The sequence below is a fragment of the Sabethes cyaneus genome, chromosome 3, assembly GCF_943734655.1.
Source record: "Sabethes cyaneus chromosome 3, idSabCyanKW18_F2, whole genome shotgun sequence".
Classification (NCBI taxonomy): Eukaryota; Metazoa; Arthropoda; class Insecta; order Diptera; family Culicidae; genus Sabethes; species Sabethes cyaneus.
The window spans coordinates 58,415,527-58,556,398 of record NC_071355.1 but is presented as its reverse complement, the minus strand read 5'-3'; the positions used below and the strand labels follow the sequence as shown (position 1 = coordinate 58,556,398).

At 40.0% G+C, this 140,872-nt stretch overlaps 7 protein-coding genes and 1 pseudogene across 7 annotated transcripts; 4 read left to right on the top strand and 4 right to left on the bottom strand.

Annotated features, from left to right (window-relative positions):
* Positions 1-12,349: 12,349 nt before the first annotated feature.
* LOC128744317 (uncharacterized) lies at positions 12,350-13,298 on the bottom strand. Its single transcript, XM_053841211.1, has 2 exons — positions 12,926-13,298; positions 12,350-12,864 (listed from the first exon to the last, which is right to left on the bottom strand). The coding sequence occupies exons 1-2, from the start codon at positions 13,296-13,298 to the stop codon at positions 12,350-12,352; spliced, it is 888 nt and encodes a 295-aa protein (XP_053697186.1).
* A 24,775-nt stretch (positions 13,299-38,073) lies between these two features.
* LOC128739618 (uncharacterized protein DDB_G0271670-like) lies at positions 38,074-46,749 on the bottom strand (the record flags this gene model as incomplete). Its single annotated transcript, XM_053835113.1, has 3 exons — positions 38,074-39,408; positions 42,821-42,871; positions 46,285-46,749. Coding segments are annotated over 3 exons (1,851 nt in total), but the record flags the coding sequence as incomplete, so codon positions are not given.
* Positions 46,750-54,334: 7,585 nt separating this feature from the next.
* LOC128739617 (uncharacterized) lies at positions 54,335-73,507 on the bottom strand. Its single transcript, XM_053835111.1, has 2 exons — positions 73,478-73,507; positions 54,335-55,504 (listed from the first exon to the last, which is right to left on the bottom strand). The coding sequence occupies exons 1-2, from the start codon at positions 73,505-73,507 to the stop codon at positions 54,335-54,337; spliced, it is 1,200 nt and encodes a 399-aa protein (XP_053691086.1).
* A 7,670-nt stretch (positions 73,508-81,177) lies between these two features.
* On the top strand, positions 81,178-84,479 carry LOC128742941 (atypical kinase COQ8B, mitochondrial). Its single transcript, XM_053839440.1, has 4 exons — positions 81,178-81,673; positions 81,730-82,822; positions 82,888-83,080; positions 84,108-84,479. The coding sequence occupies exons 1-4, from the start codon at positions 81,286-81,288 to the stop codon at positions 84,465-84,467; spliced, it is 2,034 nt and encodes a 677-aa protein (XP_053695415.1). The 5' UTR covers positions 81,178-81,285; the 3' UTR covers positions 84,468-84,479.
* Positions 84,480-96,738: 12,259 nt separating this feature from the next.
* Positions 96,739-100,175, top strand: LOC128739616 (uncharacterized). Its single transcript, XM_053835110.1, has 5 exons — positions 96,739-96,799; positions 98,126-98,815; positions 98,876-99,065; positions 99,123-99,534; positions 99,591-100,175. The coding sequence occupies exons 1-5, from the start codon at positions 96,739-96,741 to the stop codon at positions 100,173-100,175; spliced, it is 1,938 nt and encodes a 645-aa protein (XP_053691085.1).
* A 5,878-nt stretch (positions 100,176-106,053) lies between these two features.
* Positions 106,054-107,357, top strand: LOC128739615 (S-phase kinase-associated protein 1-like; annotated as a pseudogene).
* A 121-nt stretch (positions 107,358-107,478) lies between these two features.
* LOC128739613 (uncharacterized) lies at positions 107,479-119,215 on the bottom strand. The gene is made up of 9 exons (XM_053835109.1): positions 119,176-119,215; positions 118,201-118,899; positions 117,948-118,134; positions 117,483-117,894; positions 116,860-117,417; positions 115,697-115,940; positions 108,738-109,109; positions 108,599-108,687; positions 107,479-107,982 (listed from the first exon to the last, which is right to left on the bottom strand). The coding sequence occupies exons 1-9, from the start codon at positions 119,213-119,215 to the stop codon at positions 107,479-107,481; spliced, it is 3,105 nt and encodes a 1,034-aa protein (XP_053691084.1).
* Positions 119,216-127,764: 8,549 nt separating this feature from the next.
* LOC128739612 (uncharacterized) lies at positions 127,765-129,909 on the top strand. Its single transcript, XM_053835108.1, has 4 exons — positions 127,765-127,837; positions 127,948-128,960; positions 129,020-129,607; positions 129,661-129,909. Exons 1-4 carry the CDS (start codon positions 127,765-127,767, stop codon positions 129,907-129,909), a joined length of 1,923 nt encoding a protein of 640 aa, XP_053691083.1.
* The last annotated feature ends 10,963 nt before the right edge of the window (positions 129,910-140,872 follow it).

The following is a 140,872-nucleotide window of genomic DNA, read 5'->3' as shown; positions in this document are numbered from 1 at the left end:
TCGCTTGGAATGAAAGGACTACAAGTGCATAACTGAGAAGGAAAGGGGTGTAAGTGCACATAACATTTTCAAAACTATCTTATAAATCCCGAAAATCAAAATGGTTTTCCAAGATTTCAATAGAATTTAATAAAGTAAAGCTAACACAACCATAGTGCGTCATTAGTTTTCTATTATATAATCTGACGAATTTTCTAGACGATGTTAACTTTGGATCTGATTTTCTCGAAATTTACTTTTTGTCACTTACACCCCTTTCCTTCTGACCCACTCATATTATTTCTAACCAATGGCCCTTTTAAAAGCCTCAAGCTAGTTAAAGAAAGATTAGTGAAACATGTCAAGCTACGCATAATCATATTTAACACAATAATCTGTGGGCTGGTCATTCATTACTATTTCAACTGTTGTACTTATGAACCCCCGTCCTCGTATTTTCAAAGTCACCATTGCATTCAATGAAGAATCGAATCTGAATATTTCGCTCTTCTCTTTCAAACATTCACTTAAACAATGACACTCACAGATTCTTATAAACATACATATTCCAGAAATGTAGTTTACATTAGTTTTTAATCCAATGATCTGATATAGTCCTACGTCACCCATTCCTACAACCCTTAGGGCTGTATATCTTGTAGTTTTTTCATTGCTTGTATCTTTTTCTGCCATGGAGATTTATTATTATTCGTATTTTATATCGCGGCCATATCGCGGTTGTTACTCGACAGATTTACGTTCTCTTTTCACCAATTGACTGGAAATGAAATCTAGTTCCGAGATTTTAGCTTATTTTAGCCTTCCAGTTGGCTTTGAGGTAGACGCTGGCCTAGTAAGGTCATAAGCTGTCGTAAGCTGTTAAACTTGAAACAAAAGTTATTTTTTCTATCTATGGTATTACCCCCTTAAGCCCTAATTTTCCAATACCAGTAGAAAGCTCATATAAAACGAATTCACTAAAAACTCTTATATGATATTTCTAACAGTTTTGTCACGAATATCGATGTCCGTATTTTTTTAATTGGTCTCACTGTAAATTCTTTTTTTTTTCAAGAACCCCACCGGTACCAGGAATAAAGGGGCCCAAGGTGCTAGATCGCTCGTTCAGGCTGAAGACGACTTGCGTGTGTTGAGACGCTCAACGGTAACGAGTAGCCCAGGACCGAGTACAGCGGCGATGAATTTGTAATACGCTCTATGCTGCTAGAAGAAAGAAGAAACGTTCTCTAGTCTACCGACCCTCGTACGGGATCCAAACAATGCTCGCAAACTTCAACGTTGAACGAACAATATGAAAATAGAGACCTATGAAGCAAAGTGGGTCAATAAATTCACCAGCGATCCTAAATTTGAACTCATGACAGCGATTGGACTTTTTAGTGACTTCACCGATTGCTTCTCGTCAAGTATTACCCCAAGAACCATCACTGTTCCACCTTACTCAGGTGGGCCCGGAAATTTCGTAATTAAATTCGATTGCGGTTCAAGTGGCGATGAAAGCGAATGCCACAACATTTCTTCACGTGCAATAACAATCGATTCCTTAAGCGTCAGTTACTAAAAAAGTCCAAAGGCACCGGCGACATTGTGCAGTTCTCGATTTGTCTGACTACAGGATAGATTTTCTAGCCATCGACGAAGAAAAGCCTTCCATATTCATTAAGCAGCAATGCTGCGTTTTTTATTTAGATACAAAATTGCAGTGGTCTCAGATTGCTACCCTGTGGTACATTAGAACTATTGGAAAACGTGGCGTACGTCCAAGTCGCACGTATGTGCCTATCGATAAGGTATGTTTCCAACCATTTACAAAATAATGGATTACAGTTAAATTTTTCAGCTTGCTCAAAAGAATGACATTATTAACGGTACCGTCAAACGGGGTGACTTGCAATAGCGGGGTAACATGCAACTACGATCCAATTTACTGTACTTTTTGATTTGTTACTTCAATTTTTAATCTATATCAGTCACTAAATCTTGTTGTTAACAGTTCAAAGAAGCCTTAGATACTGTTATGTTGATTTTCTGCTGTTTTGGTGATTTTTAAAAAATCCCACAAAATGGTGTCAAATTCATCGTTAATTTTTCGTTAATTCGCCCACAGGCACTTCAAATAAAAGAAAGTAAAATGAACAATAAGGAAACAAAATAATTGATTTATGATGACTAGTTTTGTATCTTACTTGTTACCACGTTATTCGTAAAACAAGTACCTAAACGGGGTAACTTGCAACAGCTGTAGATGTAAAAAAATGGACTAATCACAAGTTTTTAGTCTTGACCTTGGAATGAGGTCATACATATATTAATATTTTTTTGAAACGATGGTTCTACAATTGATGAAGGGACGGTAGGGGAAAGAAATGAAAATTTTTTGGTGAAGGAGGGGAAGAGCGGAAAGGAAGGGGGGGGGGTATTGGTAGCTATGCTTGACAAGTAGTCAAAAGTAGACAAAAGGTAGGAGTCAAAATGACTACTTGTCAAGCATAGCTACCAATACCCCCCCCTTCCTTTCCGCTCTTCCCCTCCTTCACCAAAAAATTTTCATTTCTTTCCCCTACCGTCCCTTCATCAATTGTAGAACCATCGTTTCAAAAAAATATGTAAAAAAATGCTTGATCCATTTTACGTAGGACAATTCAATTGAGAATCTAAACACAACAATTTAATTTTGAATATCAAATAAGAAGCAAAAAGTACACGAAAACATGGCAATGTGGAAAAAATACTTACTCTTTTCAATTAGGGTATACGAACGAATGGAAAATGCGCAAACCATTTATCATGACTGAATCTAACGGGCCATCTTTTAGACGGCGATGTATAGAAATTATTTTGATATAACTTTCACATGTTCTCGATTCGTTTGCAATCTCTTTATCTTTGCTTCAAATTCATATGAATTGTTATTGCTAACTTTTATCTTTTTTACGTATTGATCTCGCATATTATGTAAAGAGAGAGATAAATTCTCATTAGTTAGTTGCAATCATTCCGTACGGATCGTTTTTACTCATTCGATTCGAATTTTGCGCTTCCGCTTGTTCACTGTCGCTCTTGGACGTCGTCGTATCATCATTCCTCTCTAAAAGGGGAGGGTGTGGTCTGAGTGCAATGAATTAAAATTACCCTAAGCCAAGCGCATCTAAAGTCAAGCTTAATTTCAAACAAAGTCATGTGGCTTGCCGAGGCCTGTGGACTGTCCAGTAAAGTTTTTTTTCTAGACAATGGTTTTGAAACCGATATAAAAGAGGCATTCACCAATCAGCACTGAACCAGCATCCTACGTGGGTTAGAGCACAACCTAATTCTGTCAATCAGTTTACTCAACAGCAGCTAAGCCGATTTTCGTTACTGGACCAAACCTTCGATCGCTTGTTCCTGAGGGCAGGGTTGTCCTGCACTTGGTGTACCGATTTTGCTTATTTAACTGGACCGCCTCAGCCAAGCAAAGTTCGAAGATATTTTGTATTGGACATTTATAGAGCTAATTATTATCCATAAGATTGCTGAACTAAGTATTGCTCTATCTTAAGTATTTACAGCGCACTCCCAATTCACACCGGGTGGTGCACGAAGAGTGCTCTTTGCGTGCCAACAAAATAAAAAAGTTAGTTTTAATATTGCCCCTTTTATGACTATTTCGACTACTGTGATTATCATTCTATGGAACATACCGTATTTCGCACTATTAATCTGACCATAGAGTGGCATTTAGTTTAATCTACTTATAAGTTGGCTTCTTTTCCCTTCTTACCCTTCTTTTTCAGTTCATTTGTCTTGAGCCAAATCATGTGCGAGATTCGACTGTGATAATCCAGATAGTCTAAAAAGGTGTAAATGTAGCAATATTTATTTAGTGGTTTTGCAATGTCTTTTAATAAAAAAAATGGGTGAAAAAATGTTACTGAAATAATGAGTAATAACAAGTGACCGTTAAATGTCGAGGATTAGAACTGATATGGAATAATGAATCCGACCTTTGGAAGATGATGGCATCATTATAATTTTCCTAGCAGATTGTTAAATCTGTAACTAAAGCACTTTTACCGTTAGTAATAATTGTATAAGTGGATTTTAGAAATCACCTTGATTGAATTAGTGTTGGACTTACGACATATTTGAAATTAGCCTACGAACCATTATGTTGAATTTTAATTTTAAAACCGCCAAAGGTCATTTTGGTTTAGACTATCATTTCTTTAGCCCCCGAAGCTTCACCCTTCGTTCCATGTTCAATCAACGCTAATTCACTTGTTACGCATCGCTCTGGCATCGGGTTCGACTGTAACAAAGTGAAAGAATGTCTGCAAATGAAGCCAAAGTGGACAAACTAATTTCATAACCTGTCAGCAAGCACCTTGCACAACCGCAATTGGAGATCTGCGTTCGCCAAAAATAAAAATAGACGTCTATGGATGCCAAAACTGTCGTCTTTTCATCTCGCGAATATTTCGGTATGAACCGTTAAGCCACGGGTCGAAACGAATGCTTTCGTTATTCACCTAATTTGAGGTTTAAAATTCCAATTTAAACGTTTTGAAAACATTACGCGGCAAAATAGCGTACCTTCACCGGATTCGCTATGCTGGATACCGAGCGCCGATTAATCACAAAGGAGTCTGCCGAGTTTATGATGTGATAACTGATTTGTGCGAAGTGGAGATTTTGTTTCGACGATGCGGAAGATAGGGTTGAAACATTTTGCTTTACTAGGCGAATGTCAGGTCAGCTATGAAAGTTGTCTTGTCCGACGGACTGGTGCAGACAGTCAGATTAAATCATGGCGAAGCTGTTACGAAGAGGCTAATTTGCTGTCAGCTGTTTGACCGCTACTGGGGCACGATAAGGAAGGAATTTGAAGTGAAACATTTTACCTACAGCAATGTTGGCCAAATGATGGCGTAGGGGTTTAGTTAATTACTATTTTACTAGCTATCTGAGGGAGATAAATGTTGAAACTCAATCATATCACTAAGAGTCCAATTTTCTAAAAGTGGTCTATATAAAGCGTAATCAAAATCATACACTACCCACAAGACCAAACAACTAAATTACCTGTCTGATGAATGATAGCACCTGACTTCAGAGACTCACCCACTCGACACTCTTCGTGACTCAATCTGTCTTCAACTGTTTTGATCGGCGAGATTTATGGCACGCGCACGTGCTTTGTCTTCATTGGGCTGAAGCTTGAGGACTATCAACTTGTGGATCTCGAGTTGTGCAGAGCTATGAAGCCTAAGCAGTAAACGTAGATTCTCTTCCGCGAAGTGTTTACGGTTTGAAGTATTGAAGGCAACCGTTTTTCGATCCCTTTCAAATGTATTAATTGAAGAAACGATATATTTTTATGACAAAGAAAAATATTCACTGTTGTAACACGATCACGCTGCTAGGTTATCATCTTATTCTATTTTATGGACTTAAAACGGCTAGGTACATGGTAAAAGCAGCAACTGCCAATAAACGGTCAAACTGCGATACCAGTCAGTGCAAGGGACGGCTGGTTGATAAAATACTGGTTTACGTCCATCGGCTTCGTACGTTTCATGCTGGCTAACAGAACCTGCGAGGTATAGGAGCAAAAACCAAACGAAACCAATAATGGTTTTCCCATCCTGACTAGATGACTGACAGGCAGTTTTCAATTATGATTTCTTTTTGCTGAATTAAATCAGCCGGCCCAGTTTCGTTTGAAACATTGCGTAACATGTCCAGCTGGACCAAGGAAGTGAGCCCCCGTCGTTGTTGGCTTGTCCATCTGCGTTTGTTCCCCCAATGTGTCACTGTAGGTGATGAAAGACAACCAAATATCCACTGCGGTGAGTAATGTATAATTACGCAAACTCACCGCAGTCACCGGGTATCCCGGGAACTAAATTAAATCAAACAAAACAGTGGCTCAGATTGTTCGGCCTGACGGCGCATGGACATGTAAACACGCTGTTCGGCTTACTGGTAAAGTACTGAGAAAGTAATCGACCTATGACATGGTGAATTTTAAACACGGCGTATGGTAGGGTGATTGATCTATTTTGGACAAGCGTTACGCCTTCTCTATTTTGGACATTTTCCATTTGATTTTGCCGTATAAGTCCAAAATAGCATACGCGTGTCCGCCTGTCCAAAATATATAAATCACCCTAGGTCGGATGAAAACACACTAACTAATTAAATATTGATAAATTTCTTTAAATAAACACTAAATATTTAACTCAAAAACTAGTCCTTAGAGATTCCAAAAACTTGATATTCGTTTGCAATGAAACAATTTAGGGTAAGGGAAGGTATTTTCAGCAGGTTTCTAAATTCAGCATATTTGCCTTTTCTTTCGCCAATAAAAGTACTTTTCCAACATACAATTTTAATATGTTATAACTGTTTTCTCAAAACTGTAAGTAATCTACTATTTTTTATTCGAAGAACGTCACCTGGTTTACCTGTTCTTCCACTAGAACTAGGCCATAGGCCGAAAAAATAGATGCCATCGCTTAATGGGCCGAAAATACCCTCCCGTGCCCTAGCATTTTTCTCTCACACATCCCTCACAACTCAATCGAAATCGAATGGCTTGGTTTCGCGCCATAGTGGCAGCGCAAACGCCTTTCGTTATACTTCTTTTGCTATCGCTTGTAACGCTTAGCCGATCCAAAATATATACCATGAGATGATCACGATCATGCTCTCAAAATAGTTTAGATGGTAACATGTTATGAATACAAATTCCTTTAGTTCCTTCAATTTTACGAAGGCAATTCAGGTCAAGCTGTGCGATTTAGTGACCCAACTATGATTAATATAGCAAACGCAACCTTCTGGATATGTACGTGCTGTCAGTGCGGTGACATGACAATTTCTTGCAGTCATTTTTTGGCACAATGGAAGACCGCTCGTAGGTTTTATCAATCAAATAAGATAAAATGTTACGAAATACCTACCTGGGTAAGGAGAACGAGCCCGAGCGCTAGTAGACGTGATTGCCTCGCTTTGCTGAAGTCGTTCCGAAACAATAGTCTTTTACCCTTGGTTTGGATAACAGAAAAATATCAAACGTTTTATTTGACACTTTCAAAGCTAGTTCTTTTGTGTCTTCAGAAGGATGACCGAATTTCGATGATGTTTAAGTCGATCATCGTGTGATTTGTAATATACTTGTTTCGATACTACACTAGTTGGTGAGGATCATTGAAAAGCTCGACACAAATAAAAGCTAATTTGTGTTTCAATTGAACATTGTTAAGTTGACCTCCAGGTCTTTGTGTTTTACTAAAAATAAATGCTGTTACTGACAAATTTATACTTGCCTTTTGACATTGAAGTAAAGATAGATATGTAATTGAGTGAAGTAATATGGTCATTTTAAATTTTAAATCTTTCTTGGGTCTATTTGAAGTCCTCAACAATTGTTCGAACTTTAGTTCAAATTTAATTTTGTTCAAACCATAGGACAAACAAAAATAAGCGGCTTGGGGTGAACCAACCGGTTGAAAGCAAAAAAATAAATAAATAAAAATAAACGGAGTACCTACTAGACCGTACCTACAAATGATTACAGTAAATCTCTTCTTCAAATCTAAAGACCGTGCTCGAAAAAAATGCAACAGACAAAAATGATCACCAAAAATTGGTTTTAAGTGGGATATTTTTGAAACTCTCAGGAAATAGCTCTTAGCTCATAACATATGAGCTTTTTGATTGCAAAGCTGGTTTATTGAACCTAGTCTCCTAGGCTAAAGCCCTAGCCCTAGCCCTAGCCCTAGCCCTAGCCCTAGCCCTAACCCTAGCCCTAGCCCTAGCCCTAGCCCTAGCCCTAGCCCTAGCCCTAGCCCTAGCCCTAGCCCTAGCCCTAGCCCTAGCCCTAGCCCTAGCCCTAGTCCTAACCCTAGCCCTAGCCCTAGCCCTAGTCCTAACCCTAGCCCTAGCCCTAGCCCTAGCCCTAGCCCTAGCCCTAGCCCTAGCCCTAGCCCTAGCCCTAGCCCTAGCCCTAGCCCTAGCCCTAGCCCTAGCCCTAGCCCTAGCCCTAGCCCTAGCCCTAGCCCTAGCCCTAGCCCTAGCCCTAGCCCTAGCCCTAGCCCTAGCCGTAGCCCTAGCCCTAGCCCTAGCCCTAGCCCTAGCCCTAGCCCTAGCCCTAGCCCTAGCCCTAGCCCTAGCCCTAGCCCTAGCCCTAGCCCTAGCCCTAGCCCTAGCCCTAGCCGTAGCCCTAGCCCTAGCCCTAGCCCTAGCCCTAGCCCTAGCCCTAGCCCTAGCCCTAGCCCTAGCTCTAGCCCTAGCCCTAGCCCTAGCCCTAGCCCTAGCCCTAGCCCTAGCTCTAGCCCTAGCCCTAGCCCTAGCCCTAGCCCTAGCCCTAGCCCTAGCCCTAGCCCTAGCCCTAGCCCTAGCCCTAGCCCTAGCCCTAGCCCTAGCCCTAGCCCTAGCCCTAGCCCTAGCCCTAGCCCTAGCCCTAGCCCTAGCCCTAGCCCTAGCCCTAGCCCTAGCCCTAGCCCTAGCCCTAGCCCTAGCCCTAGCCCTAGCCCTAGCCCTAGCCCTAGCCCTAGCCCTAGCCATAACCGTAGCCCTTTTGATTGTCTTTTTATTTTTGACGTAGGACTACGTCTTAACGCAGGGTGGTATTGCATAATTTAGATTGCAGTTACCGTCACGACCTTGAACGCTTATAACTCTGCCAATTATGAACGGATTTTCATGGTTTATATATCGATCGACTCATAAAAGTTGTAGTAAATATGTGATTTCTATTATAATATTCTTTTTCAATCACGAATAAGTGAAAATTAACGAAAAGTTTCAAGGTCAAATATCCCCATACAGGCTTCACAGGCAGGGACGACAGACAAACGCACCATCTGTTAACTGTGATTTCGATTATTTTTTTGACCTAGGACTACGTCTTTGTTTACCATACTGGGACCGGGGAGCACTTTGTGAAAACGAAAATAGAAGTGTAACGTTTGAATGAAAGATTTCAAATGCTAATAACTACTAAACTACTGAACGAAACTGAAAATTCTTATGTCGTTGGATAGATAAAATGACCAGCAATTTTATGGCGGGGGTAAGATAGCAATTTTATGGAGGGGGTAAGAGGGGGGGGGGCTCCTATACAAAAGAAACAAAAATTTCCTCGAAACTCGAGAACTAATCAAGCATATGGAACCAAATTTGGCATGTGGGGGTTTCAGAAGGCAAGATTTTTTTCTGTGGGGAATTGAGACACCTCCCCTCTTTGGGAAGGATGGCTCCCATACAAATAAAATACAAATTTTCTCATAACTCTAAAGCTAATCAAGCAAATGGAACCAAGTTTAGCATGTGGAGGTTTTAGAAGGCAGGAATTTTTTTAATGGTGTACTGAGACCCATACAGGGGGGGGGGGCTCCTATACCAATGAAACACAACTTTCTTCACAACTCTAGAACTAATTAAGCAAATGGAATGCAATTTGGCACGTGGAGGTTTTTGGAGGCATGAATTTATTTTATGATGGTTTGAGACCCCTCACCGCTGTGGTAGGAGGATAAGGACTCTCATACAAATAAAACAGAATTTTTTGCGTATGTGCCATATTTTCTGCTATGTAACAAACGGTAAGCTGTGAAAGCAAACTAATAAAACCTTCTCGGAGAAAGAGACAGTGAATCGACCCCGCTAACTTAACTGCCTGTTACCATTCATGGCTAAAGAGAAGGACATTCGAATGGCTTGCCATACTTGCGATGAACGTGCTTTAGCTTTAATGTTATTTGTAACCAACGGCGAATTAAAATAAGATTATTGAAACATGTCAAACTACGCACAATCATATTTAATATAATAATCTGGAGGCTGGTCATTCATTACTACTTCAACCTTTATGATGTACACAAGTGATTAGGCTGATACGTGCTACCCTTGATGGTTCAAAATCAAGCGTCAGGATAGCGGGTGAGACATCGGACTCGTTTGTGACGTTAGATGGTTTGAAGCAAGGTGACGGACTATTGAACTTGCTGTTCAGCATTGCATTGGAAAGTGCTATTCGAAGGACCGGCATGCAGAGAAGCGGTACCATCATCACGAAATCTCATATGCTCCTAGGGTTCGCGGACGACATTGATATCATCGGTGTTAACCGTAGAGCTGTGGAATAAGCGTACAGGCATCTTAAGGAGGAAGCTGCGAGGATAGGGCTTATCATAAATTCTACCAAAACAACGTATATGGTGGCTGGTAGAGAGCGTGGTAGCCCTTCGGGAGTTGGAACTGCGGTGGTGATAGATGGAGATGGATGGAGACTAAAATACGGCAGGCTACAATGGGTTGACCACATAGCAAGGATGCCGGATGAGAGACCAGCGAAAACAATATTTAGCAGAGAACCCGACAGAGGCCGACGACTCCGGGGCAGACCCCGTACCCGTTGGATGAGCGCTGGCTGTTGACGAGGATGCTAGAACAGCGGGTGTTAAGGGCGACTGGAGAGTGGCAGCCCGAGACCGAGTAATGTGGAGACGGCTCCTGAATTCGGCTTGGATTAACGCGGTTTTTTTACGCGTCACGTATCCCACGTGTAAAAAAAGACTTGAGTGTAAATCTAGTTCAATTTGCTGGTTAACAATCATAAAAAAATTAGCGACCAACCCTATCTTTCGAGTAGGATTACGGACCCTGTTCGTCATACGTAAACACGATCCATACTTTATTGCGAGTTTTTATAAGAATTAATTCGCAAGTACTCAAGTTTTTTTTTTCAAGATAAATCTGACACATCTTGCCTGTATATCTATATACCTTTAGCCGGAAAAAATATTAGAAACTTATATTTCTCAGTGGAACAATTTTTCATGCTCCAGCGGGAACTCGTCATACGAAAATTCACTTCGTCATAAGTAAGATTTCTTTCGTTTATTATGGACAGGCAGTAATTATATACAAAAATCTATGCATTTATTTTTTGAGCCGTGTGCAAGAGCTACCCGACTACCATAAAAAAAAAGTAGAAATAGTTTGAATCACAACCTAAAATTTCAAGTAGTTACACCGATCGATCAGCAAATTCTCTTCGTTATACTTAAAACTGGTAAAAAAATCAAGAGGACTTCTATTTTTTGAACGAATTGTGAAAAATAGTAATTTTCTAACATATTCTTTTCTTCGATAGCGAAGAGAAAATCCATAAATATCAATACTAGGGTAGTTTGAATGTAATTCGCATCAAAATTGGTTATACTGCTGGTTTTTTGTCTATGTGTCTGGAAAGTAGATGAGGACCCGCCGTAGACGAACCCAACCAGCACCCTATCCAAATACTGTATACTGAAAGAATGTATTCAAAACCGTTGTCTTATATGAAAAAGGAATTGACGATTATATGAAAAAGGAATACATACATGTCTGACCGCATTTCAAGGTCATGACTAAAAAAATCACGAGGTTTGGTCAAGTTTAAATTGTTGCTTTACGATTAATTGCATGTGACTGTTTACATACTTTCGATTGTATTGCTGCCAAGTGTGAAATAACTGATTAACAAAGTGTCAAAAAGAAATATTAATGTGCAGAGGACGTTAGCTAATTGATGATATTTTCTTGAATTCATTACCAAATATTATTTATAGTAAAATGAAATAAAAACTATTGCTGAAGAAGTGATATTTATTATACTAAGTAAATTTGAACTTCTTTTAAATTTTGCTGGACAATTGCGACGTAAGATATATGAGTGATTTTGAGATAACCTTTTACTAATGAGAAGTAAACAGTCTTGGTTTTATATTTAACATTTATGCTCCGTCTCCAGAAATTCAACATTTATAGTTTCACATATTTCTAACCTAACCGATTGTTTGAAAAGTGTTTTGTAATTTCAAAAAGTTTGGTTAGTGTACCGTAGTTATATTTCAGAAGAAAATTATTTCTTTGATTCAACCGCTGTCAACTGCAGTCTGTTGTTAATTTCATTTTATTAAAATACATAATGCTTCATTCATTTTGTGTTGTACTTTGTATTGTAATTGTACTTATATTTCATTACATTTTTTTGCGCTTATTAATAATGAAATATATGCACATTTCATTGTTGAAATTTTTTTCTATTTTTTTATTTTATTTTTAGTAAAACATCAGAGCTTATTAGAGCAAATTATCTTGCACCAACCATTCTGATATTTTAATTTTTAAGTTTTGAACCAGTTTAAAATTAGTTAATGTTTGCTTGATTTTTTTTTACATAAATAACGAAATCTTTATTTTTAAAGCTTGGAAAGAAATGGGAATTCTTTCAGTACTCAATATTCTCCCATTTCCGAAAATAGGGAATCTTGATAAGAGTGATGCATATTGAACAAGTACGCAATTCGGCCGCTTTCTATGCCCGGATAGCTTTGACGCCCTTGATGAAGACGTGGTCTCCTGGTGAAGGCATGTATTCATTCGTATTAAGATTTATATCTCCAGGCGAATTGATAAGAGAAATCCTGGGCGGATAGTAGGATACCACTGGGCTGGAGTACTGTCCAACGGGATTGCTGTAGGACAACGGAGCCGGCAGGTGGTGATGGCTAGCGGTGGTTGCGGCGGCGTATTGCTGCAGCGAAGATGGCTGGAAGGGAACGAAGTTGGACTGCGTGGTGGGCGGAGTGATTGGTGGGGAAGTCGGTGAAGGGACCGTGGAATAATGAGAAGGCGAAAGCTGTGGGTGGTGCAGGTGCGGGTGCTGGTTGATAACGGCTGCCGCCGATTGCTGATGTTGTTGCACGTAGGACGGTTGCACGTACTGATTGTTGTAAGGATACAGGACGGGACGCAGAAGTTGGATGTACTGAAGTCCACCGGTAGGTTGACCCTGTGGATTTATGTATTGCATAATCAGTGGGGTAGTCGCTGTAAGGAGAAAAAAATGTTGAGGTAAGAATGAGGTTGAATGGGGCAGCATCTATGATACCTGGTGCCAGCATTTGATTTCCTGTTCCCTGAGGTGTCATTGCAACATAGTATTGTCCGGCGAAATTCTGACCTGCGGAAGTCGCTATAAATGGACTAGATGGTTGATTTGATGTTCCACCGTACGTTATTGCTGATTCGGAACTCTTGATTGGCGATCCGATTGGCTTCAAAGGAATTTGAACCGACGGAGCCACTTGATTTTGCAGCTTACTTAATGTTTCACTATCGGTTCCAACTATTGAATTGTAGCTGGTGGGTGCACTAGATGGATGCCTAGTCTTCCGGACTTCCGGAGTCGCTGGTTCAGGTTCCGCATTTGATAGATCGAAAACCACTGCCACCAAACCAGCTAAGCACAAAATTATTTTCATTTTCTTCGCACCTAATTGGCACCAAACTAACCACAACAAGTTCGTCGCCCGAGCTAGCGGGAAGTAAAAAAATATCGGTGCCGCTTCACGATCTGCCAACTGCCACCAAGCACTTCACTTTCTTCGCTTCTTTTTCTGCCACCTTACACCATGCAAAACACTACACACTAACTAACTAACGAATGCACTTGCACTGCAGCTCGATGATTGATAAATGAATGCATCGCTGATGTGTGCAAGGTCTTTTATATCGGCACTGCAAAACATATCTCAGATAACATGGGAACTTCAAGAAGGGGCTCCGAATTACCCAAACATGGTCTATGGTTGAGAGGCATTGGTTCACCGCGTAGGAAGTTCGAACAAAGTCCAAAACCAACTACCGGACGAACCTTAGCGAGGACCCTTGGCGACGAGATACCAACCGAACGCATACGGAGAGGCGTGGAACTGTATCAACTACTTAAAGCAGATCAAATGCAAACAGACAGCATCCCTACTTACATTCGTCCGTTCCGCACGGTTCAGATAGGAAGTAAGTTTCCTCATGCACTGTCCGTTTCATAATTTTCTTCAAATAAACCGAAATGAGCGGGCAACGTGATAGCACATGTCGTATCAATTACTGGAGACCGAACTAATGTATGTAGATGTTGTGCAGATGATACCTATTTCATCGAGTATGCAAATCCCTGTCGAAGCTTCGATCACACACAGGTACTAGGCCGAACAAATTCAACGCAGGCAAACGAAAGACAAACTACTAAACACATTACTTGAAATGAGTTCCAACGTTTGCGTTAATGATTATATTTCAAGATCGTGATTACGGATTGTGAGGAAAGTCAACGTGCCATTGGTGCTACGGGAAGTGTAGGTTTGAACTGTTTTGCGAATAATAAATCGTCGCTGAGTTAACGGGAGTCTTACGGTTGCATTCAGTTGAATTACCTGACAAAGATCCTTTTGGCAGTATGGCTTGGCTGAGAGTACAATAAATTATGATGAAAAGCAACAGGATAGAACAGCAAAACATACAAACAGGTTTTATCCGCCATCTGAGTGCGAGTTTATTGTCTGCAACCTAACCATTACATATGAGAGCAATTCTAGCTCAACTAGCGAAACGATTTGACTCGACTATTTTTGCGTGTTGCATACCACGCTAGAACTTATTTTCCACTAAATTTGATTTTTTTCGTCAAGAGTAACTTTTCCAAAGGGCGTATTTAGAATGAGATTACTTTTTTTCAAAACATCATATCTTAAAAACTACTTATTTCATCAAAAAAAAAATTACACTGAAAGAAAAAACTTTCAGTGCCTGCCACTGAAAGAAAAAACTTTCAAAAAAAACAACCATGATAAAAATTATAAAATATCAATTATCTCAAAACCATCCCCTCCGATTTGCATAATTTTTTTTATAAAGATAGCTTAAATTATGCCCTAACATCTGGTGAAGAGCAATCGATGGGCACGATTTTGAATTTATTTTTAAATCGTTGAAATTTCAAAAATATCCAAATTTTGCAGTTTTTGGTAAAACTCAAATTCTATGCATCATTTTGCACAAATTAAGCCATATAAACTTTTTTCTTGGGCCCAGCCGTTCTTAAGTTAGGCCATTTTTTAAATTTTTGTCACACTCCACCCCCACCCTTTGAAATTGGCATGCAAAATCGGGGGGCAAAATTATTTGTGGGATATAAGTCAAATTTTTTTTATAAAATCAATTGCCTAAAAATCAAGAAAAATGAGTATTAACGCTTCTAATACGGAACAGAAAGGAAAATTTGGAAAAACAGAATTTTCGAAAATCGGCAAAAAAAAAATTTTATTCGATTTTGTCTTTTTACCTTTGTTATACTATAACAAAGGTTTAAAAATTGGTCGAAAAACACGAAGTTGATCCGAGGCCCGGAGGGCCGAGTCACATATACCAATCGATAAGGTTCGACGAATTGAGCAATGTCGTGTGTGTGTGTGTGTGTGTGTGTGTGTGTGTGTGTGTGTGTGTGTGTGTGTGTGTGTGTGTGTGTGTGTGTGTGTGTGTGTGTGTGTGTGTGTGTGTGTGTGTGTGTGTGTGTGTGTGTGTGTGTGTGTGTGTGTGTGTGTGTGTGTGTGTGTGTGTGTGTGTGTGTGTGTGTGTGTGTGTGTGTGTGTGTGTGTGTGTGTGTGTGTGTGTGTGTGTGTGTGTGTGTGTGTGTGTGTGTGTGTGTGTGTGTGTGTGTGTGTGTGTGTGTGTGTGTGTGTGTGTGTGTGTGTGTGTGTGTGTGTGTGTGTGTGTATGTGTGTATGTGTGTGTGACGCTTGACTTTAGTCGTCTGTTTCTCGGAGATGGCTGAACCGATTCGTTTGCTATTAGGCTTATTTGAAAGGTGTTATCACCTTGTAGATCACTATTGAATGGTTTTGCGGTCCGACATTTTGTTTAAAAGTTATAAGCAAAAGTGTAAAAATTACGTGACATGATTTTCTCCGGAACCGCTTAACCGATTTCGACAATTTTAGTATCAAACGAAGGCTCTTGCTACTGCAAATTTTTTGGGAGAGTTTTATCGCAAACAATCAAGCGGTTCAAAAGTTATGCTTAAAAATGTGCTTTTTCAATGTGTCAATTAGTCGAACGTTTCTCAGAGATGGCCAAACCGATTTATGCGCTATTAGTCTCATTTGGTAGGTAATATAGCCTCATAGATCACTATTGATTTGTTTTTGGATTGGATGTTTAATTTGAAAGTTATGAGCAGTCGTGTACAGCATAATAAAAGTTACAATTATTTATAACGTATTTAACCAGATAATTAATCAGATTTCAATTATTTTAGTATCAAACAGGAGGCCTTAATGCTGTGAACATATCTGCTAAAAATTATTAGAATTGGCCTTACCAGTTAATTGAAAAACATCGATGAAATTATTTAAGCAAACTTTACTGATATGAACCCAACCGAAAAAAAAACGCGATCATGTGCTCTAGCGTAAAAATGCTTAATTTTCCAGGTAGTGTGTCTTTGGAAAAGTTAATTTAAAAAATTTGGCGCAACTTTTTACACTATTAGGGTGACCGTAAATCTATCTATTAGGGTGATACAAATCTTTTTTTTTAAATGCGTCCAAAAAAGTACAGTGTCTCCACAAAAGTTATAGAACACAGTAAAATAAGCAACTTTGCTGTACATAGTAACTATCTATCTCTTACTGGTTGCGAAGTATAATGATTTTTTTAAAAATGCAGCGAAAATTAAAAAGTTGAGATATCGAAAAGCGGTTACGTCACAATTTAGATAAGTAATTTTTACACGTTAAAAAAAATTCACCTAAATCGATCCTCTAGATACTGGGATACACGCACAGTCGCTGAAAACATATGATTTCGAGGAGAGCGCGTTTAAACAATTGTACAGCACTGCACTTCCCTTCAAGTGATCCAACAGTTTTAAGGTAAATTCTCAACGAGACCACGTACCGAAAAATACTATGGGCTCAACATTTCTAAAGATAAAAGCCTTCTGAAAATGCGAAACAAACAAGTTTTTCGATTTTCCAGTGAGGGTCCCCCTTCAGTTTCTGAATTCAGCTAAAGTACAACATATGACATCTTAAAGTACTCAAAATTGCAGAAGTACCTCATTTGTTGACATATAAAGTGGCAGGGTTACACTGGCCACAGCTGGACACATTCTAGGAACGTTCCGAATACATCCAGGAAAACGGACAGTTGCTCACTTAAACCAAACCCCAGAATGTCACCCCGCTAGACATTTTTTGATTGCTTTGGAATATTATACAAATTTATCAGTATGTTACATAGACATGCATATGTATTGATGACAACTATCATAGTGTTATCAAAAAGTTGAGTTCCGAAGGCGTGTCGAATTCTAACTCAAATGACAAATGAGATGGTATAACAAAGGTTCCTTTCACCAATAGGTGGATTAACCCTCTAACGGGCAACATAGTAAAAACGATGCAATCAAGCTAATGACTGTTTTATCATGAAAGTACACTCAAAAGAACCTTAAATTCTGATTTTCATGCAAAAATAATTATCTGGACGAGCGCCAGGTTAGAAAATGTCCAATTTCTCTTTTTCGTTTTTCATGTCTAACGCTCTACCCGGATATTTTTTCAATTCAAATACATTACAAAAATGATATAAAGCATGAAATTTACTCATAGAAAAATCTTAAGGTCAATCATTTTGTTCTAGATGTGTTATTTCATCAAAAGGAAAAAAGGAAATATTCGCGCATGAATTATTTTCGAAATTTTTCGGAATTTTTGTTTTTGACAAATGATAACTTTTGAATGCATAGTCAGAATGTTGTGATATTAATATCAAAATGTCAAGAAATCTGTTCTGAACACATTTTGCATGTTGTCAATTCAAAATAAATTTCGTATGCGGCTCTGGAGCTCCAAAAGCGACCCGTTAGAAGGTTAAATCGGGGTTTTTTCGTATTTTTTGCATGGAATTATTATTTTCCATACTTATCTATACCTATAAAAATGGATTGCTGCCTGTCTGTCTGTCTGACCGCATGTTCCTTATAGAATCGAAAACTACTGAACCGATCGGCTTAGAAATTTGCATGTAGGGGTTTTTGGGGCCAGGGAAAGTTCTCTCGATGGCAAAAGACCCCTCCCCCCACTAAGAGGGGGGGTTTCCATACAAATGAAATACAAATTTCCTCATAACTCGAGAGCTAATCAAGCAAATGAAACAAAATTTTACATGTGGGTGTTTTTGGAGACAAAAGTTTTTCTTTGGTGAATTGAAACCTCTCCCCACTTTACAAACTATACACTTTACTATACAAATGAAATACAAATTTCCTCAAAACTCGAGAACTAATTAATCAAATGGAACCATATTTGGCATGTGGGTGTTTTTGGAGGCATGAATTTTTTCTATGATGAATTGAGACCCCTCTCCCATTTTAGGAGGGGGGCTCCCATACAAATGAAATCCAAATTTTCTCATAACTCGAGAAGAAATCAAGCAAATGGAATCAAATTTGGCAAGTGGGGGGTTTTGGAGGCAAAAATTTTTTTATGATGGTTTGAGACCCCTCACCCTTGTAGTAAGGGGATAAGGAGTCTCATACAAATAAAACTCAAAAACCAATCGAATTCGAGAAATTGAAGACTCTTTTATAAAACATTAACCAATAACAAGACCACCTGAACCTATCAATAGTAACATTAGATAATTCAGCGCGAGATGGCCACAGGCCGCAGTGTTGCCAGCGACCTGCCGTCGGAAGCGCCGGCTTCTGCGGGGGGCAGCCCCCCGTAGAGATCACCTCTATCTAGGTTCATTTATTTTCCTAGATCTACTGTCCTCTATTACTTTCCTTCAGTTGGGTCACTCCTGCGAAATGGTACTTTCTACGAAAAGATTTTCCGTGAAATGGTACATCCCGCGTAAGGTTTTTCGCGAAATGGTATTCTGCGAAATTCTATATTCCGCGTTATGGTCAACCGAGAATTGGTATTCCGCAAAATGGTATTCGGCGAAATGGTTTGTAATGATGGCGAATATTTAAATGATATCCGCTTTATTTTATTAGGCTAAGCAATGGAGGGAGTTGTTTTCTACTTTACTGTGAGGAAAATTTGTACATTAAAGCAACCATGAACTCCCCAGAAACTTGCAAACCTCGAGATTGTGGCAAAGGTCATCCGAGATTCACGATTTATGTACAACACAGTGTAATTTGTGGCAATACGAAGTTTGTCGGATCAGCTAGTACTATCTATACCTATAAAGAAGGATTTCTGTCTGTCTGTCCGTATGTTCCTTATAGAATCGAAAACTACTGAACCAATCGGCATGAAAATATGCATGTAGAGGTTTTTTGGGGCCAGGAAAGGTTTTAGTGATGGTTAGAAACCCCTCCCCCCACTAAGAGGGGGGGCTCCCATACAAATGAAACACAAATTTCTGCATAACTCGACAACTAATCAAGCAAATAGAACAAAATTTGGCATATGGGTGTTTTCGGTGACAAGAATTTATTCTATGGTAAATTGAGACCAATCCCCTCTTTATAAGGGGAATTATAACTCCTCTCCTCTTTAAAAGGGGGGGGGGGCTTCCATACAAATTTCCTCATAACTCGAGAACTAATCAAGCAACTGGAACCAAATTTGGCATGTGAAGGTTTTCGAGGGCAAGAATATTTTCTAAAGTAAATTAGGACCCCTCCCCACTTTAAGAGGGGGGGCTCCTGTACCAAAGAAACACAATTTTCCTCATAACTCGAGAAGTAATTAAGCAAATGGAACCAAATTTGGCATGTGGTTGTTTTTGGAGACAAAATTTTTTTCTATGATGAATTGGGACCCCTCCCCGTTTTAGGAGGGGGGGATCCTGTACACATGAAATACAAATTTTCTCATAATTGAAGAACTAATCAAGCAAATGGAACCAAATTTGGCATGTGAAAGTTTTCGAGGGCAAGAATATTTTCTATGGTAAAATAGGACCCCTCCCCACTTTAAGAGGGGGGGCTCCTATACAAACGAAATACAAATTTCCTCATAACTCGAGAACTAATCAAGCAAATGGAACCAAATTTGACACGTGGGTATTTTGGAGACAAAAATTTTTTCTATGATGAACTGGGACCCCTCCTCACTTTAGGAGGGGGGGCTCCTATACAAATGAAATACAAATTTCCTCATAACTCGAGAGCTAATCAAACAAATGGAACCAAATTTGGCATGTGAAAGTTTTCGAGGGCAAGAATATTTTCTATGGTGAATTAGGACCCCTCTCAAGTTTAAGAGGGGGGCTCCTATACAAACGAAATACAAATTTCCTCATAACTCGAGAACTAATCAAGCAAATGGAACCAAATTTGGCACGTGGGTGTTTTTGGAGACAAAAATTTTTTCTATGATGAATTGGGACCCCTACCCACTTTAGGAGGGGGGGCTCCTATACAAATGAAATTCAAATTTCCTCATAACTCGAGAGCTAATCAAGCAAATGGAACCAAATTTGGCATGTGAAAGTTTTCGAGGGCAAGAATATTTTCTATGGTGAATTAGGACCCCTCCCAACTTTAAGAGGGGGGCTCCTATACAAACGAAATACAAATTTCCTCATAACTTGAGAACTAATCAAGCAAATGGAACCAAATTTATCATGTGGGTGTTTTTGTAGGCAAGAATATTTTCTGTGGATTTCCCCACTTTAAGAGGGGGGGGGGGGGGCTCCTATGCAAATGAAAAACAAATTTCCGCATAACTCGAGAACTAATCAAGCAAATGGAACCTAATTTGACATGTAAGTGGTTTTGGACGCAAGATTTTTTTCTATGGTGAATTGAGACCCCTCTCTTCTTTAGAAAGCGAGTTATGGCCCATCTCCCCTTTAAGAGGGTGGGCTTCCATACAAATGAAATGCAAATTTCCTCTTATCTCGAGAACTAATCAATCAAATGGAACCAAATTTGGCATGTGGGAGTTTTAGATGGCAGAAATTTTTTCTATGGTGAATTACGACCCCTTCCCCTTTTAAGAGGGGAGCTCCCATACAAATGAAATTCAAATTTCCTTATAACTTGAGAACTAATCAAGCAAATGGAACCAAATTTGGCATGTGGGAGATTTTGGAGTCTTGAATTTATTTTACGATAGTTAGAGACCTCTCACCCCTGTGGTAGGGGGATATGCACTAATAAAACAGAAATTTTTGCGAAACTCAAAAACTAATCAAACTCGAGAAATTCGAGACTCTTCCATAAAACATTAGTCAATACAAGACCACAAAAACTATCTATAGTAACACTAGATCATTCAGGACGAGACGGTCGCGAGTGTTGCCGGTGACCCGCCGTCGGAAGCGCCGCCCACTGGGGGGCTTGCAAAACTCGAGATTGTGACAAAGATCATCCGAGATTCATGATTTATGTGCAACACAGGTTAATTTGTGGCAATACGAAGTTTGTCGGGTCAGCTAGTATATTTGTATAGTATAAAGGCAAAACCATGATAAAAATCATAAAATGTCATTTATCTCAAAAACGTCTGGTGGAGAGCCATCGATGGGCACTCTTTCGGTTTTTTTTTAATTTTGAAAGACAAATTTTTCAAAAAAATCCAATTTTTTTTTTCTTGTAAAACTCAAACAAAATTAAATTCTACGAATATTTTGAACAAATTTGCACATAAACTTTTTTGTTAAACCCAGCCGTTCTCAAGTTATTGCACCCCTTTGGTTAATTTTAAATTTGCAATAACTCGAGAACGGCTGGGTTTAAGAAAAAAGTTTATATGTGTAAATTTGTTCAAAATTATGCGTAGAATTTAATTTTGTTTGAGTTTTACAAGAAAAATAAAATTTGGATTTTTAAAAAATTTGTCTAATTTCAATTTTTTTTAATCCGAAAAATTTGAGATAAGGCCATTACAAATATTTTATAAAGTTTTTGGCCTTCCGGTGTTAGGCCACTGAAGGGGGGGGGGATGAAAAAAAACAAAGAGATTTTTTCAATCGAGCAACAAAACATAGGTTTCAAGCATTTGTACTTAAAATTTAAACCTGAAAACCAAATCTATTCTTGCTTTTAATATATACGTTATTATTTTCCATGCAAAAATCTACGCAAAAAAGACAAAAACGAGAGAAAAAATTTTAGGCCGATTTTCGGAAATTCCATTGTTTGAATTTCCATTTCTGTTTCGTGTTAGAAGCGTCAACTCAACTCGTACACTCATTTTTCGAGTTTTTCAGACTGTAGAGCCCACAGACAATTGATTTTATTAAAAAAAATTAACTCGTATCTTGCAAACTATTCAAATTATTCGTATCAAGCCAATTTCGAAGGGCGGGGGGGACAAAAACTTCGAAAATAATTTGCAATGGCCTAATTGACATTTTATAATTTTTATCATGGTTTTGAAAAGTGTTTTGTTTCAGTGTAATTTTTTTCTAAAAATACACTTAATTTCCTATAACTTTTCCTTTGACGCCATTTTGATCAAATAAGTTGTTTTTAAGATATGATGTTTTGAAAAAAAGTAATCTCATTTCTAAATACGCCCTTTTGAAAAGTTACTCTTGACGAAAAAATGCAAGTTTAGTGGAAAATGAGTTCTAGCGTGATATGTAACACGTTAGGGAAATTTTATTCCAATCAAAAATAGTCGAGTCAAAAATGGCCTTCTTTCAGCGTTTTGAGCAGGAATTGCTCTAGATGAAAAACAAATTCCAAATCAAATTTACGAATCAAATTCAATTACAGGGCACACTTCTTCAATTTTTGCTGTACAACCATTGGCGTAGCTAGAGGGGGTGCCTGGGGTACCAGGCCCCCTCCAGAATTTTGCAGGCCCCCTCCAGAAATTTTCCCCATTGTAATTGAAAAACCGGAAAAACATTCAGTGTATATATTCCCACCGCGTTGATGTTTTCCTTTTTTGCTAGGTATCGCAAACGCGTAGTTGTTGTCATCGTTAGTAGCCGTCAGTAACCTGATAGCCACCCCGGCTCATGCTGTTATAAACAGTCGTCTCCATTCAACTCGATCTTGGGCCACTCGACGCCAATTTTCCAGTCTCAGAAGTCTCAAATCACTTTCGACTTGGTCGTGCCATCTTCGCACGTTAAGCCTCCCTGTTCCTGGTGCTGATGTAGCTGTTGAAAAGAGCTGTTTCCGTCACACTGCCGTCCGGTATCTTTACGAAATGTCCGGCCCACGATAGCCTACTGACTTTCGCCAGATGACAATGAGAATCTCTCCAAACAGTTTCTGTAGCTCGTGATTCATTCGTCTCTGCCACTCTCCGCTTTCAGTTTGTTCTCAGTGATGCGATGTTCAGTTCAGTGATGCGTTCTATTGGCCTGATGGCGTAGAAGTGCGAGAATTTATTCCAAAAAACGACAAAACTCCATCGAATGTTCGTCCCCTGATAGCAACATAGTAAATGAAAATATCCCTGTAAACACAATCTTGATCTCACCTCAGTTGAGCCAATACACTTCCTCTTGCTCCGAACCCTTTCAAATATTTGCCAATGAAATCAAACAATACAACTTAGGTGATTTTGAAATGCAAGCTACAATTGAAAAGTCTTCTAGAAATTTTATTAAGATCGGATTTCAAAACATACGTAGTCTCGTAGGTAATATAGACAAATATCGATTAATATTTGAAAACTCTACCCTCAATGTAATCGGAATTGTTGAGACTTGGCTAAAACAATCTAACACAAACAAATCTGTTGAGTTGAATGGATATACAATAGTTCGATCAGATCGCTCTTCGAAAACGAAGAAACGAGGCGGTGGTGTTGCACTGTATGTTAAGAAGGGTTTGAAAAACTCGGTAATTGCCCGATCTCAACCCGGAAGCGAAATTGATTACTTATTTTTAAAAATCAAAAGCTCCAACTTAGTCTGTGGTATTGTATATAGACCACCAGATAGTGATATAACATTATTGAATAAGATTTATGAGCTAATTGCAGAAATTTGTTCAACTGAATCAAACATCATTCTGATGGGTGATTTTAATACCAATTTGCTTGACATGAATTCCCCGAAAACTCAAGCCTTATTAGACAATTTAAATTCCTTAACCTTCAAAATTGTTCCTTCTTATCCCACATGTCACAAATATGGATGTCGCTCGTCGTGGTTGGACTTTGCGAGTGGTAACTGTCTTAATTTTGTAAGCAATTGTTATCAATCATCAATGGCTGGAATAAGTGATCATGATTTCTTATGTTTTGATTATCGTACTAAAAACAGTAAAGGGCCACCCGAAGAATACTGGTATCGTGATTATAATAATATCGACTGGGGTGCTTTTACTTTAGATCTTAGCCATTTAAACTTGGATCTCATGTATCATTGCGATAATGTCAATGATAAACTGACTATCCTTAATAGATCGCTCAAATCAGTAATCCAAGAACATGCGCCTTTGAAAAAGAAAACTGTCTCTGACTCAAGTACACCGTGGATTAATTCTCATATTCGCAGGCTTTTCAAAAGCAGATCGGAAGCTTATGAATGTTGGAAGAAAGACAAGGGTAATGAGGCAAAATGGAACAATTTTGCACGGCTGAGAAACAAAACCAATCGAGAAATTAAGTTTGCGAAAAAGGATTTTTTTGCATCTCAACTTGATATAAACCTCCCGTCAAAGAAACTGTGGAATAACATCAAAAAGCTTGGTTTAAAACGTACTGCAGTTATAGCCGATTGCGCAAATGTTACGGCAGCTAGTTTAAACGCCTTTTTTGTCTCTAATCACGCTTCGCATTCTTTCGCAGAAACAGTTTCGGATAGCGATTCAATAGCACGTTTCTCTTTCCGTTGTGTAACATCAGACGAGATTCTTAAAGAAATTTCTTCAGCTTCATGCGATTCTGTTGGCAATGATGAAATTCCACTCAGAATTTTGAAAATGTCTTTCTCGATTATAGCTCCTTACATAACTGACCTTTTCAATTTCAGTATAACATCATCAACCTTTCCTAGCTTGTGGAAAGTGGCACGAGTTGTTCCTATTGGAAAAATTGATAATCCCGCTAGCGAGATCGATTACAGACCTATTAGCATACTTCCAGCGCTTTCAAAAATCTTCGAAAAGATTCTCTCAAATCAGCTGAATGAATATTTGAATGAGCACGAATTACTTTGTCGTTTTCAATCAGGATATCGAAAAAACTGTAGCACCACAACAGCTCTTATAAAAATCGATAACGATATTCGATGTGCTTTGGATAAGAAAATGATAACTGTACTAGTATTGCTTGATTTCAGTAAAGCATTTGATTCTATAGATCATCTGTTGCTCTGCAAAAAACTTAAACGTTACTTTATGCTGCACGATTCTGCAGTTGGGTTAATATTGAGTTACCTATCTAATCGACTACAATATGTTGAATTCAATGGTCTTAAGTCTGACGTTTTATGTGTTGGATGTGGTGTACCGCAAGGATCAATTTTAGGTCCTTTACTTTTCTCAATGTTTATAAATGACTTACCTCATCAAATTAATTATTGTCAGTCACACTTGTATGCCGATGACTGTCAAATATATTTATCGGGAAAACTGAGTGAACTACCGAACACTGTCAACATGGTTAATCTAGACATTCAAAACATAATTGAATGGAGCAATGCGAATGGTCTCAAACTAAATGCACGTAAGACTCAAGCGATCATTTTTAGGACAAGACACATGGATGTACATGAAGCTCCTCTTGTCAAACTGGGTAGTGAAAATGTAAATTACTCCGATGTCGTAAAAAATCTTGGCATTTTCATGGACAGCAACCTGAATTGGAAGGCTCAAACTAATGCGGTCTGCCAAAAAGTTTATTTTACATTGCACACTTTGGTAGCATTAAAACATTGTACTCCACAGCAGATGAGATTAAAACTTGTACGATCCCTAATAATTCCACTATTCGAATATGGAGATGTACTTTTCGCTCAGTCAACAGACGAAAACTTTCGTAAGTTACAACTTGCTATCAATTCTCTTACCAGATTTGTTTACGGATTAAGAAGATTTGACCACATTTCAAGTTTTTCCAAATTGATTCTTGATTGTAGTTACAGGGAATATATAAATTTTAGAATTTGCAGTATGACGTATAAAATACTAAATCACCCTCCAGTCTACTTAGAAGAATATTTTACCACAACAACACTTCCTAGAACGCTGAACTTGCTACTTCCAAGGTGTGAAACTAATAATTTGCGAGACTCGTTCAGACATCGCGCTATACGACTGTGGAACAGCCTGCCTCACGCAATAAAGAGACAAACATCATTTCATAGGTTCAAGAAAGAAACAAAATTGCATTTTTCTCACTAGTAGAGTAGTAATACATACTTTGAAAACTATTAGATGGTTATTTGTATTGTTATTATGTAAATAAATTATTATTATTATTATTATTCTCCGCCAAATATTGTCCGGTGTGCCTCCCACTTCCGACAAGCGACGCTGTGAACAGTTACCGTCCGTGTGAGGCACGTGTTTGATTTATCGAGCCTCTTTCTTTCATGTATTTGGGCTTCGACGCACTTATGTTTAACCCAATCCTCCTAGACTTCGCTTTCGTCGGACCACCCCCTCAAGAGCGAAGTTGAATAGTATGTAAAAAGAATTCGAAAGTGTTCCCGAGTTACACACGAAATACATCTCTCGATACAATGTAGCTCTGATCATTTGCCCCAGTTTATCCGGAAAACCGTGCTCTTGCATTATCTGTCATAGCTAGCCTCGATCGAGTGCATCGTATCTGCTTTGAAATTAATAAAGATGTGGTGCATGGGCACGTTGTACTCCCGATATTTCTGCAAGATCTGTCGGATGATAAACATCTGGTCCGTAATTGCGCGGGCTCTCATGAAGCCCGTCTGGTATTTCCCTACAAAACCCTGTGCTATCACTGACAGCCGGCGTAACTGGATCATAATGAAATTTTTTTCGGAAGGCACCCCCTCGGCCCCCTCCAGGGAAATTACCTAGCTACGCCAATGTATACAACAATTGGTAATATTGCTTTAGCGAGCGGCCGTTTGAACTATATTCAAGCTAATTATGACAAAACTTCATATATTTGAAACAAGTTTCGAATACCTATTCGTTTGCTGACTATTACTGAATATGATATAAACCCCTTTTGATATTTATGAAACGCTATTAAAATTAATTGTTGGGTTCGATAAATAGATATATTTTTGAACAATTTCACGCCAAATCGTCCAAAAAAAGCTGAAATTTGAAATAAACCTCTCTGATTTGGATGAAACTTTACAAACGTGTTCGATAGGAGGAAATATGCACCTTCCACAGGTTTTGGCGCCATTTTCATTTAATATTCATTTTTAAAAAGGGCGCACTTATTTTCATGTGTTTTATGAATAAAACCACCATTCTACTTGATTACCTAATTTATCCAAACTGAAATATACTTTTGAAAGGTGGGGCGTGGGGGCCTCATCTGCTGTTTTTGTCTGACCACACCAATCCCAAGTAACCAGTAAGCACTAAACACTAGTCCTTGGACAACATTGTATAAGCATACAGAACTATGATTAAAAGCATATTTTTCTATATATACTTCTATAGAACTCACATAATGCTAAAAAGGCGAAATAGCGGGTTGTTAAAATGCTACGCCACAAGCATCCAATAAGCATTATCAGTGTTTGTTTGAGGCTTAAACGAAACGTCATTTTGTCTACATTATCGACGTATCGAAAAAGTATCGATGGCATATCGTTTGCTTGTTATGGTAAATAAAAATAGATTCGGTCGGGATTTAAAAAACTAAAAAAAAAGCAAGCGATTTTTTTGCTGCATCTCAAGGGGAGCAGGATAAACAACAGAACCATTTTTGGAAATGCTGAATAATCTACCACCTAGACAGGGCTCGAACCGGGAGTTAGTCATGCAACCTCATTCGTTTCCTTGCACCCTTGCTATCTAAACCATAGCGGATGTGATTGAGTGAGGTGAAATTAGTCGTATTTAAATCTTGGTGATATTCCCTCTCATATCATAGCTACTTGTTCTGCATTACCAATAGGGTAGAAAAAGACGGCAACCGTCAGATGGAAGAGGGCACAGATAGTGGCCGCAGAATAGCAAAATAAGAAGTCAAGTACAAGCCGTTCATCAACACTTACGGCTCGTTTTAATGCAATTGACTAAATGCATTATATTGTTACGTTATATGCGCATATATTGCTTTCTTTAATGCTGATTTACGTTAATGCTTCTATGCATCAACAATGTTAATATACGTTTTATAAGCATTAAGATTGCTAATATACAAAAGTTTGGCACTTGGGATGCAGAATTATTTCCAATATACGGTTTTAGATTAATGCTTATGGTTACTTGGGATGCCAGCAACGGATAGAACGAACTTCTTCAGTCCGACCTGTGCATTTGTGCTAAACGATTAAGTCATGTTATGTTCACTCTTCGTCAGGTTTACAAAGACGGTATCTACCATAAATATCTTAATATCCATAATTGTCTAAATTGTGTATTTGAATATATTCTATGCATTCGAATTTTAAATGAAGGATGTATTCGATCTAGCGATCAATCAGAGGCTGCATCAGAGGCGGATAAGGCTCCAAAAAATGTCAAACTTATGTTCTATTTTGAGTAAATACGAAATTAGCAATTTATGTCATTCAGCTCAACTATTGACAGACAGTCAGCTGGTAAAAAATAATTATCTATTTAATGTAAATATCATACTTCACACACGATCATTTCAAATGACACCTATACCTTTTGAATTGTTTTACTATGGTTTTGTTATTATTGTATAATAGTTTAATGATTTATTTTACGGCGGTAAATAAAATTTCACTGCGACTAGTATAATACATTACTACTGATCGCACTATTTACTCTGGTCATAACATTTCTCAATTGTTTTTTAGAAATCCGAAACACCCGAAGAAGCCGGATACGATAGGAAGTCTCTTGCTTATTCAGTTCAGCTTTTTACCAGCGGGAAAAGCAAACAGTGGTCAGTCGATTTTAATATATCGTGCAAATGCGTGCGCTGAGGTGGAAAGTGGTACTTATAGATTAAACGTTTACAACGTTTTTTTGCGATAAGCCAAATAGTATAAATTATGAAAACAAATCTTGTTTTCCACATTTTGTGGTTATTTTTTATGTTATAGATCGTTAATGCTGAGTATGATGATTGCTTTAGACAATCTAAACTATTGCTTGTTCTAAAGGTAGGTAGTTAAGGGTTTCAATCTTTCGTACTGCAAATAGTAAGGGTTTGCTTGATTCCGAAAAACCATTATTAGACATAGGCTCAACATTGACCTGATCTCTAAATCTGACCTGACTTCTAAGCCTGGCTAATAATTCGACAGATTGCCGCACCTTTAGATAGTACCGTCAGAGGAATGCTCTAAGGCGTAATCTAAACTAACAAGCAGTTAGATAATATCGGCCCTCCAGAATTGGTGCAGAGAAATAGATGCTGCACCCCGGGTTGCATTTATTTTATCTTGATGCAAAAAAAACCTCTTTTCCAATCACCTGCGCACCAGTTAATGCAATATTACTGAACCGTTCCATATCTTATCGAGCCCAGAGTTGTTTGTGTTGGCTACCTACCGATTGTGATTACTTTTTCATCTCAATCTCCAATTATGCTGTTTCCTGTAAATTCATCGAACAACCCGTTTCGCACGCGCGGGGAAATCGGCGTATCAGGTGCTGGGCTCGATGCGCAGTTTTTCAGATAACTTATTAAATTTTAAAATTTCATCGATTTTTCCATTCGATGGTTTTTCTACAACGCCGGTTCCGGGTAGACCTGAGAGTGGAACTTGGTCCCCCGCAGAAAAAGAAAATCACACTAACGATAGCGAAAGTTTATTCCGCTCGAAGGCGCGTGCCGCAACCACGGATGGAATTTTGCACCCGTATGGTGACAAGGTGTTGAGCGAGCGGGGTTGACCTGGGGTGAGCCAGCGCTCTGGAAGAGGTACTCCTAAATTTGATCTCCTTTCGGTTTAAACGCAAATGTTGACATATGATCTACTCAGAATTTTTAATAACTCAGAATTAGAATTTAAAATTTTTAGTAATTCAACCGATGTTTACTGTTTAAAAATACATCGAAACACCGAAACAATGTTGCATAATTTTAGGCCTCTGTACACCATTTTGAACAAGACATTATGTTTCGATGTTACCCATGCAATGAGCCATATTTCAGTCATACTGTTTTCACCACTCTAATGAAATTGCCCGATGAGCTGGTGATGACAACAAACTTGGATGAAGTAACATAAATGGGGACAGCACGTTGTAGACTACCGGTTTGGTGGCACATGTCCATGCGGCATCCGTCATTCGGAGAATTACAAGGTAAGGAAGTGTAACGCTACAGGCTGCAAACCAAGACTGGCGGGCATTTTGCTCCGTTCACTGACTTCAAGCGTCGGAGGGCAGCAGAGATTTATTGCCGCACGCTGCCATGTAGCAAATCATGGACAATCGGACCACTTGCGATGGCGCTAAATAGAAGCCCGAGACGTCAGGCTGAAGAGGCAGAGCTTTTCATGCTCATGTACGGCAGGCTGGGTATTACCTAGTTTTGGACAATGGCGGAAGTGTCGATCTGTGTGTTAGTCGCACAATCCGTGCCTGTTTTTATCGTAGGGAGTTGGTCGCTGCAATGAGGAAACGAAGGCGGACTATTATGGTAATTGAATCGTGGGAAATGAGCTATAAAACAATTACATGGCCACAGCTTTGGGTTTCAATAAACTTCACATTATTTGCAATGTTATGATTGTATTTTTTGCGTTTATATGACGTTGTATAAGCAATTTTTATTAGCGTGAAATGGATTTAAAACGATGTGTGTTTTTCATGTGTAGTTAAAACATATATTATTTTGTGGCTATAACCATTATTATAGTCAATAATAAAATTAGACTCACTCATAAAGTAAAGTTAATCTCACACATAAAATAAAACATAACTTTCTACAATCCGGATTTCCATTCGACAATATGCTTTGCTGCCGTACAAATATGTTAACAACGCCGTCATAAACTACTTTGTAATTGGACGAATCAATCTTTTGCGTCCTAACATACTTTCGAATTTAATGGAATTTAATTTCAATGAAACAACAAAAAAATTGCCCATTAAGTTCTACTAATAAACAGTAGCAAGATTTGTTAGGAACATATTACTGTTTCTCCCGTCCAGTTACCCGAGCAGGAGCGAAGAGCAAAATAATATCAAACTGTGTTATAATGCTATATTTTGTTATTGAATAGATATGGAGATATATTGATAACACATTTTGTTATTGAGTAGACATTTTAAACAGTGGTTGTAAGATGAGTTTAATAACTGATTTTGTTATCATATCTTATTTTGACCTTAAAATGACATTCGATATCTATACCTATAAAAATGGATTTCTGTCTGTCTGTCTGTCCCTATGTTCCTTATAGAATCGAAAACTACTAAACCGATCGGTGTGAAAATTTGCATGTAGGGGTTTTGGTGCCAGGGAAGGTTCTTATGACGGTTAAAGATCCTTCCCCCCACTAAGAGGGGGGGGGGGGGCTCGCATACAAAACTAGACCTATAAAAATGGATTTCTGTCTGTCTGCCCGAATGTTCCTTATAGAATCGAAAACTACTGAACCGATCGGCGTGAAAATTTGCATATAGGGGTTTTTTTAGCCCAGGGAAGGTTCTTATGATAGTTAGAGACCCCTCCCCCCACTAAGAGGGGGGCTCCCATGCAAATGAAACACAAATTTCCTCATAACTCGAGAACTAATCAAGCAAATGGAACAAAATTTTACATGTGGGTGTTTTTGGAGACAAGAATTTTTTCTATGGTGAATTGAGACCGCTCCCCACTTTAGGAGGGAGGGCTACTATACAAATGAAATACAAATTTCCTCATAACTCGAAAACTACTTTATCAAACATGTATCACCATATTTGGCATTTGCGTGGTTTTAAAGGCATGAATTTTTTCTATGATGAATGACCCCTTACCTTTTTAGGAGGGGGGGGGCTCCCATACAAATGAAACACAAATTTCCTCATAACTCAAGAATTAATTAATCAAATGGAACCATATTTGGCATGTGGGTGTTTTTGGAGACAAGAATGTTTTCTATGGTGAATTGAAACCTCTCCCCGCTTCAGGAGGGGGGGGGCTCCTATATAAATGAGATACAAATTTCCTCATAACTCGAGAACTAATTAATCAAATGGAACCAAACTTGGCATGTGGGGGGTATTGGAGGCAGGAATTTTTTTAATGATGGTTTGAGGCCCCTCTCCCCTGTGGTAGGGGGATAAGGACTCTCATGCAAATAAAACAGAAATTTTTGCGTAATTCAAAAACTAATCGAACTCGAGAAATTTTAGACTCTTTCATAAAACATTAATCAATAACAAGACCACCACCACCACCACCAAAAACTATCAATAGTAGCATTGGATGATTCAGCGCGAAACGTCCCACAGGCTGCGGGAGGGGGGGGGGAGGGGGGGCAGCCCCCCGTAGGGATTACCGTGAAATGGTACATCCCGCGTAAGGTTTTTCGCGAAATGGTATTCTGCGAAACTCTATATTCCGCGTTATGGTCAACCGAGAATTGGTGTTCCGCAAAATGGTATTCGGCGAAATGGTTTGTAATGATGGCGAATATTTAAATGCTATCCGTTTTATTTTATCAGGCTAAGCAATGTGGGGAGTTGTTTTCTATTTTACTGTGAGGAAAATTTGTATATTAAAACACCCATGAACTAGCATAAGCATAAGCATAGGATACCGCCCGTGTGCTGCTACTCCGTTATTGACCAGGACCGATGAAAATTGTAAAATGATGGCTCGAAAAAGGATTCTTGGGACAGCACGCTACTCCTCATTGTGCAACCTTACCAGGCCGGCCACGTCCAAATGCGGGTCCTGGTGGGATGGGAAGGAATGTTAGTCCAATACTATTGCTTCTAAAGACCAGGGAATCCTCTGCATGTTCACAAGTATTTCGGGAAAGGAATTGTTGTTAGTAGATGGGGGAGCTAGATGGATAATGTAAGTATGTGAGCACCGGTTATATGAGACTAACCTGCATATTCGAAAATTTTCTTGTAAAGCCAGTAATTACGAAAATTAAGAGATAAAAAATACCTTTTTAACAAATTTAATATAATGCCAATGGTGCTCATATACAACCATAATTTAATTTATATTGAAGAATACTTTGCACATGCTAGATTTACGGCTCGAAAACTACGTGACAACTTAAGACATTTTTATGATTCTTCCGCTATTCTAAGTATTCTAGATTTAAATTAACAACGTGGATAGCCTCAACGTGTAGTGCTACGGTCTATAATATCTGGTAAAAAATATGGAAATTATAAGTCGACCAACAATTGAGTATAGTTTTCATTTTGTAAACTTATCCACGGTGCCTAATTCTGCGCACTTTCTTGCCCATGTTCCTAATTCTGCGCATGTTTGCCCCTAATTCTGCGTACCCAAAAAGTGAAAATGAATACTCCTGCCATGCTATTTATGTCTTTATACGCTGAAAGCACACCAAAAAATCCGACATTTGCCATTACCATAATTAAATCCATGATCCAGCCTTCTTGTGCTGTCCGGGTGGCAAAGGAATATTGTTATCATTTTTATTGCTTCATTTTAAATATTTTATTCTCGATAACGTGAAAGGCAAATTGGTTCGGGTTTTCTGCATACTGAACATTACACTGTAACCTAATACTAAAAATTGTGCTTTCATGTAGAAACCACTTCCCCACTCTCTGACAGCCCCATGAGGTTGGACATTAAAAAATAGAAGACATGGTTTCATGAATTGGTGCTCGTAGTTTCGGACCCCGAGACACAGCACAGGATGCCAATCAATGCAAGTTGAAGATTCTACTTGAAGTTTCATGCCTCAATACCTCAGCCATTTGGTTGAGGTTGCGTATTTTTTCGCGATTTCTTCGTAAGATACATTACTGCGCAGAATTTGGAACATGAATAAAAAATCTGTGCCTAAATCTGCGCATTATGGCATCGCATTTTTCTAAGGAAAGCAATGCATGCAATCACTCTTTTTGTCTAAAACATGACTTAAACTAATTATTCTTTCTAATTATGCTGGGTAATTTGATCATTGCAAAGAATTTCCATCATAATTTTGTTAATTTTCTAGAAGGACAATCTTAGCGTTGGTGCTAACAACAGTGTTTTCTGTAAAATAAAATGCTTTCAGTTTCACGTTAAATTATTTTGCTCTCAAATATTAGGGCCCGTTTGTGAATAATAACGTAATATTCAACAGACATTTATAAAAAAATAACGCAATGATCAGAGTTATGCACAATGTTAAAAAATACTTATTTAAAGAAAAATGCGCAGAATTAGGAGCTGTGCAGAATTAGGGGCGGTCACGGTACCTGAAAATAAAAATCAGGGATAATGAAACGAACCAATATAGTTCCTAAGTTGATAAGCATTTCCTCTTACCAACGCTAAAATGCAGATATATAGCGCCCGCACACGTTTTAATATAAAACACCCATGAACTCCCCAGAAACTTGCAAAACTCGAGATTGTGACAAAGGTCATCCGAGATTCACGGTTTATGTACAACACAGTTTAATTTGTGGCAATACGAAGTTTGTCGGGTCAGCTAGTATTTCATAAATTTTTTTTATTGATTAAAGAGATTTTAGATTTTGAATATTTTATAAAATGATTTTTTAATATCTCATATGCTACTGAGTTTGTTATTCAATACCTTAATACCTAATACTAAAATATGTTATTCTAAACTCTGAATACAGTCATGTTATTGCTTTATTATTTAAATAACACAATTAGTTATTCTTTTAGCCGTAACGGAGCAAAATTTTGATATTATTTTTTGGCGCATAATAAAATAAGTATTTGAATATCGAGTAAACACTAATTACACATCGGGAAAATTATTTCTCTCCAGCTTTTTCTTACAAAATTATTATGACACCATGGGAGATCACCTAATTGAACCAAGCTATAATGGGAGCCAATTGTCACAGGATTTGAATCCAGCTTTTCTCCCATTATAACTTGCTTCAATCCGCGGATCTTTCAGTTTGGCAAAAAGTGACAAACTATGAACCTAGTAAGTATTACTTCAACGACCCTCGCTTACCTAATTTCCCGATATTTGCCTTTCACGTCTTATCCCACTCTAGGGTACTATAAAATACCTTTGATTTCGTAACTTTCTTCTAACATTCCCTCCCTCTATTGAAAAGACTATCGTTATAAAAAATAGTTAAGGCCTGACCTCATTATAAAGGTTAAGACAACAAACATGAGGTTGAGTTTATTGATAGAGATTTATAAAGCGTGGGCACTCCAGTGTATATTATGCAACAATACCTGTCTATAACATCGGAGGAATCTCGATACACTCCCCCCACGAAGTACAGGTATTCTGAATATGGTGTTCATAAAAACTCTTAGAGCGGAATTTAAATTATACTACTTGATAGCGCTTAGCAGGAACAAAAGTGGTTGGGTACTTCAATTACCGGCACATTAGAAAATCATAGCGGTTAGAGATGCGAACTGAATCCACTTTCATAGACCATTAAAATGCAGTTATTCGTAGGAAAAACGAAATGCCAGGCATTAACAAGCGCTTCGGTACAATTTTTATGACTCATACATAATCTAAACACTATATATTGCCTAAATGATTGAACTCATTAGAACTATTACAATATTGTGCAATCTCTTTACTTTCCTATGTAGGTATAACTAAGGCAATGTTTTTTAAAGGGATTAAAGCAACAATCTGAAACAATGTTCGAAAGAAAAACTAAATTTCTAAAACAATACTTGTTTCGTGAAAGCTCAAACTGTAATTATTTTGTTTTAATTAGCAAACATTCATTGGTTACATTACCAAATAAACTGACAAAAAGTAGTCCACTTTTCCCTTTTGCACGCTATAATCTTTTCCGGCACCTTTCTTCTGCCTCACAGTTGATGTGCTTTTGACTCCTTCTAAATTTTACCTTTTAAATCTTTAAACCTTTAAATTAATCGCTTACTTACGAATTACTTACGACTTTCATTAAAGCAATTAACTAATTAATTATCTTTTTTTTATTTTCAGGTTAACCAAACAGCAGTCACGTAGAGACGGATTTTTCGTCGCAGAAGGACCTTAAATAACGTCAAATTGCCTACAATAATTTCATATTTAATTCACCGGCACTAATTATTTACTCGTACTCTGCAGCTTTCGACTTAATCACTACGCTTACAGTACGTTTTCAGCTTCTTATATTTTGACTTTATTCACTCAACTTTGCGATGGCTTGAGCTGCTCTGCGTTGTCCAACACTTTATGTCGGTTCAAAAATGATCCATGCACTAGTCAAAGACGTTCATATTGGGGCTTTGCACTTGGCTTCAAAATCCATTACTCCAGTACAAATTGCCCAAATAAAAAAACGCTTGTTTACTATACCGGGTAGCACTTTGTGAACACGAAAAATAGAAGTGTAACGATTGAATGAAAGATTTCAAATGCTAATAGCTACTATACTACTAAACGAAACATAACAGTTAATATGTCGTTGGATAGATAAAATGTCCAGCAATTTTATAGTAACATAATAATAAAAAAAATTATACGTTAAACAGGGAAAATGCACGTAAGGGTATGAAATGGGGAAGGCAAATGAGGAGCGTCCAACATAGCTCTAGCCATCCCAATCCCCCACCTAGCGCCTCCACGTGGCCATCCCCGATAGTGTTCTATTGAGTAGCCAAGCTCGGAGGAGCGATACTGGGTGATTTCCGGCTGCCTGAACCGCGGTTTTGGGTAGACGATGGAGCCACACGGCCTTGCTAATAGGTAAGCCTAATATAAGTTATTTTAATTGTTTTTTTTTCTTTTAGCTTATGATGCATCTTCTGATATATAGTGAAAACGAGTTTTAATACTGCACATGGATACCAGAAGATAAAAGTAAATTAATTATTGGAAGCACTTATGAAAACTTATGAAAACTTATAAAAACTTATGAAACTTATGAAACGCGACTCTATTTCATTCGAAGGGATGCTGGTGAGATTGTTCTATTTTTGCCGATATATACCACATTTCAATTTAATATCCTATTATTAATAGTATTATTATTAATAGCATATATGCAGAATGGATAGAGTGGATTGCCAACCAGAATCCTTGATGTATGAAGGAAATATGGCACTTCTCAATTCTTATAAACTAATCATCACTTGGGTTAAAGTCGGTACAGCGAATCTAATTATTACATGGAAGGATCCTAATGATGCAAGGCGACTCTTATAACCCCAGAATACGCATAAATGCCTCTGCTTGTGGCTCCGCCCATTCCTTTTTGGCCCTTCTGTAACATCATTAGTGTGAAATTCATTTGATAATCAAATTTGGATCTACTGTAATTCTACCTACATAAAGGGTGTCCCACATCAAATTGCACCACCGAACAAACACTATAGAAAATTATCTAATTGACTGATTCTTTTCAAACTTTCAGACAATAAAATAGAACCCATTAGTAGGCTATTGTCGTTATCGTTGGGCCACTGTTATAGTCGGGCCATCACGATTTTACAGTTTTAGTAACTCATAATATCTATGTTACAGCTATTGTAAAACTTCTTTTTGTGATAGCTAAGTTTTCACAATATTGTGAGCTTCAATCGTATATTCAAAACACCCGTGCTGAATTCAGTGACTAAATCTTACAAAAAAAGTTTTCCAGGCGCAATGAACTTTTCTATAAGAAATGATTCATGAAATGCAATTATTGAGATAAATTTTGAAAATGTATGAAGTGAATTGTGCTGCACACGAAGACTATAGAAAAATTCCCTCCAGTAAGGTGTTTGGGAAGGCTAAGGTGAAATACTAGAAAAGCGCTATTTGTAAAGGTCGGGCCACTTGAGTAGTCATGGTTGGGCCACCATAATTTTAAGCGTAGAAGCGCAATAATCGCAAGAGAATGTCAGTCACGTAAAATGTGATGAAATAAAGCAGAATTAATACGATAAAAACCTAGATTTTTGTTTTTGTTTTCATTGTAGTTGTACATTTCGGAAAAGGAGATTGTAGCAATATTGATTTTACAAGATCGCCAAAATTTCGCAAAAATGCAATTAAAATAGGGTAGGGTTGTACTTATATGAGCCGTTGTTCACTACTACTACTACTACTACTACTACTACTACTACTACTACTACTACTACTACTACTACTACTACTACTACTACTACTACTACTACTACTACTACTACTACTACTACTACTACTACTACTACTACTACTACTACTACTACTACTACTACTACTACTACTACTACTACTACTACTACTACTACTACTACTACTACTACTACTACTACTACTACTACTACTACTACTACTACTACTACTACTACTACTACTACTACTACTACTACTACTACTACTACTACTACTACTACTACTACTACTACTACTACTACTACTACTACTACTACTACTACTACTACTACTACTACTACTACTACTACTACTACTACTACTACTACTACTACTACTACTACTACTACTACTACTACTACTACTACTACTACTACTACTACTACTACTACTACTACTACTACTACTACTACTACTACTACTACTACTACTACTACTACTACTACTACTACTACTACTACTACTACTACTACTACTACTACTACTACTACTACTACTACTACTACTACTACTACTACTACTACTACTACTACTACTACTACTACTACTACTACTACTACTACTACTACTACTACTACTACTACTACTACTACTACTACTACTACTACTACTACTACTACTACTACTACTACTACTACTACTACTACTACTACTACTACTACTACTACTACTACTACTACTACTACTACTACTACTACTACTACTACTACTACTACTACTACTACTACTACTACTACTACTACTACTACTACTACTACTACTACTACTACTACTACTACTACTACTACTACTACTACTACTACTACTACTACTACTACTACTACTACTACTACTACTACTACTACTACTACTACTACTACTACTACTACTACTACTACTACTACTACTACTACTACTACTACTACTACTACTACTACTACTACTACTACTACTACTACTACTACTACTACTACTACTACTACTACTACTACTACTACTACTACTACTACTACTACTACTACTACTACTACTACTACTACTACTACTACTACTACTACTACTACTACTACTACTACTACTACTACTACTACTACTACTACTACTACTACTACTACTACTACTACTACTACTACTACTACTACTACTACTACTACTACTACTACTACTACTACTACTACTACTACTACTACTACTACTACTACTACTACTACTACTACTACTACTACTACTACTACTACTACTACTACTACTACTACTACTACTACTACTACTACTTGTCGGAGCCGTGCCAGGCTCACGGGGGATGAAACAAAATCGCTTCCTAGCCTTGTTGCGGCATAAGCAACATGTCTTGACAAGACCGAACAGGAACGTTGCCGCTCAAGCTAGGAGCCGTCAGGAAAACGAGTGTTCTGTTCAAGCACGCCGTCAGGAAAACGAGTGTTCTGTTCAAGCACTTGCGGATAACAATTTACTCTTCTTTCTAATCCTGAAAAGGACGGGTTTGGTCCGCAAGTCCATCGACAGCTAGCACTCAACCAGTGGGGGGCTGCATTTGTGTTCTGCATAGGCACCGGCGGATAACAGGATGGAGAAAATAAACCTTTCTTGTCCTTAAAAGGACGATTTGGTCCGCAAGCCTGCTGCAGCAACACTAAGCCAGTGGAGTGGACTGTATATACATCTGCTACTTCCCAGGACGTCTTCAGAGGATGTGAAGGAAGCACTAGTTTACTCTAAAAACTACTCCATTTATTCTTCTTGATGTTAACAGATTGAAATGTGGAAAAATACTGAATGCCGCGCTAGTGCGCGGACTGGTTATATAGCGTAAAAATCTTCTTCTTCCCTGCTGCTGCTGCTGCTGCTGCTCGCCTCGTACGTAACATGTGAAATGGCAGAACGCGAGAAAAAGGTGTGGCTAATTTCGCAGCGGTGGTTCGATGTCTTGATGCTGTTGTTGTTATTGTTGGTGCCTGTGGTGATTCGCGCTTGCGCGTGAACATTCTCCCCCGGGCTGAGAAGCATTCTCGGAACAATTCTCGAATAGTTGAATATTATCCTCGATGGGAAGCACTGCAATCCTTGATACTGGTCGCTTGTAAACAGTGTTACCCACCATGACGTCGACTGTACGAACCAGTCCATCGGAACCTGGATATGTCCGCATAATCCTTCCCAATTTCCAGCTCATTGGTGGCAAATTTTGGTCTTCCAGAAGCACTATCATTCCTGGCTGTAGATTATTCTTCCTTATTTGGTCCTTGGTTCGTTGTTGTAAAGTTTGCAAGTAGTTATTTTTCCATTTCTTCCAAAATTCGTCTCGTAGTCTTTGTACAAACTGCCAACGATCAAGACGGTTGACAGGAACATTCTGGTAACTTGGTTCCGGGATGGCGGTAATCGCTCGTCCAAGTAAAATGTGTCCAGGTGTACATACCTCGGGGGCGTCAGCATCAGGTGACGTAGCATGAAGTGGTCGGGAATTCAATATGGCCTCAACCTGTGTCAAAACTGTCACGTATTCCTCGAAAGTCAAATGAGTATCTTTCAAAGTTCGCTTCAAGTGATATTTAGCACTCTTTACGGCCGCCTCCCAAAGACCACCAAAGTTCGGAGCCTCAGGAGGAATAAAATACCAAGCTATCTCCTTTGGTTGACAAAAACCCTCAATTTTATCGACACTATATTGAGATCGAAACATTCTGTACAGCTCGTTCAGTTCCGCTTTAGCACCCTGAAAATTGGAACCATTATCTGAGTGTATTTCACGGGGCTGCCCTCTTCTGCTGGTAAATCTGTGCAATGCACCAATAAATGCATCGGTGGTCATGTTCGACACTAGTTCCAAGTGCACAGCTCGAGTAACCATGCACACGAATACGGCAATATATGCCTTCTCTAAAATCGACCTCCGTTGGCCTTTCTTGACATATATGGGGCCTGCGTAATCCACTCCAGTCACTTCAAATGGAAATGCAGGTGTCACGCGACAAGATGGCAAATTCCCCATTTGTTGGCTTGCCTTTGTTGGTTTGGCACGAAAACAGGTGACGCAACTCCTGGTGATTTTCCTTACAGCAGATCTACCTTCCAGTAACCAATACCGTCCTCGAATTATTACTAGTAGACTCGATGGTCCAACGTGTAAGTTTTCAATATGGTAAGCGCGTATTAACAGATCGACAATCGGGTGCCTCGGCAAAATGTATGGGTGCCTCGGCAAAATGTATGGATGTTTGGCCATGATTGATATAGACGATTTTTTTAGTCTACCACCTACTCTGAGCAGTCCGTCCTGGTACACTGGGTTCAGCGAACCAATTCTTTTACACGGTTCGTTGTTTTCAATACGGCTAATTTCGTCTCCTAAGATTTCATGCTGCACCACCTTGATGATCACAATCATCGATTCTCGGAATTCAGAAACAGTGAGGTGACGTTTCAGATTGCGGAGATTACAATTCTTAATTTTGCAGTTAGAGATGAAACGTAGAACATATGCGATTACCCTTTGCAGTTTACGAAAGGAGCTAAATTTGGCGAAAACGGGAAGATCATCAACATTATAGGTGACTGCAGAAATAAAGGCAGTCGTTTTCATCTCAGGCAATTCATCATCCGATATCGGATCAGGAGATTCAATTTCGTAGTTTATTGATTGCAAGAAAAGAGGACCCTTCCACCACAAATCATTGGATAGTAAGGCTTTAGGCAACGATCCTCTTGACACAATATCCGCGGGATTTTCCTTAGTCGGAACATATTTCCAAGTGTAATTCTGTGTTTCATTGATAATCTCAGTCACTCGGTTGCGAACAAACACTTGGAGGGTTGGTAATGGTTTGCGTAACCAAGCTAGCACAATCTGGCTATCAGACCAGAGAACAACGTCGTCGAAATTTACCTTTATGGTATCGATTACCTTCACCATCAGTCTGGATAACAGGCGAGCTGCTAACAACTCTTTGCGAGGAATACTTAATTCTGCTATTGGGGCGACTTTCGATTTACTACATAACAGTCGCAATGCGGCGCTTCCATCGGAAAAAATACTTCGAACATATAAAACCGCTCCGCACGCAGCAATCGAGGCATCCGAAAATCCATGGATCTCCATAGTAACGAAGTTGGGAAAAATAACACGTCGAGGGACCGTCATTTCATTCATTTGTGGCAGAGTATCTCGAAACTTCAACCAGGAAACAAGCAGTTCTCCTTCAAGATTCTTATCCCAGGATAGGCCAGCGGTCCACAATTTTTGCATAAGAATCTTTGCCACTACTACGATGGGAGAGACTAAACCCAACGGATCGAACAACCTTCCAATTTCCGAAAATACCTTTCTCTTGGTGAATAATTCATGTGGGTCGGCCGAGGTCTTCGTAACGAAAAGAAATTCATCTGATTGTGGACTCCAGGTGAGTCCCAGGGTTTTGATTACTTCGCTGTTGGTTGGACAATCCAGTCGTACTAATTTCTCCCTATTTTCTTCAGGGACTTGGCTCAGCAATTTCGAACAATTTGAACTCCACTTGTGGATGGGAAATCCACCAAGCTGAAGCATCTCTTGCAACTGACGCTGTGCTTCTACGGCTTCTTCGACGCTCGTGGATCCAGAAAGGATATCGTCGACATAACAATCTTCTAAGATAATTTTGGACGCAAGCGGAAATCGATCACCCTCATCGTTGCACAACTGGACCAGGCTTCTGGTGGCAAGAAAGGGGGCTGAAGCTGTCCCGTACGTCACAGTCTGCAGCTCCAAAACTCGTAATCGCTGGTTGGATTCCGTGCGCCAAAAAATCCTTTGGAATGGAGTATGACATGCAGCAACTAATACCTGCCGATACATTTTGGCTATGTCAGCGGTAAACACGACGACATGTAAGCGAAATCGGAGAAGGATACTGAATATATCGCTTTGAACAACACCACCGACATGAAGGACCTCATTTAAAGACTTGGCTGCTTGATAGGGCTTGGCTGAAGCATTAAACACTACCCTTAACTTCGTTGTCGAACTGGTTGGTCGCAGTACTGCATGGTGAGGCAAATAATAACGCCCTTGAGAAGGATCATCATTGGCTTCATCTACTTCTTGACAATGACCTAATGCCTCGTACTCAGCAATAAACTCTGAATAAAGTTTTTTCAAGGTAGAATCCCTTTTGAATCGTCTTTCAAGCATCAGAAAACGGCGAAGAGCGACAGATCGGTTGTCCTGCAGCATGGAAATATCTTCATGGAAAGGGAGCGTGACTATGTATCGCCCGGTTGACGTACGCCGATGGGTAGATCGAAAAATTTCCTCACACGTATCTAATTCATCTTTCTCCTTTGTAGGCAGCGAAATATCCTCAACTTCCCAAAAACGACTAATTGTATCATTAAGAGTACCTAGTGATGCAGTGTGAGCTAAAACAGCATTGGAGGTTTCTGTGTGGAATTCGCCGGAGAAAACCCAACCCAGATGAGTTTCATGGAGCTCGGGAAGACCATCATCAAGAAAAATTTGACCGGATTTCAACAGTGTGAAAAACTTCGAAGCACCGATCAACATGTCGATTTTACTAGGCACATGGAAGGTGGGATCTGCCAACTGCAATCCAGCGGGAATTGGCCACGACGAAACATCTATCTTAACGGAAGGAATAATACTGGTTACTTTTGGTACCACAAGGCATTCCACATCAGTAGAAAAATTGGAACACCGAGAGTAGATTTTTACTGTTAGCTTTTCCCTTGCATAAATCTTCGCTCCACCAATTCCGGTAATAGGCACGTACACCGGCTCACGGGAAATCATCAATCGGTTGGCAATCGCTTCAGACAGAAAGGAGACTTGAGAGCCGCTATCTAACATCACTCGACAAGGAATTGATTGACTATCGGCACTCTCGAGGCTCACAACGGCAGTTAACAGCATCGCGGTTTTTACAGTATGTGAATGATTGCAGGAACATGGCGTGGCGCTTGTTGAAGGAAAAACATTGGGACTTGCACTAGCTTCGGCGACGATACTACAAGATTCCTTTTCAGAAAGGGTTTCCGTCTCGGAGGGTTTTGCTTGGAAATCTTCGTGAAGGAGGGTATGGTGTCGTCTTTGACATTTCGAACAAGTACGCTTGGAAGAACAATCTTTGGCACAGTGGCCCGGTCGGAGGCAATTAAAACAAATTCTTAATTGCTTTACTTTGGTTTTGCGGTCTGAAACATGCATCTTGGCAAAAACGGGGCACTCAAAATGACGATGCATTTCACCACAAATCTTACATTGACTTTCAGAATTAGAGGACGTGACAGTATGGACCTTTTGATTCACAGGCTTCATTGGCTTAGAAGAAGGCTCCTTCGCCGCCACAGGATGACGAGAATTTTGAAAACGCTCAAGAATTTGGCACTCACCTTTTAAAAACAGCAACGTATCGTCATACTTTGGTAACTCACCATGGGCTTGGTTCCGTTCCCACAGCTGTAGAGTGCGATCGTCCAAACGGGAGATTAGCAGCTTCGTAATGATAACACCAGACAATTCATCCACTGCCAGACCCTGGTACTGCAACGCTGCAACATGCCGTTCACATGACTTTGTTAACTCCAACAGGTCCTTGAAGTTGCCTTTCGCCATCGGTTTCAGCTGGATCAAACCTTCAACGTGTGTATCCACAATGACACGTTTGTTCTCAAACTGCTCTTTTAACTGTTTCCAAACTTGGCTGAAGTTGTTATCTTGTATCATCTTGGCGTTAATTAAGCCGGCCGCATCACCTACCAGAGCTTTGTCAAGGTAATGCAGTTTGACGGCATCTGAATCGCCACTTTTCATCACAAGATCCTCAAACATGGCCTTGAATTTCGGCCAATTTTCCACTCGACCGTCGAAAGAAGGTACCGGTGGTCGCAAAGGATGATTTTGCACGATCACCGGGGCAGCACCACTAGTGAGAGCAACCGTAGGAACAGGTTTGGCAAAACTCTCCACTAGACGCTCTAGCCGATCGAGCGCTTCGGTATGAAGAACATCAAACTCATCCAGCTTTTCGTCTTGTTCTTCTATTCTAGTTGGTGCATAATGTGTTTCCAATTTCTTGCCGTACACTTTTAGTAGCGATACACTAATTAACGACGGATCATCTTCCGCGTTTTCCAAATTGTTGTTAATTTTTGTCACTTTGCCTTTTATCTGGCCGCGCTGGTGAATGAGCAACTGCAGCTCATCGCTGTCCGTGTTGGACCTCTTGGGTGTACGGGAGACAGACATTATGGCGAATTAACCTTTCACTATGCACTTTCTTCTTTACTTTCCACTCAAATGTCTAATTTAAATTGTTCGATTCACACAAATTTGTTTAACTTTTCGGTTTTCACTAATCACTATCAACTTTTGCTACTAGCCTTCCCTCCACATCCTCATCATACTCCGTTTTTAGTAGCGCGCAAACGGTCCCTTCGATCCGGCTCGAAGGACCATGTCGGAGCCGTGCCAGGCTCACGGGGGATGAAACAAAATCGCTTCCTAGCCTTGTTGCGGCATAAGCAACATGTCTTGACAAGACCGAACAGGAACGTTGCCGCTCAAGCTAGGAGCCGTCAGGAAAACGAGTGTTCTGTTCAAGCACTTGCGGATAACAATTTACTCTTCTTTCTAATCCTGAAAAGGACGGGTTTGGTCCGCAAGTCCATCGACAGCTAGCACTCAACCAGTGGGGGGCTGCATTTGTGTTCTGCATAGGCACCGGCGGATAACAGGATGGAGAAAATAAACCTTTCTTGTCCTTAAAAGGACGATTTGGTCCGCAAGCCTGCTGCAGCAACACTAAGCCAGTGGAGTGGACTGTATATACATCTGCTACTTCCCAGGACGTCTTCAGAGGATGTGAAGGAAGCACTAGTTTACTCTAAAAACTACTCCATTTATTCTTCTTGATGTTAACAGATTGAAATGTGGAAAAATACTGAATGCCGCGCTAGTGCGCGGACTGGTTATATAGCGTAAAAATCTTCTTCTTCCCTGCTGCTGCTGCTGCTGCTGCTCGCCTCGTACGTAACATGTGAAATGGCAGAACGCGAGAAAAAGGTGTGGCTAATTTCGCAGCGGTGGTTCGATGTCTTGATGCTGTTGTTGTTATTGTTGGTGCCTGTGGTGATTCGCGCTTGCGCGTGAACACTACTACTACTACTACTACTACTACTACTACTACTACTACTACTACTACTACTACTACTACTACTACTACTACTACTACTACTACTACTACTACTACTACTACTACTACTACTACTACTACTACTACTACTACTACTACTACTACTACTACTACTACTACTACTACTACTACTACTACTACTACTACTACTACTACTACTACTACTACTACTACTACTACTACTACTACTACTACTACTACTACTACTACTACTACTACTACTACTACTACTACTACTACTACTACTACTACTACTACTACTACTACTACTACTACTACTACTACTACTACTACTACTACTACTACTACTACTACTACTACTACTACTACTACTACTACTACTACTACTACTACTACTACTACTACTACTACTACTACTACTACTACTACTACTACTACTACTACTACTACTACTACTACTACTACTACTACTACTACTACGACTAGTACAGTAACTTTGCTAACGGAAGACATACGTGCACTTGCCGTATTCGAACTGCAGACTATTTTTGGTAGAGTACAAATGAATAGCGGAGAGTAGCGTAGGCGAATGAACCACGAGTCGCTTCAAGAACCCCATTGGCACCAAGAATAGAGGTTGGACCAGGTTGAAACCGACTTGCGTATGTCGATACGTGCTACGAATTGGTGACGAGCAGCCCAGGACCAAATACAGTAAAGGGGAATTCTTGATATAGCAAGAGCCACCCCGCCTCTCGGCTCGTAGAAGAAGAAAAAGAATAAAATAAAAGTATTGCACCTGGCAGCAATTTAACGAGTCCTACGCAAATTCTTTTTTTAATAATAATTATCCTGTACTTACTAAATACATTGAAAATATGCTTGTCAAGCAAGGAGGGGTGCAGTGGCGAGTCAATAACGAAAAACTGATAGTTCAAATTGCTAAATTGCAAACATGCGTGGTAAACGCAGAAAATAACCACGCTAATAATTTTCGCGTGGGACTCTAAATAGGTGGAAACTCCGCAATACAGTGGACTGTCAAAAAAGTTAATTCCCAGAAAAGTTAATTGTTCGGAAAAGCTAAACGAATATCAGCTCTCGTACAACGCACAGTAGAGATTTTTTGGCAAAAAGGTTCTATATCTCACATGGACATGGACACGATACACGTTATTCATTCCTTTCCTTCTCGTTTTTGGAGTTTGTCTGTTCCGTTTTTCTTTTTTTTAAGTCTCGTTTTTCCGGCTTTTCTGTCACATTTCTTCTGTTTTTGGATTCCTTTTTTCCTATCCTCCCTAGATTTTCTATATATTTTTCTGTATATCCCGCTTCACTTCTTTTTCCAGATTTCGCTATTCTTTATTTCCCTTTTGGTTTGTCTTGTTTTCTGTTTCGGATTCTCGTTCTCATATTCCACTTTTTTTCTTATTATGACACGTTTTTACTCCCATTCTGTCACTTTTTTATCATTTTTATATTTTTTTTCAGGCCAATTTTTCATCAGATCATAATTTTCCGTCTTATTTTTAGTGTTTTCCACCATCGCTTAACTTGAAATTGGACTTTAAAAAGAAATAAATTGGCTTGCTTGCAAAAGTGAAACCAACCAACTGAAATTAGTTATTGATTCAGAGATCGAATGGATAATGTAGGTACATAGGCATACTAAATGATTGAACTATCTATAACCAAGCCATTATCGCTGACCGAGACACGATTAATCTCATGAGAAAATAAAATTAACCCAAATGCTCGAGTATCCGAATTCATTGAGATGAAAACGACTACAACATATGTATGGAATGACTTTCCAACAATTGATATAGCATTTAGACTCTCGATCACTTTCTTCCACTTCTTGTCGCACTCGTCACAATGATCTTAGGCTGTCCGGTCAAAAGAGCTGAGTGCTCCACAAGTGATGAACCGCTTGCTTACCATATAGGAGTGGCCACCATTTCCAAAGAAACTAGCTGTCTCACCAGCCGGGCATTCTTCCCCTGGAGAGTTAATACTGCTACTGACTACCTGGTAATACCATCCAACGAAAAGTGATAGTGAATGTGGTTTCTTTATCGCCGAGCTTTCGTTTATCGTCGACCAAGGCAGCATTAAAACAAAATTCGCGTGAACAATTGCCGACAGGCAAATAGACGGGGTGATTTGCTTTTATCAGGAACACAATTTTCAGCGAATGGTGCTCGGTTTACGGGTGTAAACAGGTTGGCTACAGCAACCACGATCAATGGTTTGAACTAAGTGATCTGGTCATCTGGCTATCGTTTAGTGGCAATATTATGCAATGTCTCTAATCACACACATAGAAAAGGCAACAACCGATTGTTGGGCGGCAGCTCAGTTCAAAGTTCAGAAAGAAATAAATGATTGCAGTCTGTTTTTTATGCTACTGTATATTGAATTGAATTAGTTGTGCACATTATCCTATTCAGCTCCGACTATAATAGTTAAATTGCGCTAACACACATTAACATTTGACAATTGGTAATTGATTGCATATTATGCGGTTATTATGGCGTGAAATTTTAATCAATTGCCTTGATAGCAATTTATGAAATTCAAATTTGTTTGGAAAATGTTGATTTGTATCAACTTATCATCGAATGTGGTCATATCAATTACTTTGGTGCAGTTTCGAGGATCCGGAGTCGATTCCCATAAAAGGACGTTTTAACATCAGTAATATAAATATGTCATGTCGCATATCAAAAAACAATTGACAAAATAAGGACTGCCGAACATTTCATGTGTTTCAAAGGTCATAACTATGGCTAGTTTATTATCTCTTTAACTACTATCACGAATACGCGTATTTCAACTACGACTTGTATAACCTTTTTGGCAATTGAAATATTTTTAATTATTCTAACCGTGTCATAGCTAGTTCCACATTAAAATATACATTTGATTCGATGCTTCGTAATTGGTTATAAAATAAACGAGACCTTTTACTAGCAACCTTTTTCTTTCGGAATGTACGTGGCAATACATAAGCATAAGGACGATAGTTGATCGTAAAAGTTCTGTAATAAGCTGAAATTGCCCAAAACCATGTCATTCAATCTATAACGTAGCTTAATAGAACGACATTCTTCCTTTTGGTTACTGATGATTATTTAGGTGTATTAAAAGCAGGCCGATATGCCAGTTGTAAATTCTTTATGTAGGATTTATTTCTAATTTCCGTCGTAGTAAGTAAAGGCACTTCAATTTTCATCATTTCTTGGATGCATTTATGGGTCAAGCAAAAGTAGACTACATACAATATTACTTAACATTATACATTGATTGCTACTACGCATTATTACTATTGGTTAGTCGTGTTTTAAATTGTTTTCTGGACATGGTGATGTCAATATTTTCACAATGCAGATTGTAAAAATTAATCATGCGATTGATTGGACTATTTTTTTGCGTAGCTTGTTCTGTTTGAGTTTTCCAAAAATATTTTCCTAGATCTCAAGCTACGACTGGGTACATAAAAGTATTTAATGAATACTCCAAAAGTTCTTGATTTGATTCAAACACACTTACCTTCCGATCCGTGCACTTTGAATTCACTAAAAAGCGATTATTAAAGCATTTAATTGAAATTACGCAACTGACTTTATTTCTTAAATTCGTCGTACCGTTTTAAAATCCGTCCATCAAAATTTTTTATCGTCCGAACTAAAAATCAAAACAACGTTTACGAAATTAGCGCGCTTGTATTTGTGTAGGACGGCATGACAAATGTTGTTTTGCAAAATTTCTGCAAGTCGTGCAAGTTTTCCCGGCTAAAGAATAACGACAACGCGTTGCGTGAGTTATTTTCATTTTATGAATGACGGAAATTGAAACGATTAGTCGACATTTTCTTCTTCGTCGCATGCAAAAACATAAGAAATTTGGATGCTAGGAATTCTTTAATGAAAAAAAGCATTTAAATAGATCTCAGCTCACTTTGATTGATCGCGCCAACAAACTAAAATATTAGGGAATACCTAACTAATTTTGCACTGTGTGCATAAAAAACGCTAATATTTTTAATAATTTGTATTGGATAGGACGGTGAATATGCGAATTTTATTGCGATGCGGTGCGGCGTTTTAATGATAACAAATCAGATTTTTCTATGCAACAAATATTTTTAATGGTTTGAAATACAAAGTACAGGTGAAAAAAATTTCTATCCCTTACAGTACAGGTGAACATGTGGCAACACTGATCAGGGATCCATTTGTGAAAATCGTGAGAAATTGGAACTAGGTTCAGTAGATCGGGTAAGCGGTAAGTGGTAAAAAACTGTTTGAATAATCTACATATCTACATACAACAATCTACATACGATGGGAGGTTGAGCGGATCTCTCCAAGACAGATGAAGGAATTCGTTTCAAGAATTGATCAGACAAGGGAGCAATATAACAACTTTAAGCATAGAGGACCACGACATTCATCAGTACTTTTAACCTTCGGCAGCTGAGGTGGTAGTCTGACAATCACCAGGAATCAGATAAGCAGATTCGTTTCGTATTGTATTTTGATTCTAAGGATTGCAGTGTCTTCCCGACTCAAATCTGCGGTTTTATTACACCCAACAGGTAACTAAATTTACATAATTTAATAATAATAATTATAAAGTTAAGTTTAGGTGTCCGACAGGCTACCACATCAGCGTAATCATTAAGATTAGGGCACCTCAGCCGCAGGGTTAAAAATAAATCTCAGTTAGCTGTTAGCACTGGATATGATGCAGTCGTAGTGGTTTCTGAATGTCAGTTCGTTATCTAATAAGACTTCAAGGTCGTTGATGCTCTGTACACGGAATAGATTGTGGCCGGAAATAGTATAAAGAAATTATGTTGCATTTGTCAATACCAATGTTGCAAATCGAGCGAGAAGCGAACGATACCTACTCTCATGCGAGCCAGTATGAGAAGCATAGCATCCAACACTTACGCCACTAACGCAAGCATACGACAAACAGCCGCCGTTGCTGTGTGCAGGTATTCTGCTATCTACACACTCGCTAACGTCTCATAGCGTCTTTCTGCACAACCCACCTACGAGGTAAACAGCTCGTGAGCCATACTGGGATACAGACTATGCATTATTTTTTTCTTTTCTTCTTCATAACGTCCTCGATTCTACTCGCGGGTTGGAGTGCGGGCCCTCGCGTGTGATCGGTATCAGCTGCTCGAGCTGCAATGACGAGAGAGAGAGTGACAACCGTAACTGTTAGCTAAATACACACTCGGGAAACTCGTCGCATTGCATGAATAAGTATGAGCAAGAGTTCGAACAGGTTGCTTGTGCCGGTATGTTCGTTAGAACGAGTACGCTTGTGTGAGATAACTAGACTATACGAGTGTAAGACTCGCAGCACTGCTGAATACTTAACGTTAAACACGACGTATCATACTCGACACCGGAAGCTAGACCAGCTCATCTTTTGCACCCTGTCATAGTTGACATAACCCACAACTCCGTATTCTTTTGATATGAAGACGCCAGGGCTTCTGATGACTACAGCTAATCCTGCCTAAACAGGTCACGTTTCCTACTTCCAGTAGCCATTATTTCACCTTCACTACAATCTGATTCACCGAAAGCAAATTTGTAGAAAGCTCCGGTGTCACCTGCACATCATGCACCACAATTGGATCATCTTAACAGCATTTAGGCTTCAATTTCGTGCTTTCGTTGGCGGTTACTTTCATTCTTCGTTTGTTGGCGGCTTCAACTGTACCATTACTACTCCTGAAGAGAAGCTCTCCAAGAACCACTCCGATTTGGCAAAAAGATTAGAAGCACCTAAATCAAAATATCAGTCGTTGCCGTCTTTCTCAAATGCCGACAGCATCGTACATCACGCATTACTCTTTTTGATCGGATTTGACGAACGTTCCCTTGCAATATGGTCAAATTTATGGCACCGCCCCTACATTTTGGCCCTTTGCTAAATGACGAAGTCGGTTGCTAGTGTGTTGTTTCTGTGATTCTGTAGATGAATGTATTCACAAATTCGCTGGTAGTTTGGGACATTCTTATTAGTTTTCTCAACAGGTCGATTTTCCCGGCCAAACCGGAATCCTCGAATGCTACTTCCAACCTTGACCAGGCGTCCTGCAAAGAAGTAGCTTCTCTCACTTGTACGTTACTCGCTAGATCCAGTAAAAGAATTTTTGTTTTGGTTTTCGATCTTTCAATACATCCACGGCCGCCAGAGTTCTGTTTTCATTCCGCGTCGGCTTAACAGCTTTCCCAACATCTTTCAGTTACAAGAACGTCTGGACTGCTAATTTAACGCAGACCAGTTCTCGCGGCCTAGCAGAAGGGGTATGGACGGCAGACTTGACGATTCGTATATCCGGATCGGTGCAGTATTTCCTTCGCCTGACTGGGAACTTGTCGTTGGAGTCGTCATGTTCGTTTTTTAATAGTTTGAAACTTAATTGCACTGGGGCTGGGCCCATATGCTCTTGTGAATTAGCTAGAGCCGTGGAACAAACTACTCCGGCTGGCAGGTGAAACAGTAATGAAAATTTTACCGAACTAACTTATTTGCTATACATCGACACCTACTGTGCTCGTATTGTAGCACCATATCAACAGTTTTTTGCATCTGGAAAGCTTAATCTGACATTCACATCTTGCAAAATAAACTCGTTAGATTATATTAAAAATCAAAAACATTTACATGGCTCCGTTCTAAGCGAACAAATAGTTTTTCAATAAGATAACGTTAATTTTTTCACCAATTCAGTTACAAAACCCTGGTTCGACACCCGGAAAGTCGAACTATAATGACGGCCAGACGCCAGACCGCAGTCTTGATCTAAATGAAGAACACCTGGGAAATAATTGTTTGGCGGTTCTATGCGAACATAACGCAATATAACAGTATTAATGAGTTAAAAGGAACAAATACGGAAGCTTGGGAGGATGTAGATCATTACACGGGAGCTCCTAACCACACTTTTTTGACAGCACTTGGTGGTTTGTTTACATGGTGTTAAATTTTGAATTGAGTTTTCTATCTTTGCCTGGCAGATAATGATAGAAATTTATACTTTTTATTTAAGAGAAAGTGCCTTACATGCATTTACAGAAACTGATGCAGTAATCCTTCACGAAATTTCAAATCGAAACTGCTGGATGTGACAAAAAACATGTAAACAAACCACCAAGTGGTGTCATTTGACGGCAAAATGACGTCATCACAAAATGATCTATTGAAAAGCAAATTTTCAAGAAATTGGTTAGATATAGGATACCCGAAATAATTTTCCTGGCTATTGAGCCAGTTAGAAAACTAATTGAATCGTTTCTTTGAGAATCGCCACAAGCAACGTTTGACATGAGTCAATTTTCATAAGTTTTTGACAGTTTGAAATCTTCGGCGATTCCTACATCTTCTCTCAAATTCTGGTAAAAGGTTGGTTCCACAACCCCCATTCAGTTGAAAATATTTCGAGAAAATCTTTTTTTTTGTTTTCCTACAAATGTGCTAAAAGCACAAATAAATGAAATAAATTTTTGTACCTACCTGGCTCACCAGTTAAATCTTGAATGTGTGTACGATTACAGAAAATAGTCAGAATGTCAATGCTACACATTCAACAATTGGTTGGTTTCTGGAAGATCGGAATATGGAACGTCATCACCATTCAGATAGATTGACATTAGTGGAAGCAGTTTATTAGTTTGTTTCTCTTAATAACTAGTTAAATCGGTACAACATATATTACTATAATTTACAGTCCGTCTTTCATGTGAAGTAAAACCTATCATCGCTAGAATTACCAATTTGTAATTCTGTATGAAAATTTACTCCGTTCTAACTTTAGTGCTAGTCATGTACCAGCATACATCTAAGCTAAAGGTAAAAAAATATCTACAAAGAAAACGCATTTATGTGTAATGGCATAGTTTCAAAGCTTATCCTCATTGCCTAGGCATCTGCAAAATTAAATTAACATATTCTTTCCAAGAATTTTGTTTGTCAATGGAACACCTTATGTGAGCGGGTGGGAGGTCTCCGGTTTACGGTTGCCACGGATGATGGGGCTTAGCTGTTGAACTGACGACGGAAGCGGATGCCGATCCACCGTAGGATTCGTAGGATTCATTGGAAGTTTCGTGACTGTGGTGATTAAAGGTCAGACCGTGTTTGCCGTTCTCATGCGACGCTAGCGGGATGTAATTGTGATTGCTCTGACCGGCCGGAAGGTAGGTGTTTGATGGCTTCGGAGGAAGGTATCCTCCGGCTGGTTTCGGTGGAGCCGAAGGGGGCAAATAGGATTTGGAGGGTTGCTCGTAGGTTATTTTATTTTGAACTTTTGGCGGTGGTAGATACTGGAGGGACGGGGCTAGGAACGTGTTGTGGAAGGAAGATGAGGTGGCCGGTTGGCTGTGGATGTAGTCCGAGGCTTCATTGCTTGATCCAAGGTAAGTGGAAGGTTTGAAGGGCTTCGGGGTGTGAATCGAGGTGTGCAATTGGGAGACCGGCTGTGCGGGCGCGTGTACGGTTAAAGGTTTGATGGAAGAAATATACTTGTTGCCGGAGTATATATCCGGTATGTGTGAATTTCCTGACGATGCATAGTGTCGAAATCCTTTATTTCCGGGAGCGTAATTTGGTTCTTGATAAGCACTTGGAGCAGGGCCATAACTAGGTGGTAGATATGTGTTCACTGGAGAAGTTGGTGGAATCCCGTACGACGCTAGCATTGCTGGTTTAAAATGGGCAAACGAGTCGTAACCAAACGAGTTGTCCCAACTGCCTTCGGTTGGAACTGCTTTAATGGTAACAGCAGGATTTGGTGAATGTAACGCCTTGAGAAGCTCGGAAAGCTCCTTCGAACTGATGCTGTACTTCACTGGCGTATCAGCAAAAGAATTGAAACCGTGCGGGTTTGCTGGTGTAAACAGTGTGGGCTGGGTGAATTTGTACGGAGATGAGTAATATTTGTAGCCCGAGTAGTGCGGAACGTTGAACAAAGGCTGCGGTGCGCCATATGTAAAGCCTGAAATGGTTGGAGCTATAAATTCCATTGGTGCTCCGTAGCTTGCGGGAGCTTCTCGTTTTCCGTGCGGAATTTTCGATGTCGTCTTCTGTGATGCTGACTTTGAAGCTGTTGATGGTTTTGTTTGGATCTCTTTGGCAGTCAATACTGATGCCAAGAGCAACAGGATGGCTGCTATATTTATGCACTGTTGTGGAAGAAAGTAAAAATGGCAATTGTTAAAAAAATGAATTGATAATAATAATTTGCTAGAAGATTTTAATAATACTAGCGGTTGCGTAACGTAACGTTAAAACGTAAATCAGATTACAAGTTTAAACGGGGAAATGCTCGCCATTTTAGCTCCACTTATAACTAAAAAATAGTTAAGGTTACGGTGGCCTATGTAATTCAATTTATAGTGAATGAAAGAAAAATCGAAAGAATGTAATTGGCAGCAAAACATTGAGTTAAAATTGAAAATGCACCATTTTAACTCAAAATAAAATATCTGAAAAAATATAAAATGCATTAAAATTTGGGATGAGGTACCCCGGGGCAAGTGGGAAAACGGGATAAGTGGACACGGAGCTCATCACTCGCTTCAACGTCATTTTACTCCAACTGAACCTAGAAATGAAAGATACCACTCCAACGCGTACACTAAAATCATAGATTATTTATAACTGGCATTCCAAGCAACAAAATTGAACTTTAAATTTGAGCGTCATTTTCAATAATGTGTTGTAAGCTGGGCGCACCTTTCTATAAATGATATTTTAGCCGCACGCTTTCGTAAAAGTGCATATTTTTCTGGCAGTATATAAATATAATTAGTGTATTAACAAGTTACACACGAAAACTAGTTGTATAATTTGACAAACAGCATTAAATATATGGTTCGAAATGAACGCGGTGCTTCAAAGCACCCGGGGCAAGTGGAACCTATTAAAAACCAAGTGTTTCAGAACAAAACTTCCTATATTAATACATTTATTTTGATCTACTGCCAAATATTTTCAGTTCAAATACACAATATTTATAGCGGAAAAGCTTTAAAATAAAACCGAAAAAAACCAAAATTTAAAATAAACCAAGAGGACTCAAAAAAAGAAGTCCATTAACATGGTTTATGAAGGAGCGACCAGTTTGGACACATTCTAGCGACACATAAACGATGTTAATTGAGTCTAAAAAGGCAAAGTTGATACATGCAACTAAGCCTGCAACTGGAAGTGTAACAAAAAAGCGTTATAATTGTTATAGCGTAACAATTTCTAGTTTTACTAGTAGCGCTATCGTAATAGACATGGTAGAACAAACAGATCATAATTGTGTTCACGAACTATTAAAAAATGGTCAATCATAAATTACGCCTTGCATAAATTGGATACAGCTGCATATTCAATTGCATTGCATTACTTTACTGCATAACTGTGCAATTGCTCACGAATTGTGTTTTATATTATAGTAATAAAGCCGCTGGATGTGCTTTAAAAGTAATCTGGTTTTGTAACGGCGCTTTTGGATGAACTATTCGGAGAAACATTGTCTGTGTTTTAACATTGCTGGATTAGTTACACAATTTTCTGTTATTTTATGCTTTTCAATTAAATTTGAAAATAAGTCCCACATGCCCCGGTGAAATTCATTTCATGTAAATCAATAGTCCTTTTTAGTAATTAAATCTTCAAAGTGATACCACTGAAGCGCGAAGAGTGGACGCATAAAAATGTCGTGAAACTGTTATTTTCTTTTCTTTAATTTGATTGAAGGCTATTTTATCGAGATCTACTTTTACAAAGTGCTAGCCTGTTCAGCTGTACGATGTGCAAACAAATAAAAACCGGTGCAGATGATTCGCTCGCCTGCATTCCATTGATGTGGTTGGTTTTTCATTCCGAAGCAGCTTTTATCAGTCTAAGACATTCCTCGTCTGTTATGTGTTAGTGGGTTGTTAATTCATGATTATGACATATACAAATGGCAATGAAAATTATATGTCTTTTTTTAGCATGAATAACACATTTCCTGTTTTTCTTTGTTTGGTTACAAACTAGTTTTATCAAAGGCCTTTGAATAACGAAAATATGAAAGAAAACTAGTATGATTGAGTACACGTAACGAATATTATTTTTAGTATCGATTTATTAATAATATATTTCTTTTCTGTCGATTCAAAGAGTTTATTATTTAATACTATCAGATCAGGAAGTTTTAAATTAAACACATAAACTTAGAATTATATGGAAGAGAGGAACAAACCATAAAAATAAATTAGAAAAACGCAACAAAAGTGGGACGTGAAGAGGAACGAATGGGAAATTGCATAACCGGTAAGTATCCTATATTTTCTGTTTTTCAAATAATTAAACTCTAAAAAGTATATCACGTTCAATTTGAAAAGCGTTTAAATTTAAAATCGCTCAATGCTCATGTATTCAACTTGCAAAACCTGAACAATTTTTTGCCACCTTAATTTAAGATGGGTAATGTATAATCAGTAACAGTTGTGTGCATGGTACAACCGCATAATGTTCTAGATACGACCGTAGAACTACGTAAGGTAAGTTTTTACGTTAACCGTTCATTAGGCCGTGTTAGGGGGCCTCCGAGGGGACTAGCTGTTAGCGAAGCTAAAGTTTCGGTTAGCGGTGCCCACCTCTGCACGTCATTTACAACTATCCACTCAAATTCGTCGGATCTAGTTGAAAGAATCAGGACTTCCCGCTGACGTCTTGCAGCAACACGCCGTGGAAGAATTTTTGTGACGGATTTTGGCATTTTGTGTATTTTTTGGTTATACGGAAGAACTTTAAAACCAGCCGTGGACTTCGGAATGAGTTTATGTTCATCGATTGAGTTCAGCACGAACATCAAGGGGAAACATTGCCATTGATCTCTAGTAGCACTCCGTAGCCCCTCAGGAGTTTGTGCGACTGCTATTTGCGGTTGCAAAAATCTTTTAGGCAGGACGATACTCAAGAGCTCTTCAGTGGTGTACAGCATATTCTGTAAAGCCTTAATGGAGGGTTCATACTAGAAGAATAAATGACTCATTTTCACGCATACATGTTAAAAAAAGTTATCATTCAAAAAATTAAACTATTTGTTTTAAATCCATCAGTACATTAATTTTTTAGAAGCCTTCAATAATTGTATCTTCAAATTAAAGCAAAATTATAATTCCCCGAATAAATTTTCCAATTGATTTTTTTTTCATGTGACGTCACATAACTTCATACCCGCCCTCCCCCCTAGGTCACAAATCGTCACGATTAGGTCAACCCCCTCCCCCTGTAAGCGTAACGTACTTTATGGATGGCCCCTTGTATGTCATTTTTCCAATGTTTAGTGTTCTTACGTTCTACATAAAATCAATAGATAGAGTAGGGCAGGGTATAAGTGCGATGTTTCAAGCTGTCATCAATTTTCGTGAGATGTAAAGAAGGACAACAACAAAATATATTTTATAGTGATGCAGTAACTTAATGTCTCTACATTCAATTATATATCATCTGGAATAATAGGGTTATGCAAAATAAATTCCCCATTCTTCTGACCAAGTACCGATTCGCACTTTTACCCCACTAGCGGGGCAGAAGTGCGAATTCCGCGGGGCAAAAGTGACAAGCTCAAATCCATGAAATTAGTACAGCAGTAGCTAACAAAACCATATTATCTTCAATCTGCGGTATGTTTTGGTAAGGAATATTCTCAATTTACACCTTTCCGGTTTAGCGCTGGTGTATTGCAGACTCCGTCAGATTGAAACTTTTCCAGCGTTTGTTTTTTTGTTTCATCAGCGGAAAAACATTGTTTTCCTTCGGCCAACATCTGTAGAGCACACAGTTTTCTGCTGATCTTACATTTCTAGTATCTGTAATATAGTGCCTAAAGCTGTATATAATTAGCTATACATTTTTGCCTTGTCCAAGAATCGCACTTTTGCCCCGTTCGTGAATCGCATTTTTACCCCGCTTGGCGCGTGACGGGGCCTGCCTGATTAAATTTTGGAAAAGCGAATTATATTTAGTAAATTCTTTTCACCGTATTTTCAAAACAGATATACGAGTGATGTAAAACGCTGCTACAAATTTTCAACAAGTAATATCCTCCTCTTGATATCGTATTTGCCGTATAACGAAAAATTACATTGAAACCGCCCTAAAATAGCATTTCCGCATAACTTAGCAACTATGCTTCGTAAGCAACCAAAGTTTACGTTAGATACAAGCTGTCAAAGTAGTCACCCATCCATGCCCACGTAGTCAATTTACTCGGAGTTTGCACCGATAAATCATTGAATTGCACTTTTACCCCCATCGTACTTTTACCCCTCCTTACTCTATATATATTGCAAACAATCAAACGGAATTTTAGGGCAATTTTTATTAACTTAAATATCATTAGGGCATAAAAGAAGCCTGTTGATAATGTGAATAAATAAATAAGTAAATAAAGACCAACAAATCCGAAAAAATTTCCATCTGCCATTAAGTAAAACTGTCACATTATAAAAAAAAGCGAAAATAACAGCGAGCCATGGTTACTATTTTGGGGAACTCCAGTCTCAGTCACGAAAATATCAGCTAGCAATGGTTCGATTTTAATCTGCAGCTCCCTGTTCTTGCTATTACGATTGAAATCTGATCTTTTCTTTTGTACGGACCAATTCGTAGGTAAATTTCTGTTTGAATGCAAAAATATTGTTGATTCGTCAAGAAATGAATGAGTTATAAAAGGACCTTCAAAGGACTCATACGTGCTACGTATGAAATACAGGTGTTAGACAAAATGATCGATTTACGAGGGTTGAAAATCCTGAAGTTTGACACCCACATTGACATGGTTTCAGATATTCCCTAAATTGACCGCTTCCACCGGAGTACCAAGAACATGCTACAGGGTTGCCATGGCAAGCTGCGGCCCTAGAAATGCTTGCAGTGCCAGCGGCTCTTAAAATTTTAAAGTTTGATACTCATATTGATATGGTTTATGTAACGTTACTATCCTGTTGAATGCAATTAGTTTCATCTAAAAATATTTTATTTTGTAGAAGTTATGGTCGTTTGAATTTCGTCAAAATTTTTCCTGTCTCGATCATTTTGTCTAACTGTGGTCTCATTCTCATTCCCCAGGTTAATGAAGTGAAATACGGTTTGATTAAAATTGTAAACAGTAAAAAATAAAATAGGTAGATGGACGTACGCGGGAATATAAAAACTATTTAAAGTGAAACAGGAAAATTGACAAACTGGCAATCGAAAGAAGTGTATGTGTGAAAACAAGAGGAAAGACAAAACAATTTAAATATCTAATAAGATAAATTCGCCTAATTCCCATGTACGGGGTACGTGGCGAGTCGTCATTATCATCATCATCATTATAAGCGTTCAAATTGGATCACTTTTCCACATTTAGACTAACTTCCTGTCAGATGTACTCCTACGACAAAGAAGTAATGATATGTGAATAAAGGGTGTCTCACAACAAATTGCACCACGGAAGAAACGCTGTAGAAAATTACCTAATTGACCGATCCTTTTCAAACTTTCAGGCAACAAAATATAACCCATTAGTAAGCTTTTGGCATATTTGTTTCATTCAACTTCAATACCATAACCGTATGCTCGCCCCTTACGCTTAACTCCGCTCAAAAAGTTTTGTACAACCTAGCTGAAGCTTCATCTGTACGGAAATCCACTTTATCTTCATGTCTTCCTCAGACTTGAACTCCTTGGGATACTTCCGTAGTACCTGCTTCATAATCGTCTATTAGTTTTCGATGGACCTTAGTTCCGGTGCGTTGGAGGCTTTCATGTCCTTGGGTACATTCTATGAATATTGGCATGACGATAGATCCGGCCAGAAGATCGTAGGGCCCTCGTGTTGCTTCGACAGAGATGGCAGATGCTTCTGTAAACACTCCTTGTGGTAGATCTGCCCGTTTACAGTCCCGGTAGTCACGAACGGTGGACTCCGTTTGCTACATGATGTATTTCTTGGCCAAACCATGTATTTCTTGGCAAACTATGTAAGTTTCTACATCCTTACTTCCTCCGGAACATAGCTTGTGCTGGGCGGTGAAGTACAGTAGCCCCGGAAGCTGCCGGAAGTCCGCCTTAACGTAAGTCTCATCATTCATCGAATTCATTCAGAGAATTGAGGATTTTCCAGGTGTTTACGCAAAATAAATTCACAACGTTGCTTTTCGGGTGACGCCATTTTTTCTAATTTTCGAAAAACTGATCGCGATAAAAATAGAGTGTAAATAATACACTCTAAACTACTTCTACTCAAATTTTCAAGAGAAAATACCCAATGGGTAATTTTCTACAGCATTTCTTCCGTGGTGCAATTTGATGTGGGACACCCTTTATTGCATAAACTTGGTGCCAAGTTTTTATTTTAAAATGAATTTAGATCATTTTTCAAAATTATCATACAGATTTGAACCAAAGGGTCCAGAATTTAATGAAACTTTATGCACGGAGCTTGGTTGATGGACTTGTGAATAAAAATAAAATTATAGAAAATGAGGTCGCCCATTTTGTCAGTTTTTTGGAGTTTTTCAAGAACTCCGAACTAAAAATCACACCAATGTTTACGAAGCTAACGCGCATGTATTTGTTTAGGACGGCATGACAAATGTTATTCTGCAAAATTTCTGCAGGTCAGGCAAGTTTTCCCTGCTGTAGAATAACGACAATACCTTGCGTGAGTTATTTTCATTTATGAATGACGGAAATTAAAACGATTAGTCGACATTGTCTTCTTCGTCGCACAAAAAAACGTAGGAAATTTGGCTGGTAGGACTTCTTTAATGATAAAAAGCATTTAAATAGATCTCAGCTTACTTTGATTGATCGCGTATGATAGACAACAAACTAAAATATTAGGGAATAACTAGTTTTGCATATTGTGTCATAAAAATGCTGATATTTTTAATAATTTGTTTTGGATAGGACGGGAATAGGCAATTACGACGATGTAGCAACATACCCTAGTATTTTTGGTTTTTGTTACTTTGACTCAATTTTGATTCATTTGACAGTACCGTCTCAGCCAAGCAAAATTTGAAAAAAATATATATGGGAGATTAGTAGAGCTAGTTATTATCTACAATATCGCTGAATGAAGTTTTGCTGTATCTTTTGTTTTTACGTTGCTACAATGCTGCTATACCCGTTTGTATCCAAGTAAACGTTCATTTAGTTACCACCGAGCTTGCAGCCATATTGCATCATAAATACAAAAATTAAAGCAAAGCTTTATTCATCATGGCTGATGGTTGATAATAATTACAAATGTCCTTTACATGAAAGTTATTCAAACTCTGCTTGGCTAGGGCAATACAGCGAAAAGAATCAATATTAAATCAATTGGTACTACGATGTTTAGTTTAAGAGTTATGAAATGTTCAAATAAACCCGAGAAAATCAGAAAATTTTCCTCGAAGTTTTTTTGGAAAATAGGAAGTTTCGAATTTTTTAATCTTATTTTGATTTTGAGTTATGAGTTCCTTAACATTGCACGCGTAGAAAATTCCAATAAATTCTGAAAGTCATTGGCCCATTTTGTATGATGTTTTTGAAAATTGCAATTCAATGCTGTACTGATACCAGCAATTTTTGTATAGATTTCACATACCTAAGGGTACCCCAATTGGACGTATTATGTGCTGCAACTTGATAGAATCATAATTTACAAACTCAAGTTTATTAACTATTACCTAGTTCTGATAAAAAACACATGTTTTCGATAGTTGTGATACAGAATTCTAAAACTTTTCGTTAAATTCAGCGTAAAGTTGCTAAACATGATGATTCATTATAAACTTGATGTCGTCCAAAAGTATAATAGCTAAATTCATAACAAAGTTTCTGTATAAGTTTAAACAAATAACGAATTGAATTTAAAGGGAATAATATAGTATGTAAACAACAACTGTTTTGTAATATTGTTAACAGAGCATTACCCGATCAAATTAAAATAACTAATTTATAATAGGATGAGTTCTAAACACGGTTCTAGATAACAAGTTTTTATGACAAATTCTCATTTGCATTTGTTATAAATTTGGTCTCGCTTGTAGTTAAAATAACAAAAATTGTAACAATTTGATCAAGTTTATTTCAAGATGAGTTACAAAAACCAGTATTCTGTCCTGCTTTATAATCAAAATGTAACAAACCGTGTTATAAGTAGCAGAACGGATAAATTCGTGGTAAAACATTTCCTGTGTCGTAAGTTTTACTATCACATCTATAACACATTTTGATAGAAATATCAAATGGAGCTACAATTCTATAATATTTTTATTAGAATCATCTGATGGGGAACCACGGTATATGTACACAGTTTTCTGTGTGTCACTTTTATAGGTCAGTGTAGTGTATCACTCAAGAAGCGAAATCAATCCTATTATTTTCTACTAATTCCTGCGAACATTGCTTCCTTCACATTTTAATTACTAATTGTCTCCAATACACACTCTCTAACACTCTCCTTTCACATGTCCACATTCTTAAAGTTCCCACTTCTCTTTACATATGCATACTCCAATAACTGAAATATTGAAAAAAGCACACACTAACCAGCATTTTGAAATTCATCCAATCACGATCAATACCAGCATCCAATTTTCAAACTTTTATTGCAATCCTTCAAAACGAGCAATTAATCCACGAACTGTGCACCAGTTCTCAAGGACTCGTGGCCGATGATGAGCGCTCGTAACAACAGACCACCCGGCGGAACGCGAATCTAACAGAACATCAAAAACACCGGTAATGCTTTCTACGCGCGGTCGACAATAATGGAATGCACCGGAGCTGCCAAAAATCAGTTGTTTATATACGACGACCCACTTCTTCTCGAAGACGGCGCGGCGCTCTGACATCGCCGCTGCCAATAATAACGACAACGACGACGGCGACGACGGTCTGATATAGCAGAGCGCGACCAGAGCGTCGTCGGTCGGACAGTCAGCACACAGTTCATTTCCAACGGCTACGTGTTTCGAAGATCACGCAAAAAAATCACCTGTACCTACCGGACAGTCACTCCGCGCTTGGGTCCTAAAGATCCGCTGGTAATGTACTTAGCTGTCTCCCTTCTACAGAGAGATAGAGAGACGGACGCTGGAGTCGCCTTTGCTCGGTTAATGAAATGCTATTACGCTGTTTGGAAATGTAATCGTAATTGCTTCAGGAGAACGGGAAAGTTATTGTAATCTACCCTTTTCAAGCATCTATACTTTTCAACGTTCTCTCAATATACTACATTGCCAACAAAGCCATTAAATAGAGTTCAGAATATGTTAAGTATTGAAAAACACATCTATTATTTTGCACTGTATAGCGAGATTGTTTTGTTTTTGAATAAGCAGATAAGTATACGATAATTTGAAAAGTCAGAGAAACCATAAAACATTTAAATCTCGTCTTGTTAAACGAAAGCAAATTAATTGACTTCATTGCTCTTTAATAAATCGACTCATGTTGCGCATCATTGTTTTTTGCATGCATCTTCTTTTATGATCACTTTGCGAATTTCCTCATTGTAATGGCTCATTGAGCATTCGTACCATACCATTTTGTAGCAATTTTGCCACTCTTTGATCTCCGTTTTTTTTAGAAGTACAGCAATTAGCAATAAACTTAATTATCGTTTGATACGTATCGAACCTTTCGGCCTGCCACATATGGCTCAACGATGGGTAATAGTGGTTTGCATTGGCTAAGCTTTTCTAAGATGTAAGGCATTTTAAATGAGTTATGCTCAGAGTTTTAAATTTTTGTTATATGCTTATCAAAAGAGAAGATTATTTTACTACGCCAATAAACAGCCACGTAGCCAGAGGTGGGGGTCAGGAGTCATATCTTGGCTCCTAATACATTATATGCATATCTTATTGGTTATAACTATAATATATTATAATACATTTAATGTATTGTGGTTCTAAACGAAAAAATATGCACATAAAACAGTTAAAATCAAAATTGGGCCCCGGGCCCCCCCTTCTGGCTACGTGGCTGCCAATAAATACATTACAGTAATTCATTTCACTCAGATACTTTTACGAGAACGATCAATGCTTTCAGATTTAATTGTAAGTGTTATTTTGATTTAAATCAGTAGCTCAATCGAAAGCAGTAAAATATTTTCGTTGCATTACGCAAATTGTGTTTGGTGGGCCCAGACTAGAAGAACTTGAGGCAGTAACATTTCGCATGACCCATGGACCCGATCTGTGTATTGATTGTCTTTAAATATAAATAATTTTGATCTATAGTAGACTTTTTCGATAATTATAAATAAACTAAGAAGTAACCGTGGCCATTCTCCCGAGCAAAAAAAAGTATTGTGCACAAATGGGGCACCGTGAGTGGTCTTCCGACCAGAAAACTAGCTAAGGACGAAGGTGTGAGCGTCGGGCAGATTCACCCGCGTTGTAAGGGGTTTGGAGAGCAGTCCGCTATCGAAGATTCCTCCTCGAGACGTGGACGTGAACCTTGAACTACACCTAGATACTTATTGTGAAATAGAAGAAACTACTGAAGAAGAAATCGGGGTATATGATTATGGACCTACAGAAAACTCTGCTGGAACCGCAGCTTTATACCTCACTGAAAGTGAAGTAAGTGAACGCCATTTACACTAAAAAATTTGTCAAGAAGGTTTTGGATCATTGGATAATATGAATCATAGTTGGAGCACCCAAGCAGCATACTTTTGTCATTTTTAGTTGCTGCAACCTATTTATGACTGAAATTAGTTATTAATCGGTTGCCACAACTAGTTTATAACAACTGTGCTAGTGGGGCAGGAGACCAAATCTAGGATTGCCCTGGTCTTCTGTAACGGTGGAGCAATTGAAGGACCTTGACGTAGTCGATGACAATGGTTTTCCCGCACAACGACGTACAGACCTCCATAACAGGCTAGAAAACCTCTCCGAGCGCTTTCAGGCAGTAGGTCTCACAGTCTATGTAACAAAGGCTAATTCTATTATATTGAACACTAATAATCCCACCAACTTCACAATACGGGGACAATAGGTTGAGCAAGTGGATACCTTTCAATATCTTGGTAGCCAGATAACGCCCAAAGGTGGCACCAAGACTAGTATAGCTACACGGATCAAAAAAGCCCGGGGGTGCCTTAGCAGGTCTGCGAAACAGTTGGCGCTCATGTCATATCATGTCCCACACATTGTACCCTTTCAGCTTTAGCAACATCTGGATACTGGGTTCGCCGAAGAGCTGCGTCAGCTCGTGGTTCATCCTTCTCCTCCATACAATGTTCTCAGATACACCGCCAAAGATGGTTCTAATCACACGACGTTCACAAACGACCTGTATTTTCAAGTCCCCGTCGAGCATTATCCACGTTTCGTGCTCGTAGAGGACTACCGATCTTATTAGCATTTTGTACATGGTACATTTGGTAAGCACGACTTCCGGTAAAAATACGACTGCGTATTTCTTCACTACAGTTGTTACCCGATGTTATCAACGATTCGTCGTATACAAATTCGTTCACCACTTTTGAACTCGTCCCCGTCGACTACCACACTATTGCCTTTGCGAGCTCGATCACGCTCGGTTCCTGCTGCTAACAGATACTTGGTTCTGAACGAATTCACTACTAATCCATTCTTTACTGTTTCACGTTTCAGCTTGGAATACTGGTCAGTAACAGCCAGGTACGCCCTCCCTTCAATGTCCACGTTGTCAACGAAACAGATAAATTGGCTAGATTTACCGAAGATCGTGCCCCGCATGTTAAAGCCCGCACGTTTTATAACACCTTCTAGCGCAATGTTGAACATGAGAGAGGAAATGCCATCACCTTGTCAAAGTCCCCTGCGTGTTTCAAACGGGCTGGATAACGCGCCCGAAATCCTCACACAGCACCGAATGCCATCCATCATGGCCTTAATCAATCTTGTCAGCTTCCACGGAAAGCCGTTTCCGCCCATAATTTTCCATAGCTTTTGACGGTCGATAGTATCGTAGGCGGCCTTGAAATCTATAAAAAGGTGGTGCGTAGGGACTTGGTATTCGCGACACTTTTGGAGGATCTGTCGCAGCACGAATATTTGGTCCGTTGTCGATAGCCCGTCCACAAAACCGGCTGGATAACTTGCCACAAGTCTACTTGCTAGCAGCGTTAGACGGCTAAAGGTGATCTGAGAAAACACTTTATAGGCGGCGTTGAGAATGGTTGGATAATGCGTAAAACAGACCCCATAGTGGTCCTTAGCCTCTTATTCCGCATCTTTTAACCCTACATCTACGTGGTACCAGCAGGAATACGAGCAACCATAGCGGAGATCGGATAACTAAGGTCGTTTATCAACAGGGAAGGAGGCACAATATATCTCGACACTTTAAGATGGCAGCCCCATCACGAGACTCGTTAGCGTAGGCCTTGGTACGGTTACCTATCTAAACCCTAAGAGCTAAAAAGAGTCAAGAAAAATTCTACTCGGAATATTCGGCATGGACAAAGGCTACGAAATAAGGACAAGGAAGGGAAACTTGGTACCTGGAACTGCAGATCGCTAAATTTCGTTGGTGACAACGGGATGCTGCTCGATCAGTTAGAACCCCGAAAATTTGGCATCGTGGCACTGCAGGAAAACTATCGCAAAGGCCAGAAGGTGTGGAGGATCTGTGGCGGCAAAGTCCAATTTTTCCAGAGCAGAGGGAAGCAATGAATAGACCAGTGATCGGGCCCCATAGTTTGCACACCGGCACGAAGAATAATGGCAAGCGATGCATCGCATCAACTTTGCAGCTTCCCGAGGCTTGGTGATCAGAAGTACTTTCTTTCCTCACAAAGATATCCACAGAGCCACCTGAAGATCACCTGACCAACGAACTTCGAACCAAATCGACCATATTCTCAACTAGGGCCGGTTTTTCTCTAACATCAACAACGTACGCTCTTTACGGGGTGCGGATATCGACTCGGACCATTACCTAGCACCAGTATACGTGCGCTCAAAACTATCGATGGTTTATACTCCGCGACAAAGCTGCCCCCGTCGGTTAAACATTGGGCAGCTAAACAACCCGCTAGTTGCCGAAAACTACGCGTGCGTACTGGATGAAGCTCTGCCTTCCTCTGTGGAGCTAGATGCTTCGACCCTCGGAAACGGATAGAGCATGATACGTTCTGCCGCCAACGAGTCCTCAAACGCGGTGCTAGGGGTGGAAACCTAGAGTGCACGAAATGATTGGTTTGACGGAGAATGCCAACAAGCGATAGAGAGGAAAAAAAGAGCTTGGGAAAACTTTCTAAGCATATCCACGAGAGAGAATTTTGCCAATTATTGACGAGCGTGAAATGAGTTACCGCGATCCTGAGGAGGAAAAAGCGCCAGAAGGAGGACAGAGATCGTGAGGAACTGAAACAACTATTCCGGACTAATGAAACGCGCAAGTTTTACGAGAAAGTGAACCAAACTCGCAAAGGGTACACACCTAAACCTGACGTGTGTAGGGACGAGGCAGGGGATTTAATCACAAACGAGCGCGAAGTGGTCGATAGGTGGAAGCAGTATTTCGAAGAGCACCTCAACTGCGATATAGCAGCAGGCGACCGGCTAGATTGCTGTAATTACCGCGGCATCACGTTGGTCAACGCCGCCTACAAGGTGCTCTCCCAGATTTTGTTGCGTCTATCCCCAATAGCAAGAGAATTCATAGGACAGTATCAAGCGGACTTTATGGGGACCCGTGCTACTATGGATCTAATTTTTACTCTCCGACAAATCCTCCAGCAATGTCGTGAGTACAAAGTGGTCACGCATCATATTCTCGTGGATTTCAGGGCAGCATACGATACAGTTGAACGAGAACAGCTATGGCAGATAATGCACGAGTACGGTTTTCCGGACAAACTGACGCGGCTGATCAAAGTTACTCTGGAGCGAGTGATATGCTACGTGCGCATTTCAGGCACTCTCTCGAGTCCTTTCGAATCGGACAGAGGGATGCGCCAAGGGGCTGGATTGTCCTGTATGCTATTCAATATCGCTATTGAAGGTGTGATCCGGCGAGCGGGCATCGGAACGGGAGGTACAATCTTCAGCAAGAGAGGCCAACTCTTAGCCTTCGCAGACGACCTCGACATCATTACTAGAAACCTTGAGACGACGGAGGCAATCTACGCCAGACTAAAAACGGAGGCTAGGAGGATTGGGTTACAAGTCAATGCGCCGAAAACCAAATATATGGTAGGAAGAGGCTCCCGAGAAAGCAAAGTTTGCTTCCCACAGACAGTGTCGATTGACGGCGATCAACTGGAAGTGGTTGAAGAGTTCGTATATTTGGGATCTTTTGCCACCGCCGACAATAATACGAGTAAGGAGATCCAACGACGCATTCAAGCTGGAATCGAGCCTACTTTTCCCTCAGTAAGACGCTTCGATCAAGGAGCATACGTCGCCGCACAAAGCTGACGGTGTACAAAACGGTAATCAGACTGGTAGTCCTCTACGGACTTGAGACAGTAACTTTGCTTACGGAAGACATACGTGCACTAGCCGTATTTGAACGAAAAGTGTTGCGGTCTATTTTTTGTGGAGTACAAACGGAAAGCAGAGAGTGGCATAGGTGTATAAAACACGAGCTACTGGTACTGCTTGGAGAGATTCGCATCATACACCTGGCGAAAGTTGGGAGACTACGGTGGGCCGGCCACGTCGCCTATGCAATGAAATCCGTTCTCTTCAAGAACCCCACCGGTACCAGGAATAGAGGGGCTCAACATGCTAGATAGCTCGACCAGATTGAAGCCAATTTGAGTGTGACGAGACGTTCAACGAAATAGCGACGAATAGCCCAGGACCGAGTACAATGGAAAAGAATTCTTGATACGGCAAGAGCCACTCTGGCTCTCGGCTGAATAAGTAAGTGTTAAGTGAGGCCTGTGTCTCAATTCAGCGCTTTAGTGTAGCCGCAGTGAGCATGCGGCTCCTGGTCTGATTCTTTTCGTCTGTCACTCAGAGAGCATTCGGCATCAAACCAGCTGTTACGCTGTTTTCTACGCGTCGTGTCTACCATCTCTCTCGCAGTTGTTTCAATGGCACCATATACCTTTCTTTCTTTCCTGCTGTTCTGCGATTCATTGATCAAGCTTTCTGGCGTATTCCGCTGCCACGCGATCTGCCGTCCAGCACTGGCTAAAATCCACGTTTGGATGCCTCCAAGTGATATTCATACGTGAAAAGTAGCTGATACAGATGGCAATTTCTCTGGCCGCGGCGAAATTTATGACCCTCAGTCCGTTATCATTGGTCGACAGGTGAATGCTATGTCTTCCAAGGACAGGAAGGAACAATTCCTCCCTCCCGATTTGCGGGTTTCTTTGTTCTTTGCCGTGTCCTATGCCGATTGATCCGGTCCGTACGTTTTTCCGCAATTTTCGTTTTTTTTTGTGGCAAATGATAGTTTCGGCACCAACCGGGGTCGCCATCGCCATACCTGCATCCTAGTGATGGGTCTTCCATCTTAAGTATAGCTTACGGGATAGAAATTTTCATATTCAGCCACTCGCTCCAACACAGACGCTGTTTGAGCCGCTCCTCACCTGGAGAACAGACGTTCAGGTTCGCACCTCCTGGCTTAGTTGCTACAGTTTGGCCATGAAGCATTTACAGGTATGGCCATTAATCGTAATCGTTTGATTTAGATCTTCGAGGTGGCGCTAGGTAGGGGCTTGAACAGCCGGGACTGCATATGAAGCTACTTCCACATAGCAAAACCGTCATTAGTCATTATCATTACCCTTCTTTATCGACAGACTTCACAGCCGGCTGTTAGAGTACAGGAAAATTACGGGGCCAGTGTAACGATCCTACTGATTCTATCTAGCAAGCACCGCCTAGCCGAGATTCAAACATACGACGACTGGCTTGTTAGACCAGCATCGTACCTCGAAGCTAACTGGGCGGGTATCCTTCCAGATAACTATCCCCATTTCATACCCAATTTTTACCCATTTTTGAATATTATGCATGTAAAAAAGACATTTTTATCGAAGTTATTATATCCTCAAACTATTACAAGAATCTAAGGAAAACATAGACTAACAACTTTTGAACGAATCGAACACAGGCCCTGAGGTGAAATCGAAGTAAATAGTTGTCCATGGAACTGACAATCCAAATCTATCACAATACTAAATCTGCAAACTTTAATACCTAACAGTTCATTAACGTTCGTACGAATTTATCTAGATATTTGAATATACATTGTGTCATAGTAAAACTCTGACGCAACTCTGTCATGATGGTGCTGCGAGCCTTCCGAAAAGCTATATCCGCATGGAGTTCTCTCTCAATGCAACCTAACCGGTATATCAAACAAACGCATCGATCCGGTTGGTGGCACTTGACTTGACATCATGCTTTCTTTGAACTTCGTTTTTGTTTTTATTGCGAAGAAACAGCGCACAGCACAGATCGAATCTCCTATAGTCTGATGGAAGAATCACGTTTTGCGCCACCGCCCGCCGCGCGCGCTGCCGAAACCAAATCGGACATGGTAAATTAAATCGGGTCCATCATGTTGCAGATCGCGTCAATTACGGTCGATTACCGTTGAGCTCCACGACGGCGACGAGCTTGCGGGTGACGGTACGATAGTTTGAATAAATATTGTAAGTCATACTTGGTCGTTGAAGAAGAGCGCCAGGAAAATTGGTTAGACAATGGATAATTGTGCATACCCTCAATTAACTTTCGTTTTCATACCTGTGGTCGCATCCCGTGCTGGGTCGGCTGGGCGATGTATGCTAGGGGAACTGAACTGGTGAGCAGGTGAAGAATCGATTGCGTGAGTTCGCATTTTTCGTAGTCGGTTCCAATAGGAACGAAAAAGTTACTCCGCGCATTCAGCGATCTGCTGGCTATTTTCCGTTTGATAGGCTAAACGCTTTTAGATGACTGTCAGGTGCCAACCTGCAACTGCCAAATGGTGGCTATAATGATCTCGATAATTATGCAACTCGGTTGGGTTGTTTGTATCTGCCATGCGACTAATGCAAGAAGAGACGCTTTTTGTGCATTGTGACTCGTTACTTCTCAGGTTACTCGCTCTACTAAGCCTGAAAAATAGAACTGTCATACAAACATAAGTTTATCTTGGCGGTTAACTAACAGTGATGATATAATAGACGCAGTTTAACTTTAATTATGTGGGTATGGCAATTTAATATATATTAGTAATTATTAATAAAATTCCTAATATCATTATCGGACACAATCTTAACTTTAACATTATTTTTATAATTACGAAGCGAAATTATAGTGCAAAATAAAAAACGCATTCGAGCATTATGAAGTTATACGTCGTAACATTCATCCTTTGTTACGATCTAGTATAACTGATGTGTACTTGCACAGTAATTTTCTCTTTTTTTAAACAGAAAAAAACTGGTAAACTTGTAGAAACAGTAGCGTAATTTAAACATTATTTTAAATAATCATAAATATAAAGTCTGACAAAAAAGGTAGCACTCACCTGCCTTGACTTTGAGCAGCACAACCTGCTGTTGTGAGATACACTCCAAATGATTAACATTAAATTTCCCACCGTCAACGTGCGTACAATAAACGCTATTATTGTTTTTCGGTTTTGTTCCGGCTTCTGGTAAAACAAATCCCACGACCATGAACTAGACCAAATTAATTCTATTTTTGATTAGACCGTAGATTGTAAAGTTATTTTTAAATCATCCGCATCGGATACATTACACGAACTAAAAATCTAATTTCAAATGTTTATTATTATATGTGGTAGCTTATTACAATATTTTAAATATTTTCCTTTCTTAGTGAATATTTTTTTGCCTATTTAATAATTACACTTTTTTGTTTTTGAAAATAAAATACGTCAGACCTACTTGACGTCAGCACTTTCTTATCTGGTCAAATAATTTTATACTTCTAATAGTTCTCACAATCGAAAAATAAAAAAGAAGTATTTTAATCTAAAAATGAAACCATCAAAGCAGCGAAAAGAAACATGACTTTTCAACTGCAGTTTATTTCCGAACTTACATACCGCAATCGTGATGAAACGAAGGCCGGCACAGTTAATTCGCAGGGGTCATACTGGCACGGAACAGCGTACAATTACGGAATGGTGTTAATAATTACCAGACTTATGTCGTAGTTGTAGTAAGACATTGCCGCTCTTTGGACGAGAAACATCCGCATCGTTCCGGCAAGAAAATGAATGAAAATGAAAAATGTATCAGATATGCGTACTGATGTTTACATCCGTTTGTGAGCGGTGGCTAGGAATTCTTAATTAGGCCAAGCGGAAAAGACCTTACTGATTTTTACATCTATCATCTCTTTTATTAACATATTTTTCAGAATATTTTTCCACAGCAGAATCCAACCACATAATAATAATAACCTAATATTTTTAAAAGGGATAATTATTATGTTATGCTCATGCCTGGGAAAAAGGGGCGTATAATCACAAATAATTCAAATTCAAATGCCTTAATTTTGTCAATGGATATTTCTTGCCGGTCATAGGGTGCAGAGAGTAAAAAGTGAAACAAACATAGCTACATGGCACCACGGGCAAAGTAATGAAAATCCACAACGAAACAAAAGGCAAAGTCTTTTAAATTGAGCGCGAAGCTTTCAAGAAGCGAAAGTACAGCAATTAGAAAAAATAACACCTTTATCAGAACGATCGGATTCGGAACTAGGTACAATAGCCGATCTTAACCGTAATTATGTAACAGTAGTTTACGTAAGGCAACGTTTTTCATTTCAGTCGATTTATTAGCATCGGAATCGTCTTTGTAGGAAATTCAACCCAAGCTTGCAAAAGTGAAAGAAGTGAACTCAGTTCCAAGTTAAAACGAACCTAAGAGAGCCCTTGGCTAAATAAATTCACAATATGTTTTCTCGGTGAAGCTAATGCAGCTCTGATAGTGAGTTACATGGTCAATTTGTTGTGGTGGTCAGCTAAAAGTTAACTTAGTTTGCACAAAACTTTGCAAATTTTTTTTTCTTCGTTTGTGAATGCTAATCATCCGAACAATTGCTTTTTAGCATATAATTCATGATTCCAAAATAATGTTCATAGACGATAGCATATTTAACACGAAGAAACAAGTAGGATTACGTAACAGTAAGGTACTCCACAAGAAGTTATTCTATTACCTATGCGCATTAACCTATTGCGACAGAAAAATCGAATTCGAATTAGGTTTACTTTAGTCTTTTTGACTTATTGTTATAAAATCTTATTAAAGATTGTAAAATTATCTATTATCTTACTTACTTACTTATGTATGCATGTCCACCAGTCCCGCAGAACAACGGGATGAAGTCAGGTATCTCCACTGCCGACGGTTACCTGGCCATGCCTTTCACCTGTCGCCAGTGCAAGTTCTCGTCAACAGCTCGGATGTCGTTTTCTAAGCTGTGAGCTGTGTTCGCCATGAGACTCTGGATCTGCCTCTCCTACGCTGTTCTTGCGGATTCCAGTCGAGTGCTTCTCTGCAGACTACGTTCGCTCCTTTCCATTTACATGCAGTTTTTGCGTTTTGTCCGCTGAGACACACCACGTTTTGCAGGCGTACAGCAATACGGATTTAACGTTTAAGTTGAAAATTCGGACATTCGTATGCAGAGTGGTGTGCTTTGAGCACCAGACGTTTTGCAGACCAGCAAAGCCACCCCTGGTCTTCCTGATCCGGGGTGCTATATCATTCTTGGTACCACCATCGGACGTTGTCGGGTTACCAAAACCAAGATATTGAAAGGCTTCCACCAACTCAACTGTGCCGCCGGAGAGTAGCGTCGATCTTCTCCTGAGTCCAGTTGAAGATTACCTTACAGAGTACTTTCAGAGTAATACAATTACCGCATTCAGTGAGGTGTCAGGCTTAGAAACTTTGACCAATGTGCCCAGCATCTAGTCCATCGGAAAATCTGCAGTTTCCTATAAATTGCCGAATAGCTGAGTGATCATCTGGGGTGACAAAAATGGGTCAGCTATGAGCATCTTAGCTAAAATACTGTCAATCCCTGGCACTCTATTGGATTTCATACTCTTGATGGCTGCTTCAATTTCATCCAGCGATGGCACCTCCAAGTTGATGCGATTAATTCGACGAACTGTTGGCGTCATACGCTGCTGGTTTAGTTGGTCTCTGACATTTGAGACTCGAAAAAGTTGTTCAAAATATTCAGTCCATCGTTTTAAGCTGTTCTGTACGGTCAGACAGTAACAGACCAGCTCTGTTCTTTAGCGGCATCTTAGTTTTCATCCTGGCACCACTAAGACGGTGAAAAATATCGTACAACAAATGTCACCTTTGGCAACGGCATTGATGTTAAAAACTCTAAATCTCAAAACTCATCAAAAATCAAAATCAACTGTGAATCATGTCAACTTAATCCTATGCAGAAAAAACTCACGCGTGAGTTTTTCTGTTTTCATGGTAAGAAGCACAAAACTAAGCGTGTAGGGCGCTATATCTCTGCATATTAGCGTTGATAGGAGGAAATGCTTATCAACTTAGGAACTATATGGGCTTGTTTCATTATGCCTGATTTTTGTTTTCAGGTATAATAAATTCAAATTTGTCACGAGGTTTTCGAGTCACTTTAAATCTCGCATGTGCATAATATTTTTAGATATAAATTATCAAATTATGGTTGTATATGAGCACCAATGGCATTATATTAAATTTATTAAAAGGTATTTTTTAAAGGTATCTTAATTTTCGTAATTACTGGCTTTACCAGAAAATTTTTGAATAGTCAGGTTAGTCTCATATAACTCCCCCCATCTACTAACAACAATTCCTTTCCCGAAATACTTGTGAAGATGCAGAGGATTCCCTGGTCTTTAGTAGCAACAAGTATTGGACTAACATTCCTTCCCATCCCTCCAGGACCCGCATTCGGACGTGGCCGGCGTCGGTATTGATCAGCATGCAGGGACCTGATAAGGTTGCACAATGAGGAATAGCGTGCTGTCCCAAGTATGCTCTTTCCAGCCATCATTTTGCAATTTTCATCGGTTCTGGTCAATAACGGAGTAGCAGCACACGGGCGGTATCCTATGCTTATGCTATGCTTATGCTTATGCTGCTTTCATGGTAAGAAGCACAAAACTCACACATATTTCCTCCCGCTTGATCACATTCTGCTGTGCTTCAACTGCTACCCGGAGGTATACATACAAATTCGTTGTTGAACAGCATAGGCATTCTCTCGTGCGATACGTAACTGCGAGTGAGCGTAAGAGAATGAATCTCTAAATAAATCGTAAAGCGAAACTAAAACACACATTTAAACTACATGTTTATCTTATTCTTATTAGGCTTTTTACTTTCTAGTTAAGAAAATGTCGATTCCCGCAAAGGAAAAATGTAAATTCCGCCAATTTGTTTGCCATCTTAATTCATGAATGTGTGCTAGCTTTTTTCGTTGCTGATGTTTTCTCTGGCGGTTAATTCTGTTTCTCTCTCTGGTTCGTTGTATGAAATGCCAGCTGTGGAAGAAATGAGCAAAACGCTCACAGCTGAATTTGGTTCACATCGCATAGCAACAGAGACATCGCATATAATAGCGAGAGAAATTCATATGTGAGTTCGGCGCTTTTGATCAAGGTTGAAATTTCATGGTGCTTGAAGTCTCATCGAGTTTTTTGCTGCTATGAATTTTTCAACACTGGCAGCGGCGCACCGTGGGATGAAACCCAAATCTAGGTGGACAAAAGTAATTACGCTAAAACCGTAAGTCCTAGGTATATAGTATATTCGGAGTAAATTTGTTCTTTTAACTTTCGCATTTTTTGGTGTATATGACATTAAGCTGACCATCATAGTAAGCGAGTGCAAAATATAAAGTTTTTTATAGTTTAAGTTAGCTGAATAAAATGTTCAGCAAAGTTATATAACATTAAATTTTAAGTAACTTTGCTAAAGAAATAAAAGTTTTATCTCTTATGATTGATGGGCTGGAGCTATTTAAAGTTTTTTGGTCGGGGTGGACCTAAAAATCCGTTTTTTTTTTTCTTTATATCTGCTTTCGTGTTTGTTTTTCACAAATCATGTCAGAAGGCACTTTCACACGAATGGAAAACGCACATTTTGTTAGAAGGAATCAAGTCGTTATCTCCTTCGGTTCTCAAGCTACGGGCATTTTTTCTAAAAAATGTGGTTTTTTCAAATGTCAATAACGTAAAAACTGCTCAAAAGCAGCAAATTAAATTTTGTATAGATGTTTAGTAAAGAAAAAACGGATTTTTTAGGTCCACCCCGACCAAAAACCTTTAAATAGCTCCAGTCCAACAACCATCAGAGATAAAACTTTTATTTCTTTAGCAAAGTTACTTAAAATTTAATGTTCTTTAATTTTGTATAACATTTTATTCAGATAGCTTAAGCCATAAAAAAGTTTATATTTTGCACTAGCTTACTATAATGGTCACCCTAATGTCATATACACTAAAAAATGCGGAAGTTAAAATAACAAATTTACTCCGAACATACTATATACCTAGGACTAACGGTTTAAGCGTAATTAATTTTGTCCACTAGATTTGGGTTTCATCCCACGGTGCGGCAGTTTCTCTTTCTTTGACTAGGGAATTAGTCCAGACTCTCTTGTCCCACATACAAGCTCGTTTAACAGCCCTCTCCAGTTCGACGTATCATTGACGGGCAGTTGTCTTAGCCGCTCTGGTTCACGCTCGCTTCCCAAGTAACCAAGAGTTCGGATAATGATCTCTAACGAGAGTTAAACAGCTTTATGTATGTTGGTCTATAACTTGCTAAGCAGCTTCACTTTTAAGTAATTAACCGAACTTTCAAGTTGTCTAGAGTTCGCTTCATAGAACGCTAAGTAGCTTTGAAATAAACTGTCAAAAACTATGAAAAAGCTAATATCTATTTTTATACTTCTACCTAACTTCTTATATTCGTTGCATTCGCCTGCTGTTGGGTTTGAACCCGGGTGTTAGGCGTTGTAAGCTTATCCCGATCCATTGCGTCATCTTTGTCGTATACAAGTGATGTGAATTTTGCCAATGAGTTGTTCTTGAGTGTAAGTTCGGTTTTAGAACTTGCAGCAGCTTGATGCAGCGCGAGGTAATTATAGAACATTAAAGTTCGGAGCCAGGTAATCAAGCAGTAGTGAGATACTTAAAGCATATGTTATTGATTTGCGCATAGTTGGAGCATTGCAGAGCATTGCATTCTAATTTACATTACCATATAGAAATGTGCGATGATTAAATTTATTTGAGTGATGAAGTGAAACAAAAATGATTGCTGGTTTAATCACCAGAAATGTAAACATAAAAATAATAACAATCATTTCGTGGCCAGAAGCATACATGCAGAACTTGTTAGCAACTAGGGTTACTTCAGAACTTCATGTAGCATCCTAACAGCTTTGAGGTATCTGTGAAGCACTCACAGCACTTCGTGCAGCATTTAGTTCTACGTACACTTGATATACACTACTAATCAGCAAGAAAGTTCTACGGAACTGAAATTGAACTAATTGTGAACTTTCGAGTTCGCTTGACAAGTAATATTCGAACTCTTGGTTGCTTGGGTAGTGCTGTAGGGCCCATTTAGAGTAAAAGCGTCTACGACACGACATGACTTCGCCCACATGTCGTTAAATGCACAATCCTAATCCAGGTCCGGGTAAAACAGGACTGCACGTAGGTATAACTACAACAAGAAAAGTCGCGTCGCGTCGCAGATCGCTTTGCCCTCTGGCGGTACCTTTATAGTAAAATTTCAAAATTTGATCTAATATTTAAGGCTTATACAAATTTGAAAAAAAGTTTATGTCGTCCCCCCCCCCCTTCAAAAATTTCCGAAATGTGAAGCGACAAAAAAATAAAGTGTTATATTATTATGTTGCATTCTTTAGTGAAAAGCAGATTTTTTACAGTTCTACGAGTTTACATCTTTAAATTATCCAATGTGTGAAAAGTTAAAGCAATTATCCCGTTAGTATTGATTCAACTTTCTTTCACCAACTAACCTTTATGGTTCCTACTGCAAGTCACAGGCGACTATTTTGCGTTCGTTCGTTCGTTCCATTTGCATTCAACTTGTTTTAAAAGAAACCGAATTAAATTGAGGCAAAAACCAATCAAACAATCAATATATGAGTGAAATTCGGTACCGCTTTTGACGGAGAAATTCCGAATTGCAGTTGGATTATTTTTTCCCGTCATAGGTACTAGATAAGATAGAAACGCGACAAATTAGACACTCCAGAATATCAGCTATTGGTGCTTGAGCAGCTCCAAATTGGTCGTTTTATTCAGTAAAGTGTCCAACTACGTACCCTAATTTTGGATGTTAGTAACGTAAAACACAGAGATACAGTTCTTTACCATGAATTGGATGCATGCAGGAAGGATGTCACTATACTGTTCGAAACTTGAAATTTACGAAACGGTTTGCATCCTAGGTATACAAAAGTGAACACGTTATTGTTGGAGAACAAGCATCAGCAGAGGAATGAATGGTCTGATACTCATGACTAAACGATTGACCAAGAAATAAGCGGTTTCAAACGTGAATAGTTTCAGAGATTTGTTTTCTTAAAACATGACGGTAGCACAGTATATGCGTTTCAAGTAAAAAAGTGGTAGGGACCTAAAGTGCCACTTTCATACTATGATCAAACTGGTTCATCTCTACCAGGATTCTTACTTTATGTGCTTGGGTCGAAAAATATCGAAGTTTGGTTAGGTTTGAACTAAACTTTAAGTACTGTACAAAATATCTTTATTAAATTTTTAATAAGGCCATTGCAAATCATTTTGAAAGTTTTTGTCATCCCCCCCCCCCTTGAAAATTGGTTTGAAAAATCGGGGGACAAAAAAAATTTGTAGGATATGAGTTAAATTTTTTTATAAAATCAATTGTCTGTGGGCTCTACAGCCTGAAAAATTTGAAAAATGAGTGTACGTTTCTTTTACTCATTAACTGTCAAATTATCATTTTTATTTTTATATTTTTTTTCATAACAATAGTTCGATAACGACGGCTTTATGTTATACTCAGTCAGATTTGCTTCACAAATTTGTTTCAAATTGATACAAAGGAAATATTTATATTAATCATGCAACCCAATCATCATATAAAACATGCATAAACAGAACATATGGGTAATATACATAGATAAGCGACAAATTTAAAATATAATTTTAAATGAACCAGCGTATGTATGTATATTCAACAAATTTATCGGAAACAAACACTGGAAATTATAATTGTCCGTGCGGTAACAAACGGCGCAAGCGGTGCTAATTATCTCACCTATACACCGTTACACCGCACCGGTTTTGTGCCATCCTGTTTGCTGATAACTTGTACACAATATTTATCAACGTTTCACATTCTTCCCTTCATATTGCCCTTGCGCAAAATCTTTTGTGCAAGTAAATATGACTGCGGATTTGGTTGGCTGGGTGTGCAAGTTTTAGTATGCAACTATTTTTTGTAACACATTGAAACAGAGCACGTGGTGAGTAAAAATATGAAGTGCATCCATAAAAAGCGACAATTTTCAACATGATTAATCCGTAAAAATTTATTTTGGGTATATTTCACCGTTTCATTATTTTTCCATTATTTTTGAGGTAATTCTTTAGAATGCGGATTGTAATTTATGTTACGTTATATATAGATATCGTTATTTACATCTTGTATGTGTTTTCTTACTTCTATCAGCTGGTTTGACAGTTCGTACTGTATATAAAACGATGCTTCTCCGTTAGCCGCATTCGCGGAATTATTGTTGTGCTTACTTTGGTGTTATCTAATCCATGACGGGCAGGTTGTGAAATTCATGCTGATCAAGTTTGGAATCAAAATTATTATTTTGGAACGTGATTACTAGTTACGTACGGTTTGGGTAGTCAGTTTAAGTTCAAAGTGTATTAGACCGCAATGTCTCGCATTCAGGATGCGGTCGCCTTACTACGGGCGCTAAAAATAGTGGCGGAAGCAGCGACAAAAACGCAAAGTGAATACGCCCGGCACTTGTGGGCTAATTCCAGTATGCGGGAATTGCTAGAGCAGCAGCTGCAACAGGGTGAGAATACGGTGAAAAAAGTTCTTCAAAATCCAGAACAAGAATTGGCCAAAGCTGGTGAATTGCTAAAGGAAACGCTGGAACGCACGGCAGTTGTAGCCGAAGGAATAAAACAGCTGACAGCGATATCCGTTCCACAGTTTACGACTACCCCGGGGAAATCGTTCACTTTTGGTAACCAAAGCGCGGCTACCGGAACAGCTGACGGAGGAGCTAATCCAAAAGATACCCCGTCGGATATCGGTAAGTTAAAGGTTATAGGCCAAAATTAAGAATAATTTAAATTCGACTATTTTTAGGCAACCTGGACATCTCTCAAATTACGCTCAAAGAGCTGGAAGCAATACTGTCAGAGCACAACAAAAATCGCCAGGTTAATCTTAGCTTCAAAAGTGATAAACGTAAACCTTTGGAATCAACGAGTAGTTCGGATCGGCCTAACGCAAAACCAGAGCTTTCACCAAGGCAAACGGATTTTCAGCCCCCACCTCCATCAACAGCTGACGAAAAACAAATTAAAAAAATGATGAACATCGTATCCTCTTACGAGACAACCAAGCAATCAGAACCCCCTGCTGCACAAGCATCGCCCAGCACACCTATCGATCTACCTCAATTAAGTGCCGTTGCCAAGCAGCGTAAGGTTCCGTCCTCACGAGTGGCTCGTTTGGCTTCTTTCGGAGGGCTTTTCGCTGGATTGGGCTTGGGCACGGTGAATGAACTTGCCAAAGGTGTCTTAGGTCTAGGAGGAACTTTAGATCCAAAAGAAGCTCTTTTCAGCGCAGATAACGCTGAACGTATTGTAGATACTCTCTGTAAAGTACGTGGTGCTGCCTTGAAACTAGGACAAATTCTCAGTATTCAAGATTCGAATGTAGTATCGCCTCAATTAGTGAAAGCCTTCGAGCGCGTCCGTCAGGCAGCGGATTACATGCCCGATTGGCAGGTAGAGAAGCAGTTGGTTAGCGAGTTTGGAGAAAACTGGGCGGGTAAGCTGGCCAGCTTTGACAGGAAACCGTTTGCGGCCGCTTCCATCGGGCAGGTTCATCGAGGAGTGTTGCACGATGGAACCGAAGTTGCTATCAAGATTCAGTATCCCGGTGTGGCTCGTAGTATCGAAAGTGACATTGATAATCTAGTCTCCATGCTCAAAGTGTGGGATGTATTTCCGGCCGGTGTGTTTATCGATAATGTTGTGACGGTTGCCAAGCGGGAGCTTGCTTGGGAGGTGGATTACAATAGGGAGGCCGAATATACGGAAAGGTTTGGTGAAATGATTCAGCACATGCCGGAGTTTCGCGTTCCCAAAGTGATACGGGAGCTGACGTCGAAGAATATACTGACGACCGAACTTGTGGCTGGAGTTCCGATGGATAAGTGCTTTAATATGAGGTAATGTGCTGATCCGTTCGAAGCATCGAACAATTCTAAATAGTTAATTATATTTTTCTGATTAGTCAGGAACATAAGGATCACATCGCACGAGCAGTAATGAAATTATGCTTACATGAATTGTTCACTTTTCGCTGCATGCAGACGGATCCGAACTGGTCAAATTTCCTGTACGATAGCAACACCGGAAAAATCATGTTGATCGATTTTGGCGCCACACGGTTTTACTCTAAACCATTTATGGATGATTACATGCAGGTTGGTATACTTAACATATTTATTCTATATTAAGGGTATAAGGTATATCAGGAATATTGCGGTTACTTGATTATCGTTTGTTCAACCCGTTTAGTTAGAACTTATTGTTGATTCGATGTATTGGGATGACTTTTAACAGAGTTTGATAAATTTACCAATGTGGAACAAGTTCTACTAGGTCTAGGTTAAACAGAACTGTCGTAATACACTCAAATCTCGTTTTACGTCCACTATTGGGGGGACGTAAAAAATCGGTCGTAAAAAACGAGCACGTTAATTCAAATTCTGGACGTAAAACGAGAGGACGTTACCGTGCAAACCATATTCAAAACAGTGCCTAATTCCGAACAGTTGGAAATTTTTCATAAATATTGACAAAATTCTAGCTATTTAAACAATTTAATCACTACATCTGATGATTTAATACTATTAAAATGGTTTAAATAGCTAGAGTTGTCAATATTTAAGTAAAATTTGCAACTGTTTAGAATTAGGCACTGTTTTGAATATGGTGCTTGCACGGTAATTCAAATTTCTGACGTAAAAAAGTGGACGTAAAACAAAATCACGTAAAATGAATGAACCTAAAATGAGATTCTAGTGTATAATGGTGACAAACAGAGCATGCAGTTTCATATCGGCATCGTCTGAGTTAATCGCCTCTATTCTACATATCGTATGCTATAACACACGTCGATCGGGACGTTTCTGATCGGAACGGGCTTGATCGGAATGTAGAATCGATGCGAATATCGCAATAATCGATAGGAGCGAAGTCCGGTGAGGGTGAATGGGGCAAAGTTTCTATAACGCAAAGTGTAATTATCGAATGTTAACTTTAATCTTGTAAAGGAATGCCTTTTCCTGAAAGTTTCACGGCGGGCTTATTTTTTGTTTCTGAGTCATGCTGGAAAACTGACGATTAACGACGGCATGCACTAGCTTATTTTTGTAACATTATACTAAATGAGTGAACACAATTGAATGTTGGTGTTTTGCTATCGTTTATTTCTCTCCTCATTTGCAGGTCATCCAAGCGGCCACCAAAAATGACCGAAAACGTATCCTGGAGCTGTCACGGAAAATGGGCTTCCTCACTGGCTACGAATCACAAACAATGGAGCAAGCCCATGTCGATGCCGTCTTAATTCTTGGTGAGGTGTTTAGTGTTGAGGGCGAATTTGAATTCGGAAGACAGAGTACGACGAAAAAAATTGCAGCTCTAGTGCCGGTAATGGTTGCCCATCGGTTGTGCCCTCCGCCGGAAGAAATTTACTCACTTCATCGAAAGTTATCGGGTGTTTTTCTACTGTGCTCGAGGCTCAATGCTAAAATTGACTGCAAACCATTGTTCAATGAAGTTTCAAAACATTACACTTTCGGTTAAGTACGACAAATAAAAGCGATTTATTAGTATAATCGTGAGCTTCCTTTCAATCAATCCATTTTAATTTGTTCTTAAAAATAAAAATAAAATCTTTTAATATTTAACGTAAACATATTTGGAAGGGGAGAAGTCAAAACCGAAACAGGTCTAGGGTTTTTCAACGCCACGTTTTTTCAATCCACCTCGAATACAATTCATAATATCAACTGACAACTCGCAACGATCAACGTTTGTCGTTCCGTCACACTCATCGGCCACTTCCTTGGCTTTCTTCATTTTTTCTTCATCGTCACCAATTACCATCGAGCTAACCTGAATAAAGCCTTCCTTCAAAAACTTGGTTCCATCGGAAATTCCAAATTGTTTTTGCATACAAGAATGTAAACACTTTTGCACCGTTGTTTCAGGCATCTGGTCTTCAACCAGCGCCTCAACATCCTCGTCCGCGGCTCCTTCAGTCTTCTTACATTCCTGTGCTAAGCTGCGCAGCATCTCCTTTCCCTGCTCCTTTTTTTCTTCATCGGTTGGTTCAGCCGGTACAGCCTGTAAAATCATAAATTATTACATCCTACCTCTAAATTTTCTTTAGGTAATTTAACGGACCCTGCAATTGGTAACTAAAACTACTGAAAACACAGCTAACATATAAAACTGCTTCATATTTGCTGAAACTTTCCTAACTGAATCGATCGAGCGCAAACCATTAACTAAACCGAATGCAAATGATGACATCATATTTATAGTAACAAGTGTACTTTCATCAAATAGATGACAAAAATAATCGAGAATCCCTTGCTAAAAGTACCGGCCATGATTTGCATGACCGCAAGCCATTCCATCAGTCCACTTGATTGCGTTCCGTTGATTGCGCACTTGGGAACGTCCCACTTCCGGATGTTCTTCGCTTCTTCCAAACGCGGGCAAACACAAGATGGCATCGCGAGCACCATATAACGAATATACTAATTACACTGCGCTAATCGAGATTCATTTACTACCAGCTATTGGTAATGATTTGCCGATTTGAGGTGCTTGTTGTTTATAACTACACCGACGAACATATTTTTCCTCTGTATTGATCTTAACTTTGTCAATGCAATGGTGTCCACCAGCACCACGTTATGTTGGTGGGCTGAACTACTTCCGGAACACGCACTTGTGCGTTCGATTACGAAGCAACTTGTGATTCTTAAATGTTCATACACTGAGATAAACAGTGATAAAACATGAGCCACGTCATTGAATTATGAGCACAATAGTCAGAATAAATTAAAATAGTTTACCTTCCATAAACAATACTTAATAACTATTAATCACACGGTTCAAAGTTGACAAGGATTCTCTTATTTCGCTTTAAATGTACCATTAAACTCAAAACGATAACTTACGTAACATATTTATTGAACTGGCCATGCAGGCTCGAATTTTACTATTTTTTACACTTCTTAATATAAACGATATAAAATAATTTGATATTATTTATTAATCACTAGCTGACCCGACAAACTTCGTATTGCCACAAATTAACCTGTGTTGTACATAAATCATGAATCTCGGATGATCTTTGTCACTTCTCGAGTTTTGCAAGCCCCCCAGTGGGCGGCGCTTCCGACGGCGGGTCACCGGCAACACTCGCGACCGGCTCGTCCTGAATGATCTAGTGTTACTATAAATAGTTTTTGTGGTCTTGTTATTGATTAATGTTTTATGGAAGAGTCTCGAATTTCTCGAGTTGGATTAGTTTTTGAGTTTCGCAAAAATTTCTGTTTTATTTGTATGAGAGTCCATATCCCCCTACCACAGGGGTGAGAGGTCTCTAACTATCATAAAATAAATTCAAGACTCAAAAATCTCCTACATGCTAAATTTGGTTCCATTTGCTTGATTAGTACTCAAATTATAAGGAAATTTGTATTTCATTTGTATGGGAGCCCACCCTCTTAAAAGGGAAAGGGGTCGTAATACACCACAGAAAAAAAAATTCTGCCATCTAAAACTCTCACATGCCAAATTTGGTTCCATTTGCTTGATTAGTTCTAAAGTTATGAGCAAATTTGTATTTCGTTTGAATGGGAGCCCCCCCCTCCTAAAAAGGTAAGAAGTCCTAATTCATCATGGGAAAAATGGTTGCCTCCAAAAACACCCACATGCCAAATATGGTTCCATTTGCTTGATTAGTTCTCGAATTATGAGGAAATTTGTATTTCATTTGTGTAGAAGCCCCCCCCTCTTGAAGTGTGGAAGGATCCTAATTCACCGTAGAAAATATTTTTGCCTCCAAAAACCTCCACATGCCGAATTTGGTTCTATTTGCTTGATTAGTTCTCGAGTTATGGGGAAATTTGTATTTCATTTGTATAAGAGCCCCTCCTCCTAAAGTGGGGAGGGGTCCCAATTCATCATTGAAAAAAAAATTGTCTCCAAAAACACACACATGCCAAATTTGGTTCAATTCGCTTGATTAGTTCTCGAGTTATGAGGAAATTTGTATTTCGTTTGTATAGGAGCTCCCCCTCTTAAAGCGGGGAGGGGTCCTTATTCACCATAGAAAATATTCTTGCCCTCGAAAACCTTCACATGCCAAATTTGGTTGCATTTGCTTGATTAGTTCTCGAGTTATGAGGAAATTTGTGTGGAAGTCCCCCCTCTTAAAGGGGAGAGGAGTTATAATTCCTCTTATAAAGAGGGGAGGGGTCTCAATTCACCATAGAATAAATTCTTGTCACCGAAAACACCCACATGCCAAATTTGGTTCTATTTGCTTGATTAGTTCTCGAGTTATGAGGAAATTTGTATTTCATTTGTATAGGAGCCCCCCTCCTAAAGTGGGGAGAGGTTCTTATTCATCATAGAAAACATTCTTGCCTCCAAAAACACCTACATGCCAAATTTGGTTCCATTTGCTGGATTAGCTCTCGAGTTATAAGGAAATTTGTATTTCATTTGTATTGGAGCCCCCCCTCCTAATGTGGGAAGAGGTCCTAATTCATCACAGAAAAAATTCTTGCCTCCAAAAACACCTACACGCCAAATTTGGTTCCATTTGCTTGATTAGTTCTCGAGTTATGAACAAATTTGTATTTCGTTTGTATAGGACCCCCCCTCCTAAAGTGGGGAGGGGTCCCAATTCATCATTGAAAAAAAAATTGTCTCCAAAAACACCCACATGCCAAATGTTGTTCTATTTGCTTGATTAGTTCTCGAGTTAGGAGGAAATTTGTATTTCATTTGTATGGGAGCCCCCCCTCTTAGAGTGGGGAGGGGTCCTAATTCACCGTAGAAAATTTTCTTGCCCTCGAAAACCTTCACATGCCAAAGTTGGTTCCATTTGCTTGATTAGTTCTCGAGTTATGAGGAAATTTGTATGGAAGCCCCCCCTCTTAAAGGGGAGAGGAGTTACAATTCTCCTTATAAAGAGGGAGGGGTCTCAATTTACCATAGAATAAATTCTTGTCACCGAAAACACCCACATGCCAAATTTGGTTCTATTTGCTTGATTAGTTCTCGAGTTATGAGGAAATTTGTATTTCATTTGTATAGGAGCCCCCCCTCCTAAAGTGGGGAGAGGTTCTTATTCATCATAGAAAACATTCTTGCCTCCAAAAACACCTACATGCCAAATTTGGTTCCAATTGCTGGATTAGCTCTCGAGTTATAAGGAAATTTGTATTTTGTTTGTATAGGATCCCCCCCCCCTCTTAAAGTGGGGAGGGGTCCCAATTCATCATAGAAAAAAATTTTGTCTTCAAAAACACACACATGCCAAATTTGGTTCCATTTGCTTGATTAGTTCTCGAGTTATGAGGAAATTGGAATTTCATTTGTACAGGAGCCCCCCCTCTTAAAGTGAGGAGGGGTCCTAATTCAACATAGAAAATTTTCTTGCCCTCGAAAACCTTCACATGCCAAATTTGGTTCCATTTGCTTGATTAGTTCTCGAGTTATGAGGAAATTTGTATGGAAACCCCCCCTCTTAAAGGGGAGAGGAGTTATAATTCCCCTTGTAAAGAGGGGAGGGGTCTCAAATTACCCTAGAATAAATTCTTGTCACCGAAAACACCCACATGCCAAATTTGGTTCTATTTGCTTGATTAGTTCTCGAGTTATGCAGAAATTTGTGTTTCATTTGTATGGGAGCCCCCCCTCTTAGTGGGGGGAGGGGTCTCTAACCATCACTAAAACCTTTCCTGGCCCCAAAAACCTCTACATGCAAATTTTCACGCCGATTGGTTCAGTAGTTTTTGATTCTATAAGGAACACAGGACAGACAGACAGACAGACAGACAGACAGAAATCCTTCTTTATAGGTATAGATTATCGAGATAAGTTCTAACGTTTAAGCCATCGTCAGCTGCTTGAAATCCAAAAATTTATATAAAGATTGTTCAAAAACCTGATAATAATTGGTTGAATTGTAAACTAATTTATTGAGTAGGTGCATGCCTTTCACGCTCACATTGTCGTTTATTTTATCACTGCCAGCATGGCAAAAATGACGATTTTGTAAATTCCTGAAAAAAATGCAAGAAGACCGTAACCGTGTCATATTGGTGAGCTTGACCAATTCCAAAGAAAAACAGAGCACCCTTCTTTTAAAAATTTCTGTACCGGACATCCAAAGAAATCTCATAAAGTGAAAGCTTAAGAAGGAAGCTAAATAAAAAGTTAAGAAATTATTAGCTATCAGTTCTCCAAATTTGTTCCCACTGTGAGAAAAAGTTCGATTTAATTAATTTCTATAGTCATCAGTTAATGGCCATCGCACCTATTTCAAACAGCAAATATGCAAAATATGTAGGTATTACCAATGGCATAAGCTTACTGTTTGAGTCTTGTAATCGATAGCCCATGAGAATCGTTTATTTTAATTAAACCTCGCAACGTGACAAAAACTGTAAATGTGCAGCAGCAGATAACGACTTATAGGAAGCAATCACATTCACAGTGCGTTATGTGTTTTCAGTCGTGATGTGACTCGTACTTGTTCTACTGTTGGCCGATATAAACAGATATCTAACTGTGATTAACTAGTGATAAGTCGGAATACCTTTATAGTCAATCATAGAAAAAATTTACGATGGCTCACGTACTTTACTTTGCCAATGTGGATTATTTGTGACTGTCGAGTATCTCGAGAGTGCACTAGCTCATGTTAAGTCTCGAGTTCAGATCATTACCCAAGTCACCATTAACATAAGAAGTAAATCAACCAATTTCTGGCTTTATTTGCTGCACGTTGCTGTATATTAGCTTTTTGACTGCATCTAAAAGTCTATTCAAATTCTTCTTGTCATTAATCAGCTGCAAATAAGCATTGTCAGCAGTAACCGTATATTTTGCCAAAGTAGTTTTCAAGTTACATTTACAGTGAATTAAACGCTTATTGGCTTGCATTTGAATTGAATTGGTAATGCTTATCGATTGCCTGAGTAGCCATTTCAACGAAAAGTAAATCTGGATGCCTGAAATGACCTGTGAATAAAAAGCTGAATATCCGACGTTTCTATTGCAATCGACGTTTCTATAGACCAAATCATCATACCGTCAATTAACAGATACTGGCGCCCTTGTTTACGTTTTGGAAAATTTTCCTTTTCGTTTATAGCGAATGTAGCGTGTGTTTTAACAGTTTACAGGCATATTGGCTTTTAAATTTAATCCTTATGCTGGTTAAACTCGGTTTGAACAACAAACTTGCCGTTTAAACAGGTGAAACTTTTTTGGACTCTGCGGTCTGTTTGTAAACAAGGGCGCCAGTATCTGCCAGATGACGTCACCTTGACTTGGTCTATAGACCAAATCATTATACCGTCAATTGACAGATAGTGGCGCCCTTGTTTACATTTTGGAAAATTTTCCTTTTCGTTTATAGCGAATATAGCGTGTGTTTTAACATTTTACAGGCATAATGGCGTTTTAAATTCAGTCATAATGCTGTTTAAACAACAAACTTGCCGTTTAACAGCTGAAACTTTTTTATTCTCTGCGGTCTGTTTGTAAACAAGGGCGCCAGTATCTGCCAGATGACGTCACCTTGATTTGGTCTATTGCAGTATGTATTATGAAATCTCTTGTAATTATACGACGTAATAACGAGTGCCAACTATAATTTTGGATTTTTTTCTCCAGCTGTCAAAAAAGACAAAGATACACGAAGAAGAGCTGATTTACAGAAATGAAAGATACATTATCCATTGTTGAAAAAAATTAGTGTACATTTGCAAACGGTATGTAATCAGCTGTTCGGCGAAGCTTTCGTTTGATGTCCGAACAGGAGCGTTATACGACCGTCATGTCAACTTTGCGAATGCACATTGTTTCGACGCCATTTTAAGCAAAACTGGGTAAGCATAACAAAACAAAAAATATTGACAAAAAGAGGAGAGAGAGAGAGCTAACACATACACACGCTATGTTCGAAGGCAATTATTATTTAACTTTCATGCACCTCAGATTTTTCTTCACAGGATGTTAGTATTGGTCAAAACAATTAATTTAGAGAAGGTATTAAAATATTTTATCTTGAGTTTTTTACAAAATTCAATATTCAAGGTTATATGGGGGTCATTCCCTCTCAAGTGATCATATCCGTTGTAATCGACCACCTCCGATTTCAATCAAATTTGGTATAATTACTCATTTCAACTCCACATTCAATTTCCCAAAGTTTTGTACGCATTGATCAATCTCCCTTACAGTGACATGCAATGAAAAATGAGTTTTTTCGAAAAACTGAGAAAAATGGAGAAGCGTCACTGCAAGGGGGATTGATCAATCTGTACAAAACTTTGGAAAATTGAATGTGGGGTTGGAATGAGTAATTATACCAAATTTTGTTGAAATCGGAGGTGGTCGATTACAACGGATATGATCATTTGAGAGGGAATGACCCCTATATAACCTTGAATATTGAATTTTGTAAAAAACCAAAGATAGAATATTTTAGGACCTTCTCTAAATTAATTGTTTTGACCAATACTAACATCCTGTGAAGAAAAATCTGAGGTGCATGGAAGTTAAATAATAATTGCCTTCGGACATAGCGTGATACATACTCTCATTTCTGAGCTCGTTTGTTGTTGAGTATAGGGCCGCAAAAAAATTCCAAAATTTTAGTTGCTAGCCGTTAGGATGTGTAGACGGCATTGATATGCGTAATGCTGCGGTAATTACAGTAATCCAGCCGACAGCTCTTTTTCTAGATTAGAAAACGACATCCTCTCCTCCGAAGAAACAATTCCTCCTCCAAAACCGTGGAAATTATCCAGTGCCGTTGCTAGTGATTTCTTAATATTTTCTAAGAATCGACCACCTCGCGCGCACCTTCTCATATACCCTACGCGTGTCATTGACCCGGAATAAATGTTCTAGCTCTTCACGATCTCTGTACTCCCTCTGGCGCTTTTCGCTCACCAGGAGCGTAGTCAACTCATTCCTCGCTCGTCGATACTTGGTCAAATTCTTCCTCGTGGCAGTGCTTAAATAGATTTTCCAAGTTCGTTTGTCTCTTCATCGATTGCTGGCATTTTCCGTGAAACGAATCGTTTCGTGTACTCGGTGTTTCGTCACCGGCACATCCCTTAAGCAAAACAAGCCGCTGCTTGGAGCGCAACCTTGAGGGGCATGGCGCTCCATGGCATCTATGGTACATATTCAAAACTTAGGATGTTGGTGCAAAAATTACAATTTCCTTTTGAGTAGGCCAATATGGTGCAATTAAAAGAAAAAAATTAAAATTAAGAAATTTGTAACAATCAATATCCTACGCTGTTATCCATCTGCTGCCATGCTCACCGCAAGCGTTAGGGCGATAAACAAAATTCCACTATTATAGGAACATTTTCCACTATTAGAGAAACATTACCACTAGGAGCACAGGTTAATGTCAGGAAAAGCAATATTTTAGATATATTAACCAACAGAATGATATAATTTTGGTATGTGTTTAAAGCCAACACTGTGGTGCACCAATTATCAGTTTAATTAGAAACCGATAAATTGAGCATTCAAATTGTCTTTGAATTCTATCCCCTGAGATAATCCCACTATAACTGGAGCATTTAATTCTTCTTCTTCAGCAGCATAGAGCCGGGGTGGCTCGTGCTGTTTCAAGCACTCGTCTCCATTCAACTCGGTCTTGGGCCACTCATCGCCAATTTCCTAGTCGTCTCAGAAGTCACAAATCGCTTTCGATCTGGTCGAGCCATCGTGCACGTTGGGCTGCCCTGTTCCTGGTGCCGGTGGGGATGTTGAAGAGGACTATTTTCGTCGCACTGTCGTCCGGCATCCTTACGACGTGTCCGGCCCACCGAATCCTGCTAACTTTCGCTAGATGTACGAAGGGAGTCTCCCCAAGCAGCGCGTGTAGCTCGTGATTCATATGCCTCCACCACTCTCCGCTTTCAGTTTGTACTCCGCCAAATATCGTCCGCAGCACTTTCCGCTCGAACACGGCAAGGGCGCGTATGTCCTCCGTGAGCAGCGTCACGGCTTCAAATCCATAAAGGACTACCGGTCTAATAAGAGTTTTGTACATTGTTACCTTCGTGCGGCGGCGTACGCTTCCTGATCGTAGCGTTTTACGAAGGGCTAAGTAGGCACGATTTCCCGCTTGGATTCGCTGGATCTCCTTACTAGTGTGGTTGTCCGCGGTCACCAGCGATACCAAATACACGAATTCCTCTACCACTTCTAGTTCTTTGCCGTTACTGTCTATGAGAGACGCGCGTTTGTTTCCTTTGAGCCTCTTCCTTTCATGTATTTGGTCTTTGACGCATTTATTTTTAGCCCAATTCTCCTAGACTCCGCTTTCAGTCTGGCGTAGATTGCCTCCGCTGTCGCAAAGTTCCTGGCAATGATATCGAAGTCATCTGCAAAGCCTAGAAGTTGGCTCCTCTTGGTAAAAATCGTGCCTCTCGTTTCGATGCCCGCTCGTCGGATCACCCCCTCAAGGGCGATGTTGAACAGCATGCAGGATAAACCGTCACCTTGTCTCAACCCTCGCCGCGTCTCGAGAGTGTCCCAGAGATGCGTACGAAACACATCACTCGACCCAATGTAGCTCTGATCAGTCGCGTCAGTTTGTCCGGAAAACCGTGTTCGTGCATTATCTGCCATAGCTTGTCTCGATCGACTGTATCGTATGCTGCTTCTAAATCAATAAAGATGTGATGCGTGGGCACGTTGTACTCCCGACATTTCTGTAAGATCTGTCGGATAGTAAAAATTTGGTCTGTAGTTGCGCGAGCCCCCATGAAACCCGCCTGATAATTTCCTACGAAACCTTGTGCTATGGGTGACAACCGGCGTAACAGGATCTGGGAGAGTACCTTGAAGGCGACGTTTACCAGCGTAATACCGCGATAGTTGCAACAGTCTAGCCGATCACCCTTTTTGTAGATGGGACAAACCACTCCTTCCATCAATTCCTCCGGTAGCTTTTCCTCCTCCCAAATGCTTGAAATAACCCAGTGTAGAGCCTTTGCTAGCGTTTCTCCGCCATGTTTATAAAGCTCTGGCGGTAGTCGGTCCTTCCCAGCGGGTTTATTGATCTTCAGCAGCCCGATTTCTCGTTTGACTTCTTGGAGATCAGGTGTTAGGACATTACTATCTTCTATGGGCGCTCCCAGGTTATTTTCCGTTCCGCCTTCTTCTGCGACTTCGCCATTGAGGTGTTCATCGAAGAACTGCTTCCATCTGTCGACCACCTCGCGCTCGTTTGTGATTAGATTCTCTCCTTCGTCCCTACACATGTCAGGTTTCGGTGTGTAGCCCTTGCAAGTTTGGTTCACCTTCTCATAAAACTTGCGCGTGTCATTAGCTCGGAATAGTTGTTCTAATTCTTCACGATCTCTATCCTCCTTTTAGCGCTTTTTCCTTCTCAGGATCGTAGTCAACTGTCAACAACTTCTTTAATATGAACATTTTTAATCTGTACCTCGGTGGTATGAATGCGTTCACATTAAAAACCGATCAAGCGTCACACACAATTGACGTTAAAGTGGAGCGGTAAATTAAAAAAAGCTAAAAATCTTAATGCGTTTCCTCTTGCTCAGGAGCTTTGGCAATATAGCTCATATGCAACTTATCTCTCTCCAGCATTCAAAATAGACCATTTTAGTCGAAACTGCCGAGCCAATTTCGTATTATACAAACCGAACCTTTAGAATTCGCGCATGTTTGAGATGTTTTCAATATGTTTGTTTTCGTGAAATCAAAACAACAAGTTCATAGGGTGCGCGTCTTGCGCGTGTGTGAAAATGAATAGAGTTACCAAATATTCAGATTAAAAATGAACTCGCCCAATCTAAACGAGCTGTTTTTCATATTAGCGGGGGTTGAGTGTACTTAGATAATTCTTCCAAGCAGTTTTTTCCCCTCCACCGCTTGTTGGCATTCCCCATCAAACCCATCATTTTGTGTATTCCGAGGCTCAATACCTAGTGCCTAATGCGGTAGCGGCCGCTCCGAAGGCCGAGCGTATTCTGCCCCAACCGTCTTCGAGTGTTGAAGTGCCTAACTCCTCGGAAGAAGGCAGTGCCTCATTCAGTACTCGCGCGTAGTTCTCGGCAGCTTGCGGGTTATCTAGCTGCCTGATGTTCAGCCGAGGAGGGCGGCTTTGACGTGTCCGCTATACGGTGGACAGCTTTGAGCGCACATGTACTGCTACTAGGTAATGGTCAGAATCAATATCCGCACCACGTATCCCGACGTTCGTTCGTACGTTCGTGATGTTAGAGAAAAACCGGCTCTCTATGAGAACGTGGTTTGGTTCATTGTACGTTGGTCAGGTGATCTCCAGGTGGCTTTGTGGATATCCTTGCGCGGGAAAAGGCTGCTTCGGAACACCAGGCCTCGGGAAGCTGCGAAGTTTATACATCGTTGGCCGTTATCGTTCGTGTCGGTGTGCAGGCTATGGGGTCCTACCATCGGTCTATACATTTCTTCCCAACCAACCTGGGCGTCCATATCCCCGATGACGATCTTAATGGCCCGTGACGAGCAGCTGTCGCACGTTGCCTTCTGCCTCGCGTAGAACGCTTCTTTCTCATCGTCGGGTTTATCTTCGTGCGGGCAGTGCACGTTAATGATGCTATAATTTAAGAAACGGCCCTTTATCCTCGATACACACATCCTCTCGTTGATCTCCTTCCAATCCATCAAGCGATCCTGCATTCCGCCCAACATTGCAAAGCCCGTTCCCAGTTCGTTGGTAGTACCACCGCTCAGGTAAAACTGGGCCTTTCCGCCACGGATCTTCCATACCTTCTCTCCTTTGCGACAGATTTCTTGCAGAGCTACGATGCCGAGTTTACGGGGTTCAAGCTGTTCAATCAGTACCTGCTCGCAACCTGCGAAATTTAGCGATCTACAGTTCCAAGTACCGAGTCTCCATTCGTCGTCTTTGTTCCGTCGCCTAGGTCGATGCCGAATATTCCGCTCCGAATTTGCTTGAATTTTGTTAGTTAATTAATTTAGGTGTGTAGCCGTACTGGGGTAACACTACCGCGTCTCGCGGTGGGGCTGCCATCTTATAGTGCCGAGACTCGCTATACCTCCTTCCCGGTTAGTATACGACCTTAGTTTCCACCGGGGTTGGTTACCCGATTTCCGCTAAGGTTGCTCGTATTCCGCCTGGTACCACGAGGCGGTCGGGACCGGAGTTGCTGGATAAGAGGCTAACGACCACTATGGGGTCTGTATTTCGCATGATCCAGCCATTTACCAGAATTACAAATGAGCCTGGTAATTTTATTTCACGATTTTTTACGGGTAAGGATAACTATTTGAGTTTGAATTCCGTTTTAATACCTCTGCAATATCTTGTTACAAACGCATAGTCGCTGCAGCCATTGTCCTTGTTTTAAACTTGAATTATACAAATCATAAAGAAACCACAAATATTATTGAAGTACATAACTACAGCTAATACCACTTACTGGTCTGGATATTTACCTACCGCTACCTTACAATATCCAGAGAGTATCATAACGTCAATCAACGTCAAAGCCACTCGCTTTGTTTTTCATATGATAACATTGGATGATCCAATATCGGTATCAAACCATTTTTTTAGGCTGGCTCCAAACCCATCGATATCGATTTGACAAACTCGTTAGTCTCATTCGGTCATCATTATTATTTGCCAAATAAAAAATCATGAATATCGTGAACCCTCTGTACCCTGTCTGTGTGCGGCTATATAAAGAGAAAAGGATACATAAATGGCTTCCAATCTTACGTTTTGTGTTGTTGAGTTGTTGGAAAAATAATGGATCCAATAGCGAATTTTGCCTTCGAGTTTGCATACGAACACCTGCTGACTGAAATTCGTAAGTAGGAAAACTATTAAAGTGTTGCAAACAGTCCTACCTAACGTTAGTTTTTAGAAATAATAAAACTGGTTTAAATTAAGTTTTAGTTAGGAATGAAGAAATATTTATTTTTGCAAAAAAAAAAACATTCCATCAAATTGACTTAAAAAATATAATATTATAATTTTGTGTAATAGATTCTTTGCAGTCATTCTTAGACGCCACTTCATTACAAGCAATAATAGAACGAGTTATGATTTTTTTTTAAATTCGTGTTTAAAGACATATACGTCCTTTTTAAAAATTAGCTTTAGGTCGCAAATGATCAAGGGACATGTGAAAAAAAAATCGCCTTTAAAAAAGATATGTTGAAAATTTCAATTAAATTGTAAAGGGTCAAGCTGAGCCATTTATTCATGTGCATATTCCCCAGTCTGTTTTATCCCGAATTTATTGGCTAGTGTCCCACATTACTCCGTTGATGGTTAACCTTTTCCCGTTACTTTCATAAGGTGCCTAGACGTCACGAATGTTGCGAAACAGTCTCGGATGACCCTCGTTCCGAGTTGTGCCTCGCATTGATTAACTTTTTATCGTTCATCTACTTTTTCTCTCCCATCCAAAACATTCCTTCCGATGGAATAAAATCAACCATCGAATTTTTTTTATTTGTTAATTTGCTGTTTATTTTGTTAATTTTTTACAATCAGTAGTATTTACAATCGACGGAGGGGACGGTAGAAGAAAATAATGAAGCAAAGGTGTTTATAGTATTCAAACAGAATGGGACAAGGCGTGAAGAGAAAAAACGGAAAATGTGGTAAAAGAGGGTCATGAAAGCAATGCTCAATTAAATATGCGTACCGTTCCTCTTTACGCAAGTTGGAGGATCCACTGATCGAACCAAGCTATAATGGAAGGCAATTATAACCGGATTCTCTTTCTTGGCCCTGTGGTTTTATGTCAACTTGGTAACTGAGGGACTGTAAATAAAGTCTGGACTGAAATAACCAGTTGAATTTGGTATCGCTCAGAAGAATGCTAGATTGTGCAGAATTTTGTTGCTTTGAAAATTATGACAGTACCTATTGAGCTGTAAAATACATGTAACTTACTTTTCGATAGTTTGTTATGCATTACAGAATTAGTGTACTAAATTTTTTATTTGTTATCTATAATATCCCGCATTCATCCAGAAATAAACTAGTCACTTTAACTTTTACCGGAAGTGGTTGGAAAAAAGGCAAAATGATGTTTATTTTGTAATTATAATTAGTGTCGTATACATATGAACGTAATAAACTGCTTAAATATTATACAATGTTTATTATTTCTTTTTTTCAGTTACTACATATTTCCTCGGTATGTACACAATTTGCAGAGTACTACAGCGCACAGAATTACCAACAAACACAACTGCAAACATTCGAACATCGATACCCTCGGTTGTAGTTGCCGATAAGCACACATTTTGGTTGGAAATCCCACTGAAACCGGCCATCGAGCTAGGCTGTACTATGTTTCTCGTAGAGGAAAATGCGACCATCAATTTTCTGAATAAATACATCAAGACGCACGATGAGTGTATGTTTCGTCGGCCTGAAAAACATGTCATCTTTGCCCTGCACTCCGCTGACAACGAAGGATTGCTCAAACGTATACAGAATCATGCAACCCTTCAGGAGATACCAAATCTACTAATGATTGTTCCTCGCAATGACACTCTGAAGTTGATGACCCATCGCTATGTGGGTAACCCACCCGAAGCGTTGGATCTGCTCGAGTTGGACACGTATATCCCATCAAATAAAAGTTTTTTGTTGAAGAACAACCTTTTTCCAAACAAACTCGCTAATCTCATGGGGAGAACTTATAAACTAGCGTCGTTCCACTTGCTACCGTGGATAATGATGCGTCGTCAAGAAGACGGTCTTGTACGCTATTTGAACGCCCAGCACACCATAGATGGGCTAGACGGATACGTTCTGGTGCAATTTTGTATATGGTATAACTGCACCTGGGATCTTTCCATTGGTAATACTTAATTTGAATAAAAACTAAATCCATTGCTCAGAATCGAAACAACCATTGCAGATCAAGATAAACAATACGGACAGGTTTTCGATAACAACCGTACCGGTAATGGGATGACCGGTGCACTTTTCTATCGTAAAGCTGACTTTGCACTAGCCGCAGTCGGTGGATGGTTTCAGCTGTTCAGTTATTTCAGTTTCTCCATTCCAATTCAATGGATTGGAATCACTTGTCTCGCCCCTCGTCCAACGTAATTCCTTCGCTAATAGTTGCTAAAATTCTTAGTTCATGATTTTTGTATTTCCAGATTAGTACCATCGTGGAAAATCATTTTCATGATGTTTACGAAAACCGTGTGGGGTGTGGTTGTGGTTACATTTATTCTGATTTCCATCATTGAAAACGTTTGGCCTAAAAAGCTCGGTTCACCATTCTCGCACCGTAAAGGTTTGTCCTGGAGCTTCTTGAATGTACTAGCGTCCTTCCTGCTGCTGCCAGCCTATCTGCGAAGAGGACGACCTTCTGAAGTCATTATGTCGTTGGCGTTGGTATCGGGGACTTTCCTTATTGGATACGTTTACATAGGAAAGATTCACAGTATACTCGCGGTGCCAGTTTTTCAACCGCCCATTGACACGGTAATCGATCTGGCTGAGAGCGGTCTTACCTGGAATGCTCCTCACGAAGTTTGGATGTACCTACTGAGAGGGAGCGAAAATGTAATTTTTAAATCACGCTTTGTCAATAAAAATTAATGGTTTTTTCTTCTTTTCAGCCGTACATCCTCAAGTTACTGCAAAGATTTCATGTTGCACCGATTCCAAATCTACATGCAACTGCGGACACCGGTAAGGAACCACTGGTTATGGCGTCGCTTCATAACGGCCATTCCATGATTGGACCATGGTTCACTGCGGACAACATTGAAAACTACCGTCGTATGACTGAGTTTCTCTATTACGAATATGATACCGGCTATGCGACTAAAACTTGGCCACTGTTGGACAATTTCGATTATCTGGCGATGTGGATTCGGGACGCTTGCCTGTTTCAGTACGTTGAACTGATGGAGGTGTTTCGCTATATGGATTATCGGGTGCAGATATCGATCGAACATTCCCGGGACAAGCAAAAAAATGAACTGAAACCATTTGGGGTGGACGAAGTAGCTGGCGGGCTGCTGATTCTGGGGTTCGGATATTCGGTCGCGGTTGGAATCTTTATTTTCGAGTTTATTACCAAAGCTATTGAACGTAAAAGGCTCGCTAGGCGGCTGGCCGCTAGATGGAAATTTAGAGCCTTTGCGGTGCAACATAATGTTCCAAAATCGACAGCCGATTATGCAGCTGCATGGAAATGAAGCATTGTATCAACTTGCATAAGAGGATAAGTTAATCCAAGCTAGATATCTAAACAGAATTTACATCCAATGTTTTTTTTGGCACACTACTATTTTGAGTTGACTTCCCAGTTGGCTTTGAAGTAAGACTCTGGTCTAACAAGCTAGTTGTCGTATGTTCAAATCTCGACTGGGAGAGGCAGTTAGAGTTAATAGCACCGTAGCACTTGCCCTGCAATTGTCATGTACTCTAACAGAATATAAACCGAAGGTCAGGTTTCGAAAACGAAATGTAGCACAAACGCTTTACTATTTCCACTATTTTGAATTAACATCCTGTATTAGTTCAAAAAATTAGTTTATTATCATGAAGTTGATTGTCAAGCGAAATATGGTTCCAAAGCTATGAATAGAATATGTTGCGTAGCCTGTCATAATGTTATGGCGAAGAGTGTGAAATTCGTCTTATTCCTAATGATAATAGATGCTGTAAACTGTAGCTTTATCGCTAGTATCTTTTCATAAATATGAAGTATAAACACTCGCTTGCCTAACAGCGAGTGTCGTAATATCTTGAACATATTGGTTTAAGATTAAAATAAAATTGAAGTACATAGCTTAATAAATAAAAATATTGCAATACCAAGACGACTTAGACAACAGAATACGTTTAATCTAATCTAATCTAATCTAATCTCACACTAACGCAGCCAGTTTTTGAAAGCATCCTGGGAAAGGACGGTTACTTGAATCAATCATTTTTCTTGTCAACGGCCAGGCCAACCGCGAACAGAATTCCAAGGAATCAAGGAAGAGGAAGAAAGCGTGGACTTCTCGTACCCAACGTTTCCCATATAGAAAATGATTTATTTACAGTCGTTGGGAGTATCTTAGCTAATAAAGGTTTAGTGATACTCCGGACCCTCGGGGTTGAACTAATGGCATTTATACCAGAAGCCAGGCATTTATACTCCGCACCTCCTAGCTTGGCTACTCAATCATACAAATTGAAGTATTTCCAGGTATGGCCATGTGGAGGCGCTAGGTAGGGGCTTGGGATGGCTAAAGCTGTGTTGGGTGCTTTTTCCTAGTTGTCCAGTTGTCTTTTCATACCTTTAGACAACATAATATGTTCATTAAAATAAAATGAAATTAAAGTTGTATCGTATTAATACAAGTGGCAAAACTGGTCTACTGCGTGTTGCAAAAGTTTATTTCCCCAAATTATCTAAGGATAATTACAAAGCTAAGTTGGCTGTCCAGCATCCAGCTCCAGCTCCAGAAAGTTTATTTCCCCAAATTATACTAAGGATATTTACAAAGCTAAGTTGGCTGTCCAGCGGTTTGAAAATAGTTCGAGAGGAATGGTATGGGATGGAATTTTATGGAATGTTAAACATCCGATCGTCGTTAGCAGCCTAGAGCCGGGGTGGTTCGTATTATTTCAAGCAGTCGTCTGCATTCAACTCGATCTTAGGCCACCACTCGTCGCCAATTTCCCTGGCGTCTCAGAGGTCACAAATCACTTTCAACTTGTTTAAGCCATCTTGCACGTTGAGCCCGCCTGTTCCTGGTACCGGTGGAGTTTTTGAAGAGAACAGTTTTCATCGCACTGTTGTCCGGCATCCTTACAACGCAACGTGTCCGGTCTACCGACTTTCGCCAGATGTACGATGGGAATCTCTCCAAGCAGTTCCTGTAGGTCGTAATTCATACGCCTTCACCACACTCCGCTTTACGCTTTTAGTTTGTACTCCGCTAAATAACATTCTCAGTAGCTTCCGTCCGAACACGGCAAGAACTACCGGTTATGTTTAGCAATGTTGCAAATCGAGCGAGAAGCGAACGATGCCCACTCTCATGCGAACGAATGTGAGAAGCATAGTGAACCCCGCCTAATAATTCCCCACAAAACCTTGTTTTACCGGTGACAATCGGCGTAGCAAAATCTGCTAGATATACCATGTAGGCGGCGCAACCAGTTTAGGCAGTCGAGCCGGTCACCCCTTTTGTAGATGTAAGACAAACCACTACTTCCATCCATTCCTCCGGTAGCTTCTCCTCCACCCAAATATCGGAAATAATCTAGTGTAGAGCCGTTGGCAACGTTTTCAGCCATGTTATTAAAGCTCTGCTGATAGCCGATCCTTACTAGCAGCTTCGTTAGTCTTCAGCAACTCGATTTCTCATTGGACTTCTAGGAGATCGGGTGTTGGCATACCGCATCAAATCATATCATATACTACGGGGCTCTTCACTTAGTGCTGCGATAGCGGTCTCTCCGATGACCGTTCGTTCTCTTCCAGTATTCGCGCGTAGTTCTCGGTAGATTGCTTGTTATCTAGCTGCCCCATGTTCAGTCGAGGAGGACGGCTTTTACGCGCACATATACTACTACTAGGTGATAGTCAGAGCCAATATCCGCACCGTACATCCACAAGGAAATATGATAGAGTAGAACCGGCCATCTATGAGAACATGGTCAATGACCAAGGCAAGTGATCTCCAGATGGATTTGTAGATATCTTTGCGCGGGAAAAAGGTGTGTCGGATCACCATGTCTCGGGAAGCTGCGAAGTATATACATCGTTGGCCGTTATCGTTCGTGTCGGCATGTAGGCAATCAGTCTAAATATACATTTCTTCCCTACCAGCCTGGGTGTTCATATCGGGGACTGTTTATATACTTGACGAGGGCAATGTCCTTTTGGCTAAGGGGAATAACCTGCAGGCATCAAAAAGGCCTTGGCGATACACAAAAGCTCACTTGCGCAAATCAATCCGGTTGATACAGTCGACAATAAAATGTTAAAAATTAATTGGATGTGAAGAACTATACAAATCGAAGTGATTGGACAAACCAATTGCCAAGTGCCAACACAAATTGCGAACAAGAACTGCAGGTAAACCTTCCCCTTGCCTTTCGCTTATTTGCCCTTCGTCAAGTTACCCGTCGCCAGCCTACTAAAGTCTGAATGTCCATGCTTCAAATTGCAGAGCCTCGCTGAGTCGTTTTTAGAAAGTTTCATCACCTGCACCGGAGTTTGGATCAACGCTGAGCCGGCCACAATCTAGTAAAGTGGATCCCGGTTCTTGTAATAGAGGCCATTCTACGAATCACTTGGCGGCAAGGCCCGCAGTGTAACGAAAGTTTATAGTGGTAGAAGCGAAAGGAGAGGAGCGGAACGAAGTGGCTAGTGGTCCGGATTCTGGAGGAAAAAGGTAGGTGTGCTGTGGAAACGGGGTCCCATCAAATTCAGAAAGATAGAAAGGTTAGATAGTCTATAAAAAAGTGGGAATAGTGAAGCCACAAGTGAATGTGAACGCTAAATAAAATTGTGAACCTTTGTAAACCAATCACGAGTTTTCCATTGATGACTGCGAGTATTTGCAATAACCCGCGAAAACTTGGATAGGCAGGTCGACCCTGGGGCATTGGTTCAGGGGGTCCATACCACGCTCGTGGCTGTGCTTAGCCATAACTTACACAGTTCATGTTGATTATGCTGTAAAGCTTGCTTTATTTAGAATTGAAACAAACTTTTGCTCATAATGTGGCGCTCTTGGTGGACGGATTTGGAAGTTCTTGGCGCCCATGTGTCAGAAATTTTGTTAGCTTCACTTATGTATTTTTGACATTCCGCAAAACGACTGTACACTGAAGTCGTTTTTTACGCGGATTTCAGAACTAACGCGGTGTTTTTACGCGAATTTCGGAATTTACGCGGTTTTTTTACGCGAGTTTGATTTACGCGGAACGTATCCTTCGTGTAAAAAGCGACTTGAGTGTAATTTGTAAACAAGCTACATGGAAGCCGAGAGGGAAAAAAATTTGCACAGTTACAGCAAAGTTTCGTTAATTGGTGGTTCGTTAATTGGGCGGTTCGTTAATTGGGTGTTCGCTAATTGGGCTATGTGACAACGAATGAATGAATGTCAAAATTGTATGGAATTTTCGAGTTTAGAAATTTCTAACAACTGTCAGTCGGCCCAATTAGCGAATCAGCTAGAGTGCAGTCGTGGCCCAATTAACGAATTCAGGCTGTATTTGCAAAATCCATTGTAGCCTGCATCTAGGCTACTGTTTAGCTAAAATTTTCCAGAAATACCGTATGGCGTGTTATCAAACGGTATAAGGAAGCATTGACGACGATTCGGAAGCCTCAAGCTACTCATCGGAGTGGAATTGTCGACCAGAAACTGCTGGGTAAGATTTTGCAGACCATCAAGAAGAATCCCAATCTGTCGGATCATGATTTGACCAGAAAATTTGGTTCTGCCCATAGTACCGTGAGGAGAATTCGATTGAGGGAAGGAATCAAGTCGCATGGAGCTAGCAAACAGCCAAACCGAGCCATAAAACAGAATAGTGTGGCCTAAATCCGTGCTAACCAAGTTCGACGGGTGTTTTCCGATGGACGATGAAACCAATGTCAAGACTGACTTCGGGCAAATGCCAAGTCAAAAATTTTATTTGACAATGGCTCGGGGGATGCTGTAAGCAAATTTAAAATTATTTTTTCGACAAATTTGCACGAAAATTTATGATTTGGCAGGGCATTTGCAGCTGTGGCAAAAAAACGAAAGTGTTCGTTACAAATAAGACAATGTCGTCGGAACTGTTCCAACTGTATTACCGAATTTTGCCATTCATTTGGTCCCACCACCATGGGATTCATGGGATTATTTTGGCCAGATTTGGCAAGTTGTCATTACAGCAAAGTCGTTCAAGAATGGTATGCAGAGAAAGGGATCCAGTTTGTTCCGAAAGACCTTAACCCACCCAATTACCTGCCCTATTGAGAAATACTGGGCAATCATGAAGAGGAGACTAAAGTCAAAGGGAAAAGTTGTCAAAGACATCAATGAGATAAAGACTTAGACCAACCTGGTGCCCAGTGCCTCTGTGGGTCAAAGGTACATGGGTTCCGTCGAGCCACACGCCCTGGCGGGTGTTGTGGGTTCGAATCCGGTTATAATCTCAGATTAGAACTTCGTTCGACCCATGCACCTTCCAGCATTGGACAAGCGGTAGGAGTCACAACGACTACTTGTTAAGCGTAGCTCCTCCCCCCCCCTCACCCTTCCGCTCTTTCCCCACCATTCCAGAAAAAAATTTCATTACTTTCCCCTACCGTCCCTTCATCACTTGTAGAACCACCATTTCAAAAAAATATTAAGATGAAGACCTGATGGAATAAGATAGCCAAAACGATGGACGAAGAAAGTTTGCGCCGCCTAATGACTCATATTACAGGAAAAGTACGAGAATTCCTTCGACACTGTGACCAATAATTTTATCCGTATTTTTTCTTAAATGTATGAAGAAAACTACATTTGTGTAAGAAAAGATCTTGAATTCAATAATAAATAACTGAAATACACGTAGGGTAGATGCTCCAGTAGTTGTGGTAGTACCTATAGTGGCGGAAACTCGAATTATTCCGTTATTTTTGCAGATTTTGGTGCAAGTTTGGTGCTTACCGATAATACTGGTACTGGTAGTTCGATACCTATCAAACCAAAATCTGCAAGAATAACGGAATAATTGGAGTTTCCACCACTATAGGTACTACCACAACTACTGGAGCATCTACCCTAATTGTTTTTGTCCCAATACTATCTGAAGCAAGCTTTAATACTTAAAGAAATGGCCCTTTATTCTCAATAGACTCATCCTCACGTTGAGCACTACCGAGTCTTGTTAAGTTATATTATACATATATTACAAAGTCTAAAAGGCGTTCATGTCTGTTTTTGCTAAGTCTGAATTCTTGCAGTAAGAAACCAAATTTGGTGGAGGTACTTCTGTTGAAGAGCATCAGTTTCGTTGAAAACAACAACAATCTCATTATTTGTTATTAAAAGTTGACAAGACAGACTAAAAAAATAACCTGCAATGGCTAGCAATTCCTTTAAACTGCAATCCTCAGATGGAGAGATTTTCGATACAGCCGTTGAAATCGCCAAATGTTCTGGAACGTTGAAAACCATGATCGAAGATCTACGTCTGGACATTACGACTAAGGACCACGTTCCGCTGCCGAACGTGGCCGGCGCAATCCTTCGGAAGGTACTGGAGTAGGCCACCTACCACAAGGACGATCCGGCACCGATTGAAGATGAGGATGAAAACCAGGAGAAACGGTCGGACGATATCTGCCAGTGAGATCAGGAGTTCCTCCGCGTCGACCAGGGTACTCTGTTCGAGCTGATTTTGGCCGACAACTATCTGGATATCAAGGCTCTTTTGGATACTTGTTGTAAAACGGTGGCGAATATGATCAAGGGCAAGCCGCCGGAGGCAGACGTTCAACAAAATGATTTTACACCGGAAGAAGAGGAACAAATTCGCAGGGAGAATGGTGTGAAGAAAAGTGATAGTTTTGTATGGCCGATGAGTTCCATAAATAAAAATGGCTGTATTAGAAAGATAATTATTTGTTTTTAAATATGATATTTAGTATATGACTATCTCAAAAGAAGTCATAAATCCATAGTCTTTTTTGAATTGGTTTGTTTCTTAACGCTTTATGACGTAACTTGTACAACACACCTTCCCCCTTATTTGATGAAAAACGTAAGGATATCTCTACAGCTTTAGCGACGAGACACCACGTTTTTTGAATTCTGTCGCCCGCTCCGGATCAGACGCTGTCATGAGCCGCTGCTTAATTGAGGAATCGTAAAACCATTAAGAGCTGCGCTTAATAGGGGAACAGACGCTCAATGCTAACAAAGCTATTCATCGTTGCTACATACAGCGTTCGCATGAATGCCTCCTTGCCTATCGTTATAGGGTGATTTATATATTTTGGACAGCCGTTACGCGTGCTCTATTTTAGACTTTTACGGCAAAATCAAATAGAAGATATCCAAAATAGAGTGGGCGTAACGCCTATCCAAAATAGATAAATCACCCTACGTTTCCAACGGGGTTGGTTACGCGATCTCCGCTAAGGTTGCTCATATTCTGGCTGGTACCACAAGGAAATAGAGATGGGAGTTGTTGGATAAGAGGACAACTATGGAGTCTTTTTTACAGCTGAAGATACGCTAGACACCGATGTTACGCATTATCCAACCGTTCGTTTGCTAAGAACTCCACCGGCACCAGAAATAGAGGCTCAACATGCTAGATGGCCGAACCAAGTTAAAGCCGATTTCCGTACAGATCGGGCCACCGCGTCTTTACACTATTAGAGGAGGAAGAGTAGTAGTAGTACAATTACAGTAGTACAAATCAAAAATGATACACCAGAATTACTACTGAAATAACAAATGTGCTATATTCTCTGTAAGTAAAAAAAGTAATGAACTTCTTCTAATGTTTTCTCTCCAGCTGTGAAGTAGCAAAACGAGCTATCAATAATTCGACTAAAAACACTATTACACCGAATGTCGTTCCGAACCCCAAAATAATTACTGCACCAAGAAAATCCTTTAGCACCACCGCACTGGGCTCTTTCGGTGTTCTTCGTCGCGCATGATCGACCAAATTGTTAATGTACGGGTTCAGATACTTGTTATACGCCACCAGTTCCTGATAGTAGCGAACCGAGGCATCTGTGGTGCGCAGAATCATTTCGTTGAATCGCTCCATTAACGGCCATGTTTTGGTCGCCATTGCAACGTGGTACACAAAATATAAATCCTCAACTAAAAGCTGATACTGGTGAGCGTTCCGATCGGTTATCCAGCTTCCAAACACGAGATGTCCATTTTGTTGACGACCCATACAGAAGGCTACATCGCCTTTGTCGGCCATCCGTTCCAGTTCGTCCGGTGGGTGTACCTCGAAGCGTGACAAAAGCTTTACTATTGTGGGCTAAAAATGTTCATTAAATTTGATTATCACCTCTGGATAACTTATTCAAATTATACTTATTACATTTTTTGATGGAAGCAGTGAGAAAATCCAGGCTTCGTGCGTCTGTAGAAGGGTGAGGTTACTTGAAGGTTACTAGGTTACCATGAAGTGGCATGGTCATCAAACTTGCATGTTTACTAGTGTAAATATTGCCCAGATTTAGAGAAAAGAGGAGTAAATAGACCGACAGGATCGTTTCTGAAATGGTTCGTTTTTCAATTTTTGCTGGTCGCAGCAGAAAAATGGACAACATATTGAAAGTATTCCAGGCTATGCTTTTGCGTTCATTGCGAATACGGGTTTCAACTCGATGCAGTGAATAATTGATAATCACCAAAATACAGAATACCGCCGCCGTCAGTATCCAAACAGATTTCGGAAAAACAAGCATCATTGTTTTCCATGGCTGTGCAGGTCTAAAATAATGTTCCTTAATCGAAGCTGACGTGATAGATTTTTACTTATCTTGTTCTCACCTAGGAATCGGAACGATTGCCGTTACACCTCCTCTGCCTAAAGTTGCAGAATATGTGAAGTATTCATAATATCGATGCCAATTACTAAGTGCTGCCACCCCAATGTCAGCGCGGCGTTCGACCAGATTACCAAGGATTCCCTTACCCGTCTTGTTGTCATACACATCGCCCCACATGGTTTCTTCGTCTGCAAGCAAGATAAGAGGAATTTGTCGAACTGGACACATAAATGCTTACCTATTATCATATCGAGGGTACAGTTATACTTTCCGCAAAACTGCGTGAGTATCAGTCCTTCTGAACAGTCCAGCTCAAGGGCTTGATGGTCGAATTGTACCAGCGGAAAACTTGGTTCACTTTCCTTATACACCATATAGGGGATGAAGGTGAAAGTCGCCACCCTTATCGTTTTACCTTGAAGGTTAGCCATTTTGTCCGGTAATAAATTACTACCATAACGGAATTTTTCACTACCAATATCGTACGAATCCAGCAAAAGAAGATCTCTCGTTTGTCTACTTTCGACTGCATAATTATGTGTCAAAATATCAATTGACTCCTGTGTGACGGTTGGTAAGAGTATTAGCAAGTTCAGGATCTCATCTAAAGCTGTATGTTTAGTGAGGAGATTCAATAATGTGGAATTGTTGGAATATGCTTGATTAAACAGTAATATAACAGTTTTGTTGGGATTTCTATACATTGCTTGATCGTGCATATCGATATAGTGATCAAAAAACAGTTCAATTGATTCATCATGCACAATGAAATTGTAGCATCCACATTCGATTGCGGAAACCATCAAGGAATTGGTACCATGAATGGATCCAAGTGTTACTATGGGAAAGGATAGTTCAAAAGGAATTATCGCTAGATTTCCCCGCATATTGTTTGCTATCATGCAGATTGTACTCCCTCCGATGAGATAAACTGAAACTATCGAATAATAAGATATTCGTAAAATTTTCTTTATACCTAATGTTACTTATGTGTGCTACAAGCTGTCGGTAAGAAGTTTCAAAATTATTTGTAGTTTCGTCGAAAATCTTGGACCGATCCATGGCGATGTCTATTGCTAACTCTACAATTGGTGAGATGTACATACAACTTAGTACTTCAACTGGTACGAAACGATGATCGTCCACTTATATGCTATTGTTTACAGTGCATTCAAAATTAGAGTATCAATTTCAATGGAAATGTGCCACCTTCATTACGCAGTATGGATATCAATGCTTGATATCTTCGGAAATAAAGTTAATTGCTTTAACTCAGCAGGTCAATTAATAACGAATGACTCTGCTTTATTATTTGCGAAGCACAGCAATCAGGCCAGAAATAGCAAACAACCTCAAGCTGCTCCAGCTCTAGAAAGACAAGAGCTAATGAGAGCACTTTGACTTGCCCGACTTAATAATGCCAATGGTACAATGCCAATGGGGTCACTGCGGTTTGCACGGAGTGGAATCTGACCAGTATCTACTCCGAAATTAAGACCAACTTAGGAATACTGTTCGATCGAGAAGGACCAATTTTGGCTTTAGTTTTCAAAAGGCCGCATAAACAACCCTTTTGAATGGGTAATCTGACCTTTTGAGAACTAAACACGGAAGTTTGGAAAAATGGTTTAACATAATTTATGAGAAACTACTCCGGGCTAATGAGACGCGCAGGCTTTATGAGAAGGTAAACCAATCTCGCAGAGGATGCACACCGATGTTCTCCTGCGTATGTATAGAAACGCGCCCGGTGGTCGACTGATGGAAGCAGTTCTTCGATGCATATCTCAATGGCGATACAGCAGAAGTAGACATAACGGAAGCAAACCTAGGAATACCTACAAACGAAAACAACGTGTCGGCTACCGATCTCGAAGAAATCCGGCAAGAAATCAGTCTAGTGAAGAGTGATAGAACCGCCGGAATGGGCAGACTCCCGGCAGACTTCTACGAAAATGGCCACGAACCTCTACCAATGGTACTTCACTGAATAATTTCAAGGATTTGGGAGGAAGAGAAACTCCTCCACTCCTCCGGTAAGTGGATGGAAGGTGTGGTATGTCCAATCTACAAAAAAAGCGATCAGCTAGATGACTGTAATTACTGCGGTATTACTGCGGTGCTCTCTCAGATCTAGTTACATCGTTATCCCAATGGCAAGATAATTCGTAAGGCACACCCGACGGGCTTTATGAGGGTCTGTGCTACTGCAAATCAAATTTACACTCCAACAAATCCTCCTCAAATATCGGGAGTACAACGTGCCCACGCATCATATCTTCGTCGATTTCAGTGCAGCATACGATACAGTCGAGCGCGAACAGCTATGGCAGTTAATGCACAAGTACGGCTTTCCGGATAAACTGACGCGACACTCTCGTACAGAGGGTTGTGACAAAGGGATGAATTGTATGTTATTCAACATCGCTATTGAAGGTGTGATCCGGCGAGCTGGCATCGAAACGATCTTCAACAAGAGAAGCCAATTCCTAGCCTTCCCAGGCGACCACGACATCATTACTAGAAACCTTGGGACGGCGAAGGTAATTTACGCCAGAGTAAAAACAGAGGTTAGCATAATTGGGTTACAAATCAATGCGTTGAAAACTAAATGTATGGTAGGAAGAGGCTCCAGAGAAAACAATGTTTGCCTCCCACAGACAATCACTATTGACGGCGAGGAACTGGGAGTGGTTGATGGAAAAGTGGAGAGAAATTCTTGCTACGGCAAGAGCAACCTCGGCTCTATGCTGGTAGAAGTAAGAAGTAAGACTTGACCCTTCTTTAATAACTAGGCTGAAACAATGGTCTTAAAATAAGCATAGCACAGTAATGTGTGAACAGGTTTTGTTGTGTTCAATCTTTGTTTATAATGTTTTCAATCATGCCCATACTCAAATTGAAGAATAAAATTTGCGTCACTGGAACAGTAGTCGTTATTCTTCCTATTTATGTAACTGCAAGTAAAACGTTAGAGCAGCATATGCAAGCCAAAGTAAAACAGTAAACAATTGCATTCATTCAATCCAATCGAAGGCAACGAGTTTGGTGTTTGATCTTCTAACTGCTCAAATAAAGAATTAAGGCAATGATGCTATTTGAACCAGATTGACAATTAACCTGTTACTGGCCACGTGATTCATTTGAACAGCAAAACAATAATTGACAAAACAATACTTACATTTTATTTATCAATTTTTCATGCTGACACAAAGCAGACACTACGCTGAAGTGTGTTTCAACACACTTTTCATTGAAGGGTTAATCGATTGTACCGTAATGATTTAAACGATTTGTTGACAATACAGGTTGCTTGTTACATTCAAAAGACACATAACAGTGCATATTGAGAGTAATAAGCGGACCCAATCCTAGGTGGCCCAATAACGTTAATTTGAAATATAGTAGACATGACATCCTTGCAGAACACTGACTACTTTATAGAGCATGAACTCGCTTACGAGAAACTTTTAAGTCAAATAGGTATGCTACATGTTTGTGGTAACTTTCTATGACTTATGTGTACTAAGCATTTTCTTTTTTCTAGTTGCAACGTACTTTGTAGGAATGTACACAATTTGCAGGATAATCCTACGTCCCAGCACTGGACACAATTCGATGATAAACGTTAAAACTGACCTTCCGGTTGTCGTAACCAATCCTGGCCGGTTGTTGTCATCACAATTACATGATCCAATGATTACCGCTATCGATTTGGGTGCGGCCGTGTTTATAGTGGAGGAAGAAGCAACTTTTGAATTTCTTGATAATTTCATATCTAAACATGATAGTAGTATACAACGGGTGCACCGCAAATTTGTCCTAATAACTCTACAAACAAGCGAAGCAAACTCGACCGACATGCTCCAGTTTATTCTAACTCATCCTGCTGTCGTAGAAATAGCCAACTTGCTTATTGTGAAACCAAGTGAGGATGTTTTCGAACTGATTACTCACCGCTTTGTCGGAAACTATCCGGATTCTTCAGTACATCGCATTGTTGATAGATACTTTCCCCACAACAGTACGTTTCACCACAAAAACAATCTATTTCCAAACAAACTGGACAATCTGATGGGAAAACGAATTGGATTGGCTACCTTTGAATTGCTACCGTGGATTGTACTGCGATCAATAGACCATGGATTAGTTCGACATGCGAACGAATCGTTCACACTTGACGGCCTGGATGGTTACTTGCTGATACAGTTTTGCCTTCGACACAATTGCACCTGGGAGTTATCGATTGGTAAGTACCCCCTTTGAAATAAGCCAAAAGTTTTCTAATAAAAAACTAAATCATAGATCAAAATAAACAATATGGACAGGTTTTCGATAACCACACCGGTGACGGAATGATGGGAGCACTGCTTGACCGCAAGGTGGATTTCGCGCTAGCAGCACTCGGAGCTTGGCACCCGTTCTATCAGTATTTCAGTTTCTCAGATCCCATAATGCTGATTGGTGTAGGCTGCCTCACTCCAAAACCTCGGTAGGAAATTGAAAATACTTCTGCTTATATGGCGTTATACCGATCGATACATAGTTGCAATGTTATAGATTAATCGACTCTTGGAAAATAGTATTCCTAATGTTCTCTATACCAGTGTGGATAATGATTACCGTAACGTTTATCATCATCTCTCTATTTGAATACGTTCAATCGGTAATAATTGAAAAATCTCGAACAAGCCAACGACCAAAGGACCTATCACGCAGTTTCATCAATGTGTTGGGTGCTTTTCTGCTGCTACCAACGGAGCTCAAACGGACTCGAGTTTCGGAATCAGTTCTTTCGATTTCCTTACTCTTGGTGACATTCATTACCGGTTACGTTTATATAGGAAAAATTCACGGCTTCCTTGCTATTCCGGTTTTCCAACCACCGATCGACACAATTCAGGACCTTGCTATTAGTAACCTTCCTTGGTATGGTCCTCACTATGCTTGGATATATGCCATAATGGATTCTGAAAACGTAACAATTGCTCAAATATGATGGATATTTCAAAAAATCACACTTCCACTATTCCTTTCCAGTATTACATCAAGAGGATTCTTGACACATATCGCACAGGATCATCTTCATCACTACAGGAGCTGGCAAACAAAGGGAATGCAGGACTTGTTTTGGGTACACTTAACCATGGCCACTTTATGGTTGGATCATGGTTAACTGCTGAAAATTCTGAACACTACAGACTGATGTCCGAATTGCTGTACTACGAGTACGACACTGGATACGCCACCAAGACATGGCCACTGTTGGAAATCTTCAACAATTTCGCCATGTGGACACGCGATGCTTGCCTTTACCGTTATATAGAACTATCTGAAGTGTACAAGTACATGGACTATCGCGTTCAAAGCTCTATTCAACATTCCCGGGATAGGCTGAGGTACAATTTGAAAGCACTGGCCCTGGAGGAAATAAGTGGCGGTTTGTTGCTGTTCGGATGTGGATGTCTGATATCTGCTGCTGTGTTTGCAATTGAAATGATTTTCTGTATGAGAAATAACAAGAATTAGTATAAGTTTATACGGCATTAGGTAATGTGAAAATAAATTTGGTGGCGTTGACGTTTTGTGTATTTTCTATGAAAAATGAAATTGATCTCTAAGGATCGATAGTGAAAGCAATTAATACTATCCCGATAAAAGCAACGAAATGCTTTGGACTAGCTAAGAGTGTAATATTTACGTTGTCCGAGCTTCATCACAATATGTTAAGTGGTTATCGAGATGGCATCGGAGTAAACGCACATCCGCCAAAAATTTTGACTATGTATCACAGATGTATCGGAAAACATCTGGCAGTCTGTCACTCTACCAATCAAACTAATCATAAAAATCGTGTCCAGAAAATTGGCTATTAACTGCCTTGTAGTATGTATACATGACAATGCAATCGCATTTTGTCCGCAAATGCTCCTAGAGCTTCCTTGAGTGTTTTTTTTACTGTCAGATTTTGCTTCGGTACAACTTGAAACTTCTGAAACCAACTCTCTCCTTTGCTTTCTGGACATAAGTTTGCGCACTCTTGCCGTTTTTGCCGCATCTCGTCGTCATCGTCCGCAGCCTAGAGTCGGTATGACTGGTGCTGCTTCAAACAATAGTCCCTATTAAACTCAATCTTGGGCCACTCGTCGCCAATTTCCCAGTCGTCTCAGAAGTCGCAAATTACTTTCGACCTGACCGAGCTATCGTGCCGTTGAGCCCCCTGTTCCTAGTGCCGGTGGGGTTGTTGAAGAGAACTGTTTTCTTCGCACTGTCGTCCAGCATTCTTACGTCGTGTTCGGCCCACCGTGAGCCAGCGAGGGGAATCTCTCCCAGCAGTGCGTGATTCATAGGACTCCACCACTCTCGGCTTTCAGTTTGTATTCCGCCAAATACTACAAACATGGCAAGGGCGCGTATGTCCTTCAGAGCAGCGTCACGGTTTCAAGTCCATAAATAACTACTGGTCTAATCAGAGTTTTGTACATTGTCAGCTTCGTACGGCGGCATATGCTTCTTTATCGTAGCATTTTGTGAACAACAAAGTAGGCCCGTTTTCCCGCTTAAATGCGCCCCTGGATCTCCTTACTAGTGTTGTTGTCCGCGGTCACCAGCAACCGCGTTCGTCGTCGTCAACGGTTACCGTACGTGGGAGGCACGTGATTGTTTCTTTTGAGCCTCTTCCTTGCATGTATTTGGTCTTCGACGCATTTGTTTTTAGCCCGATCCCCCTAGACTCCGCTTTAAGTCTGGCGTAGATTGCCTCCGCCGCCATCAAAGTCATCTGGAAAGCCTAGAAGTTGATTATCCTTGATGAGAATCGTTCCTCTCGTTTCGATGTCCGCTCATCGTAGCACTCCATCATGAGCGATGTTGAACAGCATGCAGGATTTGCCCTCACCTTACCTTACCCCTCGCCACATCTTGAAGGGACTCGAGAGTGTCCCCGAAATGCACACAAAACACATCACTCGATCCAATGTAGCTCTGAGCAGTCGCGTCAGTTTCTCCGGAAATGTATTCGTGCATTATATGCAATAGCTGGTCTCGATCGACTGTATCGTATGCTGCTTTGAAATCAATAAAGTTGTGATGCGTGGCCACGTTGTACTCCCGACATTTCTGTAAGACCTGTTGGATGGTAAAAATTTGGTCCACAGTTGCACGAGCCTCCGTGAAGCCTGGTTGGTAATTTCCTACGAAACGCTGCTCGGCCACTGGAAGCTGCGTAGTATATACATCGTTGACCGTCATCGGTCGTGTCGACGTGCAGACTATGGGATCCTATTACCGGTCTACACATTTCTTCCCTACCAACCATGGCGTTCATATCCCGGATGACGATCGTGATGTCCGGTGGCGAGCAGCTGTCGTGCGTTGCCTTCATCCTCGCGTAGAATGCATCCTTCTCATCGTTGGGTCCGGGCAGTGCACGTTGATGATGCTGTAATCGAAGAAACGGCGCTTTACCTCAATAGACACATTCTTTCGTTAATCGCCTTCCATTCTATCACGCGATCTAACATTCTGCCCAACACTACAAAGCCCGTCCCCAGTTCGTTGGTAGTGCCACCGCTCTGGTAATACTTGGCCCTTCCGCCGCGGGTCCTCCAAAACTTCTCTCCTTTGCTATTCAAGCAACAGCCGGTCGCCATCTGCGTAATGCGATCTGCGGTTCCAAGCACCAAGTTTCCTTTCGTCATTTTTGCTTCGTCATTTAGGTCGATGCCGAATATTCCAATCTGTATTCGCTTGAATGTTCGTAATACTTGATTTAGGTAGGTTGCCTTACTACGGCCACGCCATCGAATCTCATGATGGGACTGTTATGTTAGAAGCAGAGACAACACAGTGCCTCTTTCCTTGTTGGTACACGACCTTAGGTTCCAGAGGGGTTAGCTACCCTATCTTCGCTAAGGTTACACTTATTCCGGCTGGTACCACAAGAAGGTAGGGATGGGAGTTGCTGCAAAAGAGGCTAAGGACCACTATGGGGTCTGTATTGCACATTATCCAACTGTTCACCAAACCGCCGCGTATCTGGTTGCCATAAATATTCTGTTAGAAAGAAACCATTACTTTCGAATGAGTTTTTGGATCAGCTGGCTTTGACTTCATGCAACTTATATTTGAGATAAATCAAAGTTTAGCTTTTATAAAATTGCCGTGCAAGTCAAATAATTATTCCACACGCGTGTGAAGTGGAGTTATAACTTTTATTTTTATCAACTTGAAGTTTATTGCTGTAAGTGTCACTAAGAAAGCGGTTTATTTAGTGTGCGATTTTAAATATAAAAATTTAGATAAAAATTTAATAATACAAATGTCTTAATCTCAATTTCTCAATAAACCATCCAGTCAACCCGGCTCCTTTGAATGCCCCTATTTCGTTGTATCTGCTGCCTCCACTTGCCTGCCAACCGTTTGGCTATCTCTCTTTGTTTCTCAAGCTTCCGTGTGAAAATCTCGAAAATCAGTGCTGCCAGTGCCGCTAAGTAACCGCAACCAAGCATGAGCAGGCCACCCTCGATGCTATCCACTCCGAAAGGCTTCAGCACGTTATGTGGTTTGTCTCGTGAATGCTCGATCGAGATTTGAACTCTATAATTCATATAGTGATAGACATCCACCAATTCCACATAGCGACACAGGCAGGCATCGCGAATCCATCCGGTAAGGTAGTCAAATCGGTCCAACAGGGGCCAGGTTTTGCTAGCATACGCCGTATCATATTCAAAGTAAATCAGCTCCGACATTAGTCGGTAGTTTTCGATGTTCTCCGCCGTAAACCAGGGTCCGACCATAAAATGCCCAAAATTAAGCACGGCGAAAACCAAAGCCTCGTCACCTTCATCTGCGATGCGTTTAAGTTCATCGATTGGAGTAACTTTGAAGGTTGACAGGATCTTTTGGACGTACGGCTGCAAGAAGAAGAAGGATGGTAAGCTTCAAGGTATAACGCGTTGTAAGCAAATGAAGGAAGTACATTTAGGGATCCAATCAGTGCGTACATCCAAGCTTCATGCGGTGCATTCCAGTGTTTATTACTCATAGCCAAATCGTAAATTGTGTCGATGGGGGGTTGAAAAACTGGAACCGCAAGAATGCTATGAATTTTTCCAATATAAACGTATCCAACAAGGAAAGTAACAACTAGCAGTGAAATCGATAAAATGTTTTCAGAAATGCGACCTCTTCTCAATTCAGACGGTAACAGCAGAAACGCGCCGAACACATTGAGGAAACTTCGTGATAGACTCTTCTTGTATTGCAAATGTGATGCAGCACTTTTCGGCAAATAGTAGTCAAAAAACACGATCAATATGTAAGTGGCAATTAGGAGAAACCAAACGGTTTTGGTGAACATCATAAAAACGATTTTCCACGATGGAATTAACCTGGAATAATGTCCCAATTATGATGGAACATAAATTGATTGTATGGATCTTACCTAGGTCTTGGAGCAAGCGATGTAACTCCGATCCACATGATCGGATTCGAAAAGCTAAAGTACTGAAATAGTGAAGCCCAAGCGCCGACTGCTCCAATTGCAACATCAACTTTGCGTTCTACTAACGATCCGATCATTCCGTTTCCGGTATGGTTTTCAAATACAACGCCGTATTGGTTTTCTTGATCTGAAATTCTTCCTCTATTTAATAACACGTTCCTAATAATACGTGAAAAGATACATTTCAACTCACCAACTGAAAGATCCCAGGTGCAATTGTACCATAGGCAAAACTGAATTAGAATATACCCATCCAGTCCATCTATGGTGTACGACTGGTTCAGATATCGCACGATCCCGTCGTCTGCTTGACGCATCATTGACCACGGTAGAAGCTGGAAGGTTGCTACGCGCATCCTTTTTCCCATTAGGTTGGACAATTTATCCGGAAACAAATTGCTCCCGCGGTCAAAAGTTTGATTCTCTACTCGAAAGGAATCCAGTAGTATCAACTCCCGGGATTTCGGCAGGTTGCCCACATAACGATGCGTCAGTAAATCGATTTTACTGGAATTAGTTACCACCAGCAGCAAATTCGCGATTTCCTCGATTGCGGGATGTTGTTGAATTTTTCGTAGCAGCATCTCCGCTGCCGGACCAATAGAGTGAATCGACAGGATAATGTACTTCTCCGGTCGACGGAAAATTGTTCCATCATGAACTGGAATGTAACTATCAAGAAACTGAATGGCGGAGTCCTCATCTACGATAAATGCGGTACAGCCCAGTTCGATCGCGCGGTGCATTCTTAAGTTTTGCGAAATGTTAGACGATGGTTCGGTTGTGACTACAGCGAATGGTAGCCCGACTTGAAGGTGAGACACTTGGTGTTGCTTAGGAGTGCTAGGGATCACCCTACATACGGTGTAGACACTCAAAAAATAGGTAATCACTGTAAAACAAAAGTGTGTATAATTGATGCTGCATAAAAGAATGTATTGAGTAGAAAAGCTATTACGAATACGACGTATTAGTTCGCCTTGAGATACAAGAAACGCTTCTTCAGATATTTTTTGGCGTAAGAATATCATATCTGTAGTTTAAATGATTTACTTTCCACCGAGTAATGAACAAGAACTATTGTTACAGTATATTATTTTTGCCCTTTTATAGAGGGCTGTCCCAAGGACTATTTGAAACGTTATGTTTGTCATATTGTTCGATTTACAATTACATGATTTGGTACATGTTGAGCTATTGGGATACATTGTCGCAAAATCAATACAAAAACCATGTCGTCTGTTGACCACACTTGATCATTACAACTTAAAGCTAATTCTTCAAAAGGTTGTATGTGTCTTCACATACGTATTTAAAAAAGTTATAACTCGAGAACTATTGATTTTTTTTTTTTGATGGAACTTATTTTTGTAAAAATTCCTATTTCATTGCAATTAAAAGTTAAAGTTAACTTAAATCATTTAAAATGTTACTAAAAATTAGCGACTCCTATGTTATACAAACTTATTTTACAACTTTTTGCGAAACAGTATTCTCACTTACGAATTTTATTCAGCAGATTTTCGTACGCAAGTTCGAAGGTAAAATTCGCCAATGGATGCATTATTTTTTTCCAGCAACTCAGCAGCACAAAAGTAATATTGGAAGCCATTTATGTGTCCTATTTTCTTTATATAGTCCCTCAGGATACAGCGGATTTACGATATTCATGATATTTTATTTGGCAAATAACTATCGAGACTATCGGTCAATAGTTTGTCAAATCGATATCGGTTTGGAGCCAGCCTAAAAATATTCGTTTGATACTGATATTGCATCAACCAATATTATCACAAGAAAAACAAAGCTAGTGGATTCGTTGTTGATTGACATTATGGAAAGTGAAAATGTGCACTGTGTGAATGGTATTGTTTATTCCAATAATATTTGTGGTTTCTTTATGCTTTTTGTAAACCAAGTTTAAAACAAATGTAATGACTATGCATTTGAAACAAAATATTGCAGTAACGTCAAAGCTTGATTGCCAAAAAATTGTTACACGGAATAAGTTAAATAATCTTTCTCACCCGATGACAATCGTGGATCAAAAATACCAAGCCAGGTCATTGTTATTTTCTGTTACAATTAATTAATTTATAACATTAAAAGATTTTGCTTTTACATAAAATGAATATAAATTCATATTACTAAACTCGAAACTAAATCATTGGACATTGGAATGAAAAACGGAACTTTTGTTGCCGCCATTTTTAAGGCATAAAAAATGAATTTGCTTATGTAAAACATGATGAGAAATCGATTGGTGATGGTCTCAACGCGCGTAAATGACGAGAAATAGCCCATTTGCCCCATTCACCTCTATTTTCTAATAGTTTTGAAAGAATGATGAGCAAACTCTCTCTAATTTGAGATTCTATGGTAAGGAAAGTAGAAGTTTAGGAAAAAGGTAAATGGATAATTTTATTTTGTTATAACATACTTTAGAAGTCTGATTAGCCCCATTTTACTCAAGGATTTTAAACTACAGGGTAGTAGGGTAAAACAAAACAAAACATTCCCTTTGTCATTTAATCTTCTGACAGCTTCAACCTTCATAACAGGCATGCCTTCTTGAACATCTCTGGTGAATGTATAGAATTGACATTTTGCCTGTAGTGCAAAAACCTTGAGTAAAATGGGGCAAATCAAATTTCTGGATTACGTTATATTGAAATAAAATTGTTCATATACCTTTTTTCTAAACTTCTTCTACATTACCATAGAATCTCGAATTAGAGAAACTGTGTATTGTCTGCCGAGTACAAGAAGAACTCCCATTTCAAATCTTCAAATCAAAGGTCCGGTTTCAACGAACCAAATCTTTACCATGCGGAATTTTTACTTTTTTTAAACTACTGAAAGCAAAATTTGTAAGTTGTAGTTGAACGAGTTTGTTCGTGTAGTTGAACGATTAATAAAATTAGACTTGGAATATCGGAATAGAAATATGATACCTGAGATAACATGATACTGCAGACAGATCTTCAAATTTTTCCAGAGTGGTGTCGCGACCAACGGGCTGAGAACGGGTTTTGTAGTGATGGCCAGAATGCAGGATCTGGAAGGCGATCGACGAGAGGATGTGTGTGTTGAAGATAAAAGGCCGTTCCTTCAAGCATAACCATCATAAACGTGCATTGTCTACCAGGGCCCTATACAACGTCACCTTTAATTGCATAGCGTCACTCATAAATGAAGCAGTGAAGCTTCAGATTCTACAGAAGCAGCACCGCTTCAGTTTCAAACTTGCTTCAGTCAGCGTCAGCAAAACGGGTTTAACTTCGTCATGACGATCAGTTTCAACTTTTCATTAGTACTTTTCTATCAAATATTCAGAAGAAGACTAGCAGCTATGAATGCAAATGAATTGAATTTGAGTAACAATTCCTGCAATGCAACGCATATTAAAGTTAACCTTGTCAATGTCGACAAATCGTGCCTGACTTTCTGCCGTCGTCAATTGAAACAGCCGCCAACTTCAACTGAAGCTTGCTTGAAACGTTCAGTTCAACAAACGAAGCAAGTCACTTCATGTATCAAGCGAAGGTAAGAGAAAGTCAGTTTCATTTATTTGTTTCGACGATGCCGGGCCCTGTTGTCTACGCGAAGGTAGACCTGACGACGGGAAGAAAGTGTTCTAGAGATTGCGTTCTAGAGATAGAGATTGCTGACATTTACCGCACGCACCTTCGCCGCGTATACGTATATGCATCTGCAAATTTTTTTTCGAAGCGAAATTTTTTCCAGAAGCACTCAAACCACTAATACAGTCGCACATGAAATGTACGACAGCTGCTCGCCACAAGATATCAAAATCGTCATCGGGGATTTATAGACGCCCTGTTCGGCAGGGAAGCAGTATATAGACCGGTGATCGAACCTTATAGCCCGCACACCGACACGAGCGATATCGGCCAGTAAAGCATTAACTTTGTAGCTTTCCGAGGCCTGGTTCTTTCCCCACAAAGGTGTACCATCTAGACCATCTAGAGATCGCCTGACCAACGAATATAGAACCATATCGACCGGTCTTTCTCGATCATCGCCAACGTACGCCCCCTACGGGGTATGACTTGAATCATTACCTAGTAGCAGTACACGCGAGCTCAAAACTATCGACGGTTTATACATCGCGACAAAGCCGCAGTTAAACATTCGCTAATTAGACAACCCGCGAGTTTCTGGGAAGTACGCGTACTGGGTAAAGCTAGGGAGCCAGGTGCTTCGACTCTTGAAGACGCATGGAGCACCAACTCGTATATCAATGTACGAAAACTATCGTAAATATCTCCTAACAAACTCGAAATCGTAACTAAAGCTGGATAAAGTGGGATCAAGTTGATTTTCTGTCGTATATAATGATAATGACTGACATACATACGATGTTCAGCACAAAATCGTAGAGCAGTACGGAGCGACTCGCGCTTAATCGGATATTATCGTATATAAATACAGTGGTTTACCGATTTTATCTACCCATCCGAAAATTTGTGGTAGATATATTTGGAAAGTAGACAAATTTGGGGAAAAATAAATAGCTCTAAAATAATTTAAATGAACAAAAAATATAGTTAATATTAATCATTTTCTTCAATTATTAATTATTTTAGCGTTATTTTACGCATGGGGCTCATTTTATTCATACCAACCATTAGCCATAAAGCATGTCAACTCAGCAATATTATGAAAAACCCGATTTAATCCACCTAGTGGTGAAAGGAACCTTTGTTATACGGTCTTACTTGCTATTTGAGATAGAAATCGAAATCGTCTTCGGAACATAATTCATCTATTGCTTATCGTTGCGTAGTGCGCTGGTTTAGATAAAAATTTTGAAAATTGAATAAGTTTACAAAATTTGAACAAAATAGGAACACTTTTAAATTTTGATAGATCCTTTTTTCATGAAAATGCTGAGTAAGGATAAGTAAGTTGTTATTAACCTGAGTAAGTGCAAATAAAAGTAAGTTGTAAGAGGAAATCTTATTCTTTAATATATACATTGTCTAGTAAAGGTCTAGTTTATAGGTTTTTGAGCTATGCATAGTTTCCTGTAATGCCATTCTATTTGAATCACATAAATAGAGTTTGCTTGAATAATTTTCATCAATTTTTATTAACCTTCGGTTACTCACGCTGTTGTATTTTGTCGAACCCTATCGATTGGTATATGTGACTTGGCCCTCCGGGCATCGGATCAATTTCGTGTTTTTCGACCAATTTTTAAACCTTTGTTATAGTATAACAAAGGTAAAAAGACATCGAAATTCAAAAATGCTCCGGTTCAAATTTTGTGTACTTATTCCTTTGCAGTAAATTTTAGATCCGTAATTTTATTTGGTACTTAGGGTTCTCTTTTCTGAGTCAGTGTGGTTCCAAAAATTACCATTTTTTCCACCTTTTTTTCTTTGAAAATTCATCACTTTTGATCGTTCAATTGATGATTTCAATGATGTTTATACCAAATGGAAAATATTTTAATGAGCTTTTCAGAAAAAAATATTGGACTAAAGCCCAAACTTATATTATTATCGCAGAAACATTGAAAACATTCACTTTTTATGTTTCCATGGTGTGTAGACCAAAGAAATTCTGAGTTTTCATAAAGTATCGAGAATACAATGGAGACGCATGGTTTTTGTTTTTACTTGTAAGAAAAGGGGTTTTTTGACAAAGAAATGCCTCTCTAAAACGCGATGCGAGTCCATTGCATTTTCGCATCTTTATTTCTTAAAAAAGAGTATCTCAAAAACTAAAAATGTCAGATATCTGACAGAATTTTTAAGGAAAGAAAAGTGATAACCAAAGTTTCTAGCGGAAACAGGGTGTGCCCGTTAGCGTTACAAAATAAATGGAAGTTATTTCGCGTATTTGACTTCAGCATTATTATACTCATTTTGTGTATAATTACATACCACAGATGCCACATAGTAAACTATAAAATACAGAGAAATGTTCCGTGTTATGCATAAATTCATGAAATCTTCCAAAATTTCATGCCGAAATGACAATTTAAAAAAAGTAGATAAAACCGGGTCTAAATGGTAGACAAAATCGGGGGTACCTAAATTCGGGTGTAGATTAAACCAGGTGTAGATATAATCGGAATACCACTGTACTTACATAGTCGTAACGCTCAAAATTATTCGTAATCACGTATATCGCCTCCAAAATTGTACGGATATGCCAATTTTGCGCATGAAATACGATTTATTTAGCATGTATATCTGTACGTAATGCTGATTTTTACCTTTTTTATACAAATGAAAATGCTAGCTGGGCAGGATACACTCGGTCGTCGACAAAGCCACAAACGCGGTGTTAGGTGAAAAAAACCTCGAGTGTTCGAAATAATTGGTTTGAATGGGAATGGCAACACGCGATGGAAAGGAAAAAATGAGCCTGAAATAACAATCTAAGCATTGCCACGAGGAAGAATTTGGCCAAGTATCGGCGAACGCGGAATGAGTTGACCACGATCTTGAGAAGAAAGAAGCGGACAGAGATCGTGAAGAGCTAGAACAAATATTCCGGGCTAATGAGAAGTGCAAGTTCTATCAGAAGATGAACCACTCTCGTAAAGGATACACGCCAAAGCCTAATATGTATAGGGACGAGTAGGAAAACCTGGACATAAACGAGCGAGACGTGGTTGACGTGGTGGAAGCAGTTCTTCGGTAAGCATCTGAACGATGATATAACAGAATGAAACGTAACGAAAATTAATCTAGGAGTGTCTACAAACGATAACAGCACGCCGGCTCCCGATCTTGAGGAGATCCGGCGAGAAATCGGTTAGCTGGAGAATAACAAAACCACCGGAAAGGACCGACTGCCGGCACAAGTCTACAAACATGACCGAAAACCGCTAGCGACGACACTGCACTGGATAATTTCAAGAACTTGGGAGGAGGAGAAACTACCGGAGGAGTGGATGGAAGGTGAGGTTTGTCTCATCTACAAAAATAGCGACTACTACAGCGACATTACGCCGCCAACAAGGAGCTTTCCCAGATTTTGTTCTGTCGTCTATCCCTAGTAGCAAGAGAATTATTATACAGTATCAGGCAAGCTTTAACTGAGGTCCGTGCCACTACCGATCAAATTTTCACCCCCAGACAAATACTCCAGAAATGTCGGGAATACAACGTGCCCACTCATCACATTTTCGTGAATTTCAGGGCACCATACGAAATAGTCGAACGCGAACAGTTATGGCAGATAATGCACGAGAACAATTTTCCGAACAAACTGACGCGGCTGATCAAACTACCCTGGAGTGTGTGATGCGCTGCGTGCACGAGGTACTGTCCTGTATGTTATTCTATATCGCTATTGAAGGTGATTGATTCGGCGAGGAGAGTAGCCAACTCCTATCCTTTGCAGACGACCTCGACATAGTTACTAGAAACCTTAGGACGGCGGAGGCAATCTACGCCAGACTAAAATCAGAGGCTTGTGTTACATAGCAATACGCCGAAAACAAAATATATGGCAGGAAGACACTCCAGCAAGAACAACGTGCCCCTCCAAAGGACAGTGACAATTGACGGTGATGAACTGGAAGTGGTTGATGAGTTCATATGTTTGAGATCTCTGGTCACCGCCGACAATAATATGAGTAAGGAGATTAAACGACGCATTCAAACTGGAAGTCGGGCCTGCTTTTCTCTCCACAAGACATTTTGATCAAGAAGCATACGCCGCCGCATAAACCTGACGATTTACAAAACGCTAATCGGACCGGTAGTCCTCTATGGACCTCAGACTGTAACTTTGTTTATGGAAACATACGTGCACTTGTCGTATTTGAACGCAAGGTGTTGAGGACTAATTTTGTAGGAGTACGAACGGAAAGCGGAGAGTGGCGTAAGCGTACGAATCACGAGTTGCAGGCACTACTTGAAGAGATTACCATCATACACCTGGCGAAAGTTTGGAGTCTACAGTGGGCTGGCCACGTCGCAAGAATGCCAGACGACTGTGCAGTGAAATCCGTTCTCTTCAAGAGGCACACCAGCAGGAATCAGGCAACGCACTAGATGGCTCGACCAGATTGAAGCCGACCTGCGTGAGTCGAAACACTCAACGAATTGGCGACGAGTAGCCCAGTATCTGTTTCTAGAAGTTTTTATCACATGAAGGGGATTTTACCCTACTTTTCTAGGAGTACAGAGATGTATTGATCAATAACTCTGCAACCTGTTGGGATAAAACCGATCTTTTTTCGTCACCAGAAAGGTATCTTTAAACAGATTCCGATGGCAGGGTATTTGTTTGCGGCACAATTAGTCATTTTACCCTAACTTTCTCAGTTAATGTGGCCAAATTAAGGTAGCATGATCTTTAATTGACCAAAACTACAAGAAACAGACAGGTGCTGTGAACAAACACCATACTGTTTGACTGCATATAATAATAACTTTCTTTTGTGGTAAATGACCAATTGGTTAAAACCACATTAAAAAATAATAATAACAGCTTTCGTTTGGAGAAAAAAGATTTAATTTATCCCAGCAGATTCCAGAGATATTCACATTTATTGATGATCATTGATAAAACTTTGGTAAAATTCCGTTTATTTGACTAAATCAACAAGAAACAACCATGTGTCGTAAACAAATACCATGTCATCGGTTTCCTCTTGAAGGTAGCTTATTTATGGCAAAACAGATCAATTTTCTCCCAACGGAATCCGAAGATATAAACTTTTACATCTCTTCATGTCGAGAAAAGTAGGACCCTTCTTTTGGCAAAAACTGTCTGAAACAGATGTGTGCCGCAAACAAGCACCACACTATTGGAATCCTTATAAAAATATTTTTCTTTTGACATCAAAAGATTGAGGATTGAGACAGCCACACAAGTGGGAAAACGGCTTCTGCAAAGGATGACGAGCCGCGTTCGGGGAAATGTTGGGGAAATATGGGTTCAAGTTCCAGCCGTCCAGTCAATTATTTGCATACCATTTTACCATGTTTTTCACAAAACAAATTACATTTACTTTGGCTTCTTTGGATATTGCTGCCGGTACTGTCCTCCCGCTTGGCAATCTGATACGTTAACGTTTTGATTCTAAAATTTTTTGCACACTTTTCTCATTACGAAGCCATCACTGTAGCCACTCAATGGTTTTTGATGACAATCTGAAATTTCTTCTGACAAAACAATAAAGTCTCAATTATTTTCAGTCCAAATGTTAGTCATTTTTACTCACTCGGTGAAAAGTTACCAACAAGTAAGTATGACCATTTCAATCTTTATGACAACATTTTACATATATGCTTTTGATATTAAACTAGAAAAAATCTGCTATTGATAAGTAATTGAAGACGTAAACTAAATCAAATTACCATATAATTGAAACATTTAAGAAAAGTTCTGCGCAAATTTGCTTTTATTATTATAGCTTTTTGATCACCAACTAGCGGTCAAGTAAATAATAATATAAAAATATTTTATTCATTATCACTATCAAGCCAAGTTCTATTCTGAATCAATTTCCAAGGAAAATGAAGTGATACACAACACAGATATTAAGTAATTACCATCCGAGTAAGACTTAATGGATTGTTTGCGAAATAGAATTGCTACTATGTTTGCGGAAAGGATTAGTCAAATTGACAGCAATAATCGGGCCTATTGAATCATTATAGGACGCTCGCGGGTCAACTAAATTAGCCATTATTGATTAATTATTAAACAGTTAACCATCTATAAAATGAGTTCTACCATCTTGTGCTTCCAACAAGTCAAAATGTTAAACGTCTCAGATTTCAATTCAACAGCCACCTTGAACTACGGCGTATCGTCGTTGCTCAACGTAGTTGGTAAGTTGAAATTTGAAGAAAAAAAATTGGAAATAATTGAAATACTTTTTGACTCAAAAAAAACTAGCTCAACATTCTACTAAGACGCTGATCTCTAATTATAATTACAGTTTTCCAGTATTTCGCCAACCTTTTTACTACCTGTATTATTCGAAGCGTCACAGAACGGCAACTTTTTGACGGTTTTACTAGCTCCTATCCCATTATTTGGTCGGACATTGAGGAGTCCAACGACGATGTAATTCTCGCCAATATTGAAAATGGCTGCCAATCGTTCATCCTTACTGAAAAATCAGCTATCGATTTCCTTGATCGATTTCATACGGTGCACGATCAAGCGAATCAGCGCTTCGCCAATAAATACGTCATAGTGTTACTGAATCAGCAGTCGGAAAAATCCCTTCTGGATCGTATCGTTCATCACCAAGCCATCCTAGATATTCCGCGATTGCTTATCGTTTATTCGAAAGAAGACGACCAAATCGATTTGATCACAACTACGTACAACACCCGAGGACCTGATCGAGATATTATTGTTCTGGACAGTTTCGTGCCGTCCCAAAATAAGTTTCTCCAGGGTAATGATCTGTTCCCAGATAAAATTCGTGATTTGAATGGACTGTTTGTGCGTCTGGCCATATTCAACTATTCGCCGTACACGTTATGGAATGTGATCCAACCCAATCAAATTTCTAACGTACTCCACGATGGCAAACCAGTACTGTACGTTGATGGAACCGAGTCTCGAATATTTCTAGAGTTTTGTGCAAAATTCAACTGCAGCTTAGAAATATCATTGGATGAAGCAGGCGAATGGGGAGAGATATTCGATAATCGGACCGGAAATGGAATTATTGGAGCGGTCGTGGAACGACGCGCTGATATTGGCGTCGGAGCTTTGTACTCGTGGTTCCACGAAAACCAATTTCTTACACTATCGAAGCCAATTTCGAGAACGGGCGTTACTTGTATTACACCAAAGCCGAAGCTGCTCAGCAGCTGGATGACACCGATTCTACCGTTTTCGATTAATCTGTGGATTGCCGTGATAACAACGTTTGCGGTTGTTAGTCTTGTGTCTGTTTTCACAGAATATATTGTGCAAAATTTGTTACTAAAACTCGTAAGTTGTAAAACTAGAAACAGATATGAAAGGAGCGCTTGATAATATTATTATTTTAGAATCGTCCAGTGGACCTCTGCGAATCATTTATGGTTATCGGCTGCATATTCATCCTTCAAACTGTTCTTCTGAGAATTAATAGAAGCCAGTTTGTCTCTCAGATGATTTTGATGGGATCTTTGCTATTCGTGGGTCTTATGGTAGGAAATACATACAGCGGAGGATTGTCTAGCATAATGACCATTCCGCGTTATGAGCCTCCAATTAACACCGTTCAGGATCTTGCGGATAGTAACCTACACTGGGCATCTACTCATGATGCGTGGATTTTCTCTATACTGATGGCAACGCAACCAACAGTTATAAAGTTGCTACACAACTTCGAAACCCACCCTAAGGAGTTTCTACACTCACGAGCGTTGCAACAAGAGCTTGCTTTCAGTATCGAGCGATTGCCTTACGGTCATTTCGCTATAGGCGAGTACATCGATGAGAAGTCGTCCTACGAATATCATTACATGATAGAAGATATTTACTGGGAAAATTGTGTAGCAATGTCTACAAAAACATGGCCAATGATGCAACATTTGGATGAACTGATTTTGGTAATTTTTCAAAGCGGCATCCAACGCTACTGGGAACAACAGGTACGGCAGAAATGCTTGCCCTGTCTTTTGATTACATTTATACTCTCCTACAGGTTGTGTCCATCTACGAAGACTACAACGTTCAGCTGTCCATCGGTACATCGCGACACCGGGAAAGCTCTGGACCGGTAAAACTTCAACCAACACATCTTCTAGGAGCATTTCTGCTACTCGCCATGGGATTGGGTGGAGGTCTTGTGGCGTTTTTTCTCGAGTTGATGTATGACACGTGTATTGTAAAGTGCAGAAAGCTGTTTGCGCAATTATGGAACAATAATTATACAAAACGCGTTACGACATAAAATAACAATTTCCTCCGGTCTGCATCTCTGTGACAGTCAATCGTTCGTTATCGGTTAACAAAATGGTAATTCTTATGTAATCATTTGAAGCAACCAAACAGAAAACATTATGAATCATCAAAACACGGCAAAATACATTGTAGTGATTTTAAACGTTATTGGTAAGAGTGGTGGAAAACCTCCCGATAAAAATCACGGTTGAAAATTTTTTTCACCCGGATAAACGAGTCCGACCTGTATTTTTTCATGTGAGGTGCGAGATTAGTTTAATAGCCTCTCTCTCTCGCTCTCTCTCTCCACCACCACCACCAGCACCATCAAAGCAACAATTCAGGTTTTATCATACTCTTATGATGACTTTTATGACAAAAGAAACCCGCAATGAAACTTGCGTTCTTGGTTGGACAGCCTTATTATTTTCTCACTTATTGTCGACCAAGTGTATCTTTTCGCATCATCACATTGAGCAGAATGGCTGCAACCGTTAAGAAATCCATCCACACCATGAGAATGGAATCATAGAGAAGCACTTTCTTACACACTCATTTTCCCATTGTGCTCTTTCGATTACGTAGGAGTAAAAGTGTAACAAAATGGTCCACGTCAAGAAGCAGTCGCACGAGAAATCGAATGTTAATCTTCTGTTGTTCCTCAATGAGCAGTTGGCACAATGTGCAGGTTGCTCAATGCTTTGTTCGAAGGGCCGACTCCACCTCGGAGCGAAAAAGTTGATCATCGTGTGGTATTTCATGTCCGCCGGATATAGGCGATTCCTCCGGCCGTTCGACGGTGCTACGCGACCGCAAAGTGCAACAAAAACTGAAGCGGTCATAATGGATGACGAGACCTGCATGATGCTGGACGACAACGACTGGCAGGGGATCAGGTACTTTACTTCTCACGCCAACAAAATAAGCGATGACGTCAAATATATGGATCTCTCATACCAAGCCCAGGGGTGGAGCTGGCAGTACGAACAAAGCATGGAGCGTAGTTGCTGAACTATGGCAGCCGCAAATCAACTGATAACGCTGTCAAATTTGGTCTGTACAGGTGTAACTTTAGAGGAACCCGAAAATGGCTCAAAGATGGCTGGATAAATGGCTGCCTTTCGATGCATGTCTTGTTTTCTACCTTAAAAATGCATCTGTATTGGCAGCGTACGCTTTCGCCACGTAATCAGTGCTTCCAGTGCTGTTATAATTTCCTAAAATTTGTCATTTCATTTATCGATCCGCTATATATCAACAAACGCTCAGCAAAACATAATTGCTAATGTAAAATGAATTTAACTGATCATATAGATCATTACATGATTGGTAAACGGCTAGATAATGCGGAATATAGACCCCATAGTTGTCGTTAGCCTCTTATCCAGCAACTCCGATCCCGACCTCCTCGTGGTACCAGCCGGAATACGAGCAACCTTAGCGGAGATCGGGTAACCAACCCCGGTGGAAACTAAGGTCGTATACTAACCGGGAAGGAGGTATAGTGCGTCTCGGCACTATGAGATGGCAGCCCCATCGCGAGACTCGGTAGTGTTGCCCCAGTACGGCTACACATCTAAACTAAACTTAACTAACAACATTCAAGCATATTCGGAGCGGAATATTCGGCATCGACCTAGGCGACGAAATAAGGACGACGAATGGAGACTCGGGACTTGGAACTGCAGATCGCTAAATTTCGCAGGTTGCGAGCGGGTGCTGATTGAACAGCTGGAACCCCGCAAACTCGGCATCGTAGCTCTGCAGGAAATCTGTCGCAAAGGAGAGAAGGTATGGAAGATCCGTGGCGGAAAGGCCCAGTTTTACCAGAGCGGTGGCGCTACCAACGAACTGGGAACGGGCTTTGTAGTGCTGGGCGGAATGCAGGATCGCGTGATAGATTGGAAGGCGATCAACGAGAGAATGTGTGTATTGAGGATAAAGGGCCGTTTCTTCAATTATAGCATCATTAACGTGCACTGCCCGCACGAAGGTAGACCCGACGATGAGAAAGAAGCGTTCTACGCGAGGCTGGAGGCAACGTACGACAGCTGCTCGTCACGGGACGTCAAGATCGTCATCGGGGATATGAACGCCCAGGTCGGTAGGGAAGAAATGTATAGACCGGTGGTCGGACCCCATAGTCTGCACACCGACACAAACGATAACGGCCAACGATGTATAAACTTCGCAGCTTCCCGAGGCCTGGTGATCCGAAGTACCTTTTTCCCGCGCAAGGATATCCACAAAGCCACCTGGAGATCACCTGACCAACGTACAATGAACCAAATTGACCACGTTCTCATAGAGGGCCGGTTCTTCTCTAACATCACGAACGTACGCTCCCGTCGGGGTGCGGATATTGATTCTGACCATTACCTAGTAGCGGTACATGTGCGCTCAAAGCTGTCCACCGTATACCGGACACGTCAAAGCCGCCCTCCTCGGCTGAACATCAGGCAGCTACCCACAAGCTGCCGAGAACTACGCGCGAGTACTGAATGAGGCACTGCCTTCTTCCGAGGAGTTAGGTGCTTCAAACCTCGAAGACGGTTGGGGCAGAATACGCTCGGCCATCGGAGAGGCCGCTACCGCGGCACTAGGTATTGGGCCTCGGAGTACACAAAATGATTGACACTAGAGAGAACCTGGCCAAATACCGACGAGCTAGGAACCAGTTGACCACGATCCTGAGGAGAAAAAAGCGCCAAAAGGAGGACAGAGATCGTGAAGAATTAGAGCAACTATTCCGAGCTAATGACACGCGCAAGTTTTATGAGAAGGTGAACCAAACTCGGAAGGGCTACACACCGAAACCTGACATGTGTAGGGACGAGGGAAGGAATCTAATCAAACAAGCGCGAGGTGGTCGACAGATGGAAGCAGTTCTTCGATGAACACCTCAATGGCGAAGTCGCAGAAGGAGGCGGAACGGAAATTAACCTAGGAGCGCCCATGGAAGATAGTGATGTCCTAGCACCTGATCTCCAAGAAGTCAAACGAGAAATCAGGTTGCTGAAGACCAATAAAGCCGCTGGGAAGGACCGCCTACCGGCAGAGCTTTATAAACATGGCGGGGAAACGCTAGCAAAGGCTCTACACTGGGTTATTTCGAGGATTTGGGAGGAGGAAAAGCTACCGGAGGATTTGATGGAAGGAGTGGTTTGTCCCATCTACAAAAAGGGTGATCGGCTAGACTGCTGCAACTATCGTGGTATTACGCTGGTAAACGCCGCCTACAAGGTACTCTCCCAGATCCTGTTACGCCGGCTGTCACCGATAGCACAAGGTTTCGTAGGGAATTATCAGGCGGGTTTCATGGGGGCTCGCGCAACTGCGGACCAAATGTTTACTATCCGACAGATCTTGCAGAAATGTCGGGAGTACAACGTGCCCACGCATCACATCTTTATCGATTTCAAAGCAGCATACGATACAGTCGATCGAGATAAGCTATGGCAGATAATGCACGAATACGGTTTTCCGGACAAACTGACGCGACTGATCAGAGCTACATTGGATCGAGTGATGTGTTTCGTACGCATCTCTGGGACACTCTCGAGTCCCTTCGAGACGCGACGAGGGTTGAGACAAGGTGACGGTCTATCCTGCATGCTGTTCAACATCGCTCTTGAGGGGGTGATCCGACGAGCAAGCATTGAAACGAGAGGCACGATTTTTACCAAGAGTAGCCAACTTCTAGGCTTTGCAGATGACTTCGATATCATTGCCAGGAACTTTGCGACGGCGGAGGCAATCTACGCCAGACTGAAAGCGGAGTCTAGGAGAATTGGACTAAAAATAAATGCGTCGAAGACCAAATACATGAAAGGAAGAGGCTCAAAGGAAACAAATGCGCGCCTCCCACGGACGGTAACCGTTGACGGCGACGAACTAGAGGTGGTAGAACAGTTCGTGTATTTGGGATCGCTGGTGACCGCGGACAACAACACTAGTAAGGAGATCCAGCGGCGCATCCAAGCGGGAAATCGGGCCTACTTTGCCCTTCGTAAAACGCTACGATCAGGAAGCATACGCCGCCGCACGAGGCTAACAATGTACAAAACCATTATTAGACCGGTAGTTCTTTATGGACTTGAAGCCGTGACGCTGCTTACGGAGGACATACGCGCCCTTGCCGTGTTTGAGCGGAAAGTGCTGCGGACGATATTTGGCGGAGTACAAACTGAAAGCGGAGAGTGGCGGAGGCGTATGAATCACGAGCTACAGGCACTGCTTGGGGAGACTCCCATCGTACATCTAGCGAAAGTTAGCAGGCTACGGTGGGCCGGACACGTCGTAAGGATGCCGGACGACAGTGCGATGAAAACGGTCCTCTTCAACAACCCCACCGGCACCAGGAACAGGGGGGCCCAACGTGCACGATGGCTCGACCAGGTCGAAAGCGATTTGCGACTTCTGAGACGACTAGGAAATTGGCGACGAGTGGCCCAAGACCGAGTTGAATGGAGACGAGTGCTTGAAACAGCACGAGCCACCCCGGCTCAATGCTGCTGAAGAAGAAGAAGAAGAAGAATAGATCATTACGTGTTCATAAAACGTATAATCTGGAATTAGTTAATAAATATTTGGTTGCGCACATATTTCGTTGCACTAGCGATTTCCGAAAACAGCAAAACGGTCTCAAAGTTTCGCCACATCAATGAGCTTTTAAAGAGCTTTCAACTTTTACCGCATCGATAAGCTTAGAGTGATGTAAACAAACGCTGATCAGGAATCAAAAACTGGCCTTCAATGCAAACGGATTAATTAACCATCCTATTGAACCTATGCATCATTCAGTTGCTGCTGGCAATCCTAAATGCATCGGAATATCTTGATAAAAAAAAAAACAAACTATATTTCGGGATGTTCGTAGTCTGTGCGGTTGGCTGCGGATCAGCTGTGTTTATGTTTGCAAGCTCCGCTATTTGACATGTATTACCAATACTTATGCAACATTCAAATAAACGTTTGGATTTTTACCGAACACATGAGATGTATAGTACAGTGTTTGTCGCACTAACACAATAACGTTAGCCACTTTCGGTTTCTCCTTAAACCAGGATTTAAGGAAACCTTATTCTATTGAATTATCCTTTAAAGTATTTTTTTTCTTTGCCATCCGAGATTAAACGAAAGTCGGAATGGAAATTAAGTTAAGATGCTTATATTACAAATAGCAATTAGCTATGCATATGAGGCATACGTAAGATTTTACTTAGTTGAGGCTCACCGATCAAATAAGCAGAGGATCAAAAAACACCATGTCATCGATTTTGTACCAAGGTACGATGCTTTCCTCTACAAGCATTGATAACCCGGCACTCATTTTAGTCGATGAGTGACTGCATCTCAAAGTTATGATATGCGCATGTCCGCATACGCCCTCCTCATTCCATCTTGGGACAGAGCGCTTCCGTCATTCGTCTTTGAAATTTGAACGGAGATAGTCAGTCGAATGGGATAGATTATTCCCTTTATAGGTGCACTATGATTGGCAAATTGTGACGCCTATTCATTCCCAACGATATCCCGGTAAAGGATTGTTTGATCTAACTCAATTCTTTGTGATTCTTTTCTTTTTTTAAAATCCGCATCAAGAGATTTTAAACAGTTGATCAAGCTTCCCTCAACGAAATTGACCAACTTTTGTTTGAAATATTTCCTACTTGAAAAATGTTTCACTCAAATGATCAACAACTGCTTTTATTTTCGTGCTGATTGCAAAAACAAAACCTAATTTGAATATTTTATAATCCATCAGGAAACCGCAGTCGCGGCTTTGCTGTGAGTCCAGTGTTTGCGTGATTAATAAATAAACACCTCATCTATATACAGAACAGAAAACATAGAAAACATTGAACTATGTGCATGCAGCGCCCCGGTAGGCACCCTTCGCTATCGTAGGTACACCGAGGATTTTCCCCTGACCCAAGCGGGTGGGATGGTGAGTGCCTTACCCTATGCTATACGTGGTGCATTTATTATTACCAAACTTGCTCTGTTTGATAGTTTTCCCACGCAACACCTGCGACAAGTCTTTTTTTGTTTTCTACCCTTCTTATATCCTAATTGAAACGAGAATTGATGCAATTGTGCCACATGTCGAGTTTTCAGCCCTTTTTACTGGTCGTGCCGTGTGCTATTACAGTACTGGTTTAATTCGTTTTTTATTGGTCGGTTGTTTTTGGGGGGAAGAATTCTATTTCTATATAATCAAACTTCTTTCCTAGGATCATAGGTAGGTACACCGTAAACCTTTGATTGTGAGCAAGTTTATTTTTACCGGAACGCTACAACCCGGTAAATGCAACCGGAAGATCATGCAACTACCTTTTCTGGAGAAAATGTTGACTGATTAGTTTTTAATCCACAATTTGGTAGACACATGCCTAATACTCTGATTCGTACTGCAATTTCAAGTAGTCATCCTAAGAACTAATTCATTTTTTACCAGCAATTGCGAAAACGAAAAACAGTTTTACACCATTATCCATGAAAACAAGAGATAATAATCTTTTTTGAATTTCGCATTTAAGGGGTAACTCGCGCGATTTTTTGATAAATCTTTTGTTTTGTAGCTTCCTAAACGACATGGACAAAGCACCTTTGAGGAGCAATGGAAAGGATTCTTAACTAACATGGAGGTTCCCAGCCAATTCCCGAGCAAATTGTGCAGGCTTCCGTCAAATTTGGTGTTCTCATAATGTTTTTACTTCCTGATCTTGATTTGTCCTCTTTACTACTCGTTTATACTTACCGATATCTTCTGTCCTGAGATGTTTGAGGTAGGGTACGGGAGGGTATTTTCAGCAGGTTTCTAAATTCAGCTTATCTGCCTCTTCTTTCACCAATAAAAATACTTTGCCGACATAAAATTTTAGTATTTTATAACTATTGTCTCAAGACTGTAAGTAATCTACTATTTTTTATTCAAAGAACGTCTAAAGCACCTATTTTTCCACTAGAACTATGCCATCGGCCGAAAAAATAGATGCCATCGCTTAATGGGCTGAAAATACCCTCCCGTACCCTACCTACATTTATTTTCAGAATGTTCAGCAATAACAGCTCTTCTTTGAAAGCATAATCAAAACAAAGTGCGCATAGACAAAAGACTTTATAACTACTAGACTTGCAGTGGAACTCAGGGATGGTCCGATCACTTTCACTCAATTTTGATTCATTTGACAGTACCGTCTCAGCCAAGAAATATTTGACAAAGTTACAAATGGAACATTTGTAAAACTTGTTATTATCTACAGTTTTGCTGAAAAAATTTAGCTGTATCTTTTGTAGTTACGGTGCTACAATGCTAGTACCTCATTATTAACTAAGTGAACCTTCATTGTAGCGTTGTAGCTTCGTAACTCAAAAAATACCGCAAAACTTTATTCCGCAAAATTGTAGATAATAACTAGTTCTACAAATGTCCCATGCATAACTTTGTCGAATTTTGCTCGGCTGAGACGGTACTGTCAAATGAATCAAAATTGAGTCAAAGTGATCGGGCGTTCCCTGAGTCCCACTGCATGTCTAGTAGTTAGAAAGTCTTTTGTCTATACGCACGTTGTTTTTATTATGCTTTCAAGAAGAGGTAAGAAATGAATTAGTCCATGGACTGGCATCCCTGGAAAATAGATGGAGTAACCAATACATGCTTGGTATGGTCCAATAAGTGCCGAAAATGGTAAAAATAGGAGAAAATGAGCAAAATGGGGCACTTATCAATGACAAACGGCAAAAGGATTGACTCCACGTGATTTTCCGAAAAATTGTACATAAGCTCACCTATATTTTATCAGTCTTCATCTTCAAGTTGTATCTTAATTGCGTCCGTTTTTTTCTCGTTTTTTCCCTTAGTGCAATGGTGGGGTCGATTTCTTTTAATACTTTAACCCACTGTTTGTTCAAAGTCAGCTTGCTCTTCAACACCGTAGACAATCGGGCAATGTTCCGACGATTTCAATGCGCTGACGTCATTTGGTACAAAAACAACATTGTTATCTCTGTACTAGTTTCTCAAACTAGTCCGGCCGCGCCTCAAGACAGGATGCCAAATCTGGCCAAAGCAGCGCCAGCGCCACCCCGGTCACCCCGTTATAATGTACGGCTGATTCATCTTACTGCACGCGAAGATGACCTGCCAAACCAAGAGCTCTTTTGCGTATTGATACACCTTCTTTTTTCTTACCTCCTCAGGAACAGTCGAATAAGATGTAGCCACGTAAAACTCCTGCCCGGCAACTCCTTTGTGCCCGCCTTGCAGCAAATCTCGACGTCCTTCTCATCGCGCTTTGGTTTCGTCAGCCAGTCTCGGTACAGCTTCCTGACGCTGGCTTTGGACACCGTGTTTTGTTTGTCATTCCGGTTCGGCACCTTTCGGGCCTTTAAGGCGTAAGAACCTGCACGTTTTATCGTTTTTGGAAAACTTAAATCACGAGTAACATGTGAAAAGGTCCAATGTGCAAATGAGAGATTCTCTGTGCTTCTCCTCGTTTACGCTTATCCCACTGATGCAAATGCACTTGAATGCATTGTTTTGCATGAAACGGTTACTAGCGTTATTGGCGTTATTGGCGTTAAAAAAAATTACGTTTAAATGCATTTATGCCGCCGTGATAAGCGTAAGAGAAGCGACATTGGTGACATGTTGGTCGAGAAATGGAAATATCTGCCATCTTCGCCGCATCGCGAATCAATAGTTTCGGTTGACGCTAGAACAGACTCAACAATTTTTTGGCCTTCCCCAGGTTAGATGTCGTTGATTATTCGTCGTTGCCTGACCCCGCGAGGTCGCCTGGGTCATCTTTAATGACTTCACTTCCCGGCCACCGTCGAATAATAGTGCAAATGGTTTTATGGGAGATCTGCTCTTGCTCTGACGTCGTCTCGATGACCACTTAACAAACTACGATGAAATTCTACCAACGTAAACATTACACTCTTAGCTACAATCAGCGGATTCATTGTAGTTTTTGTGCAGACCATCGTTATCCATGCCGTACTAAATAAACGAAAGTAGCAGAGAAAATAACTTTAATGACAAGGTTTAGTCATATATGCGAATGAAGAGTAATGATCATATATTTCATCTACTGATGTTATCAAGTGTAACGTGCAAATTGTGATTGGTTGGATACGGACTAGCTAGATAAAATACCAGCAATCTTTTAACTTTTTCAAGAGTCCAGAAGAGCACGAGCATTACACAGCAACAGTAAAAACGGCAAAAATATGGAACGTTGCATAAAATTAACAATAGTTTTAATTGAGAATACAACAACGATAACAAAAATAAATTCCAAAAGTAGGAAAAAAAATTGGAACAAAAAAATCGGCTTTGAAAAGGCCTAAGTTTTACAGCACCGACGGAAAGATTAAACATGAATTACAGTTTCAAAAAATATGTCTGAATGGCCTGCAGCATATGTTCAAAGAAATGTCGCTGACTAAGGAAGGCATCACATGAGGATTTTGATTTATTAAAGATCAATTTCCGCAAATGTGAATTTATTTTTTGGAAAAGTGTTCAATGTAATTATAATTATACAGATGAAAAGAACATTCAGTAAACTATCAAAAATAGCTGAATAAAAGCTGAATTCGGTTGCCCAACATCTCCAAACAAATGTTTTATTATTCACTTAGAATCGGGCCCTTACTGTGGTTATTACAAACACATAACGCTTCAGGCTTCGGTGCACAAAACTTCTGTAGACAAAACGACATTTAAATTTCAAATTCCACAGTAAATTCCTTCTGGATTCGAATCGTCTTGGAAGCGCATACCATATGGCCTCACTAAAGGCATCATTCAATAGATTATAAAACTTTCAAAAACCTTCCTTACATATGGTCCCCGTAGCAGTCGAAACAAAAAAAAACATCTTATGTAGATATGATATGTACGGTGAACGCCATTCATTTATGCAAGCTGCCTGGCATACTGGCAGGACATTCGTGTCACAGTTCGCTGCTACGAGCGCGACGCAACGTAATTTAACATGTATATAGGAATATGGACATCGGTACAAAGCGAGCTTTCTGGCTGAATGCACATCGCAGAAAAATGTTATTTAGCTATAAATAAAGCAAAACTCAAATGCAAAGGGTTGTTTTTGTTGAATTTTTAATCGTTGCATGTAAATTTAGATATGTAAAATGAACTTGAGTAGTTGTTGACATAAATTTGATAGTATTGTAAACGATACTAAACGCAAGCAGTACATAATTTCTTGATAAAGCTACTTAAATTAACGCTATGAACAGATTTTTAAATCTTATGACTTTCAGTTCAAATGTTTACAAATATTGTGCAAAATTTATATTTCAAATGAATAACATTTGAAGTTAGAATATATTTTGAACCATAAAGTACCTACATAAGTATGGAATCAGCTCCAAACATCAACCCTGAAGTTTACCTATATTTGAGAAGTTACGAGGTGCTTGCCACCCGAACATAGGCAAAGCTGACGTCAGACCGTCCGGCAAACGCGCGACGGTTAGAAATTCCCCCTATTCACCTTATGTACCAGGCACTATTTTCCTTTCGATGCTTTCGTTTCCTTTCCACGGTTCACTTGCCACCATCAGCGAGCCGCCTGCCGCGCGCCGTTATCCTTTCTTCTCTGTTTATTCGTTTACCTGTGCGACACGCGTCCAAGTCTCGTCGAGCTTACTGACAACTATTCGTGCCAGGGCTAGTGGTCCGCAATTGTTTCACCTATAGCCAGCACCCAGTAGCAGTCCTTGTATCGGTACCGATTGGTCAACGCCGCCGCCGCTGTCGTCGTCGTCGAAGGGTCCTTAGCAGTGCCTCCTACGGTCACGAGCGAGCCTTCTCTCCGACGCGGTGCATTCCACACACATTCGCGGCATAGATATAGCCCACACGGATGCCGTCCTGCGCCGTCTCCTGGGCAGAAACCTGCGACTGTGAGAAATCAGAGAGAACGAGCCTTTGT

Excerpts from the sequence above, each read along its gene's own strand:
- LOC128739617 (XM_053835111.1), bottom strand. The coding sequence starts at position 73,507 with ATGTCTTACTACAACTACGACATAAGTCTG. Across the intron at positions 55,505-73,477 it reads ACAACTACGACATAAGTCTG|TGCATAAATATAGCAGCCAT; the intron begins GTAATTATTAAC and ends CTTCCACAACAG.
- LOC128739616 (XM_053835110.1), top strand. The coding sequence starts at position 96,739 with ATGGATCCAATAGCGAATTTTGCCTTCGAGTTTGCATACGAACACCTG. Across the intron at positions 96,800-98,125 it reads ACACCTGCTGACTGAAATTC|TTACTACATATTTCCTCGGT; the intron begins GTAAGTAGGAAA and ends TCTTTTTTTCAG. Across the intron at positions 99,535-99,590 it reads TACTGAGAGGGAGCGAAAAT|CCGTACATCCTCAAGTTACT; the intron begins GTAATTTTTAAA and ends TCTTCTTTTCAG.
- LOC128742941 (XM_053839440.1), top strand. The coding sequence starts at position 81,286 with ATGTCTCGCATTCAGGATGCGGTCGCCTTACTACGGGCGCTAAAAATA. Across the intron at positions 81,674-81,729 it reads AGATACCCCGTCGGATATCG|GCAACCTGGACATCTCTCAA; the intron begins GTAAGTTAAAGG and ends GACTATTTTTAG. Across the intron at positions 82,823-82,887 it reads GATAAGTGCTTTAATATGAG|TCAGGAACATAAGGATCACA; the intron begins GTAATGTGCTGA and ends TTTTCTGATTAG.
- LOC128739612 (XM_053835108.1), top strand. The coding sequence starts at position 127,765 with ATGTTAAACGTCTCAGATTTCAATTCAACAGCCACCTTGAACTACGGC. Across the intron at positions 127,838-127,947 it reads GTCGTTGCTCAACGTAGTTG|TTTTCCAGTATTTCGCCAAC; the intron begins GTAAGTTGAAAT and ends TTATAATTACAG. Across the intron at positions 129,608-129,660 it reads AACGCTACTGGGAACAACAG|GTTGTGTCCATCTACGAAGA; the intron begins GTACGGCAGAAA and ends ACTCTCCTACAG.
- LOC128739613 (XM_053835109.1), bottom strand. The coding sequence starts at position 119,215 with ATGTATCCCAATAGCTCAACATGTACCAAATCATGTAATT. Across the intron at positions 117,895-117,947 it reads TCGCTTGCTCCAAGACCTAG|GTTAATTCCATCGTGGAAAA; the intron begins GTAAGATCCATA and ends ACATTATTCCAG. Across the intron at positions 108,688-108,737 it reads TACCCTCGATATGATAATAG|ACGAAGAAACCATGTGGGGC; the intron begins GTAAGCATTTAT and ends TCTTGCTTGCAG.
- LOC128744317 (XM_053841211.1), bottom strand. The coding sequence starts at position 13,298 with ATGAAAATAATTTTGTGCTTAGCTGGTTTGGTGGCAGTGGTTTTCGAT. Across the intron at positions 12,865-12,925 it reads AAATCAAATGCTGGCACCAG|CGACTACCCCACTGATTATG; the intron begins GTATCATAGATG and ends TTCTCCTTACAG.